Source organism: Peromyscus eremicus, chromosome 22 (assembly GCF_949786415.1).
Source record: "Peromyscus eremicus chromosome 22, PerEre_H2_v1, whole genome shotgun sequence".
Classification (NCBI taxonomy): domain Eukaryota; kingdom Metazoa; phylum Chordata; class Mammalia; order Rodentia; family Cricetidae; genus Peromyscus; species Peromyscus eremicus.
Genome location: NC_081437.1, coordinates 35408635 through 35552813, shown reverse-complemented (window position 1 = coordinate 35552813; position 144179 = coordinate 35408635). Strand labels below are relative to the sequence as shown.

Sequence of the window (144179 nt, the reverse complement as noted above, 5' to 3'; positions counted from 1 at the left end):
TATGCGGGTTGCCTGATGTAAGTCTTGGGGACCAAACCTGAATTCTCTACAAGAACAGCAAACGCTCTTTACTGCTAAAGCTGCCTCTCCAGCCCCTGCTTCCTTTTCTGGATTACTAATACAAACACTGTTGCATAGAATGGTCGAAATAGCTGCACATCTGAATGAGTGTTTCTACAGAATAAATGCGTGAAAATACTAACAGAGACAGCATCACTTGCCTGTGGTGGTTTTAAGGTACGTCTACAACTTACTTCACACTTGTCCCATCACAGGTGGATTATCAATACTATTAACTCTTCCTTGAATATTACAGTGGTTTGAATGAAAATGGTCCCCACATGCACATACAGAGTGGAACTATTAGGAGGCATGGCCTTACTGGAGGATGTATGTCACTGGGGGGTGGGCTTGGACATTTCAGAAGCTCAAGCCAGGCCCACTGGCTCACAGTCTCTTCCTGCTGCCTACAGATGCAGATGCAGAACTCTCAGCCCCTTCTCCAGCACCACATCTGCCCGCACGCTGCCATGTCCCACCATGATGATAACGGACTAAACCTCTGAAACTGTAAGCCAGCCCCAATTAAATGTTTTCCTTTATGAGAGTAGCTGTGGTCATGGTGTCTCTTCACAGAAATAGAAACCCTACCTGAGACAATTATGGTCAAGAGTACTGGTTTCCAAGGTATACAAGATGGTAGAAATGACCCAAGATGGCTTTTGTAGTTGAGTTAGAAAGGGTATATGTCTCCAGCTTGGCTCTTTCCTCCTCAAGTACTTGATGTCTTAATTATCAACTTGACAGGTTCTGAGGTCACCTGGGAGAGACACCTCTGGCAGTGTTTGTGAGGGCATTTCCCGAGAGGTTCTGCAGGGCAATGAGGAAGACACTGGTGCACTGGGCACAGTTCCCAGCAGCATGGTTAGTGCTGGCCTCCTCAGAACTCCATGACTTCCCTTCAATCACTGCGCTTGGGAGGCACAGGCAGGGGATCCCTGTGAGTTCAAGGCCAGCCTGGTCTACAGAGGGAGTGCCAGGATAGCCAGGATTGTTACACAGACAAAACCTGTCTCAAAACAAACAAACAACTCCCTGATTCGTTATTTACAAATGACATGGATGGAACCGGAAGACACCCTGCTCAATGAGAGACGCCAGGCACAAAAGACTGACACCACAGGATTTCACTTGTTTGTGGCATCTAAACTGACGAAATTAAGAGAAGCAGAGAGCAGTGGGCAAGAGTTGCCAGAGGCTCAGGATGGGGAAAGCTGGGTGACATCAATCAAAGGTTCCAAGGTTATGAGACAAAAAGAATTAGTGTTGTTTTTGCGATCTATTACGTAACACGGGAAATAGCAAAATGTGGACTGTACATTTCAGAGTTGCAAACGGAGTAATTTCCAATGGTCTCACCACCCAAAAACGATGTGCTTGAAGCTCTGCTATGATTCCTCATACCGACTGTGGCACGTGTGTGCTTACACCCCAAATAAATAAATAATAAAGAAATGTAAACTTAACAAAGAGCACCATTTGAGAAGACAGACATGTTAATGTGTTCCCCATCCATGTAGAAGGCTTCAAGCCAGCTCTGGCCTGGCCCCAGCCCAGGCTCCCAGGAAGCTGTGGGTGTTTGCTCAGAGCTAATAAGCGTACATCTGGGAACTCTTCTAATAGACTTTGGAAACAGCTAAAACTCCCAAGTTGGGTTCGTTCTGTGTGTCTTAGAGGAGACCCTAGCGAGCCTTCTTCACCTGGTCTTTGACTCTTACTAACATGACCACAGGATTTTCCACAGCTGGCGCTGGGCATCTCAGGGTAAGTGGCCTCCCAACTCCTCAAATCTCACCATGTCCAGAGCTCATCACAGAAAACACGGTGCCCTTGGGTTCCATGGGACCATGATCAGCCATCAGGAAGCCAGGAACACAGAGCAATTCCGTTCAAAAAGCAATCATGTTGAAAGTAAAGGAATTTGACTGTAAAATAGCTGGTATTCAGACAAGAACCCATCAACGGGCTTAAGAGTGTATTCCTTGGCTTTAAACGTTAACTTTAAACAACCAACTTCCACGGAAATATTCAGCCTCCATACTCACTAGCAAACTGGCCATGAGAGCTAGTCTAAATGTCTGACCAGCCACTTTAGTGTGAACTGTTGCACTTCCTGTCACTAGAGAACATGGTGAAGGGACCAGGGCTGAAGCATCCGAGCAAATTCGCTGCCCTAACTGCTGAGTGCCATGGCCCACGTCAGCCTGATAAGGACTTCCCTCAGCACACAGAGAGGACCTTCTGGGGAGCAACAGCTTCCATTCTCTCCAAGAAAGAAAAAAAAATCCTCTGTCTCAGAGTTCGAGGCCAGCCTGGGCTACAGAAGGAGTTCCAGGACAGCCAGGGCTACGTAGAAAAACCTTGTCTCCAAAGAAAGAATGAAAGAAAGAAAGAAAGAAAGAAAGAAAGAAAGAAAGAAAGAAAGAAAGGAAGGAAGGAAGGAAGGAAGGAAGGAAAGAAGGAAGGAAGGAAGGAAGAAAGAAAGAAGCTCCCCGGCTGCAAGGAAGTCGAGCTGCTGTGGAACATGCGGTTCCCAGATGCACTCTGACATCTAACATGGTGGGGACCCATCCTCACAACACTATGTAAGGACACAGCTGCCACCTCAGACTCAAGAGCATCCATGAAAACCTGTGCAGTTACCGGAGCAAAGACAAATGGCAGGAGGAAGTGTCACAACTCATCACTCCACTTTTTTTTAAAGATGTATTTATGATGTATACATACAGTATACAAACATGTATACCTGCAGGCCAGAAGAGGGAGCCAGGTCTTATTACAGATGGTTGTGAGCCACCATGTGGTTGCTGGGAATTGAACTCAGGACCTCTGGAAAAACAGCCAGTGCTCTTAACCTCTGAGCCATCTCTCCAGCCCCCACATCACTCCATTTAAACCCATGTGTAAACGTCACAACTCTGAGAGGAAAGGGATCCTGGCGGTCTGGAGCCAAGAAATACCACAAAGCCACACCGCACAACAAACCTCACACAAGTTTTATTGGGAAAAACACCGGGGGGTGGGGGCTGCCTCTGCTCAGGAGAGAAGCAGTAGAGAACTGAGTGGGAGGCCGGTTTATACAGGGTTTCTTCGGGGCGGATTTTTTTTTTCCAGGGTGGAGATTTCCAGGGTAGGAATTGGTGGGATTTCAAGTCCTGAGCTTGAGGTGAGTTAGGGGATTGGTTGGATTTTGAGCTCAGGGATTGGTGGGATTTCAAGCCCCAGAACTGAGCTCAGGCTTTTTACCCTACACTGTGCTCCCCAGAACACCACACTCACCTCAGCCCCTTCCTCATGCCAACACCAAAAGATGATATGTAAGATCCTTCCCGAAAGGAAAAGTACAACCCAGGACCCCCAAGACCACATTCTCGGCATAAAGATTTATTTGCCTCAAAGGGACAGAGGGCAGGGATAAGGGACAGAGACAGGAGATAGAGGACGAGAGCAAACAGGAAGGGAACAAGGGACTGTGGGGAGGGATATTTGTCCCGGTGGGACAAAGGACTGCCTCTGGATAGAGAGGAGACAGATGTGGCCCGTAGGAAAATGGCAGTTGATAAAGGGAAAGGGGAAATCCAGTGTTAGGATGAGGTGTCTAATTTTAATCGAGCGTGTTAATTAGGTGAGCCAAAGGAGAGCTTTGGATCGCTAGACCTCAATAGTCTGATAGCTGATGTTGGTAGTCAGCCCCAGGAGGAAGTAGCCAAACAGGGAATCTAAGAGATTTTAGCAAGGCAGAGGATATCGGGGAGAAGGACAGGGCCTGCCAGAGCCATGTCTGCCTGGCCCCGGTTGGCTGGAGTCCTTCCTGCCCTGGCCCACTGGGCCTCCCTACATTTATCTCAGCCAGAGCCCACCCTTCCTAGGGGTCACAGCGATGACAGCCTCACTTGTCTCTTGTCCCTGTCCTGTTGGTTCCAACTCTGCATTCACTTTGATGCTTACAACTCATCAGCACCCCCTCTGTGCAGAGTAAACTCCCAAAACATCCCTGTATTTGGCTGCATCCACATCCGACCTCCAGGTCTGGACTGTGCTTCCTTTCGCTGGAGATTTTACACTCCCCAGTCTGCTCATGGGCAAAATTCTTCTCATCTGAGAAGACCAAACCCTGCTACCTCTTTCATAACAAACTTTTCCTGGGGAGACGCAATACACTTGTCTTAGGGTTTCTAGTGCTGTGAAGAGACACCATGACCACAGCAACTCTTCCAAAGGAAAACATTTAATTGGGTGACTTACAGTTTCAGAGGTTCCATCCATTATCATCATGGTGGGACATGGCAGTGTGCAGGCAGACATGGTGCTGGAGAAGGAGCTGAGAGTCCTATGTCCTACAGGCAACAGGAAGCAGACTGTGACACTGGGCATAGCTTGAGTATAGGAGACCTCAAAGCCCACCCCCACAATGACTAACTTCCTCCAACAAGTCCACATCTCCTAATAGCACCACTCCCTGTGAGTTTATGGGGGCCGATGACATTCAAACTACCACAACACATCTATTCACCTCAGACTGGGAGCCCACAACAGACCAAAGTATGGATACCATTAAAAGCCTAACTAGGTGAACCGCTGAGTTTTAGTGGGGTTACTTAAGGGACGATGGGTGAGGGGTTACTTACGGAGAGAGTGATTCAAAGACAGCTGCATCACCAAAGCCTGCCCCAGCACAAATGACAGCTCGCAAAAGCTGGGGACCTGCAGCCCACCACACAGCCCGCAGGCAGCTCAACAGGTTGGAGAGTGTGTATTCCAGGTGCCTCGGTTGGTTTGAGTCTCTTTCAGGCAGCTCTGGTGGCCTCTGGTTCCTTCCAGGCCCCTTGACTGGTCTCAGAGTCTCCTTTGCAGCTTGGCTCCTCTGAGAATGGATCCTCTCAGCACCCGCTACTGTTTACTGTGGGGAAAGGCGGAGCCTAGTGAGTCTGGTCAGTTTCAGGGACTTCCTGAAGCTATTTTGAGTTGTTTACTTCCTGTCTTAAGGAGCTTGCCGACCCTAGAGCAAGCTGCTCCACAGCATCGGAGCTGAAGCTAGGAGAGTCATCCAGGCGCCACCTCTTGGCTGAGCCCCAGGCACCAAAGCATCCCTCCACTTCAGCACCTCTGTCTACACTTGGTTGTTTCTGTTCTCTCCAGGCGGTGCAAGGAAGGAGCACCTTACCTAACAGGAGTCAGGCACGGAGTATCAGGGAAGGAATGAGGGGGTCTATCAACAAACCCTCCCAGGAAGCACCATGGCAGTGTGGAAGAAGGGCACCATGCCTGGACCAGAAGTGATGGAAGTGTCTGAGTGTGGCTGAGTTGGAAAAAAAGCTAATGGTGCCACTGAGGGAGCTGGACTTCTTGGGGTAAGAGGAGAAACTGAAGTGGGATCCATACCAGGACTCCTACCCTTAAGTCCTCAGTGTTCCTTTTATGACGAGCTAAACTCAAGGCCACCTGGACCGTCACTGTTGGATTCTTACCTGCAGACTGGGCTTTGGAAAGCCTTCCTTCTGGACTGGAGTGTGACTCAGTGGTAGAGCGTATGCCTACAAATGCTGCCCCCGGGGTGGTTGGCCAGATCAATGACAGGGCTCCGTGGGCTCTCTGGGCTTTCAGGAGGAACATACACTGGTGTCCTGGCTAGTTTTATGTCAATTTGACACAAGCTAGAGTCATCTGAAAGGAAGGAACCTCATCTGAGAAAAATGCCTCCATAAGATCCAGCTGTAGGGCATTTTCTTAATCAGTGATTGATGGGGGAGGGCCCAGCCCATTGTGGGTGGTGCCAGCCCTGGGCTGCTGGTCCTGGGTTCTGTAAGAAAGCAGGCTGAGCAAGCCCCTCTCCATGGCCTCTGCATCAGCTCCTGTCCTGACTTCCTTCAGTGATAGACTATGATGTGGCAGTGTAAGCCAGATAAACCCTTTCCTCCTCAAGTTATTTTGGATATGGTGTTTAATCGCAGCAATAGAAATCCTAACTAAGACAATTGATAAGATGTCTTCCTGCACCTCACCTCCCTTGGCCTGCCGGTCAAGGGGCTGCCTCCCCTGGGAGCCTGCGGTGTCCACCAGGGGGCAGCACAGGATCGTGCTCCCGCTCACCTGCCCACGCAGCTCTCCGGAGCACCGCCTACTGGGGGACCCAGCGACACTGTCCCGCCCTCCGGCCCAGGGGAGGAGCTGGGCAAAGCACAAGACAGTCAACACCCCACCGAGGGGCTCAGATGTCCTCAGCAAGCACTCAGCGGGGTCCGCCCCTTCCCATGTGCACTCGGGAGCCGCCTGTTCCCCGGGCGACAGTCAACACAGGCAGGACCGGAAAACACAGCTGGGCACAGATGCTGCCCCAGCCTGGAGAGTTTCTGTCCCTTCAGTCACTCAGAGCTCGGTATCCGGTCCGGGACGATGTAGGGGGACCTTGTGCAGGCTTTCCTGGGTTAAGACGAGAGTCTCCATCAGTCTCTCTCTTTTCTCTCTTCTCTCCCTCTCCCGCTCTCTCCAGTGCCCCATGGACAGCCAACACGCTGGGCTCCCCAAAACCACATCATCCGGGTACCGATTGCCCTCTACCAGGCCTCTTGCCTCAGTTTCCAGGGCCCAAGGTGGCCCCGCAGCAAGCAGGGGTCTTCTTGCTGGTGGCTGCCAGGGTACCTCAGCCCTGGGTGTGCAGCAGGACCAGCTGTGGAGGGAGCTTGTGGAAGCCGAGGAGCGAGGCCAGCGGCGTTGGTGAGTGTCCTGCCCCTGCCTCCCTTCTGCCCTAGGCTTCCCACACCCCCACCTGCCTTGGAGTCTGAGAAGGTGCTGGGTAAAAGAGAATCAGGCCCAGATTGGGTCTGAAGCAGCCACAAGACCCCAGGGCCTCAGTCCCAGCAGGGGGCTGGGAATATAGACAGAGAGAGGGCTCTGGTCCCATCTCCCATCTCACAGCAATCTCTCCAGCTGGACGTGGCAGGCTAGATGGGAGGGATGCTGGCCTGGGGCTGGGGGTGGGGGCCCTCCTTCGTGCTTTCATTCAAGGAAGGATACCACATGAGCCTTTGTGGGCTGCCAGGGGAAGCTGGGTGGGTTTGGCCCGGGTTCAAGGGGACCTCCCTTCCAGGATTCCAAGAGAAGCAGGTAAGCTGCGCAAGGACAGCCTCTGAGCTGTATGCCCAGTGTGAGTTTGGAGTTTGGAAGACAAAATGGAACTATGCGGAGTAGCTGGAGAACAGAGGGGAGGAAGATGGCTGAGAACGAGCAGCCGAGCAGCTGTGAAAGTCTAGATGAAGGTTTTCCAAAGGCACACGCTGTCCTGAGCTTTGCACACGCTGTCCTGAGCTTTGCACACGCTGTCCTGAGCTTTGCACACGCTGTCCTGAGCTTTGCACATGGTCGCGCTCCAGCTTCTCTTCTCCCCTCTTTTAGGCTGGCCGGCAAACTCAAGGCTTTGTATAGGATGCAGGCACTCTGCCACAGAATTCGTCCACATAAGCAAATGTCAGAATTCCCTTATTCGAGGCAGAGCAATATTCTGTTGCATGGATATACCACATTTTTTAAAATCCATTTCACTTCTCACCGTTTCCACATTTTGACTGTTGTTACGTGCGTCACAGCGAACACGGGAGAGCAGATTTCTCTTCAAGATCTGACTTCCCACTTTTCAGATAAATATTCAGAAGTGGAATCAGAAACCAGCTCTATTTTTGTCTATAGGGGCTATCACACTGTTTTTCATAATGGCGGCACCACTTTGCATTTCCATTAACAGTGTGCCAGGATTCCAGTTTCTCCACTGCTGATGCTCATTGGTTGTTTTTGGTGCCTCCCTGCAGCCCCCATTAGGTGGTCAGAAGCACAAGCCTAGGCTGGCAACTGGCAATAGTATTGGAGTAGCACCCCAAAACTGTACAATCTGCCGCTGTCTCTAGGGAGATAGAAATGGAGTTGGAGCGTGCTCAACTGTGCCTGACGTTATAGCTATAGAATTGCTTTCAGGCTACCCGGGATTTCCCTGTGACTACCTGACATCACCTGTCTTCTGCATTGGTTGTGGTGTGGGAGCAGAGAAGCACAGATACAGGCCATTCACCTCCCCTAGCCCCCTCAACATGGCCCGAAAACAGGAAGTGGGGTAAAAGTCTGCATGGAACAGGCAACTTGGAAAAAAAAACACTCCCAACCCCTTTGAACCCCCCAAAATGGCTTCATTAAAATATATGTAGACTTAGCTGGGCAGTGTGATGCACAGCTTTAATCCCAAAACTCAGGAGGCAGAGGCAGGCAGATCTCTGAGTTCAAAGACAGCCTGGTGTACAGAGCACATTCCAGGACAGCCAGGGCTACACTGAGAAACCCTGTCTTGAAAAACCAAAAATGAATAAATAAAAAGAAAAGAAAGAAAAACAAAAATAAAAAAAATAAAAGACGAAAGTAAACTTGATACTACAGAGATGCCTCAATGGTTAGGATCACTTGTTCTTCTTGCAGAAGACCCAGGTTCAGTTCCCTAGCACCCCACCTAGCATCTCAGAACTGCCTGTAACTCCAGTTCTAAGGAATCTGGCGCCCTCCTCTGGCTTCTGTAGGTACTGCACACATACATGTTGCACATACAGACAATTGTACACATTACACATAAATTCTTTACAAACTCTTAATATGTAAAATTGAGGCCTAACACAGTGTTTTAGTTACATTTCTATTGCTGTGATAAAACACCATGACTGTGGCTGGAGAGATGGCTTAGTGGTGAAGAGCACTGACTGCTCTTCCAGAGGTCCTGAGTTCAATTCCTAGCACCCACGTGGTGACTCACAACGACCTGTAATGAGCTCTGGTGCCCTCTTCTGGCCTGCAAGGACACGTGCAGACAGAACACTGTATACACAATAAATAAATCAATCTTTTAAAAACAAAACAAAACGCCATAACTAAGGCAGCTTATAAAAGAGTGTTTGATTTGGGGCTCTTGGTTCCAGAGGACTAGAGTCTGTGGCCATCATAACAGAGAGCATGGCACCAGGCAGGCAGACATGGCATTGGAGCAGTAGCTGAGATCTCACATCCGTATTCAAAAGCCAACTGGGAATGGCATGGGCTTTTTAAGCCTCAAAGCCTGACCCACTGACACACCTCCTCCAACCAGTCCATATGTCCTAATCCTTTCCAAACAGTTCTACCAACTAGGAATCAGGCATTCAAACACATAAACCCGCAGGACCATCCTCATTCAGACCATCACAAATGGTGATGGCTCAAGCCTGTAATCCCAGCATTGGCAAGGTTGAGACAGGAGGATCAGAAGTTCAAGGTTGCCAAGGGTGGCAGTGTACAGCTTTAATCCCGGCACTTGGGAGGCAGAGGCAGGCAGATCTCTGTGAGTTCAAAGCCAACCTGGTCTACATAGAAAGTTCCAGGCCAAGGCAAGGTCATCCTCAGCTACATAATGAGTTCTAAACTAACCTGGACTAAAACAGACAAATGAATAAATAAAGAAACTGTAAACTTAAAGTGTTAAACACATTTGCGGTAAGAAGAATTTGTGGAAATTACAAGAACAAGATAGAAAAAGCCACAGGTCGCTCTGTGGGCTGCTCCATAAACACAATGCGGGCACTTGGCATTTATCATGGTTACACAGCATTTGAACTCCTCCATGGCGATATAAAGACTTAAAGATATGGTGAAAGTCAATCTTCAGAATATTCCAGAAAAAAAAGAAAAAAAAAAAACTCACTCACGTTTTTATGTTTTCCTTTCCAGGGCTGAGAACTGGGGTTTCCTGAAAGACTACGACCCTTTGGTAAGGCAGCACTCACCCTCCAGAAAACTGTTTGCAGCATGAATATCTTTCTTCTTTTAACTGAATTTATTGAGTACCTACTCTTTGCTCTGTGCCGGAGTGAGGAATAGAACAGTATTGTTTAAGTAATTCAAGGTCTAATGGAAAAGAAAATATTTATATAGAACATTAAGAAAATATTTATATAGAACATTTAGAAAAAAATTACCCAGTTGGTTGATTTTATTAAAGATATCACACACACACTCACACTCACACACACTTTTTGGTATGTCTGTGTGAGTGTATTTCTGTGTGTATGTTTGTATACGCAGTTGTAGGAGAGAAAGGGGAAGCTGGAGGGATGGCTGTTCATGATGTGGGTGCTGAGAACTGAACGCTTGGTGTTTAGAGGCTAAGCCACCTCTCCAGCCCTGCGAGTTTTACTAAAAATAAACCAGGAGCCGGTATCTGCACACATTACTCCCAGCACTCTGGGAGAGGCAGAGGCAGGCGCATCTCTGTATTGTCCAAACCAGCCTGTTCCTTAAAGCAAGTAGTAGGCCAGCCAGGGCTGCCGAGTGAGGCCTTGTCTCAAAAACAAAACAACAAAAACAAGTGGCTGATTTGCTGCTGAGACTTCTTGCCTAGTTGAGGAGTCGGCTCAACTCCAGAGGAATGTGTGCCCCAAGTCCCCTAAGGAGAATGGACTTGAGTAAACGCTCTGAGTCTGTGTCTCCAGTCGACCCTCCACCCTGCCCGAAGTGGATGTTGTCAAGACCCTTTCTGGCTCCCATTCTGGGCTCCAGCTCCAAACCGGGATGTGAGCATCCAAAGAACACCTCAAACACAGTGCACAGGTTCTTCATTTTCCCACGGTACCCGTGACCTGAGATGTCTCCTCTCCTCAGGGAAATAAGAAGGAGCCTGAGGAGCTGCCTACCGATGTGCCCTTCTTCTCAGACACACTCCCCAGCTCCACGAGCCGGGAGGTGGGCAGCAGGGTGGACACGCCCCTGGGGAGAGCCCTCACGCACATGGACTTCTTCTTCTTGGAAGGCACGCGGAAGAAGAAGCCGGAGGATGAGCTGCAGCCCGTGTAGAGATCTCAGGGTGGACCGCAGCAGGTGGGTATGGACTGGACCAAGCCCAGACAGCCCTCGGAGCATGGGTACTCTTGGCTCAGTCCCACATGGGACAGAAGGAGGATTCCAGAAACATTCCAGGATCACAGAACCTCAGCCCTTCCAGCTCAGGACCCAGGGATGCTGGAAAGAGAACCCAGTATTAAGGCCAGAGCATGTCTGACGGGTTCAGTCTAACCTTATAACCATGAGGTTTCTCACAGCTCCTGCCTCTGTCGTCTGTCTGTCTGTCTGTCTGTCGGGGGCATCTCGGCCTGACTTCATGCATTGGGAGGAAGCAAGGTGAGCTGGTAACACACAGCCTTGGGATCTGACCGGAAGGCTGCAGCCTTCTTTCTGGGAGTCTAAGGTCAAAGCGGGGTGTCCTGACCGATCCGAGATCACAGAGCTAGGCGCAAAAGTCACCAGTGAGTGCAGTCAGGCGTCAAGGTCATACTGTAGCCATATCACATGACCTTGAGTTGGACGGGTACAGAAGGAACCCTTAGGGGCTCGGTACAGGTGCAGCCTGTGTTTCTGGTATGAGCATGCTGTACGTCACTCTACCCATCACCACCTCCACCTCCCAGAGAGCTATTTCTGTCCCAGTGAGAGTCTAGAAGAGAGAAAGAGAAGTCAAGACTGGGGCTGGAGAGATGGCTCAGCCGCTAAAAGCACTCGCAGAGGACCTAGGTTCCACGTCCAGCACCCATGTGGCCACCTGTAACTCTAGCTCCAAGGAATCCAAATCCAATGCCCTCTCTGGTCTCCACAGGCACCTGAATGTGTGTGTGTGTGTGTGTGTGTGTGTGTGTGTGTGTGTGTGTGTGTGTGTGTCTGTGTCTGTGTCTGTGTCTGTGTCTGTGTCTGTGTATATATATATATATATATAAACACACATAATTAAAACTAAAAACAAAAACTAGGACCAAGTAGAGCTGCAGGTGGCTCACTTGTGCACACTGGAGAGACTCATAAAGACTTCTCTAACCCGTCTCCTGGGACATGGGACCGGGGGCCCTGAACTGGTCCCCAAGCCTACAAGCACAGCCACTTACAGACGGCACATCACTGAAGCCCATATCACCCTCTTCTTGGGTATTTTCCTCGCTATCCAAGAAGCCTGGATGCCAAGGCAAACCGTTGGGGTAGCCTGGTCAGTTCCCTGTGATGTCTGACTCAGGGCAGCGATACCTCTCCAGGCCTCCATCTCCACAGTTAGAGGATGGGCAGGAAAGGGGAGGAGACAGATCTCAAGGCTATCACGGGGGTTGCGGGGTCTGTTCTCCAGATCGCATTGATCAGCAGGGACCATAAAGTACCAGAGTGCGTTGGTCAGCAGGGACCGTACAATACACCTCACCGACTCCTTTCCCATCCACAGACCTTGCCTGGAACACCATACTGGGAAAAGATCTTGTCTACATATCTCTCGGGGGTTTTTTTTTGGACCAACAGGTTCCCGGAGCACAGGGTTCCCTCTGCTCGTCTCCAGAGTGCCAAGGACAGCTGAACCAAGAAAGCCTGAAGGAGAGTATGGCATGCCGTGGCTGCACGACTCTGCAGGTCACAGCTAGCCCCTCATACCCTCCACCTAACATACCACCCCCCCCATCCCGGTCACATCTTCAGGCTCTTCAGGAAGGTCCTTGCTTTGGACCATCACTGTCTCCCCCACGGGCTGAGGAAATGGAGATGGAGGATCCATTCACCAGCGTCTTCTCTCTTTGGGACCAGAACAAAGAAGGCTGGATGAGCCAGGCAGTCTCCAGACCTAGGCATGGAGACGTGGCACCACTCCACAGCATCACCGGAACACCCTAGGGAGCTTTGTCTAGAGAGTCAACCCGGGCAGCTCAGAGCCTAGAGTCATCTGGGCAGCACCAGGGGTCCAGAAGGGACGAGGCTGGGGAGCTGAGGACCATAGCAGGGCAGAAGGAGCCCTTCACCCCCGACCACTGCATCTCTGAGCGTCTCTGCCTCCATCTGCTCCATGGTAGAAGCTACCTCTGCTTCCAGTGACAAGAATGACCGCCGGCCGTGGAGGCATGGAGTGACCATTGGGCATCTTCCTGTACTAGGCATGATGAGGTCATGTACAGGGAAACATGAGCTAGCCTGAGAGGTACCAATCCACCAAACAATGTGGACACCAAAATGAAGGAGAGCAGAAGGCCAACCTCGGCTACACCCCTGACTCACATGCACACACACACACACACATTAGTAAAAATAATTACAAAAATAATTACATTTTTTAAAGTACTGAACTCTTGAGGATTGTAGAATAAAGAACAGAAATATCACCATTTTAGGCCTAACACTCATAGCTAATTTAGGTGTGAATTAATAAAGGCCATAGAAACCTTTAGTTAGAGATTCATAGTGAGCCCCATCAGTAGAAGGGCAGCTGACATGATGCACCTCCCAAAATGACAGTCTGGAGACACGAGCTGTGTCACCAAGGACAGAGACACATTCTTGTCACTCTGTGAAAGACAAAGGGAGCTGAGGCCGGGGGCCCAGGATAAAGGCAGTACAGTCCAAAACCTCAGTCCATTCCTGGGTCTATAGGGAACACTGTGGGGAGTAAATGCAGATGACAGACGGACAGGGAGCTGCATTGGTGCCATAACCTGTCAATCACGCTGTGCTGGCGTAGAACCCAGCTTCTGAAACTGAGCTGGGGTCAGGTAACTGCGTGGGGGGTCTGCAAAAACTTGGTCACAGTAAGTGTTTTGGACATGCAGGGACCAAAAATTAATTCAAAGTCCAACACATAACGGACTCCAGATGTTCCTGGCAGTGCTGGCCAGTTGTTGTATCATGTGACTTCACCATAGCTGTGGCTCTGAACATACAGTGTGTGTGATTTGTACTGAGCAGGCTGTCACACCACACGACTTTAAGAGACCCACAGGCCCATGCACACATGTGTGCACACATGCACACACACACACACACACACACACACACACACACAATTGCTGCTCTACTTGACTCAAGTTTCATTTTTTTTAAAAAAAAAGGTATTTGGCTTGCGGTTAGAACAGTTTCCAACAATTTCTAAAATAGCCTTAAACAGACTGTGCCGTTTGGTGTTAGTTATTTCTGTAAAGGGCAGTCTCTGTTTTGGCAGTTATAAAATCAAAGTATCAGAGGGCTGCAGGGAGGGCTGAGAGGTAAAGGGTAGTGGTTGCTCTCCCAAAGGACAGGGGTTTGCTCCCTGGCACTCACATGGCAGCTCCTGATTGTAACTCCAGTTTCCGGGGATCCAACGTCCTCTTCTGGCATCAGGCATGTTTGTGGTACACAGACATACATGCAGGCAAAATACTCACACACATAAAATAAAAATAGAATTTTTTAAAAATTTAAAAATTAAGGGGCTGGAGAGATGGCTCAGAGGTTAAGAGCACTGGCTGCTCTTCCAGAGGTCCTGAGTTCAATTCCCAGCAACCATATGGTGGCTCACAACCGTCTGTAATGAGTCCTGGTGCCCTCTTCTGGCCTGCAGACATACATGCAGACAGGACATTGTATACATAATAAATAAATTTAAAAAAAAATAAAAATTAAATAAAAATATCAGTCAACTCTGAAAAATGTTGAAAATGTTCTACTTTCTGTCCTATCAAATATTCAGCCAAGATTTAATTCTTTGTGTAAAAATAAACACAACCACCTCAGTATGCAAAATGACTTTCATTTTTAATAAATTCTAAAATTATGTGTAAACCAAAGAATTGTTTTAAAATAAATTTATTTGATTTGCAATCAGCTGGTGTTCGATTTATACAGTGGTTTTGTTTTTGTTTTTTTTTTTTAAGTTCAAGGATGTTTTTTACTAGAGTTTGAGAAAAGCAGAGAGCAGGCAAACTGTAAATCTTGGAAAAAAGGAACCATGTCCTTTATTTAGTAAGTAGCCAGTGTGGTGTGAAAAGTGGGGGAGGGTAGTGTCTGGGAAAGGGAGGGAACCCAGTGTCTGGGGAAGCATGCTTCAGAAGGAGACAGAGGAGGAGACCCCAGTGTCTGGGAAAGTGTGCTTCAGAAGGAGACAGAGGAGGAGAACCCAGTGTCTGGGGAAGCTGCTTCAGAAGGAGACAGAGGAGGAGACCCCAGTGTCTGGGGAAGTGTGCTTCAGAAGGAGACAGAGGAGGAGAACCCAGTGTCTGGGGAAGCTGCTTCAGAAGGAGACAGAGGAGGAGACCCCAGTGTCTGGGGAAGCTGCTTCAGAAGGAGACAGAGGAGGAGACCCCAGTGTCTGGGGAAGTGTGCTTCAGAAGGAGACAGAGGAGGAGACCCCAGTGTCTGGGGAAGTGTGCTTCAGAAGGAGACAGAGGAGGAGACCCCAGTGTCTGGGGAAGGTGCTTCAGAAGGAGACAGAGGAGGAGACCCCAGTGTCTGGGGAAGCTGCTTCAGAAGGAGACAGAGGAGGAGACCCCAGTGTCTGGGGAAGCTGCTTCAGAAGGAGACAGAGGAGGAGACTCCAGTGTCTGGGGAAGTGTGCTTCAGAAGGAGACGGAGGAGGAGACCCCAGTGTCTGGGGAAGTGTGCTTCAGAAGGAGACAGGAGGAGAAGACAATGGGAAGCTGCCCAGGCTAGCTCTGAACGTGAACGCGGCTGCCTGATCACACACTGTGTGTACATCCTCACCCAGGGTCACAGAGAGCTGTCTCAGGTGAGAGGGGGCATGAGTGGAAGGAGTTTAAGAAGCCCTGATGTAGACACCTCTGTTCCCAGGATCCACGCTGACCGGCTTAGCCACGTGGCATGATGTCTACAGCACAGTGGCCAGTAGCTTATGCGTAGGACATAAATAAGCCACATGCAGATGGAAATGTCAGCTAGTGCTTAGCCTACGTGACACCCCTGCAGGCTTAGGCGATTGTTTACCTGTGTGGGATTTGGAGTCCTTTTGCCTTAGAGTTCACCCTCAAAATGGAACAAACTGCTACTTTGTAAAATGGAGTTACTCAGGGTAAGGTCGAGCTAGGAGGCTGTTTGCTTTACACAATATGGAGTAACTCAGAGAAGAGCTGGCTGGATCGGATCTCCATCCTCCACCACTTTTCTTAGGAGCAGAGCTGTCTACTGATCAGCGACATAGTGGGGACACACGGACACACACACACACACACACACACACACACACACACACACACACACACACACCCTTCAACGATCTCTCTCGGGAGAGAAGCCAGAGAGCTTTTTGGCTTCTTCCACTGGAAGGGTGAGGGTTTTGGTGAGGACTGAGGCAAGGCGGAAGGTGTGCTGGTGTGTGGCTTACAGCACAGAATTACCACGGACTGGCTGTGTGTGCGCACATGCGTGTGTGTGCGTGTGTGTGTGTGTGTGTGTGTGTGTGTGTGTGTGTGTGTGTATGCTCGTGTGTTCAGTCTTATAGCCTAGCAATCTCCAGAGGAGGGAAAATGACCCCCTCTTCCAATCTTGTACCCAAAGGGCAGTGTCCAGATTTCTTCCCGTTATGTTCTTTCTCCTGGGGAGATACAGGGAGGCACCAACTCACCTCAGGCAGGGCTCTGACAGAGTAGGAATCTACCCCATCCAGGTCCACCCTGGTCAGCCAGTGAGTTTACTGGGATTGCTTACAGGAACATAACTGAGGCGGGCACCGCCTGCCCCAGTAACATGGGTCCACCACATAACACAAGACAATGGCATCACTCACTGGACTCAGGTTGTCCCTGCTCCCCCCATGAAACTTAGAGACAGCTACTGTTTACAGTTTATAAACACTGGAGAGGAGGGGTCCTTGTAACACCACACACGCACACCTCCCAAGGGACATCTCCAGCAGGTGATCTCAGTAGCCCTAACTCCAGAGAGCAGGGATCCAGTCTGGAGGAAACAGCATGCACCACAACACCCCCCTTCTCAATGGTTACCTATTAACTCTTTGGAGGACCCGAGTTAGATCCCAGGACCCACCTAAATAAGTTGGCCATGTGTGTTTGTATTCTCAGCAGTGGGGAGGCTGGAAAAAAAGAGGATTCCCTGGGGTCTCCTGGCCAGTTGGCCTAGCCTGTTTGGTGAGTTCCAAGCCAGTGAGGGTGGACAGTACCCGAGGAGTGACAGATGAGGCTGTTCATTGGGCTTGCCCAAGCGCAGGTTCAAGCACGTGCTCATGCGCACACAACAACGACAAAGCCCTAAGAATAAAAATAAAAAGAGGAAGGAAGGAAGGAAGGAAGGAAGGAAGGAAGGAAGGAAGGAAGGAAGGAAGGAAGGAAGGAAGAGCGGGCTCTCGGATGGTAGGATGGAACAAGCTTGTAATCCCAGCGTTCGCCAAAAGGCGGAGAAAAAAAAACAAACAAAAAACAAGAAGTTCAAAGCCAGTCTGGGTCACGTGACCCCGCCGCAACCCACACACTATTAAGTCCTGGTTCAGCGGCACACACTTGCAATCCTAGCCCTTGGAAAGCGGAAGCCGGAGGATCCGAAGTTGAAAGCTGGCTTAGGCTGCACACTGAGTTCAAGGCCAGTCAGTCAGCATTGTATAAGACCTTGCTTCAACCAAACAAAACAGGAAAACCAGCCTCCGGGTTTAGGGAGCAAGCTCACTAAAGAGATTAGCCTCTGCTGTGGACGTCTTTCGCCAACAGAAGGCTGGCTTCGTGTGGCTGGGTTTCAGGGGCCTCGGCGTCCTCTGGCTTCTTTAGGCCTGTAAGATGGGGAGGATGCTAACGAGGCTGGACCAAAGGCTTTAAAAGTTTTCATCTCTGAGAGGTTTAGAGCAAAAAGATAACTTGTAGAGAGTGGAAAACACACAGAGTGGCCTATGGCCTGAGAAGTAGGCCCTGTGCCCACCCAACCCCTGGGGAAGCTGGTTTGTCCGGGCGTTTGCATTCCGCTAGGAAGAGCATCGGTGGGTGGAACCCGGAAAGTGAATCAGCAGCTGGCAGAACCCAGCAGGACAGGGCAGAACCACCACCCCGGGGACGGGAGCACCCGGAGCAGAGCAGACACAGGGCAGGGTGCACCCAGAGTGGAGCAGACACCGGGCGGGGAGCATGCTGAGCCGGGGCGGGCTCCGGGCGGAATGCACCCGAAGTGGAGCAAACACGGGGCAGGACGCACCCAGAGTGGAGCAGACTCAGGGCAGGGTGCACCGGATTGGAGCAGACCCGGAGCGGGAGCGTTTCCAGAGTTTAGCAAACCCAGGGCGGGGCGGGGCACACCCAGAGCAGAGCCGACTCTGGGCGGGGAGCATCCTGAGTCCAGCCGACATGGGGCGGGGCGCCCTCGGTGGTGCGCAGCAGCTCGGGGCGTGGTCGGGGCGTGGCCCGGCCGGCGGGAAGGCGGAAGGACTCTTTGGACCGTGAGCTCCTGGTTCTCACCTATAAGATCTCTCAGCCCCCTGACCCCCGTACACCCCGGGACTGCAGCATGGAGGCCGGGCTGCTGTGGTTCTGCAACTGGAGCACACTGGCCGTGTGCGCCGCACTCAAGCTGCCGCAGATCTACGCGCAGCTGGCGGCGCGCAGCGCGCGGGGCATCAGCCTCCCTAGTTTACTTTTGGAGCTGGCGGGGTAAGGCCCGAGTCCGGGAGGCTAAGGGTTAACTCGGGGGACGCGGGGCTGGGAGGCGCTTTCCTGGGCGCTCGCCACACACCTCCCTTGCTTCTTCTCCCCAAATCCCGGGAGATACGAATTGCCTGTGCACGCCCATCTTAGAGATGCAGCGGAGTCACCCTCCACCCCGTCTTTATAGAAAACCTTCAGGGCGCGGGCGAAGGCATTTGCACCTGCAGCCCCTTAACGTCCCTAACATCACCCGGCACCCCCCACATTTTTTTTTTCCAGCCCCGAAACCCCTGCCAGTAAACCAGTGGTTGGGCTGAGATCTGAGTTACAAGATTTGATGATTCCATGTCGGGGAGGAGGAGGGGGAACTTGGGTCCGCGCTTGAAAGTTGGGCTGGGGTCCAGCACGCAGGATTGGGCAGCGACTGTTGCAGGAGCCAAGTTCTCGGTGCCCTTGGCTAAGTAGTTAAGAGTCAGAGGTAAAGTTGTGAAACTTCGGTTGGGGAAAACAAATTAAATGGGGAACACGTCCCTGAGTCGCGCGATCTTGCGCCAGGCAGAGCCCTCTCGGTTTGTCACCAGCCCCACCCCGCTGGCGCCCACCCGGAGTAGCGCGCCCATCTGATGGGGTGGGCTTCAAGGTGCACCTTTCCAGAGAGGCTCGGTGGGGCGGGCGGGAGGGTCCCTGGTCCGATGGCCGCATAGAAATTAGAGTATGTGTATTTCAGAGAGGGAGAGAGAGGCTGGCAGGGTGAGGGGTGAGGCACGAGACGGAAGGATGCAGAAATGACAACCTGGCTGCGGCCGAGGATGCGGGTGTTTGAAGTCAGGAGAGCAATTTTGGCCTCTCTGGCTTGCGAAGTCCTTCGCAAGCATGAGGCGGAGGCTTCGGGGTGCAGACTGAAAAGCAAGCTCACGGACGCCTACAGAGCGCCAATCCCCCATTTCCTAACCTGCCTGTAGCTCCCTCTTTGCAGCCCCGCTTTAAACACGCAAACCCAATCAGGAATCTTCTCAACCCCAACAGCTGCCTCCAGCAGAACACAGCTCTCCGGCCATGGAATGTTCCCTGGGACCCGGATGGGTCTTGCAGTCTTATCGCAATACAGATAAAGTAGGCTCTTTCTGGAAGTCTCAACCGCCTCTCTCCCTTCGGGGCAGTGGGCGAGCAGCAGGTTTCTGGAATTAGGTTTGGCAGGGTAAAGACCAGCTCTGAGGCCAGAAGGAGCGGGTATGCTCCACCACTGAAATCCAATAGTTATTTATCCCTACTTCCGCCAGCCAGCAGCTGATTACAACAGTTCCCAGTTCGTGAGAACTTTCCAAAGGTCCTCCCGAGGCCCTACACGCATTGCTTCTTTAATCCTCACTGCAGCTTTAGGTTGGAGTTGTTTTAATCCTGAGGTAGGAACAATAGGAATAGGAGAGCAACCCTGCCTGATCCCGGCTGTTCACATTCTGGCTCCCCCCACCCCCACCCCGCCCTCCTCCCGCTCCCTTCCCCCTCCTTCTCCCGGCATGGATAAGGTGGTCACTTCAATTCTGCTTCCCTCTGGGCCTCGCCTGGCTGCCTGCCTGACCCTCACCAGTCTGATAAGCTCTGAGGTATCAGGAAGACCCTAAAGGCAGCCACCCTCAGGCAGCCTGCATGCTCCAGGGACTGGACTCCTGCCTTGGAGGCATGGACCCTCCTTGGATTTCGATCTGAGAGTGAGGGAATTGGATCTTGGCCAGAGCCTATTTTAATGACACCAGAGATTCCATGCCTGGTTGATGACTGCTATATACAAAATCCTGAGGCAGAGCCAGGAGGATCTCTCTGTGAGTTCGAGGCCAGCCTGGTCTACAGAGCGAGATCCAAGACAGGCACCAAAATTACAGAGAAACCCTGTCTTGGAAAACAAAAACAAAAAAGAAAGAAAGAAAAAGAAAAGAAAAAAGCACTCACGCATCATCCCCAGGGCACAGGATGTGTGGGATGTTTGGGTCCCCCTAAAATCATAGAAGCCAGCGCTAGGGCACCATCTCAGGGTGAGACCCTCCCTCTTATCCTTGAGTTCTCACGTGGTCTTGTCTTCTTTGGATCTTAGTTCCCCGAGTGACTTTTAAGATGTGACAGGCAGTGTAGGTGACCCCTGAGGGTGTTTAGCAAAGTGCTGACACTCAAGGTCTCTTGGACCTGCCACACGGGTCTCTGACAACATTCCTGAAGGTCTGCCCTGAAGGTCTGTCACGAGTATGGTGAAGACCACATGCTCTAGTGTTGGGTAAATGTGTCTGGGGTCTGGCAGGTCGCAGGGTGGGCTGTGAATATCTACATGTCCTATCTCCAGGTTCCTGGTCTTCTTTCGCTACCAATGTTACTATGGGAACCCGCTGCTCACGTACCTGGAATACCCCATTCTCATTGCACAAGGTAACTGACACCCCCTACCCCTACCCCATCCCCAGCCTGCCCTCCTACTGCCCTGCCCATCTCAGTCTCTCCTTTCAGACATCCTCCTCCTGTTATTCGTCTTTCACTTCAATGGGAACGTGAAGCAGGCCTTGCCCTACGCCGCTGTGTATCCTTCCTGCATCTGAGCTGGAGATGGAGGTAGAGGGGCCAAGGAAGGGGTGCTCAGTGGTGGCATGCAAGACGCTCTGGATTCTGTCCTCAGCACCAAAAAGGGGGTGGGGGTGGGGTCTGGGGTGTTATTTGCCAATATTATGCCTTGTGAAGCAGGGTCATATTTTTTATTTTTACCTAAACAAGGATCATAAAATGCATAAATACATAAAATACACAAACCATTGGTTAGTGGTTGCGGCCAGTGGCATCCCTGTAACAGGGTGCCCCACTGACCTCCAAGACCACGCGGGGTATAGATTTGCTGTGTCCCTGCTGAACGTGTGAGGTGTGCAGTCACCCCGCTAAGAACAACACGTTCCACCTGGGCTTATCTCAGGCACTCCTTCCTTCCTTCCGTGAGCACGTCCCCAGGGGATTAATAACATGAGAGTGGCTGGCACCAAGTCCCACGCAGGATGCACCTGGCAGGTGCCTGGCTGTAGGCATGGGCCGGATGGGGGCAGTTTTCCACTAATCACACCCCTATGCAAAACTGTAATTTAGAGGCTGAGCCTTGTCTGGGTGGCCAGGTGGTTTGGAGGCTTACACAGTGGTATTCGCTCTGCTCATGACCTTGGGCTTTATGTCCCCGAAGGAGGTGGTGCTTCCTGCCATTGTATGTGACTTCTTTTATAAGGAAAGGGAGAAGGGTCACATGCCCCTTCTGCTCCTGCCTTCAAGGTGGATTCGCCCCCAGTCAGATCAGAGGACAACTTCAGCTGTCTACTCTGTTCTGTAATCGAGAGTGTATTTCCTCAATTTATATCTTAATAAATCCTGTTACCCATTTAATAGACTCACGTGGATTGATCGTAATAATGGTCAGCCCTCAGACTGTTCCATTCGGTGGCATCTTCTATGCAGAGGGCGAAGTTTCATGGCAGCCTTTTCCCTACGGTCTCAGTGTCCCTTTTCTTAAACTTCATGTGTCTTAAAAGGCCAAGAGAGTGTTTGCACGGAGGTAGTCAGTTAATCCTGCTGCCTCCAGGACATGGCCACACACCCTTTTTACAGTGAGAGGCCCAAGGGTTTGGGTAAGTCTGGACCACACCCTGTCTCCGATTGCTGTTAGCATCCTGGCTCAGGTTCCCCTCTCCATAGGAAGAGGGAGAACATAGCTGTGTTTGCTTGCCTTCATCTTCCCGTGTAGCCGAGGATGACTTGCACTTCGGACCCTCCGGCCTCCACCTCCCAAATGCTGAGATTACAGGCATGCAACACTACACTTGGTGTGAACTTGGTGAGAACGCTTTAGTAACAGTCTAGTGCAGCTGGATGCCAGCCATGGCTGTGGCCCACACTGTGTTCAGTTCTGCAGCCTCCTGGCATGTGCCATCTCTAGTTTAATCCCTTCACCTAGTTAACGTAACCATTGTTTTCGGCCAGCTTCGGGGTTCTTCTGTATGCTGGTAGCATGTGGGAGGTAGACAGCAGGGAAATGGCACCCAAGGCAAAGCAGTGGGAGTGACTTGTTCCTGCCAGCCACTCCTGCCCTGACTATGGGTCCCCTCGGCCCTCATGGCTTGATCTTTCTGCCCTGGTTGGGCTCTTTCGTTTCAAGTAGTCAGTCACTGAGCCCCTGAGTCCTGCACAAGACAGATGGAAAATGGTTCCTCCATCGCACACCCCAACTACTGTGCTTTTACAACAGAATTAGGGGGAAGGGGTGTGGATTCTAAAAAGTTCACACACACACACAGCACACCAGTCTTGCAGAGCATCTCTCCTTGAACCTTTCCTGTAAGTGCTTAATTTTTGATGCATTAGAGATGTCTGCATGGGTCAGGGAAGCAGCATGTAGCTACAGCTGTATGACTATCCCCAGCCTCAGGTTACAGTCCGGGAACACGGATCTGTACGCTTTCTTCCACAATTTGCTTCCGTTCTTTTGAGCTCAGAGCAGATATTCATTCACACGCAATCCCTAGCATCTTTTCCAAGCTGGACGTTGTCCAGAACAGTCCCCCCTTCCACTTTGGCTTCTGTGTCACCCTCTGAGGTCTGGCTTGGCTTGCATAGAACAAGAAGGAAGGGGTGGGTGGGGCTGCCAGTGACTCACTGCCGAGTCCCTTAGCACGAGTCCAGATTTGTGTCTTCTTGGTTCGTCCTCAGCCTGCAGAAATGGATCATCGACCTGGCCATGGTGAGTGGTGCCCCTAATGGAGAGAGACTGAAAAATGGATACCTTCCTTTTGCGCCTACATCGCTTTAGAGCAGTGAATTTCAACCTTCCTAATGCTGCGACCCTTTAACAGTTCCTCACTGTGGTGGTGACCTTCAATCATAAAATTACTTTCATTGCTACTTCATAACTGTCATTTTGCTACTGTTAGGAATTGTAAACATCTGTGTTTTCTGATGGTCTTAGGCGACCCCTGTGAAAGGGTCACTAGACACCCCCAAAGGGGTCTAGACCCACAGGCTGAGAACCGCTGCTTTAGAGCATGGGGTTTCATCGACCCTTTGCAGCTGTACTGAGGATGAAAAGGCAATGCAGGCCAAATATCAAGACGTTATTCTTGAAAGGTTTGGGGCTCAAAGGGAACACTAAGATGGACTCCCTCTCTTCTGTGTATGGGGTTGGGGATCCACACAGGGACTTGTGATAGTTATCTCCTTCCATCTTGTGGGTTTCAGGGATTGAACTTGGGTCATCAGGCCCCCAGCAATCTTCCCCACCGGCTGATCCCTTGCCCTCCCCCACAGCGTAACTTTTCAAATGTTAACTTTCCCCGTTTCCCTCCCACTCTGCGCCTCCCCCACAGCGTAACTTTCCAGATGTTAACTCCCCCCCCCCCCCCGTTTCCCTCCCACTCTGCGTCTCCTCCTCAGTCTCCCTACAAGCGCTCACTGTGCACCTGCTCTCTGGCGGACTTGGGGACTGGTACTTTTCATGCCCACATTCAGCTCCTTCACATCTCTGCTTGCCAGTCCCCTGCCTGCACTGGACCGTTTTGTGAGGTAACAGGATGCTCTCCCTTGAGTCACGTGTGTTGACACTACTGGAGTTCTCTTATGGCCTGGTCCCAGACTACCCCTTGATCTCAAAGTTGGCTTTTTCTGGAAAAGTTAACATGCTAGTAACTTGTCCGCTTGGGCTATGCCGTAACCCACTTTTGGCGTCCCCCCCCCTTTTTGGCCCCTCCCCACCACACTAAGCTGACCCTGCCACCTTCCTTTGCTTTATCCAGCACCCCAATTTCTCAAGAGCTTCTTTTCCCACCGGTTTCCTTGCTTGGGTTCAGCCTTCCTGCAGGCCATCTGTGCTTGACTTTTGTCTGTTTAAGTCATGCCACTGCTCCGTCCTCTGCCCAGACACACTCCCCAACACCCCTCTCTCCAGGACTCTTCCCTGTGCAGCCCCATCTCTCATCCACAAGGACTTCTGGTGGCCAGCCAGGTGCCCATGCCATACAGGTCCTGTTGCTGCAGCAGGAAGCAGAGCTTGTCAAGGGCCCTGTGACTGTCACTGATTGGAAATCCAGCTGTCAGTCCCCATGCCACTCATCTCTGATACTATACTGATACTATAGATCAGGATCTCGGTACCACACACTTGCTTCCCAAGCCTGACTTCCAACCACACCACTCTCTGTGGTCCTTTCTAACTTCATCTCCCTGACCATGCCCTCCTGCTCAGCCTAGCTGACTGTAGTAGTCTCCCTCTGGTCTGAGCTTAGCAGCCGCTGTGGAGATAGAGCCTGACGGGTTGATAGCCAATTTGCAAGGCTTTCTTGTCTGAGAGATAAGAGAGGACCGTGCTCAGGATGAGGAATAGTTTGGAAGTTGATCAATTTAGTGACAGGCCAGGATACACCATCCCTATTCTGGGGAGAGAGCAGAACACAGGGTGGGTCTGCAGCCAGGCCCTGGACTAGGTCTGTCTGGCCAGATCACTCTCTACCACAGAGGCAGCCGAGGGTCATTCTTCACCACACTGAAGTTTCAAACCTTGGCAAGTTGGAGACTGTTAAGACTTGAACATTTGGCTTAAAAAGCACCGAATCTGGGCTGACGCCATGACTCAGTGGTTAACGGTGCTGGCTGCCCCACCTGATGGCCCGAGTTCAATGCCAGAACCACACAGTGGAAGGAGAACTAGCTTTCACAGTTGTGCCAGCTCTCCAGAGAATAAAACGGAAGAGAAAAAAAAAGCTCCATCTCCAGTCCTCTATCTTTTCAGACTGACTCTCTTTTTTCCACCCCAGAACTTGTGCACAGTCATCAGTGCAGCCAGTAAGTTCGCCCAGCTCCAGTACCTGTGGAAGCTAAAGGACTCGGAAGCCGTGAGCGCACTGACCTGGGGCCTGTCTGCCTACACCTGTGCAAGTAAGGCCACCTCGCTCCAGGGACCGGGTTCCATCAATGTCGGGGGCTTCTCTTGCACACTACTACGTTTGTAATGAACTGCTCAACAGAACCTGCTAAGGGAGGTACCCCTGTGTACAAGGGGTTGTAAGGCAGACTGTGGCTTCAGCTGTTCCCCGGGGTCCTTTCACTACAGAGGGCTGTTAACTGAGAAAGGGGCTAAACAACAGAACTAACTCTAGTTAGACAGGAAGAGCGTGTCTTCTCCTTGCCAGGTGTGGTGGCGCACGCCTTTGATCCCAGTGCTCAGTAAACAGAGGCAGGTGGATCGCTGGGATTTAAAGATAAGCTAGTGATACACAGTAAGACCCTGTCTCAAAAACATGTAATTTTTAAAACATGATTTTTGTTTAATTGTATGTATATGGGTATCTTACCTAAATTTATGTATGTGCACTGCATGCATGCCTGGTGCCCTCAGATGCCAAAAGAGGGGATCAGACTTTCTGGGACTAGAGTTATATGCTCCCATACAGGTGCTGGGAAGTGATCCCAGGTCCTCGGAAGAGCAGCCAGGGCTCTTAACCACTGAACCATCTCTCTAGTCTGTCTACACCGCCCCCCCCCCCACACTTTTTAATTAGTGGGAGCCTTTCTTCAACTAAAATATCTGGAAGCTCAATATGCAAATGAGACTTACGATTTTTGTTTTTTGTTTTTTTGAGGGTGAGCACAGGGAGGGATGGAAGCCCTCCCCAGCAGTGCTGAGCTACTGTTAGAAATCACTTTTGCTTTCTCAAGCAGCTCCTGCATGACTGGGCCAGGGTCAGGTCAGGGTGCATGACTGCTCATTCGGTGGTTACACACTACAGTATTAACAAAGGTCCCCTATCAAGGTCATTCAGGAAGTTAGCATATATTACTACAGTAAAATGGAAAGGCATGAGCTATATCGAAGTATCAAAATGTGTGAGAAGTTATTTATTCTATGAATTTTCTTTTACAGCAAGGATAATAACAACTCTAATGACCACCAATGATCTGACAAGTAAGAAAAAACTTCTTTTTGACTTCCTGTGTGTGGGTTTGTTTTCTGTTGTTTGTTTGTTTTTGTGGGACTTGGGTCTAACATGGAACCCATCATAAGGCTTAACAGATTCATTCAGTTCGATTGGGCTATGGGTTCACAGGACAAAAGAATGTAATTTAGTCTTCAACAGTGACAATCTCTATTTAGCATCCACTCCCTGCAGTCCATGGGGAGAAATATGCCCAAGGGAACCCATTCTCACCCTGCAGTCCCTACGTCAACAAGGAGATTGGACAGGAATGACACTATTTACTGTTTAAGTGTGCCGTGAGATGGGTTTTCAGTGCAGGGCAGCAGGGTGTGGTAGCAGGCACCTATAATCCAGTATACTCAAGCAGTGAAGGCAAAAGAGCCAGTACAGTCTGGGAGACCAGCAGGGTGGGTAGATGAGGAACCCTGCCTACTCTGTGGGAGTGGAGAGAGTAATCTGCAAAGTGAGGTCTTAAAAGCTGAATAAAGATTTGATCAGAGGAGCAACCCACATGACCGGGAGCAAAGAAGGCACCAGGACTGGCCACACTGAGGAGTGCAGGTCACTGGAGGCAGGAGGCTGGGGGAGAGGGAAGGGGAGGAGGGAAGTGAGGCCGGCAGGGACCAGAGAAGCCAGAACTGTAGACATGTCTTTGAGTAGAAAGACATCTCCAACTGTGTTTTAAAGCACGGGCTCAGGTAGACCATCTGCTACATGCTCATACCGGAAGGTAGGCAGGGTGTGTGTGTGTGTGTGTGTGTGTGTGTGTGTGTGTGTGTGTGTGTATCACGCATGAAGCTGAGAGAAGAAAATACTTTGGTTAACTGAACGAGAATTCATCCCTTACACTGCTTTCAACTTCCAACACAGCATCTTTGGAAAGTGAAAAAACAGAAACCTATCCAATGACAATTAGCACACGTCCTCAACACTAGACCTTTCACTGAGAAAGCAAGCTTCAGGAGAGTCAAGTCCCTTTCAGGAGGTTATATTTTTGTCAGCTCTGACTTTAGTGATGGGATGGAAAAGGAGACAGACCTAGCTCTCCTCCCTGGGAGCTGAGTTCACAGGAGGGAAAGGAATGTAATTAAACAGCAAAGAGCCCACATACAAAAAGCTTGTATTTAAAAAATCAAAAACATTCCCATTGCAGTGTTCCTTATCTGTCACCACTGCTGTGAGTGACTAGCTTTTAAAAACAGTGTGACCAGCCAGGTGTGGTGGCGCACGCCTGTAATCCCAGCACTCAAGAGGCAGAGGCAGGCGGATCTCTGTGAGTCTGAGGCCAGCCTGATTACATAAAAAGTTCCAGGACAGCCAGGGCTACATAAAGAGGAGAACCTGTCCAAAATAAAGTGTGGCTAGTATGCTGTAGGTGTTTGACCACCACAGAGACATCTCAGAAGTCAGGTGGGACCGCAGTTCATGTGGTAAAGTGGCTTACTTACCATGCATGTGAGGAGAGCCGCCTTCAAGCCTCAACACTTCCAAAACTAATCCCAGCACTTGGGGGGCAGAAGCAGGAGCATGAGGAGTTTAAAGTCAACCTCAGCTACACCGAGTGAGCCAGTGAGACCCTGGCATAAAATAAGCCTTCATGTCTTAAAGGGCAGGTTAGGCTGCTGTTCTCCTGGTCTATCGGTCACATCTTTTCATGGTCACTTCATGATACAACATGTACTGACACAGGGCCGATTGCTCAGAAATACTTTGCTGGGATGTGGAGTCTCTGCTGTGCCGCCCAGGTTGGCTTTTCCCTTGGGCCTCAAGCAGTCCTCCTGCCTCAGCCTTTCTCATGGGTCCACAGGCAGAGTCCACCACACGTGACCACAAGTCTTCATAGAAAGCAGCATTCTCAGACACCCAGGTCCTGAGACGTAAGTGGAAGGGTCTTAGCTGCACCTCTTAGCCAGAGCCACGTCACTTCAGTGATGCTCGAGGATGCATGGCCAAGCTTCTACAGGGAAGTCCTTTCCCAGGAAATGTCTGAAAGCAAGGCTGTTCTGAGTCTCATGATCTTGTTTTGTTTGGGGCTGGAGGTGAAATCTCACATAGGCTTCTACTAAAAGCAGGATAGTGTCCAGCTTTTTAATGTTGGAACTTTGTTTATTTCAGTTCTTACCCGTTTTGTGATCATGCTGGCTTTAAATATATGGGTAACAGCAACAGTCCTGCACTACCGGAAGCCTGCCACCAAAGCGGAATGACGGATGTATTCTTTCTACACACTGAACTTCAAATGACGGAACCAGGGGATGCACCACTGCTTCCCATTGCTACATTTAAAGTCTTTTCCTAGTCAATCATTTCAGAAACTGCAGATCAGGTTCGTTAGACTTGAAAAGCCTCTTAGCTGCATATGGAGGTGCAAACCTACAACTCCAGCACTTGGGAGTCTGAGGTAGCCTGGGCTACACAGCGGACTCAGAGAAGGAAAAAGCCACTTGTTTAAAATTGCCCACTTCCTTCCCCCACTCCCATAGGTTGTGGTAGGGCCTTATACACTAGGGTTTTTTTGGTGTGTGTGTGTGTGTGTGTGTGTGTGTGTGTGTGTGTGTGAGAGAGAGAGAGAGAGAGACAGAGACAGAGACAGAGAGAGACACAGAGAGAGAGAGATAGGGTCTCACTATGAAGCCCAAGCTATCCTTCCGCTGTGGTCCTCCTTCCTCGGCCTTCTGGACACTGGGAGTGCTGGACTAGAACGCACCACCACACCTGCCTTGACTCCTGCAACAATGGGAGCTGCCCAAGGAACCATTTGACCCTTCAAGTCAGACTACGTCCTCTCTGAAGGGCCAGCTATGTCTGTCTATACTGCGGCTTTCAGAACCTTTAGTAGTCTTCCCACCAGGAGTGGGTGGGGTCTACTCAGTCACGCCGCGCCCCCCCCCCCGGGAGGGGGGCAGGTTAACCCTTCCATGACCAAGGGCTTGTATGTCACAGTGCAGCGCAGCATCTGCTCAGGGCTGTCAGAGTGCACACAGACGCTGCTGGGTCTACAACACAGTAAGCAGTGCTCCAACCCTTCACAGTATGCCTTACGGAGTTCCTAACTGAACCCTCCTCTGTTTAGATGAGGGAATCCCAACAGCCTTCCCAACTGAAGCACAATGCAGACTTTTTAAAAAAGGGCCGTACCTCAGTTACGCTGCTGGGACTCAGTGTAGGTTTTAGCTGCTGGAAGGTGTGCAGTCAAGAGTATTGCTAAGTCCCACCCAACTCCTGGGGGTTTTCGTCTTACTAAGTAACACATCCTAAGCATTGTCTACAATACTTCTTCTGATGTTTTATAGCCCTAACACTTCAAAGCGTACCTGCTTCTTCTATGTGCATGCTATTATTCTGGCATATTGTAAGGAATAAATGATGTTTACTGGAAAATGTTTAGTTTCCTACGTAAAATAAACTGTCGTTTGCTGAACTCCACTGAGTCTTAACTGTCATGGATTTTCAGTTATGTAAGTACAGCTCCTTAGCAAGCTAGCTAATCTTGTCAGGATTGCCCTGGACCCAGAGGAGAGAAATGCTCCATCTAAACATAACCCATTCTATGGTTATTTTAACCAGTGCCAGAAAACAAAACCCAAGTTCATCTTTCCTCACATACACTGACAACCAGACCATTAGTTTAATATAAGTTATGCTCTTTTTCCCAACAAGTGTTTTAGATATATTCCATCAGGACTTTTATTTTACCACTGCTGAGAGCGCTTCTTTGAGATAGAAAACTTCCCCTTTTGAAGCCCAAGCTGGCCTCAAACTCTTCTGCCTCCACCTCTTCAGCCAGTTCTACCAGCATGCCTCACCACAACCGGCCATTCCCCCTTCTGCAGGGAACATCTGGGTTACTGCCGCCACCACACATGCACTACCCAATTTAAAACAACAGTCCCTGAAAGGCAGACACAGTCTCTACTTTACAGACGAATGTATTCAGAGAATCCCCAACCCAAGACCAGAGGATGGCCACTGCTTACCAGGAAAGCACCTTCTAGAAGATGCCCATCACACTGTTTTTCAGACAGAAAGGCACTCTATGTCCTCTACCCTGCCCACCCGGAACCAGATGTGGAAGTCTGCAAGCCCCGAGTGACTTGGAGGCAGACTCCAGAACCTAAGGCACAGGGTCTCTCTGTGATGACGTCACCCCACCGTCTACCCGCACCCTTTAGGGAGACGGGTTAAGAAGCCGCAGCACTGCACAACTGCTTCACAGGAAAAGATGCTGACATCTTAGGTTCTTTTATTTATTTTTCTTAAACAAAAAGCAGGCATAAAAATACAATTACATTACTACAAAGATGCAACAAAATAAAAAATCAATCAAGAGGGTATGATTTCTTTTGTTCAGGGGGACAGCTGATCCAGGATGACTCTCTAAATCATGCAGTTTATAACTTATTACAGTTCCAAACAAAAGTCACCACAAGGGAGGGAACAAGGCGAGGCCCCAGGGCACAACCCTCAGCACTGTCACACAGTGCTGTCAAAGTGCTTTAACGTGGCTGTGGCACCTCCACAGCCAGGGGAGCTGAAGCCACCTTCAGGCAGGACAGGAGAATCAGTAGCAGTCAAAGGGCCTGAGAAGCTCGGAAGCTACTTGCTCTACTTGGGGTTTCAGCATGCTGCTCAAAGCGTCTCTGTAAGGTTAATTAGTGTCTGGGTTTCTCTACGTCACCCTGGGAACCCTAACAGACTGACGGCAGCAGCATGGACATGAGCACTGTAGATCTACACAGGAGCTGATGCAAAGCCTCCTCTAGGGTCCACGGCCTCTCAAAGGCCAGGCCAGAAACACCAGCCTTTCTTGGGGATTACTAGCTCACTTATCTTTTAGCTAGCTAGGGCATGTGAAACTTTCAACTCAACTTTTTTAAAATCTTGCTTTTCTAAAAGCAAGACTTAAAAGTTAATTTTACATTAATTTTTATCAGAATACCGGAACTTAGTTTTTCTTTTACTTCTGTCTTTTTTTATTTCCACAAAGCAAAAGTATCCAACTAAGGAAACCCAGCATTCCTTTCTCTTAGGTCCCAATTGGAGGTATTTATGGCTCTGGGACAAACTGAATAAAGGAAGCAACATTTGCTCTGATAATCATTTCTCTGAAGGTTGGGGGCGAGAAAAAGTGAAACTGGCGCAGATCAGGTTGCTCTTGTGACGACTGCTGGGTGGGAAGAGTGACGGCAGGTGTGTGCATCACGTACAAGCAGATGACAGGAGAAGCAAATACTGCCCTAAGGTCACAGTTTTCTGCTCGAAATTCTGTTAGTTGGACAAATGACCTTATAAATCCCTGTTAAACCGTATGTGAAGAAGCTCCATGAGAGATTTTTCACCCCTCAGAATGTTTTATTCCCCTGAATCCTTCACATTAGTTGCCTCGTACAGTTGCAACACACCATGATTCTCCAAACTCTAATACATATATACACGCACAGCATCCAAAATTTAAACTTTTGCCTTTTTTACTCAAATACTTCAATTATTCATGTGTAAACTTGACATTATTTCACCTTAATAAAATTTATTAAAAATATATATATATATATACTCTCCAATTCAGAATAGGATAGAACCTCCCATTAGTGTAACAAAATCTTTATATAAAATATTAATTCAGTCTCCTTTTAAACAACTCTAATGAATGGAAATAGTTCTTCTATATAAATTTTATATATTTTCATTTTTAAATCTGAAGGAAGGAAGGAGGGAGGGAAGGAAGGAAGCAAGCTGTGTTCTGAAGCAGAGCTACAGAGCACAGCTGCTTCCAGGGGAATGGCATGCACATCTAGTCTTAACAGACGGAATGAAAGATGCAGCCAGGCCATGTGAAGGTCATAGGATTGGGACTTAGTATACCAGTAGGCCAAAGGCCACTATTTCCACAATAGAATCTCTAATGAGGATCAAACTTTGTACAACATCTCTACACTGACCCCAGAGGGAAGCAATGAAAAACGTCTCCTGGCTTCACTGCAATACTAGGCAAACACTTCAGCATCATATTAAACTTTGCATATGTACAGAGCCTGATGCTGCCCACTGCTGCACTGTTCCACTGTGGGGTGGAACACACTTACCCAGGCCGAAGCATGACAGGACAGGTCCCGCCCATTCTCTAACCTCGGCAGCATTTACCAATGAGAATCAAAGTAAGCGCTTTTGAGGCTGCCTCTTCCCAGATATCAAAGCTGATATACCACCATACAGTTGTTTGTTTCAGGATCACATTTAAATATTAAAATATATCTACAGTACGTTAGTTTTCTTTATATTTGAGACAATTTTTGAATCTTGAATGAAAAATGTGAAAAATTGCCTTTATCATAAATAAAAACACACCTAGGGTAACCAGCAAGTTCAAAGCAAAGGAAGTATTTTGTAGTTACAGACCAGCTGACGTCTGTAAAAAGGGCTGAAAAACTAACAGATGTCCATCACACACACTGGCTTCAATACAATCATTACTGTTCTATGGCCCAATACATTACAGCCGTCCTACAGCAGACAGGCTATCACTGACCCACGCTGCAGGTCAAGAGCGCACTACTTTCCCACAAAGCAAGCTGCATCCTAAGAGCTGGTAAACACTTGCTCTTTCTCTTCTTAAATACAGAAAAGGGTTGAGATTTGGGGGGGGGGGGAGAGAAAATTAAATTAAGGCATTCAAAATGGGTAAAGTTGTCTACCACAAGCATTAGGAACTGGAGTAATTAACTGCAAACTTCTTGTTACAGTTCCTGTTTACACAAACATGCATCTCCTGTCAGGTACATGAATGAAGGATATAAGCGCCAACACATGGCTTCATACAAGTGCATAGTTGCAACTGAAGTAATGATATCTGATTCATGTGTATAAAAATAAAACGGTAAGTTAAAAATACCTTCTTGCAGTATTACAGTACACTGTGTTCTTATGTGTGGTGTGTGTGTATATATATGAGGCTCAACTCCTATGTACAGACATACATGGATACAACAGCATGGTCACTTTTAAAGATGTAGTCAGCATCACTGCAGTGGAATCCACTCCCCGTTCTTCTGGCTAATGTGCAGGTAGAAACCCTCTGTTGAAACCCAAATGTGATCTCTTTAAACTCTTCTCAGTCCTTCTGGTCAATGTAGTGTGACCGCCAAGGGCTCTAGGAAGAAAGTCTTGAAGAGTCGCACGACACCTTTACTCACCGATCACCGCTGTCCAACTTGTTTCAAAGCAGCCCAGAAAAATTCTCCATGATTTAAAATTACTTCAGGGGAAAGGAAACGTGTGTGTATGTGTATCAGTCTCTCAGTAGAATACAGCTTTTTAGTTACGTTTTGAAACATCCTATTTCAGTCTTGTGGCTGAAGAATAACTGCTTTCACAGAAGGCAGTTAGCTAGAAAGGAAGGAGAATAATGTTAGTTGATACAGTCAAGTAAGAGACTGTTATATTCCCTGAAAAAGCATTTTACTTACTTTTATCATTAAACTACATTTCCTCTGTATTTCTAACACTCAGTTCATGCATTAACATACTCAATTGTATTACTTTTCTTAGTTTTAGGTACATGCAATTACATTCTTTCTAAATACAACAATGGACTTTCTAAGTCCCAGACTGGCCAAAAACATTAAATGCAGTTAATCAGCTATATTAGGGTTAAATGAAGTGCTAAAGCAGCGGTTCTCAACCTGTGGGTAATGACCCCTTTGGCAAACCTCTATCTCCAAAAATATTTACATTACTATTCATAACAGTAGCAAAACTACAGTTATGAAGTAGCCAGGAAAAGAACTTTATGGTTGGGGTCATGAGGAACTATATTAAGGGCTGCATCATGAGAAGGTTGAGAACCACTGGACTACAGGGTCTTTCTTGTTTGAGCACTGATCTACTAGTTGCCTTATGTAGCCAAAAGAGCAGGATTTGTGGCCAGACTTTACGTAGCCATAGGACCTCAAGCCACGTTTTTCATATCTATAAAATAGGAATAAAAGACTAGACTCTAGCCACTAGACTATAGCTCAAGGGCCTGGGTTCCATCCTCCCTTACCATAAAACAAGACAAAGACACTAAAAGAGGAATAAACACGTTGTAGCAAAAAATATATATATATATATATATATATATAAAGACAGTCACAGCTTGTATAGAGGTCACGGTGTCACATGATACAAGTGCACGATGTCACAACATGCTCAGTTGATACAGATTACTTAAGTGTCTACTCTACATGAAGATTTAAAGTTATGAGGCTTAACTTTCATTCAATCTTGTTATTAAGCAAACCATTCTATATTCTTTTCTGTCCTCTGAGGCAGGGTCTCACTACCCAGTCTGCACTGGTATGGACCTCACAAGCCTTGTCTCAGCCTGTTGAGTGGGAACCGCAGCCTTGTATGTTGCAATGAAAAGGTCTCATGTAGCCTAGACTAGCCTCAAATTCACTATAGAGCTGGAAGATGACCTTGAACTCTCCATTTCTCTACGCCCCCCACCTCTCAAGTCCTAGGATTACAAGTATGCCACAAAGCCTGGCTTTACATTTCTTAGAAGCACAGAATTGTTCACAGCATGTCACTCATATTCTTTCTAGCAAGGGTAGCATTAAATTCTTGCAAAATTTCACTGCATCACAGAAACAAATCAGAAAGATACTTCACTGAACTTAATAGATTTATAAAGTTTTTATGGCTTTAATTCTTGCAAGTTAGAAAGAAGGAAGAACAAAGAATAGAGGGAGAAAGAAATCCATGCTATGTTCACAAACTAGTCTGAGACTGAAAACGCTTAAGTTTTAATTCTCTGTATACAGCTTCTCTGGAATGAATCAAAAGTACCAGAGTTTTTTCCTTTTCTTACTTCTACATGTTTAATTTCTAAGATAAAATATTTTAATTTCAACAACACTTAAAATTGACAGCCAATAAAGAATCTGAACATAGCATTTTACTTTTACATTTGCCACGGAAATTCTAGTTAGAAGTATTTCTGAAAACTACTCTTTAAACACATCCTATGGAGAGTTCAAAACTAGGTCCAAAAAAGAGAAAAGAAAGTCCAAGTGCAAACCACATGCACTACATGGAAGAACTAAAAACTCATTCATTTTTTGATTTACCCATTTATTTCTTCAGAAATCAAAAACATCGTCATCATCATCACCATCAACATCATCAAATGACCAATCCCAGTCTTTAAATGCCAAATCAAGCAATCTGTAACAGGAGGTTGGCAAGTTTATATGCTCTGTTCTTTATAAGACTGCAGAACGTAGAGAGAGCACTATGGCTAGAAGGTGCCGAGTGCTGTTACCCTTGATCCCAGCACTTGAGAGGCAGAGGCCGGTGGATCTCTGTGAGTTCGAGGCCAGCTTAGTCTATAGAGTGAGTTCCAGGGCAGCCAGGGCAACACAGGGAAACCCTGTCTCGGGTGGGGATAGAGTAGGGGTTCCCTTCAGGAGCAGCAACAGAAGCACCCAGTGAAGTTTCTCGGGTATGTGCAGGTGTGACCACGCTGGCTGGACACAATGCAGAAGGGCTCTCTGGGGAACCCAAGACAGATGCTATCTGGGCTAAGAACATAATTTGCTCCTCACATTCATTCCTACTGTCCAGATAAAGATTTAGCTACCCTGATTTTCAGTTTGAGAAGTACAAAAAGAACTACATTATCAGTTTACAATTGTTTGTTGTTGTTGTTGTTAATAAATAACACCATAAAAGATACACTTTGAAGGAAGCAAAAAGAGGAACCCAGATTTCTCAGGGTTTTTTTTTTTTTTTTTAGCATGAGATTCTTTTTTAAAAAATTTATTTATTATTCTTTTTATACACATTGGTGTTTTGCTTGCATGTATGTCTGTGTGAGGGTGTCAGATCTTGAAATTACAGACAGTTGTTGGCTGGCTTGTGGGTGCTGGGAATTGAACTCAGGACCTCTGAAGAGCAGCTAGTGTTTAGTGCTCTTAACCACTGAGCCATCTCTCCAGCCCCGAATAATTATTTATTTTGTTTTTGTTTTTCAGACAAAGTCTTACATAGCTTAGGCTGACCTCAAACTTACTGTCACAGACCAGGGTGAGCCTTGAACTCCGGATCCTCTTGCCTCTGCTTCACAAGTCCTAGGATTATGGGCACTCACCACTATACCCAGTTTACTTGGTACTCATGCTTGCACAAGTGCTCTTACCCACTGGGCCATTTCCCTAGTCCCCCAGTGTGGCAAACTTCTATTTAAAACTATAGACACTAGGTTATTAATGCAAATATTCAAGACTTCCCTGCCCTTAAAATGTCTCCCTCATTCTCTTCCACTCAGTCACCTAATTTTAGTTATTTCAACTTAAAAAAATCTTTCTGAATTCAGTTTTTTCTTCTCCACATTTTTTACTGTCAGTACTCAGTTTATACGTTGGTAAGTCATTGAGAAACTGGTATCAAAGTTCTTTACAACATCTACCTATTCTTCTTAGTTGGCTTCAGGCTTCCTCTCCAGCACCACACTGCCACTGTCTACTAGCTGTCACTCTGCCTCTCCCGGTCTCAGCACAGCATAACACTACACATGCAAAGTGCACCTTTAATTTAACTTCAATGAAACTCAGTAAGGCCAAGCCTTTGTTTGTATGTTTTATAAAGACAGAGTCTCACTATGTAGCCCTCGAACTTAAGAGATCTGCCTGCCTTTGCCTCCCAAGTGCTGGAATTAAAAATGTGTGCCTCCTGACCAAGAAAACTCTAAAAGCAGCATTTCCAAACCCATCTTTAAACTGTCAATTTCTGCTTACAGCTAAGAGTGCAGATTCTGAAACTAGATTATTTGTGTTTACCTGGTCCTCTGTGCACTTAGGAGGCAGAAACAAGCAGATCTCTCTCTGGATCTGACCCCTAGATTTACTTGTTAGAAATCGAGCCCCAGGTGGCAATGTTGAAGACCCTCAGGAGATAATTTCAGTCATTTCAGAGATAAGTGAGTTCCTTGGGGGTAGTTCTGTATACAAGCAAGCTTTCTTGGGCAAGCTTTCTGTGTCTTAGCACAGAAAGCCTTCTGCCAAGGTATGGTGCAAGAAGCCTTCACTGGATGCTAGTGCCATGCTGTTTAGATGTCCTAGCCTCAAAAGGGCCAGGTGGTGGTGGTGGTGGTGCATGCCTTTAATGCCAGAACTTGGGAGGCAGAGGCAGGTAGATCTCTGTGAGTTCGAGGCCAGCCTGGTCTACAGAGTGAGTTCCGGGACAGTGAAGGCTGTAACACAGAGAAATCCTGTCTCAATTGAAAAAAAAAAAAAAAGCTCCAAACACATAGATGTCCTAGCTTCCAGAACCATGAACTAAATAAACCCATACTTTTTAGTGATACCTAATCTGAGATACAGACTATGAACCACAGAAGACAGAGATCAAGTATTGAAACAGCATTTATGCATCAACAGTTGTACAATATTGATAATAGAAACTTAATTTTCAGACAATTTGCACAAGGCACACACAAAATGGCCTTCGGTGTTGGTCTCTCAATTAAGACTTTTTAAAAGATTCATTTTTTATTTTTAATTGTGTGTGTGTGTGTGTGTATGTATTTTGTACATGTGAGTGTAGTTGTGCAAGTCCAGAAGAGGGTGTTGGATACCCTGGGCTTAAGGTTACATGCAGTTGTAAGCCATCTGAAGCAGGTGCTATGGACTGACTTCATCCTCTCCAAGAGGAGTAGTAGTAGTTGGTTTCAATGCTGAGCAACCTCTCCACCCTCCTTCGGAGACGTTTTTAATTGTTGTTACCTAACCTCTCCTAACTCTGTGTCTGTATTCATATTCCTAATTCCAACCTGCTCAGTACATACCTTTTGAGAGCCTTTAGCTTAATTATTATCATGTAGTCACTATTTTACATTAATTTTACTCTATTTCTTTTGTTTTGAGACAAGATCTCACTATATAGCTCTGGCTGTCCTGAAACTCACTATATAGATTAGGCTGGCCTCAAGCTCACAGAGATCCGCCTGCCTCTGCCTCCCCAGTGCTGGAATTAAAGGCATGTACCACCACACCCGGCTACTTTTATCATATTTTGCACACATAAAATATCCAACTACTTTGGTACTAAAACACCAAGTCTACCTTTGTCATTTTAAATTATTTCCTGAAGATATTACTTCCAGAAAGTTTCATATGACAAGTTTATTGTCTGATAACATAGGCAAAGCATATTATCACTCATATACTAAAGGTCCTGGCCTATCCATCAGCTAACCAAACCTTCACATTCAATGACAAACAATGTTTATAAGTGTCTAGCACCTACTAAGCCAAGAAATGGCTCTTCTGAATCCAAATACATAATGAAATGATGTCACTGAAGCCAAATGACACGGCTTCAGCATTTCTCTCTACCAAGATCACGCCTGACACTTCAATTTCAAGCAACGCTCACGTCACTCAGCATGTTCACCTCAAGCTGAACTGTACTGCTCTTTCAATCACAAACATTGTTTTGCACTTATTGATGTAAATGAAAACTGAAGTTGCTTTCAGTTCTGCCTCTCAGATCACCTAACTAAAAGAAGTTTGCAACATGTGTTTGCACTTGACATGTGAACATCTGTGTGTAATCTTAATGCCACTATCTTTCAAATCACTAATTAGTCCATGTGCTTATTAAAGATGAAAATAGTATGACTATATACAAAAGTAATAAAATAATAAGACTTGCATACTGTAAGTTCAAAATATTTGGTTTCCAATGACTCATTAAAATATCAAGCAAAGGAAAATCATAATTATCCAAGTTTTTAGTCTGAATATAAAGCAACTTAAGAAAGCAGCTTCAGTTTTTTTTTTGTTTGTTTACCATATTTTATTTATTACCTTGGTTTGTTTGGAGCAAGCTGTCTACTGGGCCGCCGGATGGACTGGTTTTGTTGTATTTTCATTGAGGTCCTAGGAGATGATCGGGCAAAAGGGTCCGGAGCCGGAGGCTTCTTAGGTATCTTTTTCACCAACCTACTAACCCATTTCTGCTGTTCTTCTGTTGAATTTGCTAATAACAATAGATTCTTTGCCGATGATATATCATAATAAACTACAAAAAGAATGATTTGAAATGAATTAATATGCTTAAAATGCCCAAGCCCAAGTAACAGCACAGCGATCACTTCTATACTCACCTTTGCAAGGTGCTATGATCTCTTCCTTCTTGTCCATGTGATCTTTATGACACTTAATGTGGCACCGACGACACTCTAGAGCAGGAGGAGGTTTAAACATGTGCCACAATGGCTTCATACAGGCCTCACAGTTAGTTGGGAAGTGATAAAGAGTAGGAATAAACTCATGTCCTTTGTGGCAAATATAATTAGATTTTTCTCCCACAGGCTCCACCGGAAATTCTGGTTCCTTCTTACTTTCTCCTTCATTGGCATACAGAATCTATAAACACCAAGAGGACAGGAGTGAATGCTGCACACTTTTTAAGGATTTATTTTATGAATATTTTGCCTACATGTATGTATGTGCACTGCATGCATGCCTGGTACTTTCAGAGGTCAGAAAATGGCATCAAATCCTCTAGAACTGGAATACAGATGGTTGTGAGCACCACGTGGGTGCTGGGAACTAAACCCAGGTCTTGTTCTTAACTTTTGACTCATTTCTCCAAGTCCTGCATTATGCTATTTTTACATAGAAACACTTCTGGTAAATTACTCTTGCTTCACACTAAAAAGAACTGATCTGTTTAAACAGGACCTCCTTATTTTTGCTTTAGTATCTTACTTTGCTATAGCAAAACTAAGAGAACAGACCAACAAAAGGCAGATTTATACTTCATTAGGTGGGTTTTTTCCTTTCCTCTCCTGGGAGGGACGTTTAGGGCTAAGAAGTACAGTTCAGTGGAAGCTCAAAGCTCTGCGTTCAGTCTCCAGTGTCCCTCCTACCCAAACAACGGAAGTCCAATATGACACCTACAGTAATTGCTTACATTTCTCAATAATAAGAAAGTGGGTGAACCATATGCACATTTTAATTTTGAAAGATATTTGGAGAGTTGAGGGATAAAAGAAAAGAAGATATGCAAATAAATGTCCAAATAAAACAGCATAAGCCCTCAGGGGAAAAAAAACCCAACAACTCCCCTACAGTGGATCAGGCACAATGGTTTTTATAGAGAGCTTTAACACTTTTTAAAAAGGTGAGTGTGTGTGTGTGCGCACACGCCCACATCAGAGGGGGGCAGTGGGTCCCATGGAGCTGGGGTAACAGGTGTCTGTGAGCTGTCTGCTGTGAATGCTGTCCTCTGATGGAGCTGTAAGAGTTCTGAACCACCAAGCCATCTCTCCAGTCATCCCTTATGGTTTAAAAGCTTTTCAAATGGAAGCAGTAAAAGTAATGCTTGCCTTCATTTTAAATAAAAATGTCTAAGTGCTACAGCTTTCAACTTGATAGTGACTTTGTAAGTTCACGCTCTAAAAGACAAGCACCACCACCAACTTGTCTTTCGATAGGGCCAACAAAGCCCAGCAGCATAGCAGCCATCAACAAACACAACCCCAGGGCGGAGCTGCTCTAAACAGAACCAGCACACTGTAAGAGCCAACTGTCTCCACCGCAGCAGAGACACAAGGCGAGCGTGAAGCAGTCCTAGGCCAGGGAAGAAAGGGATCTAAAACATCATGTCACAAAAAGAACCTCTAAGGGTGGAAAACAAACATTATGTTTACCTGGAATATCCTTGGAATTTCTTTAGCATCTGCTCTGTATACATCTGTCTGGGTAACAGGTCGGACATGAAACAGCTTGCTATAGAAGATTTTTAAATAAAAGAATACATAAAATATTACCCCAGGGTTAAATTACATTGGTCATCTTATACCAGGAGTTAAAAATCAGCTATTTTATTGGCTCATGTTAGAAGCTCATAGACTAGCTTGGTTTTTGTTGGTGGTGGTTTGTTTTCGTTTTATTAAGACATGGTCAGTCTCCCCATGGCTGTCCTGAACTCACTACTGTAGACCAGGCTGCCCTCAGAGATCCTCCTGCCTCTGCCCTTCAGGTGCCAGGAGTAAATGTGTGCCCCTAGTTGACGAGTTTGTTTTATTGTTTCAACAATTTTTAAGATAGAGAAATTCCCAAGTTAAACTTTCTTCAGAAAATAGTGTATTAAGGAGCCATGAAATACAGATGTCTTCCACAGCACACACTGCCAATTTTCATTTCTAGGAAGGAAATCGGAGGAAGTTGTTACACTGTGGAGAGTGCTGCACTGTAGTTGTTGTGAGGGACAAGTCCTATTGCTCTCCTCAGACTTTAACGTCAGACACTTACTCTATATCGAGAACCATGTAAGGGTTAGACTGCTCTTTATCTTGTTCGCTGTCGTAGAAGAGGATCTTCTTACTGCTCACAATCACGTACTGTTAAAAATAGGAAAGGAAGAAACTGATCAAATTACTATGCACTGAATTTTCTTTTATAAGAAATTCTGTATTTATGATAGTCATATGCTATGAAAGTAAATAAAAAGCAGTAATGCAGCATTAGGGATGTTTTCCATAAGGTAACAACAGATCTCCCCATAGATGTTTATTTTTCTGTTTGTAGATATTTTAACTAAGTAAATGAGGGGAAGAAACAAATGAAACTGAAAGCAGATCTATTTTAGACTTTGGATCTACACACAGAATAAACGTGCATCACCATGATCAAAATCAACAGCCATGGTAACACAAGTGTCAAGGGTCTTCTGTTACATCTGGAGCACACAAACACAGGACACAAACACACCGGAGGAACAGGCCTCTACTAATGACCTCAGAACTCGTTTTAGTAAGGACCAGAGAGTAAAAGTCTTCCACACAGATAACAAGTCATATCAGTCCACCCAGAAAGCATAAGCAGGTTTTATGTGTCCACACGTGCAGGCTTGCCCACCCTACAACTCCAGAATGAAAATGGCTACAGTTAAACCACATTCAAAAGCACTTATTACCTTTTTAACCCATCCAAACTTTTTAGTGTTGTTCCGCACAGGCAACGACAACCATCCTTCCAATCTTGATTCTGTAAGTAATCATAATATATGCACATAAATAAAATGATTCTCCCCCGACCATAGAGAATTTAATGTGGAAGTCACAAACCAATCAAATCTGCCCTTTAGAATTTAGACCATCCAGTACCTGGGCTACTATAATAATACATAATCAGTAGAAGCACATTCCACAATGCAAAATAAAAATCAAGTTCACATCACATCAGAAATAAATACTCCAAATTATAATACCCCATTGATTAAATTCATGCACTGGCAAAATTCAGGAGAAAGCCACACCAGAGCCCCTGAGCTCTTTCCACGGCACGTCTACATCAAGCCTTCTTTCTTCCTGTGGAGAGTGAGCTGACTAGAGGTGTGATGTGCACTGCTGAGTAGAAAGCACTTTAGATGAGTATGCGCTCAGAAAACAGAGACTTTGAGAACGGCTATTCTGTGTACAATAAGATCAAACCTGTCTACCATGCAACAATATAATCAGGATTTCTAGGCTCTAAAATATTAAAATCAATGAAACAATCAACAAAACAAAGTATCTTAAGCCCTTGGACTCTTCTTATAAATTTGCTCAGATTGTTCAAATGAAATTAGCAAGGGGGATGGTATTCTAAGGGAATATTCCAATAATACAAGTTGTGACAGATTTTAACTATTACGCACCAACTGTACTAGATGCTTCACATAAGTTCTCTATCTCCTCACTACTCCACATAACAGAACTCTATCCCTCATGTAGATAAGGAGACTGAAGTCTAGAGAAATCAGTGAGAACTTCTGTGAGTTTAAAAGATGCTCCTGGATTCTTCATTTCATTTCACCTGTGAGGCTTTTCAGGTAAGACCAAGGCCAGATTGTTTCATGCGCTCTTTTAAGGCTTAGCACACTATGAACATGTATGTATTCGGTGCAAACCTGAACACAGTCTCTGAAACAGATCTCGTGATTTTGTTCTTTTCTGTACTGTCACTCTTGATACAGAACTACAGAAAAGTCTGAAAACAGATGAAGCCATGCACTTTCAAGGATATAGAACACACTCTTTTGTTTCCAGAAAGTTGGCAAAAACGATCTAGCAAACACAATCACAAACTATTTGAAAAATGCCTTAAAATCGAGTTACAGTTCATGCAGCAATTCATTTCTTACTGCATCTACACAGCATGTTGGAGTGAGTGGATGTTAGTTAATGTTATAGAAAGTTTTTTTCAAAAGGTAAAATTAGCTGGGAAAACTCCAAAGTCAAAGATTTTCAGGATGTCACCTGCACCATTAGGGTCCGACGAAAGGGGTAAGTAAGGCAAAGAATCGTCTTCAGAATCAGAGTCAAGAAGCCTGTGAGAACTGGAGGGCTTAGTGGCAATATTGAGAGAAGTAGAGGAGCGCTGGTAGGTGAAGGACATGGACTCCAGAGTGTGTGACTGGGTGATATGGACTAAAGGCCGGCCCACAAGTCAGGAGCAGGGCGGAGTGGAAAGAGAAAAAGGAAAGCTTCAAAGACAGACAGCCACTATATAACCTAAGAGTTCAACACCTAAACATTTAGAACTTATGTGTCTGTTTTTAATGAAACAAGTCCAAAATGTCATGTGAATCCCCACTCCAAAAAGTAGGCTTTCCCTCAAAGAAATGCCCAATATTTTTCTCCAGAGCAAAGTCAGTCATGGACCTGAAAGCACACAGCTGACTGACATTTCAGGCAAATAAATACAAGGCTGACCAAAAACGTGTACCTGGAAAACCATCATCGGGCTCAACTTCTCCTGGTCCACTGCCTATACTGGAACTGTCCATACCAATATGCAAGGCCTGGAGCTGTGACCGCAGCTGCTCAATGTCACTGTCTTTACTGTCCAGGGTCATCTGGAGTTCAATTCGAATCTGGCTCTCTTCAGCTATTTGCTGTAGGAGGACATATTAACAGATGAGATGGACACTGTAACTGCAGGTCATGGTTCAGTAATAATTACGAATAGAAACATTCTGTAACCACACAGACAAGGAAATAACTCTGTCTTTAAGAAAGGTTTTCAAGCCGGGTGGTGGTGGCGCACGCCTTTAATCCCAGCACTCGGGAGGCAGAGCCAGGTGGATTTCTGTGAGTTTGAGGCCAGCCTGGGCTACCAAGTGAGTTCCAGGAAAGGCGCAAAGCTACACAGAGAAACCCTGTCTCGAAAAACCAAAAAAAAAACAAAGAAAGGTTTTCAGTGTAAAAGAGTATTCTTACAGCCTGCATTTCATTCAGTTCTTTCTGGTATTTGATCATCTGCTGCGTCAACTTTTCACGTTCAGACTTAAGCTCCATATGGAGTTTCCTGTTCTCCTTCTCTTTCCTTCGTACATCTGTGTCACTGCCACGCTTGACAGGTTCTTTGCGATTCATGATCTCCGCCAACTTATTCACAGCCTTAAAAAATAAGCATATAATAAATAATTATGTTGATGTCTTCTCCTCAGAAACTCACCTATTACAAGCTCCATGATCACCAGCAATTCCTCTCCTACAGACAGGGCTAAGAAGACACCCTTTGGAGCTTGGGCAGAGGCTCAGTCAGTAAAGTGTCCACTGTACAAGCAGAGGGACCTGAGTTCAGATCCTGACACCCATGTGTAAAGCCAGGCACAATGGTGCTTGCTCTAACTGCAGTGCTGGGGAGGTGGAGACAGGAGGATCCCTCAGGTTCAGCTAGTCCTGCCCAATCTGTGAGCTCCAGACTTGGTGAGAGATCTTGTCTCAAAATATACAGTGGAAAGGGGCTGGAGAGACGGCTCAATGGTTCAAATGCTGTCCAGTTTCCGGTGGGACTGAGTTCAGCTCCCAGCACCCATGTCAGGCACTTACAACCACTTGTAACTACAGCTCCACTGGACCCAACACCCTCTTCTGCTTCCATGGGCACATAAACAAATGAAGGTAAGTCCTTTTTTTTAAAGGGGGGTGGGGGGAAGCAGATAGTAACAGAGGAAGACACCAGAAGCAGTATCTGGTCTCCACATGCCACACACATATGCACACACTTCACATGTACACACATATGCACATACACACACCTATACAAGCACACACAAAACTTTTACTTTAAATAATGCACTTCTTTTTACTAATATTCGTCCTGTATTCTAAATAGTTTTTTATTCTCATGATTTTTGAGAATGATAATTTAACGTGTTTGAAGGGCTGTGAGTATAGCTTGGGTAGAATGCTTGCCTAGCGTACGCCTGGATGTATTCCCCAATAAATTACACGCTTGACCTGATGTCATTTTCTACTAATTCAACTTTTACTATAAGAGAGATTTTAATAGGCAATTGTCCTCTTCCTATCTGGAGGAAGTAAATTCTGTCTTGGCACTAAAATGTACTTTGTCCCACAACAGAGAACAGGACTAGCACCCACGTGTGCTGGTACAAATCCAGCTATGGGAGCTGGCAGAGGGTGTCAATAGTCACATATGCCCTTTCAGAGCACCTGACTCTTCTCAGGCTATTAGCAAATAAGAAAAAGCTGCAAGAGAATGTGGGACATACGAAGTTCCTCCTAACTGGACAGAAGTAAACCAGGAAACTGTCTAAACACTGGTATTGCAATGAGCACAGCTACTGCCCTGGAGGGCCAGAGGTGACAGGTGACAGGTGTCAGTGATGAGAACAAAGTTCAAAGGCGCATTTGCCCTCTGGTGCCGTACCTGGGTCTTGAGTGTTCTCTCCGTCAACAGCTGCTTCTCAAACTGAGCTTTAATCGATGCTGCGCTGATCTCTTCATCTTTCAACTTGGAGAGTTCTGAAAAGAGAGAGACCAATTACACCAACAGCTCCAGCTCCAGGTGTGTTCACAGCAAGCCCCTCCTGCTCATACATACGCTCTTGAGTGTCTTTCAGCTTGTTGTTCAGCTCTTCCTTCTCGTTTGCAAGATTCGCAACATCACTAGTTAGTGTCCTATTGGTTTCTTCGAGCTAAGAAACAAGGGGGTGGGGGACCGGACACACCATGTATCAAATTACACACCTTTAGTTGTCAAACAGTAATCCAAATTAAGACCCCCCAGAACACTTCTCACCTCCTCACTTGCCCTTGTGTTACCACACAGACTTGCCCTTGATAAAACTGCTGCTCCCTCAAAACTTCTTACATATTTCAAAAAGCCAAAACTTTGCCCTTGTTTCACAACTCCTTAGCATTTTTTAAATGAGAAAACTATTTAATAAATCAAGAAAATGGAAAACAAAGGAAGGTGTTCCAATCACGCAGATTAAGTTTAAAAACTGTAGTATTTCCCTCACAATGTTACTTTAAAATGAAAAATTAGATTTTATTGAAAAAGCTGACATCCTTTTTCTATATTTCTTTGAGATTATATTCCTATCCTTCCTTCCTCAAGTTTTATTGTAATTTATACATTCAACTTTCCCACCAAATACTTCAAATTTCCATTATGAACACATGAAATAATATATGTGATTTTTAAAATTAAGACTCACTTAATACATTATGGTAGGGCACACCCTTCACCCTAGCACTCAGTGAACAAATGCAGGAGGATGCCTATGAATTCAAGGCCAGTCCGGTCTACAGAGTGAGGCCCAGGCAGCCAGAGATAGTGAGAATTAAGATACTATGTGGGAATGGCAGATAACTTTTCTAATCCCAGCACTTGGGAGGGTGAGGCAGGAAGAGGATTGTGAATTCTGGGCCATCTTGAGATCAAAATAAAGAACAACAAAATGTATTACCCTGCTGAGCTATATATATATATACACACACACATACATATATACTCCAACTTCTGTTCACTTCCATTTTCTACCATACTTAATGTACCTCCCTCAGTTTTGTTTGCTGAGACAGGGGTGCATGTACTCTAGTCCTCCATCTTGCTGTATGACCAAGGGTGTTCTTCAACTTCTGGCCCTCTTGTCTTCACATCCCAAATGTTGGGATTACAGCCATGTACTACCACATCTGTTACTTTTAATTTTAATATAATGTATATAAGTGTTTTGCCTGAATGTATGCTTCTGTAGCATGTGTATGCAGGGCCCTCAGAGGCCAGAAAGGGGTGTCAGACACCCTGGAACTAGAGAGCTGTTATGACAAGTGTGAGCTGCCACGTGGGTGATGGGAATCCAATCCTGGTAGGTCCTCCGGAAAAGTAGCCAGTGCTCTTAAGCACTGAATCCTCTCTCCGGCCTCCACACCTCCACTCTCCTTACCTGTTTACTGATAGAGATGTGAGGGTTTGCTATTATAAGCATTTATGTGGCTCTAAGCACTGTGCTAGTTTCTTTAGCATAGATATCTTAGTGTGTTTTTTTTGGGGTGTTACCATACACCTAAAATTTACTAGAAAATGTCATATTATATTGACTAAATTACAGATATTATATTGAACTGAACTCTCATGTATTGTAAAGTAAAATGCCATTTTCCAGACCCTTGAAGTTGTCAGCTTATCTCAGTCATGTAAAGGGTGTGCAATGGTTTCAACCTACGGGATTCATCTGACCTGCTGGAGAATAGTATCCACTTATGTATTTGAGCTGTCTCTTTTGGCCAATTTTCTTCTAAATTGTTTCATCTACTTTATTAAATTATAGGAGTTACGTAAGTATTCTAAAGAGTAATCCTCTGTTTAATATACACAAGCATCTTTTCTTTGTTATTTAGGCTGTCTTCTGTCACATACATGTTTTGGGTTCTAATTGCTTGAAATTTTTTATTTTTCACATTTGGTCCTTAAGCTAGGTACAATTTACTTAGTAAGGATCTAACTTTATTCCTTTCACACAAAAATCCCATCATTCCAAAACCATTGATTGACCGAGTCCCTTCCTGCTCGCTTTATTACTATTTGCACAAACATCAAGGTCTCGTGTATGCACCTCCCTCTGTCAGCTATCCACTCCCCTTCCTGTGGCATTCCGTCGGTCCAAAAACTCTGCAGTGTTCCTTTAGTTAGACTCAGTCACACCTGACACAGCCCCAGATGTTTCTGAGCCTTGCTGACACAACCATGGAACTACAAACCCAGAGCACACGACTTACAGACGCAATGGTGGCATCCTTCTCAGTGAGCTCTTGTTTGTGTCTAGCCATCATTTCTTTTATCTCCAGCTCTTTCATGATCTTCTCTTTTTCCAAATCAGAATACTGTTCCTCAGCAATGGAACGAGCCAGCTGCTCAGAATCTGCTTTGGTCAGGGTGATCTCCAGCTGGGCAGCCAAAGAGTCTCTGTATTTGAGAGATATGTCATAAAAATGGAAGCATACGGTAATGGGATTGAACCCAAGGCCTCATGTATTCTAAGCACACAGTCTACCTAAGCTGAGTCCCAGATCCCTTGGAGATGGTTTTTTTTTTTTTTTCTAAAAGATTTATTTATTATGTATACAGAAGAGGGTGCCAGGTCTCATTACAGATGGTTGTGAGCCACCATGTGGGTGCTGGGAATTGAACTCAGGACCTCTGGAAGAGCAGTCGGTGCTCTTAACCTCTGAGCCATCTCTCCAGCCCTTTTTTGTTTTTGTTTTTTGTTTTTCAAGACAAGGTTTCTCTGTGTAGTTTTGGTGCCTGTCTTGGAACTCACTCTGTAGACCAGGCTGGCCTCAATCTCACAGAGATCCACCAGCCTCTGCCTCCTGAGTGCTGGGATTAAAGGCATGTGCCACCACCACCCGTGGAGATGGCTTTTTAATAATCAATTTTCATTAGGAAGTCAAAAGTCTTTCTCCACTTGATTCCCCATCAGATTTTTTACTTGGTGGAAAAGAGGCTGAGAACAGGGCACGTGGCACGTATCCATGAACAAGGGACCAGGTCCTGCCCTTACCTTTCATCCTGTAAATCCTGCTTCTTCTGCTGTAATTCTTTACAAAGCTTAGTCTTCTCTTCACTTTCTTCCTTAAGTTCTCTAACTTGTGTCTTATAGAGGGTCTAAGCAGCAAAACAGAAATGTGTCCATTATCACCAAGAATATGACTTACATTCAAAACCTAGCCAGACAAAAACCTCAATATATACAAATATTTACTTAATGTTGAGTAATTTGGGGCTCCTGAGAAATCAATAGTTTTGTGGGTTTTCCCATTTTCCAGTCCCCAATTAATAAACAAATATTTGGCTAGTAGCCAAAGTGCACTGTAGATTATGTATCCTATGTTCACTTCCTAGCATACTCAACCCCTAAAAAAGCCAGTTAACAATGTATATAGTATGACTTTCAACTGAATATTACAGCAATAATTCCAATTAAATGTACAGGCTGGCAGTATAAATGAAGAGGTAATGAAAACCATATTGCTAGGCAGTGGTGGTGGACACCTTTAATTCTGGCACTCAAGAGGCAGAGGCAGAGGCAGATGGATCTCTGAGATCAAGGCCAGCCTGGTCTACCGAACAAGTTCCAGGACAGCCAGGGCTACACAGAGAAATCCTGTCTTGAAAAACCGAAAAGGAAGAAAGGGAGGGAGGGGAAATACTTTGTATTTTTAAAGTGGTCTCAAAAAACCCCACAAATATCAAAATGACAATTTTATTCCTTTCATTACAAAAGCACAATTTCCAAAAGGTGATGCTTTTAAGCAGCTTCACAGATTGGCAATAATAGTTTATGCCTAGGATTATGTTCTAGTAACAACAGCCGATTTGTTGTTTTAAGACAGTTGTCTTCCCTTCGGTTGCCCAGATTGGCTTCAACGTTGTGGGATCAAGTGATCTTCCCACCTCAGCCTGCCTGGTAGTTGCAACTGTAGTCATATACCACCAAGGCAGTCTGATAAAGGATTCCTGTAAAACAAGCCATAGTCTTTTGCCCAGCACTTTTTTTTTCTTTTTTGTGATATAGTGGGTATTGAACCCAGGACCTCCTCCATGCTAGGCAAGTATTTTACCACTGTGCTACATCCCCAATCCCTGTCTGTTTTTTATGAGTTGTGTATGACTCCACCCAAATCGCTGTCTGGTATGATGGTAAACTACTATAATCCCAGTACTCAGGAGGTGAAAGTTTGCACATTGGAGCCCAGCCTGGGATATACAGCGGGACTGTTTAAAAAACTAAAACCAAAGTAAGCCGAGGCGAAGAAACCAACGTTGTGTTTCTACCCTCTTCTGACCTCCCAGGGTACCAGGCATGCACACGGTACACATGCATGCCTACACCCAAAATACGGAAACACATCAAGTGAAACAAATATGTGTTTCAATCAAGAGACAATCATTCTCTGGTTCTGCAGGAAGTGCCTTACTGAGAAATACTGCTCCGCTTCAAGCTGGTCTTGCAACTCCTTCATCTGCCCGTCTGCATCCTGCCGCTCTCTGTGAACACGAAGAGACCAAGTCTTTAGTAAGGTATACGCATTTAAACGCAGCTATTCTGCAAAGAATCCCTGCAATCAAGTCACTTTCATGCTAGCACCAACTTCACCACTGCCTCCTTCCAAACTCTCGTCCCTGCAGGCCTGGTGGCAGGGTCTGTAATTCCAGCAACTGGGAGGCTGCGGCAGGAAGGACTGTGAGTTCAAAGCCAGCCTGGAGAATTTCATGAGACCATGTATCAAAAAACAAAACAAGAATCCAAACAACTGAAAGCCAGATGTGGTGACTGGTATGTGGAGTCCTAGCACTTTGGAAGCTGAGGAAGGAAAATCCCTGGGAGGCTGTGGCCAGCCAGGGCTACACAGTGAGACTATAAAAACAGTTATAACAACAAAACACCAAAAACAACCCAAGAAACCACACACACACAAAAAGAAAACCAATTCCTTCAGTATTGTGCATAGGCTTTTCCTGAGGCTGTATGTCATATCATGATGTCATTAATCCCACAGCTAATACCTGCATTTTAAGTTTTATTTTACTTTCATATTTCTACATAAGTTGGCTCTGGAATTCCAATCTGTTTCATACTCGCAAGTGTTGGGATTATAGGAATTATCACCTCTGGCTTTCATTTTAAATAAATACCATTATATATGTAACACACAAAACCTCTCAGAAGTCATCAATCAAACTGTTTGAACCAATTAACTTACTTTCGAAGTTCAGCATTTTGCTTTTCCAAGTTCATTTTCATTTCCATGAGATGATTATTTTCCTGCTTTATCTGCTTTTCTGACATTTTTAGGGTGTTGACTTGCTGGGTCTGCATCTTCAGATCATTTTGCATAAGGCAACGCTTCTGAGTTTCCTGCTCTATTTTTAATGTCAAATTTCTAACCTAAAAAGGTAAATTGTATACTCTGTATTTAAGTAAATTATTTGGATTTTTCTCAAGAATAATGCTTTTCTTACTCATATCACATTAAAATATAGATAATATTTCTAATATTTTTAAAGAAAACATAATCTTTAAGGTATAAGTAACTTAAAATTATTCAGTTATGACTGACTTACTCTATCACCAAAATCCATTCAACCCAACAGATTCTACAGACTATTACAAGAAGTTTAATAATGCCGTCACCACTCGATGTCCCCGATAAAGCCAGTTTCTTATTGGCTCATTAACTTTCACTTAGTATAATTCACACTCACATCCTCACTTAGCACATCTTTCTGCTCCAGCAGCTCGCTGAGTTTCTGCTGTGACTGTTTGAGATCACAGTCCAATAGAGAGCATCTTTTCTCAGCTTCCAGGAGCAGGTTCTCCACCTTCTGCTTTAAAGACCTTTCTTCCAACAGCTTCTTCTCCATTTCTAGTACAATGAAAGTGGACACAACTATGAGTCTGAAATGTAAGTATTTTAATTAAGAGCAAGTGGTACTGTCCTACATTGTTATTTGTTTCTAATTGAACATTTTTTTATCACTTCAAATATATTTGGAATATTATGAATTTTAGGCTACTTGTGATACTACATCTATTCTAGTGGAAAAAAGATAATCCTGTCTTTGTGCTTCTGTAAGACACTGGCATCTTTCAATAAAACAGTGTGACTTATTTTTACCCGAAAGCATTCCAGGCAGATTCTATCACTTCTCTTTCCATAGTAATATATTATTACATAGGGGCTGAAATTATGTTTGGGGAGACAGACTCAGGAACCAAACTTTCTGACCTTAAATCTTGGCTCTGCTGCTTACTAATTATTTGAGTAGGTAAATTAACTTCTTTGGCCTTAACTTCCTTCCATCTAGGAAGGTAATGGTATTTAATCTCCAGCATATGGCAAGGAAGTTTTTAAGTTAATACATATATGTGACTTAAAATCCAGGCAGGCATATGGCAGGCATTAGCAAGTAAATGCTCATAAACACTTATAATGTTTTTTTTTAATTAGTAAAATGGTAGGAGAAAATGGAGTAAATCTACAAAGTATTATGCTTACTTAGTAGGAATGCAGGTAATCTTTGCTTTTTTAAGCTATACTTTCCTTCATTTTTCTAAATGATTTGCAATAAACCTAACATCAATCAGGAAAACAATCCTTTAAAAGCATTTTTTTCATCTTAAGGTGATCAATGAAGTGTATCCCTAACCAAGTAAGTTCAATTTTAAACCTAAATTTTGGTTAATCTTTTGATTAGTATTTCAGTTCATTTCCAAGGAGGATTCCTCTGCCCTCTCACACCTAATGTTTAACACCCAACCATCATTTACAAAGTTCCATTAGGTAAGAATGAACTACATTAATTTTCAGGTCTTTTTTAAGTGTACATGTGTTCACACGTATATAGAGGCTTAAAGCTGATGTTTGTATTTTCCTTGTTTGCTCTCCACTATCTATGTGGCAGGGCCCTTGGTGGGTGAACATGGAAGCTACTAATTCTGGCTTTTCTAGCTAGTGAGCTTGCCCCAGGGATATCATCCTCCCGCAAGGCCCCATTTCCTGAGTGCTCGGATTCCAGGTGGCTGCTGTGCCTGCCTGGATTTCATAAGGGCCCATCCATGTACAACAAGTACTTTATCCATCAAACCGTCTCCCTCCCTGACCAGACCTGAAAATATTTAATGAAGGGTCTTCAAAACTGTGCAGATAGATGAAACATTCTCTACATGCTACCAAGTAGAAAGTATTTCTAATTATTTTATATGTACAATTGCACTTGATTATCACAACCTAACAACGCCTCATTATCCCTTTTACTGAAAACTAGACACAGTCATACTGGCAATAGTTACTTGTTCAAGCCATATTCTTAATCTATGTATATAGATCTAGGCTTGAAAGATATCTATAGTATTTACTGTCTGCCTACGCGTAAAATATAAGGAAGCCATCACATATCATGTATTAGTGTTCCAAGTAACCACTGGAAACAATTAAAAGTTATATTGAATTATTTCACTTTTGTCAGTTTGGAAAATAATCAAAAAATAAATGCATTTGTTTACTCAATAAATAAATTATTTATTTAAAAAACCACACCATATTGGTGTAGAGAACAGAAAGAACCACAAGAAAACTTCCTGAGGTGGTAGACATATTCTACAAACTTGCTTTGGTGATAGCTGTATGAGTGTAACACAAACATCCAAACTATTCAACTTTACTGCATATAAATTATACCTCAAAACAACTTAACTCTCTTCTAGGCCACAGACAAGGAAATACACAATCCATTAACTTCATCTCTTCAGATTAGACCTTTCTAACTAAAGTACCTGCTTCAGTTCTCCCTCTTCCCTCTCCCCCTCTCCCCCCCTCCCCTCCTCCCCTCCTCTCCCCTCTCCCCTCTCCCTCTCTCTCTCTCTTTTTGAGACAGGGTCTCACTGTGTAGCCCCAGCTGAGACCTACCTGCTTCGTCCTCCTCTGTGCTGGGATTAAAGGCATGTGCCATCATTCATGACTCATTTCATTTCTTATCACCCTGAATTACTGCTTTAAACTAAGTTGGTTGTGATAAGAAAATCTAAATGTTAATTATATTTAAAGAGTGAAAGGCTACTTCTTCTAAGCTATTCATAATAGTCTGCCTCAATAAGTAGTGAAATTTCTGACCCAGAGTTTTAAGATTTGGACAAAAATATTTTTAAGTACTGATTATTTCTGGAATTTCAAGTCTATTTTAATAAGAAATCGGAAACAAACTATCCTAAGATAACTCTAATTCAAAGATTGGTGGTCTGCGGAAGCTAACTTTGAGATATACTAGTATGAGATGGCTTTAATAAAATCTGACTGGCATCTTTAGTATGTCAGAGTCCAAAATACTCAGTGAGCTGAATAGTTGAGCTCAGTGGTTCTCAACCTGAGGGTCATGACCCTTTGGGATCAAATAACCCTTTCACATGGGTCACCTAAGACCATAGGAAAACACAGATATTTACATTATGATTCACCATAGTAGCAAAATTACAGTTATGAAGTAGCAATGAAAATAATGTTATGTTTGGGGTCACCACAACCTGAGGGACTGTATTAAAGGGTCATAGCATCAGGAAGGTTGAGAACTACTGCTCTAGCTGGACTATTATGCAAGTTTTGGTGTTATATAACTATTAATACTTTTGTAACACAGCTAGGGAAATCTCAAAGTACAGTAAATATTATGTCAAAGGATGTATTTCCCAAATATCAGTACAGAGCACCACATTATACACCTTATGCCATCGATGCCACTGATGGATGGGAGATAATTTTGTATTTGGGCTTTAGTTTCTTAGAAACTGTTGTAATGATACAAGGGTTTTTAAAATATATCAAGTTTCCCTGGTACTTTTCTTCCTTTTAGCTCCCAATACTTGGCAATATAAATACATATTTTATTTTGTAAAAGCGAAGACTGTCTCTAGAATCAACTCTTGGACAATGTTGCTGGGAGCACAGCTCACAGTGCATACCTTTCATGGAGTGTTGCTGGGAGCACACCTCACAATGCATACCTTTCATGGAGAGTGTTGCTGGGAGCACACCTCACAGTGCATACCTTTCATGGAGAGTGTTGCTGGGATCACACCTCACAGTGCATACCTTTCATGGAGAGTATTACTGGGAGCACACCTCACAATGCATACCTTTCATGGCTTCTGATTTAGCTTCTTCAATGGATTCATAGATCTTGTTTTTATCTGCTAGACGTGCTTTTGTGGTCTTGTGTTCAGCTTCTTCTTGCTCTAAACTCTGCTGTATCACTTTCAGTTGATATGTCATATCTATTTCCATGTTGCTCTTTTCCTATGAAACATTATCAATGGTGATTATTAACAGAATTTCAAAAACTTTTAAAACAGTCTCAGTAAGAATGTTCAGTATCTTCCTTCCCTTCTTCATCTAAGTTTCTTGTGACATAATGACTGGCCTCTGCCACTCATCCACTGTTTTGAGACTGGAACTGAGCCTGTTTGAAGTGACTAGAGTGCCCTTCTCACCATACAATCCTACTGGGCTCTCCTAGTCTGTTTCTCTAGCTGCAGCCCTGACACTGCCCACTGATGACAGTGTATCCCCAGGCTCTTCCTAACCAGCTCTCACATTTCCTGTGACTCTGAAGGTTCCCCAGCTGCCTCTCAAATGCTAGTTTTACTTTTTTACAATTATCTATTTTATTTTAAATGTGTGTATGCATGCTTTGCTTCTGTATATGTATGTTTACCACACGTGTGCCTGGTGCCTGTGTAAGTCAGAAGAAGGTGACAGATCCCCTAGAATTGGAATTATAGATAGTTATGAGCCACCTTGTGAGTGCTGGGAACCAAACTTGGGTCCTCCGCAAAAAGAACAAGTGCTCTTAATTGCTGAACCATCTCTCCAGCTGCAGGACTCTGGTATTCTTTAGATACAAGGTCTCTCTTCCTAAAGCACTATTTTTCAAACTTTAAAGATGTTATCTAGCAGCCATGCATGGTGGTCAGACCTTTAATCCCAGCACTCGGGAGATAAAGGCAGGCAGATCTCTCAAGTTTGAAGCCAGCCTGGTCTACATAGTGAGACTCTGTCTCAAACAAACAAAAGAAGCCATGTTTGCTGGTTGCGGGTGGTGGCACACACCTTTGATCCCAGCACTCAGGAGGGAGAGGCAGGTGGATCTCTGTGAGTTTGAGACCAGCCTGGTCTACAGAGTGAGTTCCAAACAGTTCCAGGTTTCTCAGTTACACAGAGAAACCCTGTCTCAGAATAACAAAAAACAAAAGCACAGACATGTTCTAAGTTTGAAAGTCTTGAATAATAGAAGTCAGTCTATTTTCTACATATGCCCCAGGATTTGCTACACAGAGTATACGGCCAACACAACCTGAAGTATATACTATCTTACCCCTAAAGGATTAGTTTGATGACTGACAGCCATGATGACATGACTCCATTAATACCGACTAACCAAGCAAACCATACCGTAAGTTACTTTCCCTATCCTGTCCTACAGCTAGAGTCTGCCTCTTTACCTGCCCAGCTCTGACACAGCACGTCAGGGCTCATTTTCTACACCCGAAAGGCATACTACGTCCAAACAGCTAGCATTTTGTTTGCATACAAAGCATTAGAATTATCTAGGGCAGTGGTTCTCAACCTTCTTAATGCTGTGACCCTTTAGTACAGTTCCTCATGTTGTGGTGACCCCAACCATACAATTATTTTCACTGCTACTTCCTAACTGTAATTTTGCCACTTTTATGAATCATAATGTAAATGTCTATGTTTCAGATGGTCTTAGGTAAGTGAAAATGTCATCTGACCTCCCAAATGGGTTGCAACCCACAGACTGAGAACCATTGACCTAGGGGCTTTATTATTACTTACTTACTTACACTCACTTACTTACTTACACTCACTCTATCTATCTATCTATCTATCTATCTATCTATTTATTTATTTATTCATTTATTTATTTTGAGCCTGGGACTCACCAGGTAGCCTTGAGCTCAAAGAGATCCACCTGCCTCTGTTTCCCCAGGGCTGGTATCAAAGGTTTGTATCATCATGACCAGCTTATTATCACTTTTAAAATTATCTATCAGACTGTGATATTATTAAAAGCAACACTGCATCTTAATCTTTCCTAAAGAAAATATTAAATACTCAGATCAATGAATAAACAAATGAAAATAAAATATTAACTAGAAATAATCTCTGGCTCCATAGTTTGCTTTTTTTTTTTTTTTTTTTTTTAAAGAATCTCTGAAGTCAGAAGTCATATATTTCCCCTTGGGCTTTTCAGAACAGGGTTTCTCTGTTTAACAATCCTGGCTGACCTGAAACTCGCTTCGTAGACCAGGCTGGCCTTAACTCAAGAGACCTACCTGGCCCTGCCTCCCATGTGCTGGGATTAAAGGCGTGTGCCACCACTGTCCAGCACAAGTCATATTTTAATTTTGTTATTATATTAATTTTAATATATCCCAGTCCAAATTTGAATGTTCCTACATTGTATGAGATTCTCAAAGATTAAAATGTTTATCTTAAAAAGTCTAAATTTCCAGGGCTGGAGAGATAGCTCAGGAGTTAAGAGCATTGGCTGAGTTCAATTCCCAGCACCCACATAGTAGCTCACAACCACGTATAACAGGATCTGATGCCCTCTTCTGGCATGTAGGTATACATGCATAACACTTACGCATAAAATATAATAGATAAAAAATTTTAAAAAGTTTGAATTTCCTCTGGGTCTCTAAAAGAATCATCATTATATACACTGAGTCCCTTCCTTCATAGAATCTGGCATACCAAGGGCTGCCTGTATGGTATTAAAGCTATAGTCCTTGCTCACACAGTCACGTCCAAATAGAAAAGTACACGCATATGTGACAATACTCTACCTACCACCTAGTGACTAATGACTCATGACTCCTCATTCTAGTCATTTTTCTTAGTAAAATCATGCTGTCCTTGTCTCACACACAAAGGGCAGTGTGCCACGGTTACCTTCTCCAAGTCAGTGAGCTTCTCCTGCAGCTGTCTCTTCTCCAGCTCTACCTTTGCCAGTAAGACTTTCCCAGTCTTCAAGTCTTCTTCCAGCCCAGATAGTCTACCTGAGAATTGAAACATTGTTTAAAACAACATACTATGCATGCTTTCAATTAAGAATTAAGAATTATCTACCTCAAACTTTGGAGTTGTTATTTGTGAGCAAGAGTTTTATAACTTGTCAGAAGAGTACTTTAAAAGTTAATTTAGCTAGAACTCAATTGACCACCTAAACCTAATAAATACTGTTTGAAAGTATATCTTTTGTTCACAAATTCTTTATCAATGTACTTGTAATGTTGTAGTTTTATTTTGTGATTTTTATTTTAATCATGTGTATATGTGTGTCTGAGGATGGGTTTGTACATATGAGTGCAGTGTCCAAAGAGGCCAGAAGAGGGCACTGGAATCCCTGAAGCTGGAGTTGGAGCTAGTTGTGAGCCTCCTGGTAGAAGTGCTAAGAACTGAACTTCTAGCAATATGTGCTCTCAAACAGCTAAGCTGTCTCTCTAGGCCCAGGCTCTAACTTTACTAACAGAATACTATGTTAAAAAATGAAACAAACTGGGAGTGATGGCCCACGTCTTTAACCCCAGGTAGAGGCATGCAGATCTCTGAGTTCAAGGGCAGCCTGGTCTACATAGCAAGTTCTAGGACATCTGGGTCTACACAGAGAAATTCTGTCTTGAAAAACAAACAATAAGACAAACAAATAAAAAAAACCCAGGTTACTGTAAAGCATTATTGTTATTTCAAAATCATGAATTATCAAAAATCAAATCAAATGCAACCACTTTTATACCTTGTAAATCATGAATTATCTCTGATCCATGAGTCCGGTCCCTCCTTTCAGATTCTAGAGCTGATTGAAGATTGATAAATTCCTTTTCAAGCTTTAACTTGGCAGTCTCAAGTAGGCAGTTCTTATCTTGTAGATCTCTATTGTTAGATTCCAGCTGCTGAATCTGTTTGGAACTTTCCACCTGTGTTTTTCTTAACCGTGCTGCAGTATCAGACTCTGTTCGCAGCAAAGCATTAGCTTCATCCAGCTGTTACCCAATTAGAAAGCAAGCAGATAACCACAGATGTAACAGGATGAATAACACAGTACATCAATCTATTATCTTGTTACAAAGTACTTAAATAAAAAACTCAAGGTATCACCCCCTTGAGTATTAGAACCAAGGGCTTAGCAACACTGCAATCAGCATGAACAGGCATGGATAAACTCAGCACTTTACACACAGACCAACCTACTTGTTTCTGGAGCTGATTGACCTTCTCAGTGGATATCTGAGAGCTCTGGTTCCTCTTCTTCAAATCTTCAAGTTGATCTTTTAAGCTGTTAACTACGAAACAAAGCATTTTAGCAGCAGGCTTCAATACAACACACACATTCAATGTTTTTCTTAAACGTGTATTGTTTTCTATCACAAACCATCATTTTCTAGATTCCGTTTCTTGTCAGCTTCATGATCAGCTTTCCGTTGATACTCTGCATTTTTGTGCTGAAGAAGGGCCTTTTCTCTTTCCAACTGTCTCAGTGCTGATTCCACATTTTTCCTAAAAGTAATCTGAAATAACAATTAACATTATCAAAAGGAAATCGGCAGAGAAATCAGATCCAAACCCATCAGTAATCTCAAACACATAAAAAGAGACCTAAAAAGCTATCGTTGTTTTGTTAAAATGATAATGCTCCCCATGTCTGCAAAGCAGCACACTACAATGAAATAATCAAGACCTGTGCACTGGCTGGTTTTGTGTCAACACGACACAAGCCAGAGTCATCAGAGGAAGGAGCCCGAGTTCAGGAAACACCTCAGTGTGCTCCAGCTGTAAGGCATTTTCTCAAGTATTGATCAATGGGGGAGGGCTTAGTCCACTGTGGGTGGAGCCATCCTAGGCTGCTGGTTCTGGGTTCTGTAAGAAAGTGGGCTGAGCAAGCCAGGAGGAGCAAGCCAGTAACCAGCACCACTCCACGGCTGGCCTCTGCATCAGCTCCTGCTTCCGGAACTACTCTGAGTTCCTGTCCTGACTTCCTTCAGTGATGAGCAGCAATGCTGAAGTGTAACCCTTTCCTCCTCAACTTGCTTTCTGGTAGTGATGTTTTCATCACAGCAATAGAAACCCTAAGATAACCCTGAATATTTAATTTATTATACTACCAGAAGTCAAGCTCTCTGAAACTTTCTACAACTAATGAACCATCACTACTATTTATTTGTTTTGTTTTTTTGTTTTTTGTTTTTTCGAGACAGGGTTTCTCTGTGTAGCTTTGCGCCTTTCCTGGAACTCACATGGTAGCCCAGCCTGGCCTCGAACTCACAGAGATCCGCCTGGCTCTGCCTCCCGAGTGCTGGGATTAAAGGCGTGCGCCACCACCGCCCAGCCATCACTACTATTTAATCCCATGGTCCTAAAATGTTACTAATATCAACACTTTTTAAAAATGAATTACATCCTGTTTTTAAAGCATACCAGCCATTTTAATAATCAATAAAAGCAAGTTTCTTAAATTAATTTAGTATACAAAGTAATAGTTTCATTATGATATTTACATACATATATACTATCATACTTTTTAAAAAAAATTTGAAATGCCTACACAGAATTAACTCAAATTGGCAAGGCAAGCCTAGGTAATAGAAATCACCCTGAAGTGATTTCCATCTTATTCATTATGACACAGGGTAGGCTTTACTAATCTGTATTGCATGGCACTCTAAGAACTCTGTAGCTAAGAGGGTATCAAAGATTTCTAGTAACAGAAATGTTAATAAAGCACAGGAAATGTTTACCTCTTCTTCTAGCTCCTTTGCTGTTTTCTCTAGGCGAGTATTGATAGATCTAAGGATTAGAGAAAGACACAGTACATGAAGTAACTCTAGTTTACAGGACAAGTACAGTCTGTTCACTGAGAAAGCACGTATATAAAGCTCCAATTGAAATGCACTGCCTGGCACATACTTGCACTTCTGCTCCAGCTCCTCCTTGGCCTGCAGCTCACTGCTAAGGTGTTCTTCTAGTGCAGATATTTTTTTCTGAATCTGTCAAAAAATTATAGGAAATTATAAGTTTGGGTCACAAAGATGAGCGAGTGGCATAAGACAACAATGATCCCTATTTGGCCTTCCCTTACAGACCCTCTGTTGGAGTACAAGATTGGCACTGCTCATGGGGCTGACTTAGAGGGAAAGGGCCCTCGTCTCCTGCTTTCTCCTACAGCACACATACAGGCGTGAACACATTTACGAGAATAAACTCTTCCGTCATCCTACACAGTGATAGGAACACCACTATGAAGAAGGATTTAATGAATCTTGAGTAAATGACAGCTAATTCTATTTCAAATCCTCTTGTTTTTATTAGTTGTTTTAAAGCAAGTTAAAATGATAAAAAAATACTAAATAACACATTTGAAATAATCCTTTAAAATATTTACTATTATTATCTTTTTACATATATGCGTGCTCCTACATAAATTTAAGTGTACCACATCTGTGCAAGAGCTCTTGGAGGCCAGAAGAGGGCATCGGATCCCTTCCAATTGAAGCCACCATGTGGGTGCTGGGAATGGAACAAAGGTCCTCTATAAGAGCAATAAGCACTCTTAACTAACGAGTCATCTTCTAGCTCCAAAGAGTTTTTTTTCTTCATTTTTATGAGACAGGATCTCACTGTGTAGCCCTGAGTAGCCTGGAACTGCTATGCAGCCAACCTGGCCGTCAACTCACAGATCCACCTGCTGCTTCTGCTTCTGAGTGACAGAATTAAAGGTGTGTCCGTCCATGCCTTCCTTCTGTTTTTTGTTTTGTTTACAAGACTTAACTTTCTGAGATCCGATGGTGCCTTGGGTGCAGTATCAGGCACTTTATAAGTGTTGTCTCATTAACAGGAACAAACTACATAAGACAATGTCTCCCAAGTGTGGTGGCACATGTCTTTAAACTACTTAGGAGGCAAAGGAAGGAGCACTTCTGAGAGTTCAAGGCTAGCCTACTCTACATACTGAGTTCCAGGCCTCAAAATAACAACAACAATGGTAGTGGTGTTACACCCACTTGATTAACTGAAATTCAAACAGGTGAATACTCAGGCCAAGGGAGAAATGATACGCCTAAGCCAAGGTTCCAATGAGTATGTTCCCTGGAGGTTTCTCAAATATTCCATTCATCTTAAAAACAACAACAAACAATCAAGCAACTCCTCTATTGTACCCAAACAAGTGCAGGCTAAGAGCTGGGGAGCTGGCTCAGCCAGTAAGCTGCTCATTGCACAAGCATGAGGGTCTGAGTCTGGATCTCTACCATACACCTCAAAGTCAAGGCATGTTAGTCCCAGCACTGGAGAGGCTGAGGCAGGCACAGGCCAACCTGGTCTAGAGGGTGAGCTCCAGGTCAGCCAAGGCTACAAAGTGAGACTCATTTCCAAAACAAAACAATAACAAAATCAAGTCATGGAGGCTTGAGTCTCTAACTCCAGTACTGAAGGAGGGGAGTTTGGGAAAGTGTGAAGGGACAGGCAGGTCTCTGGGGTTTGCTGGCCAGTCTGGCTTAATCTCTGAGCTCCAGGTACGCTGAGACCCTCTTATAAACAAACAAACAAACAAACAAACAAATAAATAAATAAATAGAAATGAAAAGTGTGGAGAGTATTGAGGAAGATACTGACTCCTGGCCTCCACACAAGTGTATACATATAAACACATCCAATCACGTTCACACACACTAAGCATGTAAGTCACGTCAACTATCTTTACCCTCTTCAGTACACACACACCAAACCACTTTCCAAACAACTTTTTTTTTTTTTAAAGAAAATACAGCTAATGACTGAGTCAAGGTAAGTACTATTGGCTGCTGTAATACTCTAAACATACTATTACATGTCCTTGATAAATAAAAACAAAAAATTATATAACTCATTTTAAACAAAGATTTGTACGAAAAATAAAAGGGTACTTGGTAGAAAAAAGGATGGGAAGCCTCTTGGGTAGACGCAGTACTCCAAATGGGAAGCAGACTATGACTAGAGTAAAACATGTATTTTTCTCCTTTTCAGAGTATTGGACAACGTACCTCCTGACTTTCCTATTCAAAAAAAAAAAAAAGAAAAAGAAAAAAGAAAACATTCAGTGCTTGTTATATTTTATAAAAGTCCTACAATGTATATCATTCCAAAATTATCCAACAGGCTTTTCTACCTTTCGTTAAGTTTGAAGAAAAAATAGCATTGTAACTTGTATTTGTATGATTTAGCTTTTATGCAGTTACACAATAATAAACAGGAAGTCAGAATCTGAATCACTCCCTTACCTCTACACCCCACTGTATGTATGTATACTCTTTCACAGTACTAAGAGCATAACATCTTCTAACTGTATTAGAGCTATTTATAAATCTATCACTCTTGCTACTGAATGAAGCTGAAAGCAGATTCACATGAATGAATTACTTCAAAGTTGTGCTGCACACAGCACTTTACAAAGAATGGTATCTCACGATTCATAACAGAATAGCAAGTGAACTTTAAAAAATCAGTGGTATGATGGAGCTAGAGAGATGGTCTACTAGAGTACTAGCTACTCTGCAGAGGATCTGATGAATTCAGAACCCACTTGTTAGAACTCTAACTCCAATCTCAGGGGCTCCAACCCCCTCTTCTGGCCTCCACTAACATTGTATACACGTAGTGAACAGACATAAACAGGCAAAACACTCATATACAAAAAATAGAAATAAATGTTTTTAAAAAAATCAGTGGTATGAGTATTTGAACCTAACTAAAGTAAATAGAACAGTAAAAATGAACACATACTTCACTTTTCCTTGTTTGTATTGCATCATTTTCTCTACAAGATGGAGAGTCACTTAATAACCTGGAAAGACAGAAGACAAGGTTTCTTTGCATTCCACCTGAATCCATTTTGTATTCTACAGTCAAGCTGTTCTCAGATCTCACTTGAACATTCTAGGTGAAGCACTTATTCCATTGCTGGGCAGTCACGCCTCTCTACTCTGTATGACTTTGTTAGGACTAGAGGCACGACACGGACCTCTTCATCCCACTTGCATTTCTACAATGATTATATTTTATTTCTTCTTTTAGAAAGGAACAGCTCTTCTTTTTTGCAAAGATAACATAAGTGCTTCATGTTGTAACTTATACATCATCTTTTAAAAAACAACTTGTCACACTCATTTATTGTGTGTGTTCATGTACACAAATGCCAGGAGACACATTGGGAGGTCAGAGGACAGCTTGTGGGAGTCAGTTCTCTCTCCACCGAGGGGTGTCGTCAGGCTTGGCAGCACGTCTCCCTAGTGAGCCCTCATCTTTCAGTTGTGTCCTTCCCACCACCTCTAAACATGGCTAAGTCTCTGGTATCCCGGACACTCTTTTTTTAAAACATGTCTTCTTTAATTGTGTGTATAAGTGTTTTGCCTGAATGTTTGTTTGTCTGGGTACCACACGTGTGCCTGGTGCCCACAGAGGCCAGAGGAGGGCATTGGATCCCCTGGAACTGGAATTACAGATGGTGGTGAGCTGCCCTGTGGATACTCAGAATCAAACCCAGGTCCTCTGGAAGAGCAGTCAGTGCTCTTAACTACTGAGCCATCCCTCCAGTCCAACACCCTTATTTTGTTCAGAACTTTAAAGAGTTTTAAAACACTACCAGGAAGGTGACCGACTCATCTTCCCTGCCTGAGCTTTTCCTGGCTTTGTTATTTCATCCGAGGAAACACCTCGGACTTGAGCACACTGTGACAGCTGTCACTCCCCTCATTACATGTGGGGTACCAAGAAGTCTTTCAAACACTTTTAACAGTTGATTCCAGTTCTCAGTGACTCCTCCTTGCTTACCAGTCAAAAATTCCTCAGCAGAACATCCACTGGGATAATCTTTTTAAAGGTAAATATCACATTCTACCTTTCTTTACAATTCTGTGATTCTCTTATATCCTTCATGAGATAATAAACTCCATCAAAATCAAGTATTTGTTCTTACTGCATATCTTCAAAAGAATATAGGATAGTGCCTTTCAATCATTTATAAATGAATAAAATGTAACATTCAAACATCAAATGATGAAATAAAGTTAAAAATAGTTTAGACAGTCCATTAGGCAAAAGCCTGACAGTTAGGCTATGATAATTTTTAATAAATAAATCACATACAAATTTTCTCTAAAGTAGGTAAATCCTATAAAAGGCAGCTGATTTCCCACAAAAGCTTTAGGGATTGGGAAGGTCTCTACATCTCCTTTGTCATCCTCAATGTCATCAAAGTTGCTGCTGTCTATGTCACTGCTGAGCTCAGGCACCACTGGAGCTGCCGCTGGGGGGGAAGAAAATATTATTTCACTCACAGCCAAAACAGAAGATCAACTAATTGTTTATAATAGATATTTTATACAAAAATCTAGCAATATATCTTCCATCTGCCATTTCATAGAAGTAACACACTGTAAGTAATTTATTACTCTATTAGATCAGCTGTAAATATAGTCTAACACATCAAACAAGGAAAGTCTATTATATTATTCTAGGAGCTAAAAATTACAAGTAGCAATAACATACATATACTGTAGAGGATCCTCAGTTTTCTACATTTTTAAAGCAGAAATATTTCTTACTCTTAAAATGAATCAATATTATATGCATAAAATACAAGTAAATTACTATGTCTTATCAGAGTATGGTCTTAACAAACAACTATGAATTTACCAACGTAAGCACTCAAGTTAAAGGACTACACTCCATGACTGAGATCTACAAAACTGCCAAATTAAGAAATGTTATAATGTTTATTACAAAAAGAATTGGGAAATGTAGCTTAAAAAAATGCACACTAGTTTACTAGAAGAGTGAGGAACTATTTAGCTACAAATTTTGCCACAGAAAAAGATGATCTCTCAATTTAAAACTGAGTTATCACACACTCTATCAAACGTGCTATTTCAGAAGAGGAAATCAATTCATAAGATTCAAACTATGATAAAATGGAACACATGGATTGACTGACTTACTCTCTCTTATATTTTCCCAATTCCACTGATCATTCTTAAAGAAAGGATGCTGTTTGATTTCTTCTACCCCCATTTCTTCCAAGTCGTACCTCCCTAAACAATGCAGTTAAAGATCATATTATGAAAAATAAGAATATTAATTTTTTACATTTTCACCAAAGGGTCATAAATTGAAATATTCTTACTAAGTTTGAGCTTAAATGCTTCTCAAAAATAAGCTATGTGTCTGTTCTCTGGACAGTTAAAGAGGCATAATGATGAGTAGTATACAGTCAACTCTATGGGAAATCAACTCCAACTCCACTAGCAGTCTGCTGTAAGTCAAAAGTACATAAAAACAGTTAAAAATTCCCTCTGCACATGCCAAACAGCTCATGACGACTTTGGGCACAGCATTACTCCAGGCTGCTCTCAGAGAAGCAGCAATCTTTCCTCTTAAAAAGAACTATCCATATTTACTACTAGAAGCACTCCCTCTCCATCAGTACTAAAATCATCACTCTGAATAAAATCAAAAAGGTTGTTAAGAATTTCTTTAACTCCCTTGAAGCATTCCTGAAAACTGGATGGAAAGAGAACTCATCAAATGTGAGTGTGTTTCTAGTGAATGTCCAGTTTGCACCCCATGTCATAATGAAATCCTTCCCAACCCCAGCAAATACTATTCAGGTTATATTTTATTTTATCAACATTGGTTGTTCATCAATCATATAACTAACAAAAACCTATAGTTCTTTTAAACAAATGATTAGAAAGACCAAGGGAAAATCAAATAGCTTCCTCACTCTTTCTAAGGAAGCTTTCACATCTTTGTTCATCTATTTGTTTTTGTTTTTTTTAATCATAGAATTTCCAGCACAGATTTGGTCATATACAAATGCAAACTAAAGAGTCAGAAGGAAGCACTTCCATACTAAACAAACAGTTCTTTTTGTGGGTGGGAGAGATACAGGGTCTCACTATACAGCCCTGGCTGTTCTGAAACTCACTATGTAGACCAGGATGACCTTGAACTCAGAGATCTGCCTGCCTCTGAATGCTGGGATTAAAGGCATGCACAACCACAACTACCTTTAAACAAACAGTTCTTAAGATTATAAACTACCAAATATTTATCTATAGAAACGGCTATCCTCTCAAAGTTATACAATCAAGAGTCATATGGATTGCTACATAAGAGGGTAAAATGTGAATGACAAATTGTATTCATTTACTAAATCATTTATACATCTTTATAGACACAAGGATTAAGATATAAATTAAACAATAACTAGGTTGTATTACCAAAATGATGAAGGTAACCCAACACTAGGCTTAAGGGGGTGGGGTTGGGGTTGCTAAACTAGAATGAAATGCAACCAGGGTAACAACAACAGAGGCTGACTTCAAATGTATAGAAAGCAAGCACACTTTCACTTCTGCAAATTGTAAAAGTAAAATGGTTTCTATACAAAGAAATACTGCATATATTACCTGTCTGTTAAGAAGGCACAGATGAGATTCTTTGCATGTTTAGAAATTTCTGTATCTTCAGGGAAACACAGTGAATTTTTATGATCCATAATTTTGCTGTAGGTTCCTACAAGTGAATCTGCGTAAAATGGAGTGTCCCCTAATTTTTAAAGAAGGACAGCAATGAGTGGAATAAAGAATTCAGGTTAAATACTTTTCATTTAATATGTAAGGAGCTTAAGTTTGTTGTTTTTTTTTTCTTTTCCTTCCCCCCCCCCCCAGACAGGGTTTCTCTGTGTAGCTTTGTGCCTTTCCTGGAACTCACTTGGTAGCCCAGGCTGGCCTTGAACTCACAGAGATCCACCTGCCTCTGCCTCCCGAGTTCTGGGATTAAAGGCGTGCGCCACCACTGCCCAGCGGAATTTAAGTTTAAGTCCATCTTCTTGTATGGAAGAACAAATGGCCTATATGCCAAGAATCACAATGGAAATGAACAGACATATACAAATACATTTAAAATGTAACCATACCAATGACCTTCTACCCTTGAAAAAAATAAATTTGCCCCTGAGTTTCCTCTAATTGAAATACTATATCTTGAGATCAGGCATAGTGGCACACATCTTTATTCCTGGCACTTGGGAGGCAGAAGCAGGCAGATCTCTGTGAGTTTCAGGACAGCAAGGGCTACATAGTAGACGCTGTCTCAAAAAAACAAACAAACAAAACCAAAACAAACAAAAAAAATTATATATTAACAACCTAACTGAAAATAATTTTGTAATTCATCACACTGTGATAAATTAATCACATAGTGATTACAGACACCTTTAATCCCAGCACTCCAGAGGAAGAGGCAGGTGGATGGATCTTTTATGAATTCCAGGCCAGCCTGGTCTACATGAAAGTGTGTCTCAAAAGAGGAAAGAAGAAGGAAGAGAAGGAAGAGGAGGAGAAGAGGAGGAGGGAGAGGAGAAAGAAGAAGAATATGTATTTGTTTATGTACTGAGTTCCAGGGCAGCCAAAGCTACATAGAGAGATGGTTTCTCTAACAAACAATAACCTGAAAACTTATACAAATAGTAAATAAAATACATTTTGCCATTCAATGTCATAACAAGATTACATGAACTAAAGAATGCTTTTAGTTCTCTGTAACTATTGGAACAAATACTAAAATTTACTTAAACATTTACTCAACCATTTAAAACACTTACAATAAAAGGATTAGTAAGACATCTTAGGGCTAGCAAGATGGCTTAAGTGGTTAAGAGCATGCAATGCTCTTGCAAAAGGCCCAAATTCAGTTCCCAGCCAGCTCCAGGGGATTCGATGCCCTTTTGTGTTCTCTTTAACCATTTCTCACACACACACACACACACACACACACACAAAGTAAATAAATCTTTACAAACAACATCCCTGTAAACTACTGGGGTTGGAGCCATGGCGTGGCAGTTAAGAGCATTTGCTTGCTGCCAACTCTTTCCCGAGTTTGGTTCCCAGCACCCACACCACAGTTGCCCAGAACCCCAGCTCCAGGGGAGGTGATTAAAAGACTAGTGGAGGCAGGCCTACAAAAGCTGTAAATTTGTTCTTGCTCTAATATGCTTTAATTTAAATAAGATCTAGTAATGTGTTGTGGCTTATCTGTAATTCCAGCATACAAGAGGCTGAGGCAGCAGATTTTGAGTTTGAAGTCAGCATCAGCTACGCAAGAAGACTTTACAAAAATACAAAAAGGATCTACTGGAGAAACCTTCCTACCAACATACAGCATACTTCTAATGCCTTTCCACAGTGGACTTTTTTTCAATCACTCTGCCAATCCTGTATCAGAGTCTACTTCCTTTACTTATTTACTGGCATGTGAACATGTAAGCATGTGCATATATGAACACATCATTCACAGGTACTGGTTCTCTTCTACCCCACCTGAGTCCTAGAGATTACACACAGATCAGCAGGCTCAGCAGCCAGTGATTTTACCCCTTAAGCCATCCCATCTGCTCTACATCTGGTTGTAATTCAGGTTTCAGAAATTCTAATCCCTTCCTTGAGCAACACACTTCCTGTACATTCTCCAATTCTTGACTGAACTATAAGGTGTTAATATTGACTTACCCACTAGCATCTCAAAAAGGAAAACACCTACAGACCACCAATCACACTCTCGCCCATAGTATCCATCACCACCTTGTGATTTCAGAACCTCAGGTGATATGTAATCAGGAGTTCCAACTGCTGTATCGCAATGCACCATGCCTGTCTGGGTAAATAGCACAATTAAAACAGAAAGCTAAACAACCAGCTAAAGATGAATGCACACAGACAACTGATTTATTATCAGACAGTGACACTTATCACTTCCAATAGAACATCACTGTGGTCCTGGCTTCAGGACTCAGGAGATAAATACACCACCTAATACATAGAAATGTCTGGATGAGGGAGACCAGAGATGAGTTTCCATACATAGAAAAAGGGAAAGGCAGTGGGCTCTCAAGATGATGGAAACCAACAATTTTGGTTATTTATTACATTAAAGTAGGGGGTACAACATGTGATCTTAATGATACAACCTGGGAAAAACAAAGAATCATTAGGAAAAAAGCAGCTAAGCCCTTATGATGGCAAAATGACTCTCAGGTTGGACGTGGGGTTAAGAAGTGGTTCACAGTTATCAAGAGCAGACTGAAGAAACGTATTAAACATTTAAACTAAAAGACCATAAAGGTTTGGTGATTCTTAGCTTTATTTCTAACTATGTAGCTGTGTCATCAACATATTTGGCAAAGTGATTCAACACCTTTACCTGTGTTTGTTTTGTTGGCAGTAAGATACTTTTGGTTGAGTGCCTTCTTTTTAAGATTGTGCATGTATATAATGTGTACATGCTCATGTTTGTGTGCTTGTGTGTGTGGAAGCCAGAGGCCAATGCTGGGCACCTTCCTCTATCATCCTTATTGACAGTCTCCCACTGAACCTTGACCTCAGTCACTGGCTAGACTAGAGCCAGCAGAGTCGGGGATCCTTCTACCTCTGGGCCTCCAGCACTGGTGTTATAGGTATGTGCCACCACGTTTGGCCTTTTGTGGGAGCTGGGGATCTGAACTCAGGTCCTCATACTTGAGAAGTGAGTATCTTATCCACTGAGCCATCTCCCTAGTTGCTCAGGCATTTTTTATTTTTTATTTTTTGACAAAGATAAGAATCATAAGGGAGAGTTGAGTTTGAATCTCAGCGACTCCTTACAAAATAAATACTTTTGTGGGACTATGATGAATGGCATTTTCCCTTTAAAAATCATGGCTCTTATCCACAATTTTTGGCTGGCATACTGTTTTCTTTAAAAATAAACATTTGAAAAGGGTACTTAGTATTTTTAAACTGTCTGATGAAGTATTCAATTAAGTGGATATAGAACCAACATTTATAACAAGTCTCTGGCTTTGTTTAAAGAACTACTAAAAGGTAAATTAGAAATCAAAAAAATTGACTCACTTACCTTTAGGGAGAAATGGGAAGAGGGTGATAGGGATAGGAAGCAAGCTACCCTGCCTTGACCATACACTTCACATAGTTAGAGCTCTTAAAACCAGAGGAAACTTCACATACAAAAAAAGTGAAAAATTAACTCCCCTACTCTACAACCACAGTGAAATTAGTCCAAGGAACTTTGGAAAACTAGTTATCTTAGCAGGAATCTTCAAGTCAAAAAGCAATGTTAGCAAATCTACTCATTTCCATAGTGGGGTCTAGCAAAACCATTTTAAATGTACGCTAGGGTTAAACAAGTAAAAAACAAAACAAAAAGCCTCTAACTACTAGTAAGAGCCAGAGTTTTACAAGGGAAGAGGGAGACTATCCCTGTGGTGTTAGACTTCAAGCAGGTATCAATGTGGCACTTGATATACTATCTATACAGACAGAGACTCAATTGTAAACATGTGGCTTAATGCTGGGTGTCTATGACCCTAACCCTCCCGGCTCTCCCCACTGACTAAGCCTGACACTTAACACTGGGTGTCTATGACCCTAACCCTCCCGGCTCTCCATGAAAGCCATGACACTTCAGGAGCAATGAGTCCATCTAGCACCCATAGGTAAGTACCACTCTCTAATAAAAGGAATCAGAGCTTCTTGGAGTGGCTCTGGGGCTAAGGGGAAAAAAAAAAAAACTAAACCAAACAAACCCCAAATCAAACAAACAAAAACCAGGCAAGTTTTTAATAGTCTGTATGTCAAAATCAAAGCAAGTAAACCAAAAAGGGGCTGCTGAAAGGATATGGAGCCAACCTCAGGAGCCTTCATAAAGTAGCCATCTTGGAGGCAAGTTTCCATGTGTAAACAGAATATGGCCTGGGTCCAGCATATATAAAGCACATGAATCATTAAATAACATAAAAACCACACAACTTTGGAGTTCCAAAGTACTGACAGGTGACACAAGAAGAGTGTCTTAAGAGGTTTCGTATCACAAGCTAAGGAGCTTGAACTTCAGTCAATCTGCTGCATCTACTGAAGAGGTCTGGGCTGGAGAACAAGGTTACTAGGCATTCATTTTCAAAAGGTTACTCAAAAGTACTCTGATTGGGGGCTGGGGAGGTGGGTAAAAGTGATTGGTGTGCACGAGTGAGGACCTGGATTTGGATTCCTAGCAACCAAGTCAAAAGCCAGGCACAGCTGTACAAGCCTGAAAGGCCATACTGAAGGAGGGAAGTAGAGTGGAGGAGACAGGAAGACCCCAGGGACTTACTGGCCAGCCAGTCTTGCCAAAAACAGTGAGCACCAAGTATAGTGAGAGACCCTGTTCCAAAAACTGAAACAACATGGAAGGCTAGGGAGACAGCTCCGTGGGTAGGAGTACTTGTTGAGCAAGTATAATGACCTGAGTTCAAATCTTCAACATTAACCAAAAAAAAAAAAAAACAAAAAAAAAAAAATGGCTAGGTATGGCTATATATGCTTACAATCTCAGCAACTGGAGATGGGGACAGATCCTGGGAGCTCACTGGCCAACCAGCCTAGCTGAAATGATAAACTTCCAGTTTAGTGAGAGACCCTGTCTCAAGATAATAAAGTAGTAAGTGAGAGAAGACACCTGACCTCCACCACTGGGCTCCTCACGGAAGTGCACAGGTGTGCACACACATAGATGCATACACACATAGATGCATATACACATATGCACACACACACATCTAAATAAAATAAAATAGTGCAGAGAGATAGAGGAAGACACCTGACATCCACCTCTAGCTTCCACACGTCCTCATGGGCAAGCATACTTGCACACACATGCATATGCCACACATACACGCAAAAGTTACTTAAATGTATTAAATTAAATATTTTCTAAATATATTTGATGTTTTGTCATTGACAAAATAAAGATCAAGAGAGTTTACTGAAAACTTAAAATTGATCAATCAGAAGTCTTGGGGTTGGTCTTTTATTCAGAATGTCTCTTATGAAGGTAGAAAACATTTAAACAAAACTCTTCAATTTTAACAGTATTAAAGGCCCTAGACTGACTTAAATAGGCAGCAGGCTTTCCAGTCCCTTTTGAGAATTTCACTGAGCACTGTGCCCCTGCAAAGAGGCACCTACCTTTCCTGGGGCTCTTGGCCAGCACTGCACAGGTGTTACCCCATCCCTGTGTTCCCACTACACAGTCCACGTGTTCAGACTCAAGCCTTCGTCTGCCCCTAACTGCACAAACCTGTCTGGCTGGATTCCCTTAGTTATCCCTCAGGTATTACCTATTTTCTAATAGTTACATGTGTTCTTTCTTTCTGTCACCTTTATTATTGACTGACTGACTGATGAGGGGGTGGGAGGTACACACACAAGCAGACAACTTGCAGGAGTTGGTTTTCTCCTTTCACCATGTGAGTCTCAAGTAATGACCTCAGGTGCCTTCTTCACCCACCGAGCCATCCCACCGGCCCAAGATATGCAGTTTCTTAACGACACACTGGCACTGCTCCTAGAATGCAGCAGGTAACACCATTTTCATTTTTAAATGTACAATTTTGAGAAAAAGAGATCTTTTAAAAAACACACACGGGCTGGAGAGATGGCTCAGTGGTTAAGAGCACTGTCTGCTCTTCTGCAGGTCCTTAGTTCAGTTCCCAGCAACCACATGGTGGCTCACAAACATCCATAATTCAATCCAGTGCCCTCTTCTGGCCTGTAAGCATACATGCAGACAGAATACTGTATACACAATAAGTAAATAAATATTAAACACACACACACACACACACACACACACACACACACACACACACACACACACACGAAGAAACATCAGATATTAACAACGGAAGCCAGATCTTCCAGAGGATTCCATTTCCAGCACCCAGATGATGGCTCACAACCATCTTCTACCTTGAGAGGGTCCAATGCCTTCTTCTGGCCTCTGCAGGCACCTGACTTTCTCTGACAAAATGTCAATGATTTTAGCATCTCTGTCTATACTGTTGACAGACTATAAGAACATGAAGGAGTACACAGTCTTAAACAATCTCTGAAACAAAAGCCACTTTTTCAGATGCACACCACCAAGCCACTGAGCTCTAGTCTGTCTCCAATGGAGGAACAATAACAAAGGAAGGGCCAATGTGATAGAACTCAAACCTGCAGCCCATTATTTATCTCACAATGACTAAGACATTAAAAGTTCTGTGTAATTAAAAAAATGTGTGCCTGAGGACACAGAAGTGTCTGCATGCACGCATGGTGGTGGTGCCTGAGGACACATGAGTGTTTGCGTTCGTGCATGGAGGTGGTGATGGTAGGCATTCTGGAAGGTCATGAAAACCTTATCAAAGGTGTGAGTCATTCTCCTAGAAGAACAGATTGTATAAATAGCTTGTAAATACAAGCCATCTTCTAGACAACCCTGCTCCATCAGGAATTAACAGTACAGACAGAGAAGGACAAAATGTAAAATTACATAATCAAAACAAACTGGTATCATAATGAACTATGAAGTTAATGTTACTAAGCCAATTAATTATAAACTATCTAACAGCAAAATATCACATTAAATGATGACTCCCTATTTACCCTATACAGAAGAGGTAGGTGGGAAGCAGTGACTCATTTTTTTCCTTATTTTATATCACCTCCTTTCTCAAAAGGAAAAATACAGAAATAATGATGGTAGAAATATCCCTGAATTTTGTGACCCAATTCTACATACTTAGACAATTACTAATTAGCTTTGATTCGTAATAGACTCTTGTCAACATTCTATGAAGAAGATAAATGAAATGAGGAATGATTTTCTCTAGCATTCAGCCAGCCACTAATAAAGTATTTTACACCTGGAGAATGATTTTGTCTTGAAGTTGTTACACCATTATCAAAACTAAATTTATTTTTACTCAAAATCCCAAAATCCTGATTTGCATTTATTTGTTTCTTAAACGCACGGGGGGGGGGGGGGGGGGGGGGGTGTTGTTGTATGTGGACAGACAGGGAGACAAGAGAGCCAAAAAAGGAAGGCTCAGCAGGTAAAGGTGCTTGCTGCACAAGCCTGGTGATCTGAGCTCATCTCCAGAAGCCATGTAATGGTGGAAGGAGAGAACTGACTCCACAGGTACACCATTGCATGTGCATGTACATTCTCTCTCTTTCATACACACAAATACAAGAAATATGAAAAAAATTTGAAAACTAGCATTTTGTTTACTGGCTTACTTACTTCATCCATTTTCATGCATGTGCCAAAATCTGCTAATTTTAGATGTCCATGTTTATCCAAGAGCATGTTATCAGGCTTCACGTCTCTGTGTATTAAGCCCATGGAGTGTATTGCATCCAGTGCAAGCACTACTTCAGCAGTATAAAACTTGGCCCATTTTTCAGGCACATCGTAATTACTCATAAGGTTCACAAGGTCTCCACCTGGCATGTACTCCATCACCATGTACAGGTACCTGTCATCTTGAAAGGCACAAAAGAGCTGGAAAGGGGAAGGAATAAAATTACACTACAAACAAAGCCACGAACAAAACAAAACCCCCAAATTATTATGACTACTTTATAACTAAAACAGAGTTAAAATTTATGACATCTTTTACTTCTGGGTCAGGCCCATTTAATGAGAACACAACCACAGACCAATTTGACATGAGTACTTTTCTAGGCATGCTATAAAATACGCATAAATGAACGTTTTCCTCTCATGGAAAACAGAATGTAAGAAACTAAAAAAAAACATTTTTTTAAAGACATAAATAATAAGAACAAAGAAGATAATAGCTCCCTGAAAACTAAACAAACTATGTCTCATCCCCGACACAGAAGAGAGCTGGAGGTAGGGGCAGCTTAGAAACATCTAACAAATACCAATTTAATAGACAGAGAAGAAGTAAGGTCCATTTCAATGAAAAGATGAGTAATCAGTAGCCACACTTGGAAGAGAACTAAGTCCTCTTTTCTAGTCTCCATCCTCTTGTTCACGATAAGCAGCAAACTGCACTGTCATCTGCTTCCAGGCCACAGTGTGCTGGTTCTAGACCCCAGAAAGATAGCGTAACCACAACTACCAAGAAAGGATGTCTATACAGCAGAACCTCCCCGGAAGCAAGCAAACAGAAAAAGCAGCATCCAGAGATTATTTCAATAATCAAGAGCTCCTTTCTTCCTCAGGAAGAATCTGCTCGGCAGAATTAAAGATCAAAAGATACCAACAGACGGAAAGGTTAAGTAGAAAATGACAATGAACACACTAACAGGGAAGCAATTTAGATTTAAAGCTGACAATGGGACACTTCAGTGCTTTCCTCTTTTCCCTTCTGTTTGAGACAAGGTTTCCTTATGTAGATCAAATAGAACTCAAACTTAGAAAGAATCTTCTTGTGCAGCCTCCCAAATGCTGGGATAACAGCTGAGTCCACCACAACAGCATTACTATCATTCTTTACTCAAGCAAATTATCAAGGCTCGAAAATAAACAAAAAAATCTCCACACTGCCTCTTTCAAGCAAGGTATGAAACTGCAGCTCATTTAAGCTCTTTAGGGCACACACTGGTATGTGGGTAATCTTACTCATCATCCTTGCTCAAAATCGTTTATAGATTTGAATGCTAGAGTTCAACATAACAAAAAAGGAAGCAAATATCAAGTCAATTCTCTAATCCATAGTTCTGAAGTGGAATCAGAAGCACTAATACCATTGTATATTACAGAAAAATAGATAAAGGACTGTCAAATGTTTAAGATGTTTACTGTAGAAAGCTTTTCTCTCATTTAAGATAGGCTAAGAATGTCATGTGAGGTGACTAACTAACTTCAGTATGTACAAATCCATCCAATGGCAGGATGAATTCATTATGCTCCTACTATGTGAATCTCAAGGAAAGGGTAGTAGAGACCGCCATACTGGCTGATCAAGTCAAATCTTCATATCAAGCAATTAAGAAGGAAATAGTTTCCAGTAATAGTTTTGATAACCAACTTAAGTAATCACTGCATGCCACTACTGTGCAGATACACCACCAATGAACATTCAACAAGCATACTCACCAAGATCTAATAAAAAATTATTGCATTTTTACTATGTGAACAAAGCACAAGATGTTTAACACACAAAACACTCTTCTGAATAGACAGTAAAAAGAAAAAGTTAGCATGCTTACCTGAACCACCCAGGGACTATTTGCAAAAGCCATAATATCTCTTTCTTCCCAGAAAAAAGCAGAGTCTGATCGTTTTATCATTTCAAACTTACTAAGAAGCTTCATTGCATAAACCTTCTGTGATGCCTTATGACGAACCTGTGGATTTTATAAAGCCAAAAATGAGCAATATTTTAATTGATAATGTTAACATTGACTAGCTGCAGAACAAACTAACCCATAGCCAAGTAAATGCATGTAAACCCTGTCTCAAAAACCAGCCCTGAAAGCAGAAGTGTAACACTTATGAGCAAGAACATTTATAAGAGCCAAATATTTCAGGAAATAAACGTTTTAAATCTAGTCAATTAAGCAACTATTGCATTTCAGCTAAATAAAGCTTAATCCATAAAGCTCCATTCCCTCAGATTAATTAACTTAACCATTAAAATAAAAAAAAGATACTATTTAACAGGTAGTTTCCAAGAAATGTTTACTGAAGGGAAAAACATTTCTTTTAGTCTGAAACATCAGAGTGTGTGTCTGTGTGTGTGTGGCGTGCACATACACATCACTCATTAACTGAACATTAATAATCTATTATATTAGTTTGTAACCTGATTTTAAGAACTCATTCTCATTTTTTCTAAGTATCCTATTTAAGATTAATTTCCAAGAAAAAAAAGCAACCAATATAGTTATTTGATCAATTCCCATTTTGCTTAATAAATTTCTTCAGAGTAAGAATGGCATTTATTTATAACCACTATTAATTCTCAGAACATATAAAGTATCACAAAGCCAAGCAATACACAGTCCAAAATGTAAGAGCTAACACATACTAAAAAATAACGTCTATAAAACTGAAATGCCCAAGGTTTATTCTTCTAGCTATGTCTTTCCTACAGCAGTTCTCAAGTTGGTAAATGGCTGTTCCATCATTGAAGCTGCTGAGGCTAACAATCCCCTTGTCAGAAAATCACACAGTGCTGCCTCTCTCTAACCTGTTTCTATATCCAGCCATGTCTACTTACTCCCTTAATGGCTACCAAGTCCAGCGTCTTTTACTCCAATTGCCAGCAAAATCTCAGTAAGCTTTCCTCTTCTCCATTCACTCAGTCTAACAAGTCACATAAACCAATTCTGGTCACTCCTCAGCTTGTCTCTTCTGTATGTGTTACTCTCTAGAAAGTCCTTTCCCCTGAGTTCAGTTCCTGACTTCAGACCCCAGTTCAAACACCGCCTTCTCAGCAACACCTACTCTGACCAACGTACTTTATTTCACTCTCTGTCTCCCTCTCCTGCTAGGATGTCCCTAATTCATTCTCTCTTCTTCGCTTTTGCTCCATTTCACTTACTAATCTTACATCTTTTAAAAAACATAACTTGCCAGGAGGTGGTGGCACACACCTTTAATCCCAGAACTTGGGAGGCAGAGGCAGGCAGATTTCTGTGAGTTCAAGGCCACTCTGGTCTACAGAGAGAGTTCCCAAACAGCCAGGGCTGTTACACAGAAAAACTATGTCTCAAAGAAGAAAAGCAAAAAAACATTATTTGTCCTCTATGTAGTCTGTATTTTGATACATTACCTTAATCTTTGCTAAGGTCCCAGTGGGACAGCCTTTCTATGTCGGAATGACAACTATAAGGCAGAGGATTCAACCTGCCTGCGGACTACAGAGACGGCAAGTGGAGACTGAATGCACCCTGCTTCCCGCGTCTACAGGGTTTACACCTGCAGTCCTGCAGTCGGCATCACCCACTTCAAAGAGGTGGCTTCACGACTTCACGCCCCAGTACCCAGTCCGCCTGCAGTTCTTTCCCTCTGAAGCTCACCAGCTTCCATCTTAGGGCTGGAGGAAGACGCTAAGCAGAGATGAAGCTCTTGACCACACTGCTGACGAGCCTAGGGCATCTTTACAATTCAAACCTTGTCCTTTGTTCTTGTTCATACTTTAAGCACAATTATCGTCTTTTAGTTCCTCTAATAGAACAATCAACCTTTCTTCTTTATATATTTTCATTAGAAAACCCATCACAGTCCCTGACTCCACCACTCGCCCAAGGACACTAGCTTCTTTTCCACTCAGCTGAAACAGGAAACTCCTCAAAGAGGCTCTCTCTGATGACCCAATCAAATTAAGATCCTTGACGAAGGTCGGTAGTAGGTATTTTCTTAAAAACTGTGAAGGACCTGCGTGCTTCCTCACACCTCCATGTGCTCTCTTCCTACAATCTGGGATTGTGGATGTCTGTCCTTACTGCCAGCTCCCAGAGGACAATGGAAACTCAGTAGGATAGAGATTCTTCTGCCTGTTTTGTCCCCTTCTAGTCCCCAGGGACAAGTTCAGTGCCAGTGCTGGCAAAAATAAAATAGATATTCATCAGATACCTGAGGAGTGGATATATAAAAACTAACTCTCTGACTTTAGGACTGACTGACTGAATTTTCAGGATGTTTTTGAGGCCAAGACTCACTATACAGCCCTGGCTGGCCTGGTACTTGCTATGTAGACCAGGCTAATCTTGAACTTGGAGGTCCGCCTGCCTCTGCCTCATGGAGTGCTGGGATTACAGGTGGGGCCGCCACATTTGCCAGCTGAATTTCCAGTTTTAAGAAAGATTCAATAGCAATATTCTAGTTAACTCTTACCAAATATTATCTACATCTAAAATCATACTTTTATTGATTAAAAATAAAGTAAATCCAAAAAATGCTCACATCTTTCCCAGAGGAAACTGGGAAGAAAAGAGAATAATTTGTAATAAATACTATATAAATATAATAAAAATTTAGAAATCATAAAAATGTTCTATTTAATACAGCAGGTTTTTCTCCTAACAAAACCAAGTAATTTTGAGTGATTTTAACCAATCTCTTATAAAAACAGACAATTCCTGGCACAATCAATATAAATAATCATCCCTTAGAATCCTATCCTTCTAGTTCTGATGGCACAACAGGAACCGGCTAGCCCGGCCCCTGTAAACACCATCAAACAGTATAAAGCGACCATTCCCACAGAAGCTCTGTAGAGTGAGGAACACATGACTAACTCATCAGCGCTCCATAAGGGCCTAAAACAGTCTAAAAACATCTCAAGTGGTGCCCAGAAGGACTTTCCTAAGCAGGGCACAGTGATTCTGCTGAAATGGGCAGGGGGGGGGGGGGGGGTGTTGGGGGGCATCGCACCAAGATTAGAATTCAAAAGAAATGAGGTGCTGGGTTCTGCTGCACACGTAAACTACAGAAGTCACCTGAGAGAAAATACTCCAGGTTTACTAGAGCAACTATGCCAGGGTGGACAGCAGGACAGAAGCACTGAAGCAGCCTGAAGGACAGACACCTTGCCGATTTCCAGGGCACGCAGCTGACACATCTTAGAGGACAAAATACAACACAGTGGTTCTCAACCTTCCTAATGCTGTGACCTTTAATATAGCTCCCCACATTGTGGTGACCCCCAACTGTAACGTTATTGTCGTTACTACTTCGTAACTATAATTTCTAATACTGTTAGGAGTCACAATGTAAATATCTGCTATGTGATCCCTGTGAGAGGGTTGTCCAACTCCCAAAGAGTCGCAACCTACAGGTTGAGAACTACTAGTCTAAAGGCCTGCTCTACTACTACTTAACAAAACCTAAGCACAAACTAACCATCAAAAGGGAGCAGTTTAACTAGAGGCTGAGCCCTCCGAAGGTAAAGGACTTGATGGCAATACTTGCTCTTTGCACACACACTCTGACAAAGTGTAAAACAGCCTGTACAAATTAAGGATTACCAATCAGTAAGTCACTCAACAGACCATCAGAATGAAGACCAACATTCTTCAAAGAGAAACTCGACTCCATATCCATAAGATCTGGCCAAACACTTAAAACTTACTGAAGAAGTAAAAAGGAAACCAGGACTTATCATTAAGGAAAAAGTAGCCAAAAGAAATGATTCCCAAAGGTGTTAGGTTTAGCTTTAAGTTTTTCTGACAAATAAGTAAAAAGAAATAAAGTAAGTAAAAATAGCTCTTAGAAGTAAGAAGTATGTTTAAATAAAAGAACACATGTAATAGAAGTAAAAATCAATTAGAAATTCTATAACTGAAAAATAAATACAGTAACAAATGAAAATTCAGAAGAGTTTAACAGAACAGTGATTTAAAAATGAGAAATTTGCCGGGTGGTGGTGGCGCACACCTTTAATCCCAGCACTCGGGAGGCAGAGCCAGGAGGATCTCTGTGAGTTCGAGGGCAGCCTGGACTACCAAGTGAGTCCCAGGAAAGGCGCAAAGCTACACAGAGAAACCCTGTCTCGAAAAAACCAAAAACCAAAACAAAACAAAAATGGGAAATTCAAGCCAGGCAGTGGTGGCACACACCTTTAATTCCAAAACTTGAGAAGCAGAGGCAGGCAGATCTTCGTGAGTTTAAGCCTAGCCTGGTCTACAGAGTGAGATCCAGGACAGTCAGGGCTTCACAGAGAAACCCTGTCTCAAAAAAATTAGAAAGAGAGAAAAAGGAGAGAAAGGGAGAGGAAGAGGGAGGGGGGAGGGGGAGAAGGGGGGAGAGAGAGAGAGAGAGAGAGAGAGAGAGAGAGAGAGAGAGAAATTCAGTGTTTCTGAACACAAATGAATTTGAAAAATAAAGACAAAATAAAAGACATCAGACTTAGTGGCCTCCAAGGTAATTTCAAGCTGTCTAAAATATGTGTAAATATAAAGGACTAAATATACCCATTAATGAATTACCAAACAATTAAAAAGCAAGACATACATTGATGTGGTTTAGCTATAAATCAGACAGGCTGAAGAGTAAAGGAAAGGCAAACATAGGTGCCCTGGAAAACAGCACAGGTAAAGCTATAATAGGAATGTAAATAGTAAAACAGACTTACAGCAAAGATAGTCTTTTATCTGAATAAAAGCGACAACACATCAGAACACAAGAGAGCCAGGAGGAGTAGCAGGATGCACCTTTAAGCCCCAGCACTCTAGAGGCAGAGTGATCTTTATGAGTTGCAGGTCAGCCTGCACTACATACGTCTTGAGTCCTACGCTATTGTAAGGAAGGGGACATAATTCTAAATATGTGCGTCTTAAATAAATGAATTTGAAAATTCATGAAGTAAAAACTAACAGAATTAGAGAAAGAAAACTACAAATCTCTATTTTCAGCTGAAAAATTTAATAATACTCCATGTCAGTAATTTGATAGAATACATAAAATATTACTATATCATTTCTCCTTTTATAATGTTTTGAAATTTGAAGTATTTTGAAATGTTGTAACATTAAATAAAAAATGGTAACTGCAAAGAGCCAAGTATGTGATAACAAGAACTGTAGCTTACATCCATCTTCCGTATCACATTTCTAGGCTATAATAATAATTCCTTACTAAATCTGCATAGTCTTATAAAATTTATAGAACACTGAAAATAAATGCACCAGAAAGAACTATGAAAACACAGGGCAGAAGTCAGGGATAATGAATGACAGCTGTAAAGCTAGAAAACTCTACCACAGCAGACATAGCTTTTTAACTGGCCTGTGTTCACTAACCAGATTATCTCAAGCAAATAGTCATAAAAGCTAGGAACAAGCTAGGAACAAGGAAGTTGCTAAGACACTCTCTGCCATGCATACTTACACCATTCTTCAAGCTTTCACTTCCTCTAAAAACAAACTGAATTTTGAATGTTCTCTAACTTCATTAGAGAAAGCAGCACACACAGCATTAAGAGTCAATTAATTTGCTGTTATTTTTATTATTTATACTTAAGACCATGACATACACATTCACTGTATAGCGGAGCTAAGAACGGAGGTTAAAAGGTGTCTACCGACTGGTGGAAACCGGATAATCACTCATCTGAATAACAGTATACACTGTAGCCTGAGATGACATCTGAAGGGAAAACGTTGACTGACTCCACCTTTGGTGGTGCAGCCGCTTTCCAGTCTACAGTCCCAAGTGCTCTGGTGCTCTCACAGATGTGCTGCTTGCTCCTTTCAACAGAATCATGATCACACTGTGAGCTGCCCAATGCTTGGCACAATGCTAAACTGTCTACTTCAACAAATTCAACACATTGCTATCTCTATCCATGCAGTATCTACAAGACGTTGAATGAACACATTAAGAATATTTTGGCGATAAAGCTGAATTTCATTTAAACTCTTGACTAGGAGGACAGTTGCTGGCTCACAGCACAAGATGGGAACCACTAGCTTCTCGTGGTTTTCCGATATAACTCACAGACATTAGTCTTATTCATGCCAAATGTCTACAGCATACCTTTAAAATTCATTAGCAGTCATGTGACCAAGTCGCACACTAAAGTGCGGCTACTTTAAGAAAGCTGGTTCCACTCATCTTCCTCTGAGGTTGTCTCTGAGTTATTCTATCATAATCTCCCTCAGCATCTCTGTGGGTTCCCTTATTCTCCAGCTCCTTCTCCTCTAGTCAATACAGATGGACAGACACAGTGAACAGAGGAATGTTTAAAAACATGGATTAAACAAACCTGGGCAGAGGCAGAGATATTTATGAACTAAATGGCCAATTTACTCATTTCCTCTCAATTTCAAAGCAAAGACAAAATGAAAGATAATGACTATGAATTTAACATACAGAATACAGTCAATGAAAGCATTAGTTAACTCTACCACAGACCAATGGAATAAAGCTCATCCTATCATGAAGTGATCCATGTGTTCCATTACTAGTCTTAGTACTTAAAGGACAAAAATCACATCTAACAGTTCTATTTGCTACAGAAAAGACTGTCAAATTCCTCATTTTTAATTTTAAAAATACATGAGTACAAAACACCATCCAACTGAGTGTATATGTATGCAGGAGGAATAAAGACACACACACACTCCAAAACAAGAAAGGGAGGGAGGGCCCAAACACTAACCATGGTTATACCCTAGGTGATGGAATTTCAGAAACCCCTCTTTCCTCCCCTCTTATACTTTCTATAGTTAAGATATATTTCTTTTTAAGTAAGAAAGACAGACAGACAGACTTAAATGCTTGAGACATTCCTAAACAAAGCCTGAGAGCATGCTTAGGATATTCTTGGAACCCTGTGAACAACTTTGAAAATCATTCTACCTAGGACATATCGTTTGAAGCTTTCAAATTTATTTTATACAAATAAAATCATATTGTGATTATGTGTATATTAGACTAATCTGGAGTAATGTCTGGTGTTAATGAAGCCTCCACTAAGGTCTAAGTAAAACAATGTCCTCATGCTTTCTGTTACGACAGCCAAGACTGAATAGCAGACACAAGAATTATGAAAACATCAGAGGAAGAGACATAATTTTTGCAGCTCAGAAATAACCTTATAAACAGTAAAGATCTAACTTTACATTAAAAGAAAATCAAGAATCTGAGTTTACATAAACAGTATTAGAAAATCAGACACACACACACATACTTGTGGAATATTTTAAGGTATGCTACATTTTATGCTGTAGAACATTTCGTTAATGATGCAAAGATGTGTTGCATTCTTTTATGTTGCATTAGTTTAACTCTGTGAAGCTATGTTACTTTGCCTGTCTACAACACCTGATGATCTAAAGAACTGAATGGCCCATAACAAGGCAGGAGAAAGGATAGGCAGGGCTGGTAGGCAGAGAGAATAAATAGAAGGAGAAAAAGAGGGATCAGGAAGCAAGAGAAGATCAAGGAGCAAGAAAAGAAGGGGCCAGCCACCCAGCCACACAACCAGACACGGAATAAGAAGCAAAGAAAAGATATAATAGAGAAAGGTAAAAGGCCAGAGGCAAAAGATAGACAGGATAAGTTAAACTGGCTAGAAATTAGGCAAGTTAAGGCTGGGCATTCATAAGAAAGAATAAGCCTCCATGAATATTTATTTGGGAGCTGGATGGCGGGCCCTCAAAGAACCAAGAGTAGAAACAACCAACAGCACATACCCACACACACAACGCAAGAATGAACTGACAAAGGCTATATGGTAAGGGTTGTTCTGTTCTCTCTGCTTCTCTTCTGTGTCTTCCTAGGCTGTGTACTTTACTAAAGAAGGCAATATCCCCAGGTGTGGATGAATATTTTGAGATGAAGAGCTATCAATTACTGGCAAGAAGGTCAAAATATTTGAAAGGCATAGTTCTTAAAGGAAGGAAGGAAGGAAGGAAGGAAGGAAGGAAGGAAGGAAGGAAGGAAGAAAGAAAGGATATAGTGTAAGGAATCAAAATATCAACATACCAACTACAACCTAAGATAGAATATGATAAATAAAACAACATCAATTAAAGACACAGAGGAGAAATTTCACCCTGATAGAAGGTTAAAACAAAAGAAATGGTAACTACCTAAGTTCTCTTTTCAAAAAGTGAGCACTGAGACACAGAGTCAAACTGCAGGACTAAAAGGCATACAGGAAAACAGAGCATGCTCTTAGCAGCTGGCCTAGAATGAACAGCTAAGAAAGGAGGCATTTAAAGGAGCTTCTTTTTCCTGATCTCTGTGTATAAAGAGGGGTGGATATGACTGCAGTGCCTCCAGAGTTCAGAAGAGAGCATCTTGGAGCTGGAGTGACAGGTGCTTGTGAGTCAACAGGCATCCTCAACTTCACACATGCCACACTCTTACCTGCTAAGCCATCTCTCCAGCCCCATGAAAGCCGACATTTCAAGACATCCCAGCAGGCCACAATAAAGGAGTCATACTAATTTAGTCAACTAAGCAGTGAGGGGCCCATTTAGAAGCATCTGTATTAGTTATACCAGATCTAAAATTGTCTTTCCTCAACACAGGGAGAGGCAGAAATAATGGAAACCAAACTTGTAAGATATAAAAGCCCCTAAGCTTACTCAATGTGCCCACATCAGGAGTGGGAATAGACGTGGTACTTGAGAATATAAGGATATAAAAGTATGAGGATGTCTGCCAAATAGTAACATCAATCCAGTTGAGCATGCACAGAAGGAATAAACAGAGCATTTACTAAGCATGGTCTTGATGTCTCTCCATGAGCACTTCGCAACTTCAGACCATTACTTCAGTGAAACACTGAGCAGAAGTGAATAGACAGCAGTTATTCATATATGACTAAGTCGTGGAAAAGCAACTTCAATGAAAGTAAAGGCAATGAACACTGGAAAAAGAAAAGTGCAGACTAAAGTGATAAGAAACTGCACGAACTTCTCAAGAAATTAAACATAAAGGATGAACGAAAAGAGACGTTAATTATGACTCTGTGTCTTGAGAAACCTGGGACGAAGGGAAACAAGTGCCATCCTTCTGGTCACTATTTTGTTTTAAATATTATTACTCTCTGTGTGTGCATGCATACATGATGTGTATGGGGAGTGTGCCAAAGCACACATGCAGAGATAAGAAGGCAACTTTATGGAGTAGCCTCTCTGTTTCCACCTTTATGCAAGTTCAAAGGACTGAATTTAGGTTACCAGCTTTACCTACTGAGCCATCTTGCAAGCCAGGGAAGTTTTGTTTTGTTTTTTGGAGACAGTTTCTCTGTGTAGCCTTGGCTGTCCTGGACATACTCTATAAACCAGACTGGCCTCGAACTCAAGAGATCTGCTTGCCTCTGCCTCCCAAGAGATGAGAGTAAAGGTGTGTACCACAACTGCCACCGGGCTGCCAGGAAGATTTTTAACTGACACTTTTGCAATAGTCTCAAATGTTTTTAATCATCAAAATAAAAAGGAAACCAATAAACTGGTTCCCAAACTTCACAAGAACTGGTTGGTATGAAAAGAAATTTCTGTTGTTTTTTTTTTTTTTCATGAAGCCTGGTATTGCCATGGTGGCCCCATACAAATAACATACCTATGTACATCTATGGTGATATTTTCTTTGTGCTGAAATGTGATTTTACTTGTAGAGTTGCCTGGGGGTCAGAGCTAATAGCAAGCCATTTATCAGAAGTCTGGCAGTGGTAGCACACGCCCTTAATCCGATCACATGGCAGGCAAAGTCTGTGTGTTCAAGGACATAGCCAGCTTGGTGACACACGCCTTTAATCCAAGTACCAACCATAGAGACCTGGAGGTCTGTATACACAGGCAGTGACAAAGAAGTTAAAATACAGACACACAGGAAGTAGGTCTCTTTCTCAGGGGAAGGACGGCAGCGGCTGGTAAGCTAAAGGCTATTCGCTAGTGCTCTGACCTCCAGGGCTTTTAACTCTTTGGCTCTGTGTTTCTTATTTAATAAGACTGTTTAGAATTATATCTACACACATCTAAAAATCAGATAAGACCTGAGTATTCCAAAGTAAAACCCACTTAAATACCTGACAAGAAACCTGGCAATCATCCCACTACTCAGAACCAGAACCACACTAAGAGACAGATATGTGCCATCCAAGTTAGTACTCACAAAAATGTTCTAAAGTTAAGTTGTTACTAATGCTACTCCACCATAAGCGAGCTTTAGCCTGGGTGACAGGAAACCAATGTCTTGTAGGCTAGACACAGAAGCAGTCAACACTGATTCTTCTTCCACACTACCAGAAATTATACACAAAAAATGTCTACTAAAGTTTTATTACTGAGGTCAAAGGTCTTAGTGCAAAAGCTACTGCTTTTTGCTGTTTATTCTTTTTTAACTATAATGATTAAATTTTTATGTGTATGATTGTTTTGCCTGCATGTATGTCTGTGTATCACATGCATTCAGTGCCCACAGAAGCCAGAAAAGAGTGTCAGATCCCTAGAAACTAGAGTTACGGACAGCGTGAGCCACCTTAAGTGTTGGGAATCAAACCTGTGTCCTCTGGAAGAGCAGCCAATGCTCTTACTCACTATTTCTCCAGCCTCCTCTCCCCTCCCCCAATGCTTTTTAAAATTGACTTATCTCTATTTTACATGTATGAGTGTTTTGCCTGCATGTATGTAATGTGAACCATGTGTATGCAATGCCTGTGGAGGGCAGAAGAGGGCACTGGATCCCCTGGAACTGAAGTCACAGACAGTCATCACACACACACACACACACACACACACACACACACACACACACAACGCTGGAAACTGAACCTGAGAGCTCAGGAAGAGCAGCAAGTGACCCTAACTACTGAGCCATCTCTCCAGCCCCACACTGCTGCTGACTCCAGAACCAATGCTCTTATATGCTACGGCATATCAGTGATATACCAAAGTTACCCTTAGAATGAAACTTTATTTGTAGAAATTGGTTAACACTGTCCTTTGTGGTAACCTAACCTCTACTTTCAACTTAACCAGAAAAAGATTTCATATGGAAAGAAAATATTGTGCTATTATTAAACTTCCTCCAATTAACTTGGAAAAACAAAATATCATAAAGATGTTTTAAATTGGAATATTCTCCCCCTATACCCACCATACTACTTTAGTATATACAAATCAATCTTCAAAACAGATGGAAGAAACACATGGATGTTTCCTTTACAATTCTTTCCTTTTAAAGAACCCCTGTCTAAGGTAATAGAGGAAAAGCCAAAGCAAGTAAGACACACGCTCTTGTGTCAGGCACCAGATTCAAAGAATGTTAAGATGTTTTTCATTTTTTAAAATACATGATTTTGGTTAACAGCAACAACAAAAATAAAATTTTATACCTACATATTTTCTTCCATTCCTCTGACATACTTCACTATAATGACCACATTAGCAGGGAGCTAATAACTACTCTGACATTAAAACATGGAAAGCTGGGTTAAGGCATGGTGCCACGGACCCTTTAACCCCATTACTCAGGAGTCAGAGGCAGGCAGATCTCTTTGAGTTGGGAGGCCAGCCTAGTCTACACAGGGACACCCTGTCTCAAAACAAAACAAAACACTACCAGTTTGAATGGGCTGTGGCTCAGCTGGGCTGTGGCTCAGCTGGTAAGTGTGCTTGCCTAGCATATGTGAAGAAGCCCTGGGCTAGGTCCCCAACAGAGCATGAGGATTCATGCCTGTAATTCCAGCACTTGGGAAGTGGAAGCAAGAGGATCATAAATTCAAGGTCATCCTCAACTACATACCGAATTCCAGGCCAGCCTAGAACGTAGGAGTTCCTGTCTTTAAAAAAAAAAAAAAAGAAAGAAAGAAACCAAAAAGCAAACAACTAAAAGAAAAACAAGGATAAGTCAAGATCTATTCAAAATCCAACTCCAAATTCTAGTATCTCTTCAATAATTAGAATAAATCATAAGTATGCAGAAAACAATATATTTGTATGAAATGTGTGATTTGGTTCTATATATCAAATAAGCAGTAAAAATAATGAACCAGTTAACCCTTAGGGAGTACTCTAACTAGCATGACTTATCTTATTAATCCACTTACTCATCATCCTCCACAGTGACCCTCACAAAGCAGGTACTACTGTCTCTATTCTTCAGGTCAGAACTTGGAGAAGAATTTACACTTAAAGTGATCACTGTTTCTCACTGTCATCAAGAGGATAAATCACTGTAGACTCAAAGAACAGAACTGGACTCTAAGAACAAATATTGGTCCCTCATGCTTAGGTATTAAAAACAGGAAAACCATTATAATGCCTCATTTAAAATATAAATATACAATTTAATGTTAAGTTATATTTACACTTTCACCTACAAAGATAAAGTTTCTTCATTGTGATATATGTGTGTATATATATGATATACAAGTGTGTGTACACATACAAAGACACACACACACACACACACACACACACACACACACACACACACATCGTAACTCACAAATCAGAGATTGGCCTGCCTTAATATCTTGAATGCTGGAATTAAAGGCATTTGACATCATGCCCAGCTTCAGTCTGATCTTTCTTAATGAAAATCCAGCTCTCATACAGTGTAATGCCAGAGTATAATATAGTATTGTATTAACTTCTAGCCAGATCACATGTAAAACCAAACTGGCATTATTCCAAATCACTGTTTTAAAGCTGGAATACTATTAGTGACAGGTTACCCCTTTTTAAAGATGGGAACACTGAGGTTCTCAGAGATAGAATGACTTCATCAAAGACATAAAACCAATTCCTCAAATAGCTGAGAACAGAATTTAGAACTATTCAGCTGCTATGAAGAAAAAAAAAAGGTAGTAAGAACACAAACAAATCCTTTCTTACCAACTGAACTTCACCAAAAGCACCTCTTCCAATAACTTTTACAACATCGTAGTCTTCTGCTTTCATCTGTAAACCTCTAATTTTTTTCACTATTTTCTCATCTATAATAAAAAGATTACCATACTTTTAATAGCAATCACATATTAGAAATATTAAAAAATAGTCACCATATTTGTAAAAATTTTTAAATTCCTCTTAATCTTTAAAGGATCCTATTTTAAAACTTTAAAATGTGGGAATGGGTATAGTACAGTGACAGATTGCTTACTTAACACGAGAGCCCCAGCACCGAAATAAACAAACACTCTAAGATACAGGTTATCTTCTTCGCATCCAGGAACCAAAGCTGTCATTCGTTGGCCATGTCCCCGAAGATCACTAACTGCCAAAGCAGTATCAAAGCATTCTCACTCCTCTCTGTGCAAGTGACATCAATGACCCAGGCAACCCTGATGCTTTATCAATCATGGCAGAAAGCAGTCACAAAGCTAGGTGTGTAACCAGGACCAGTAGGCTAAACACAAGGACTATACATTTTAAGCCAGCATTAAATAATTAGGCCATATTGCTAGATGTTATCTCAAAAGAGAAGAGGAAGAGATGAAATTACTTGTAATTCCAAATTTAGTAACGAAGCTTAACCTACTTCTTTAAAGGCAGCAATCACGTTTTAAATATATCAACTACTATAGTAATTATTAAAGGAAAAATACCCTAGCACTGACAATCCCAAAATAAAGGATTTGGCTGTGGGGATAAAGAGGATGCATTAATCATTCTGAAACTTCCTTTCCCCCTTTTGTAAGACATTTTTAGAATTTTAAGTTTTCTGCATTATGTGTTTTAAGAGTGTGGGTTTGTGTGAGTGTGGTGCCCTCAGAAACCAGATGAGAGCATCAGATTTCCCAGGAGTTAGTAATAGATGGCTGTGAGCTGCCTCACTTGGGTGCTGGGAACTAAACTCAGGTCCTCTGCAAGAACAGTATGTGTTCTTAACAGCTGAGTTACCTCTAGGTCCCTGGGATTAACTTTTCTTTTTCTATTTTTGGAGATTGTCTTGCTTTGTAGCACAGGCTAGCCTTAAACCTGTAATAGTCCTCCTGCCTCAGCCTCCTGGATTGCTACATACAAGCACAATTCACCATGCCCAACTCACTTTGAGAATATATTTTCAGATTCCATTTATTCCAACATAATGCTGACAAACATTAAGGATAATCATATACACAGTACTAACTGCTATTAGATCATTTTTCCTTAACAAGACAATGTACATAAATTACTGAAATAAAGCTTATTAAAGTCTACTGGGTAAATAAAAGCAAAGTCATAGAGTTACAATATTAACTCAAAATTTTGCTTAGATCAGCCATAACAAGAGTTCTATGGTCTTAATTCATATACATTTTATCTACTTTACACAGTCTAACTTAGTTCAGCAAAGTTATTTTGAAAATACAAACTGTTTTTAAATGAAACAAATAGCACACAGTAAGAGCAAGTTTAATAAATTAATAGGTTGTGGTGGTCTAAGTAAGATCAGCCCCATAGGCTCATATATTTGAATGCTTAGTCAACAGGAAGTGACGTTATTTGAAAGGATTAGAGGGACTGGGAGGTGTGGCCTTGCTGGAGGAAGTACATCACTTTGGGAGGTGGGCTTTGGGTTTCAAAAGCCCATGCCAAGCCCAGCGTCCCTCTTTTGACCCGCAGGCAGATCAGGATGTCACTCTCAGCCACTACTCCAGCATCAGGTGTGTCACCTTGCCTCCTGCCATGATGACAATGGACTAAAAAATCTCTGAAACTGTAATCAAGAGTCCTCTTGGTCACAGTGTCTCTTCACAGCAGTAGAACAGTGGCTAGGTCATAGGTTAACAAAGCTATTTAAGTACCAAAAAGTTAGCCAAACACATCTCATTTAAAGCCCAGCTGTGTGTCCAAACATGAATAGTAAAAATAAATATACTTACATCTATTTAAGAAATTATCTATATTTTTATTTTTCCTCAAAGCAGGAAAATCCAAGTCAAGGACCAAGGAATTTAAGCCATCCTGTTAAAAAAAATAAAGAATAAAAAGCAAGTTTGTAAAATTCTGAAGCCTTCAAAAATCTTTAAATATTATATATGCTGTTCCCACTGAGTAAATATGAACCCACATTGATATACTGTGGAGACTCTCCAGGCCCAAGAGCTTGAACAAGTTTCCTAACCTGAGAATGTTAGCTGAGAAGCTGAGAGTATACACAAGGCCAGAGTTTGGTACCCAGGAAAACAAAGAAAGACAAATGCAGCTTACAAGTTTTCGCTCATTTAAAAATCATTAATTTTGTGTCTATGCATATGGAAGAAGGGAGGGAAGTACCAAACGTAAGTTACATGACATTGTTCTCCAGGTAAATGGATAGAACCAATAAGAATCATACTGAGTAAGGTAACCCAGACCCAGGCTGACAAACACTACATGTTCTCTCATTGGCAGCTGCTAGCCCCAAATCTTCAGATGTGAGCACATATCCTGGAACAAATACAGATGATTTAAGAGGCCAGCCTAGGCTTATATTGTCTCACAAAAAATGTCTTCTATTTCACCCAGGAAAATCCGAATCATGTTAACTGACCTGCTGTCCTTTATCACTAAGAGCCGAATATAACCTATTTATAATAGTGTATGGTTTGTAGGTACTGGAAATTTTTAAACCCAATTATATAACAGACTAACTTTATCCCCAACAAGAGTTTTATTACCTAGTAAAAGAGATGTTTGCCTGAAGAAGACAAGATTGACCAAGGAATATAAGAAATAAGAATGAATTAAAAGTTTACCAGCTGGGGCTGCTGGAATGGCTCAGCAGGTAAAGCACTCACCAGCCTGATGACCTCAACTTGACCCCAGAACCTACCCAGGGTAAAAAGCCTGAAAGAGAAGAAATTCCCTGGAATCCCTAGCCTGTGTACTTAAAACAGAGGAAACAAGAGATCTTGCCTCAACAAGGTGGAAGGGGAGAACCAACTCCTGAAAGTTGTATGACCTCTACACAAACACTATGGTACACATAGGCCTGCACTCACACATATACATCATCTAAACTTATTAATGATAGGTAAATAAAATAAACAACTTTAAGGTGAAAATGAATCATATACTTTGCCACATGGATTAACGTGATCGTAAAAGCCTGAGGCACTGGCTCAATAGAGCATAAAAACGGCCTTCCTATTTCCTCTTATGAACTCTTACCTACAACTACAGAAAAACCATCTCTTGAGATCCCCCAAAGATGCCTTTAATCCCGGAACTCAGGATGTAGAGGCAGGTCTTTAAGAGTTCAAGGCCATCCTAGACTACATAGTGAGTTCCAGATAAACTAGAGCTGTATAGAGAGACCCTATGGGGGGGTGGGGGGGATTCCCCGATGCCTTAGAATGCAGGGAGTACACTGAGGAAACAGTAGGTATCTTCCACACTTAGGGCACTGAAAGAGTGATCGATCGTATGCACTCTCAACTGGGAGGAGGTATAGGCTCCTGAGTGAGGAACACACACCCAGCTGGTCTCAATGTTGTGCCCTTCATCTGCTCTTCTCTGGAAGGAGGCATTCTTCCTCTCATCTGCCTGGACCTTATTTAGTGTCCACACAGGCTTTAGAGACCTTTCTCAGTTCTTGGACTACAAGTCTCTTTTCTGAACTACCCCAGAAAAGTATTTTCATTTTGCACTGAAATATTCATTTATAGTAGCCTGTGTGCTTAATGAATATTTTTTCCCCTACACAGGGTTTCTCCGTGTAGCTCTGGCTGTTCTGGAACTTGCTCTGTAGAAAAGGCAGGCCTTGAACTAAGAGTTCCACCTGCCTCTGGAGTCCTGGGACTAAAGGCATGCGCCACCATGCCTGGATTCTGTACAGTTTTATATCCATTTTTAATATTACATTAAAAATACTTACTTTAATTACTGTGGGGTGTGGATACCTTCTTAAATTTTGTGCCTAGTGCCAAGTACCTCCCTGGCTCTACCCCAGCTCTGGCCCTGAGAGACTGACTGCTGTTGTATATTTTGTTTGTGATATAACGAATAAAGCTTGCCTGGAGATCAGAGGGCGGAGCTAGCCACTAGTCAACCATAGAGGCCAGGCAGTGGTGGTACACACCTTTAATCCCAGCACTCAGAAGGCGGAGGCAGATCTCCGAGTTCAAGGCCAGCATGGTCTATGAAGTTCTGGGCCAGCCAGGGCTAACCATCAAGACCTTTATTTTTCCTTTTTCTATCTTACATAAAAAGTCACAGAAGGAGGTTGGAGAGATGGCCAAGTAAACACTTTGAGGGTCAAATAAACCAAATATATGCCTTATCTTCTTTTAATACATGTGGATTTGTACATGTGAGTATAGTACCCTCCGTGTGTCAGATCTCCAGAACCTGGAGCTACAGATGGTTATGAATAACCTGCTGGAACCAAACCTGAGTCCTCTACAATACCAATATGTGCTCTTAACCACTGAGCCATCTCTCCAGCTCCAAGTCATTTTTTAATTTAATTTTTATTAAAAGAAAAAAAACACCCCACCCTGGAAAAGGAATACCTGAAACAAGCAGCGTTCTCTGTCTCGGGATATCATCATCGAGCAGAAAGCAGCTGGCAGCAGCTGTTCTAAAACATGAGCTTTTTTTTTTTGGTTTTTTTTTTTTTGGTCTTTTCTCCTTCTAATTTCGTATGTAAATATGAGCTAAAACAGCCTGCCTCATTTTAATGAAAAAGTAAAAACATACTTTCTTTTTAAAGCTTACTTCCATTGTTTTAAATTATGTGTATGCATGTGTCCACATGTGGCTATTAGCATTTGAGCACAGGTGTCCCCAGAACTCAGAAGAGAAGAGCAGATCCCCTGGAGTTAGAGGGAGTTAAGGTGGTTTGAGCCACTTCATGTGGGTGCTGGGAACTGAACTCAGGCCATCTGGAAGAGCAGTAGACAGACATTCCTAACTCTCTTGACCACTAAACCATCTCGACAGGCCCCAAAATCTTCTCAACAGAAGCTTCAGACGCAAAGTACACCTCATCTTTACCCAGGAGGCTATGGTTTGACACATCAAGGAACTTTTGGGGTTTTTTTCTTTCTTGTTTGTTTTAACATACATGTGTTCGTCTATGGAAGAGACACATGCCACAGAACACATGCAGAGAAGTTGGAGGACAACCTGTAGAAGTCAGCTCATTCTACTATATGGGTCCTAGGAGATGAACTCAAAGAGCCAGACTTGGCAGCAGGTGCCTTCACCTACTGAACCATCTCAATGGCCTTCAGGGATTTTTTTTTTTTTTAAAGTGAACACTTTGGGGAGGAAAAATCAAATATCTGCATTACCTTTTTCCCCCTCAGCACATGTGTACTTATCTTAGGGGGGTGGGGTGGTGAATAAGTGTTACAGGTAAGAACGGTTAAGGGGAATCTACTTCATATTTCTCTGTTCTACTTTACATTTGGTAGCTCATAATATTTTATTTGGAAAGGGGAAATTCCCACTATTAGAAAGCAATACAATACTGGAGAGATGGCTCAGGGGTGAGAGCACTGGCTGCTCTTCCAGAGGACCCAGGTTCAATTCCCAGCACCCACATGGCAGCTCACAACTGTCTGCAACTCCAATTCCGGGGACCTAACACCCTCACACAGAAATACAAGCAGGCAAAACACCAATGCACATAAAAATAAACAAATCTTTTTTTTTAAAAAATGAGGTTAAAAAAAAGCAATATAAAAGCCAATTACTATGTGCAAATGTAGCTTTTAAAGTACAGTTTGTAGCCATTACCACCTAGAACTCCTGTTTCCTGTTCCTTCATTTCTGGCACTACCTTGAGCAGGAATAAGAATTTCTTGTCCATCAAGTACATATTAGCAACTCCTTAAACAAAACAGAACTATTCCTGCCAGGCAGTGGTGGCAACCAACACCTTTAATCCCAGCATTTGGGAGGCAGAGGCAGGACAATCTCTGTGACTTCCAGGCCAGTCTGCTCTACAGAGTGAGTTTCAGGACAGCCAGAGCTCCACAGAGAAATCCTGTCTCAAAACACCAAAAAACAAATAAAAAAACAAACTATTCAAAAGACATTGAACCTCAATTTTCCTTTAATTTTAACGCACAAATAGCCACAATCTTTCTTTCATTTCACAATCATTCATTTCATTTCATTTAAATCTTTCAACAAAATACATGCATGAATGAACTTTGTCTCTGAACTATCTTCTAGGCTTGAAAAATGATTTCTGTAAGTCACACTGCAGCCCAGATTTATTTCCAGGCATTCACCAGATGGCCAACAGCCCCGACAATCTCCTAAATTGGAAACGTGCACTCCATAGGATGTACAAAGTGATCTGCTGAGCCATAGGAATGAGAGGTTGGGTTGTTACAGTGTTACTGTTGTAGCTGCTAGCGATCAAGCCTAGGGCCACCGCAAGCTCAGGTGAATGCTCTGTCACAGAGCTACAGCCACACAAGGGAAAATTTAACACAATAGTTTTCAGGAATGTTTCATTCTTGGCAACATTTAACTAACTGCGATATAATGCAATATACATGTTTTTATCATGATTATTCTTGAATTTTGTCTACTAATTTTTAAACTCCTTACCTAACCTCAGATTACAACTGTGTCATTTTAGAGAACACACATGTCAAAATGTAGTAAACTAGAAAATTTAAATATGTATAGTGGCCTTTATACTGAAACTATTTAAAAATTGATGCACACATCACAGGTGTAAATTAAAATACAAGTAGTAACAGCAAAAAGGAAAGTGGCACAGTTGGCCCTTCACCTCTTCCACATATTAAGCTCTTATAACAAAAAATATGAGGCAAAAAAGAACGAGGCTGTAGTAACATTGACCCTCAATAACGCTCAAGATCACCGAGAGCCTATCTGAAACAGAGACTGAGTTTCTAACGATGAAACCTTCAATAAAGGAAGGAATTAACAGTTAAGTGAACATAATTTCCTCTAGTATGTTGATGTTTTTAAATGATGATGAGCAAGTTTTCTCAAATTAAAGAGAAAGTTTTATTGGTATTATACAGAGCATTAAGGAAAAAGCCAGAAGCCAGGCAAAAATACCTTCCTAAAGCACAGAGACTCCTAGGCCCCCTACTACTGCTCCTGTTCAAGACATCACACTGTCTGCAAGAAAAAAAACTCAAGCCTTAGAGATTTAACCAAGGCTACAGGTGCAGACATGTCTGTGATGTTGGGCACAACTACCAAGAGACTTACAATGATCACAATTTTATTTTAATCACTACAAATTTTCTTACTCTTTTGGTTAAAAGTCTGATCCTATTCTAATTTCTCCAATATTCAAGAATACATATTTGGGGGCTGGCAAGATAGCCAGACGGGTAAAGGTATCTACCAGCAAGCCTGACAACCTGGTTCAATCTCTAAGCCCCAAATGGTAGGAGAGAGAATTTCCAAGTTGTTCTCTGACTTCCTCTTGTGCACGCACACAAATACCCACACATTAAAAACAAATCATCCTCCAAGAAGCCATTTAAGACCTAGACAACGATATTACTGTCCTGAATTGAATCAAGCATTGAACTAATTAAATATAATTATAATGATTTGGAAAATCTCTTTAGCTTTTCTGTTTTGTTCCAGTTCTTTCTTTCTTTCTTTTTTTTTTTGTTCCATTTCTTTAATATCAAAGGATCTACTCTAAAAATCCTGACACTATCAGGAAACATTAGTTCTCCCTGTATTTTGCTTAGTTTTGACTGACATATACCAGAAACAATTGGTGAAAAATGCAGTTTTCTTGATAGCATATGCCTTGGAAGGCACTGAAGAATAAGAAACAAATCAGAGAAGTGTAAGGAAATTGTGCAGTGAGAGACTTACTGGAGCCCTGGAAAGACCTATTCCCATGTTCTAATTTATCTGTTAACTACATGCTGGACACTGCTGTAACAGAAACAACCTAAGAAAACAAATGTATCCTCAGTATCAAATTACTTCCACACTAATGCTAAAGAAAGCTTTTCTGACGGTCACCAGGGGCAGAGGTGACGCTGTGGCTGAAACACAAAACTCTTGAACTCCACATACTTTTAAGATCTGTCCTCTATCAGAGAACACAGAAACTTACAGACGGCGTTACACACATTCAAAGAGCAAGCTTTTACAACTAAGGGCACAGAGCACTGTAAGACATCATCTCACCAACATTAAAATTTGTAAAAATAAGAGTGTGAAAGTTTAAGAAAATATTTTCAATCCTTTGTGGTGAGATGAAAAACTACCATGAAAGCTTCTAGTTTTATATAAAAGTTTTCTGGGTAATCTTTCACAACATACATTTCAAAAAGTCATTGAGCTTACAGATGAATTATATATTCGTCTATAAAAAGCTAAGTTGCTCTAAACTTACTGTTTTTGCCTCACTATAGCAAGTTATTAACAACAGTATCCTGGTGAATACTTTAGGGAAAAGCCTAAGTAAGGACAACAGTAAATGACAAAAAACAATGTTTAATGTTTTGAAAGAAATTATTGCTATAGAAGAAATATTTTGAAAAGAGATGTCTGGAAATGTCAACAGGCATATGTGAATACTACTGAGTAACATGATTTGCATCTTGATATGAATGAACTATGTTAACTTGCATGCTTAAAAATCTTTGAACTATATTCTGAGGCTGGAGAGATGGCTCAGCAGCTGAGAGCACTGGCTACTCTTCAGAGGACCCGGGTTCAATTCCCAGCACCCACACAGCAGCACACAGCTGTCTGTAGCTCCTGTTCCAGGGGATCTGATGACCTAACACAGACATACATGGAGGCAAAACACCAATGCATATGAAATAAAAATTAAAATTAAAAAAAAAAAAACCTTCAAACTATATGCTAAGCCAGCTAAGACTAAAAGTAGTTGAATGTATTTCTGCTACTGTACTCTGCCAAATCACTGCTGCTGCTTACTGTTAGGTCCACGGACATGAACTACTGTTAAATCGTTTCAGAGCTCTAAGTGGCACCTTTATGTAGTAATGTCTCTCTTTATCTCTGATAGGAATGTTCTGCTGTGCACTGTGCCTAATGTTAATAAAGCCCCTCTAGTCTTTTACAGAACATACATATGCACAAAGACACCTCACCTTGAGGTCAAAGGGTACCAGCTAGCTCCCTGTGGTGACAGAGCCCATGCAGTTGAGTGGATTAAAACACAAAATTTTATTATTAAAATACAAAAATGCAGCTAACCTAGCTCATTTTTAAGATCTACCCTCTACCACCAGAGAAAGCAGAAGTTTACTAAGTCTCAACAACCACAAAAAAGTTATGGTTAGCTACTTGCTATTCAGCTTCTCTGAGCTACCAGGATTTCACCTCAACTTTTGAATCCTAACTTCTACAGAAGGATAGAGATTTAGATAAAGTTTCCTTTAGTGGCCATATGTCTCTGTTGTTAGGTAATATTATATTCTTCTGGGGTCTTTGATGGAGTTAAAGATTAAACAGAGTTATAGTTTTCCTTAGTTATGACAGAAAGTAAATTAGGTATAAAACTTTGGAATCACTAAGATAGATAATGGAATGTTTTCTCTGAATTTGCTAAATACAAATGGACTGAATACTGTAAATGTAATTCTTACTTGATAACTGTTTTTGTTGTATATAGTTTTACTATGTTGAAGTTAAAACCTTTCATTTTTATTTAGACAAAAAGGGGGAAATGTGGAATATTAGTTTAAGATGTGTTACATTCGTTTATGCTGTGGAGTATTTGTTCAATGATGCAAAAATGTGTCATATTCTTTTATGTTGCATTTGTTTAAATCTGTGAAGCTGTGTTACTTTGCCTGTCTAAAACACCTGATTGGTCTAATAAGAGCTGAAGAGCCAATAGCAAAACAGGAGAAACAGGCAGGGCTGGCAGGCAGAGAGAATGAGTATGAGGAGAAACAAGGGGGAGGAGAGAGAAAAAGGAAGGAGAGGAAGATGTCAGTGGCTGGCCACCTAGCCAGCCATGGAGTAAGAAGGAAAGAAAGACATACAGACTAAAGAAAGGTAAAAAGCCCTGAAGCAAAACCTAGTTAAAGAGAAATGGTGTAATTTAAGTTAGAAAAGCTGGCTAGAAACAAGTCAAGCTAAGGCTGGGCATTCATAAGTAAGACTAAGTCTCTGTGTATTTATTTGGGAGCTTGGTAGCCTGCTCCAAAAGAGCAAAGAGAAAAGGAAAACAAAACAAAACAACAACAACAACAACAGAACAACAAAAACTATGACAGTCCTCAGAGGAAGGAACAAAGTAAATTCAATTGAGAGCCTGATCTTCAAAAATCACTGCACTGACATTAAGCCAAAATGTAAAAACAGTAAAGCATATTTCATTTAGTGAAAAAGACTGATACATTAGTAAAATCAAGTGATATTTTAAGTGTTTATTTGTAGATTTACCTTTCATTTTAAAGCTCCTATTTTTATGTATAACACATTATATAAATAACCAAACATCTATTTGCAAATATTTTCAAAAATTTCTTCCTAACAGGGTCACAAGATTAGAAATTTAACAACCACAAATTCCTTAAAGGCAAGAAATGTTTCATTATCTTCCTTACAGACTAGATAGTTATAGTTACAATCATTTCATATCTTAGCTAAGAGCATATTAGGTACTAGATTTAGATTCTTCAGGATAGGACAACTATTGGAGCAATCTCTGTAATTTGCCATTTACCTATGATCTGGACACTTAGTATGTTTCTTACTTGACGGTGTTCTTGTTGGTTGTAGTTCCACTTTTATTTATGTTATTACCCTTTTTTCTCCTGGACAATACTTGGTAATCGTTCTTATTGTATATAGTTTTGTATTAGGTTTAGAACCTTCTTATTCAGACAAAAAGGGGAAGTGTAGTGGGAATTAGCTCCACCCATGACATTAGGCTATCTGGCCTGATAAGAGGTGGTGCTTCTTGCCTACCTAAGTGATCTCTTAAAAGGGAAGGGGGAGGGGGTCACGAGCTCTCTCTTGGACATGGAAGGCTTTCTTCCTGGCACATGGTTTGTAGACCTGGTCTGGAGCGTTCCCCATCTTTCCCTGGGAGACAAAGAGGCAATAGCATCACTTCATTTTCTATCGGTGAGTCTTTTTTCCCCATAGAAACCCTTAATAAATTGATATATATATATATATATATATACATAGCATTGAGGCTCTCATTACACTTTTATTTCTATACTCTAAAGACACACACACACACACACACACACACACACACACACACACGCCAAACTATTGAGTAAATAAGTGCTTACCCAATACACTGATGTCAATACATGAGTCACCACCCTGCATGGAGCCGACTACTCCATCTAGACTCAGCAGTGCCATTCCATCACCATCAGATTGAAAATACCTTCCCTCTGCCCCCTGAGGTCATTCCCTCTGTACCATTCCCTATCGTTTTTCGGTTCTCATGACCTCTATGTGTCCTCTCCCCTTCTGCTCCAGGCTACTCCTGTTCTAATGCTGAGGAATAATCAATTCTGATTTTGGTCCCTCATCAAAATTATTCAATAACTTCTAAACTATGTCTAGACAATGAAACACCAATATGACAAGTAGCCCTCTGACCTGTCACTTCCTACAGTTTTACTGCCCTTCATTCACACTTGGTGTAGATTCCTACTGTCCATTATAGAAGTCAGAAGCCTTGGGAAAGCACTGAGCACTTGAATCATGGATGGCCTGAATTGAGAAGCATTCTAAATATAAAATACATGTCAGACTTCAAAGATTTAGGACAAAAACAAGAGTGTAAACCATACCATTCATATTTTAAAATATCAATCATATGTTGAAATGATCACATTTTGATTATAAGGTTAAATGAAACTATTATTGAAATTTATTCATTTATTTCTACTTTTAACTATGTGTAAAGATGTTTTCTACATGTATCTGTGGTGATTATTTTGTTTGTGCTCTAACAAATAAAGCTTGCCTGAAGATCAGAGGGTGGTGCTGGCCATTAGCTAACCATAGAGATCTGGAGGTCTGTACAGACAACGGACAGGAAGGGATATGGCTGGACAAGAGAGAGGAAGTGATAAGGTGGCGTATAGATAGGAGCTCAGCCCTTTTTCAGTCTGAGAAGTCATGGAGGAAAGAGGTGAGTTTGGCTAGCTGCTTTACTTCTCTGATCTTTCAGCATTTACCCGGATATCTGGCTCCAGGTTATTTATTATTATGACCAATTAGAGTTTGAGCCACGTGTGTGTGTGTGTGTGTGTGTGTGTGTGTGTGTGTGTGTGCGTGCGCGCGCGCGCGCGCGCCTGGTGGTCATGGAGACCAGAAGAGTGCATCAGATCCCCTGGAACTGGAGTTACAAACAGATGGTTCTGAGCCAACATGTGGGTGCCAAAAATCAAACATGGGTCCTCTGCAAGAACAGCCTTAATTGCTCTTAATTTCTGAGACCCCGTTTCTACTTCTTAAAATGAGACTACTAGAAAAATGTAAACTACATATGTGGCTCACAATATTACCTGCTGCGCAGGACTGCCTAGACAATGATCCTTCACAGGGATCTGTGTACTTTGTAACTGCTCAAACTAGTCTCTGACTGCTTCAACAGCCAACACCCCTCCGAGGAAAGCCATGTTCCTTCCATGAGTGTAAGAAAGTGTTCTTTGGTCTGCTCTACTGACCCACATCTTACCTACTTTCTTCCAAACAGAGCTCAAAGGAAATATTTCCATGACATCTTCTTTCATGAGCCCTCAGGCATTAAAACCTGTCTTACTGTAAGCTTCTACACATTACATGTTCTTCAAGGAGGATGTCATTCTATGTTTACAAGTTATTATTGCACATAGTTTTTCAAGTCTATTAGCCATAAGTTCTTCAAGTACAAAATCCTCCAAATTCAATTTGTCTCCTCTAATGCTTCTATCCTAATACCTCAGTTTTCCCTCAAATATTAACAAGAGGACCAGCAACACAATTGTTAAAGACTAAATGTTACATTTAGCATATTAAACATTTTTATACAAATCAACAATTCATTTACTCCTGAACCTTTAAAATGACCTTTCTTTCACATCCATGCTCTATTTGGAGCCCTGCTCTCCCTTGATGCCATCCATGACTTACCTTATTCTTTTTTTTTTTTTTTTTTTTTTTTCCCTTTGGTTTTTCGAGACAGGGTTTCTCTGTGTAGCTTTGCGCCTTTCCTGGGACTCACTTGGTAGCCCAGGCTGGCCTCGAACTCACAGAGATCCGCCTGGCTCTGCCTCCCGAGTGCTGGGATTAAAGGCGTGCGCCACCACCGCCCGGCTGACTTACCTTATTCTACAAGTGTATGATGTATGGGTAGGTGTTTCTCCTTGTTCCCCAGCTCTCCATAACTAATCATTCTTCCTCCTCCCTTCCTGAGAACTCAGCTTTGCATCAGATCACCTGTGACTCACTACCACTTCTTAAGTCACCTGCTACCCCCTAGGCTCACTAATCTCAGTTTCTATAATGCCTTGGCTCATTGTACACTGTTACACTCTCCAAGACTAATCTCATCAGAATTAAACACTCATGCCTGTGGTAACATCACCAATAACTGCAACACCCCCATAATTTCAATTTTAAATACTCTGTACTTTAAGCACCATCTTATCTTTCCAGCTTACTCTAATGCAACAGTTCTCAACATGTGGGTCGCAACCCCTTTCAGAGTTGAATGACCCTTTCACAGTGGTCACATATCAGATACCTTGCATATCAGATATTTACATTATGATTCATAACAGTAGTAAAATTACAGTTATGAAATAGCAATAAAAAAATTTATAGTTTGGGGTCAGCACACATGAGGAACCATATTAAAGGGTCACAGCCTTAGACAGGTTGAGAACAACTACTCTAATGCCTCTGACTTAGTTAGGGTTTCTATTGTTGTGAAGAGATACCATGACCACGGCAACTCTTATAAGGAAAACACTGGGGTGCCTGGCTCACTTACAGGTTCAGAAGTTCAGTCCATTATCATAATGGCGGGAAGCATGGCGGTGTACAGGCAGACATGGTGCTGGCTACATCTTGATCGGGCCACAGGAAATGACTGTGACACTGAGTGAAGCTTAAGCAAAAGAGACCTCAAAGCCTGTCCCCACAGTGACACACTTCCTTCAACAAGGCCCATCGACTTCAACAAGGTCACAATTCCAATATTCCTTTGATCCAACAGCAACCTTCAATCCAGATTCTATCTTTTCCCACTCTGCTTCATCCTCTTCCTTCCCATACTCTTCATAGAACTTAAATTCCACAGTCACCACAATCACACCCTTCCACTTATGTTCAGCTGGTCCCCCAATCCTACTGTTCTGACTGACAACCTTGATAGCCCTATTCTTTCTCTACTCAACTCTCATTCATATTCATTCATATACGTATTCTCTCTCTTTTGCCCCTCTCTTTATTATTAAAATATATTATTCCTTTTACAGTAGGTAAACAAGGCTCTTGAAACCACTTCCCACACAGTCATCATTCCCTTTTATAAGAAAATTCTTTGAAAAAATATTTACAATACCTGTCTAATAGTTTTGGTGCTCCCATTAATGTTAGACCTCAATCCAATGAGTTCTACCACCACTTACTACAATAACAAAATAGTTCAAGCTCATCAATGACCTACACATCATCCAATGACCAAATCTGTTCCCACTGGGGATGTCTTTCTGTATGCTGTGAATGTGTTACTCTGATTGATTGATTGATAAATAAAACACTGATTGGCCAGTAGCCAGGGAGGAAGTATAGTATAGGCAGGATAAGCAGAGGGGAGAATTCTGGGAAGTGGAAGGCTGAGTCAGGAGACACTGCCAGTCACCGCCATGAGAAGCAAAATGTACAGATACCGTAAGCCATGAGCCACCTGGCAAGGTATAGATTTATAAATATGGGTTAATTTAAGATATAAAAACTAGATAGCAAGAAGCCTGCCACGGCCATACAGTTTATAAGTAATATTAAGTCTCTGTGTGTTTACTTGGGTCAGAGTGGCAGCAGGACAGAGCAGGACGGAGCGGGACTAAAGAAAACTCCAACTACAGTTCCCATCTGTGGGCAGTCTCTGTGCACTTCTTGAGAATCTTTCTTCAGTTGGCTTTGGTGAATATATATGGTTTTCCAGTATCTTCTTGAGTGTCCCATCTGTCTACTTCACTGGCTATTTCCTGTGTTGGCCTCTTGCATTCTAAACTCACTTGCTCTATAGGATTCATTCTGTTTCATGTCTGTAAATGCCATCTGTGTGCTGATGGGTTCTACATTCATTATGTCTTTCCCAATGACAGCAACAACAAAAAACAAGCCTCAAATCCAAGACATGTCTCTCAAACAACATCCAAAGCTGTGCCCTATCCCTTCTCACTACAACCACATCTACTTCAGTCTTCCACATCTCAGTTAATAGCAATCCCACCCTTCCCAATACTCAGACCAATCATTTGGATATCCAGCTGGACCTCTCTCTTAAGCTCAAATTCAACACACACAAATCCTGTTTGCATGGCTTTCAAAGTGAATCCAGAGTCCTTGAGTTTTGCCACCCCTACAAGTCACCATCACTTTGCAAGCTTGAGTTTTTGTAAAGGCCTACTACCAGGTTTTCTTGTTTGTGGTCTTACCCTCCCCTTCCTTTCAGATTACTTAACAGAATGCCAAGGATGCTTCTGTCACTCTGCTACTCAGAATATCCAATAGCTTCCTATTTCATTGAGAGTAAAACACAAACTCCTAGTTATGAATTAACTTCATCTCCTATTACTTTGACTCATTCTGCTGCAGTCATACTTGATCTGTTTAAAGTTTTAAAGTCACCAAAGGAGCCTCCTACATGGAGTGAGTAAAACTGGAATAGGTAGGTAGGTAGGTAGGTCAGACAGACAGACAGACATATCAATAGCAACTAGGGCCTTAACAAGAAGGGACATCTGAGCAGCACCTACAGCCCTGTGGGGTTTGGAGACTAGCTTCATAGAGAGAAACTAGACAAATTAGTTAACCATAAAATAACAAAAGTCTACCTCACGTCATCAGCAGAAGCACAAACTCAGAAGAAGGGGTTGGAATAAAGAACAGTGCTGGAGTGAAACAGGGAATCAATATGATTAATTTAGATCTCAAGATCTAAAGACAGACATGAAAATATGAACCCAGTTGTTTGTGGAGGCCTGCCTCCTCTCTCCCTCCCCATCCCCCGGATCTATATCCAGATCTTTTCCCTGGATTTGGCTTTTTGAAGCAAATGTTCTCAACCTGTGGGTCGCAACCCCTTTGGAGGATGAACAACCCTTCCACAGCAATCACCTAACACCATTTTGCATATCAGATACTTACAATGTGATTCATAACAGTATCAAAATTGAAGTTATGAAGTATCAACAAAAAATTTTATGTCTGGGGAGTCACCACAAGAACTGTATTAAAAGGTCACAGCATTAGGAAGGTTGACAACCACTGGTTTAAAGGGTCTTGGTACAGAGATACTCCAAAAGCCACATGCCCACTTAGCACCCATCTTGGCTTTGAAATACTACTCCCAACAAGGAGAAAGTCCTTAGGGAAAAGGCTAATTCCAAGGCTGAAGCAAGAAAATGACAAGATGATCCCATGGAATCTTACCAAAAAGAAAAGTCTCTACACTTTTTTTTATATGTCATAAAATGGCATTATCTACTCACATGCTCTGTATCATAGTCCTGCTTTTAAAATTCAATATAGTTATATAAAATTAGGGGCATTCGAGTGAAGAACACATAAGACCCTTCCTTACTATTTCTGCAAGCTGAGACTTTAAAATTATTTGAAGCTTTTTTGGGGGGAGCGGCGGGGAGACAGAGTTTTGCTATTGTAAGAGCCCTAGCTATCTTGGAAATCATGCTGTAAACCAGGCTGGCCTCAAACTCACAGAGATCTGCCTGCCTCTGCCTCCCAAATGCCGGGATTAAAGGCATGAGCCATCACCGCCCACCTTAATTGAAGCATTTTTGAAAATGTTTTTAATTTAAATAAAATAACATCACTTTCTTCTCTCCAGTCCCTCCAGTTAGCTCTCCCAGCCAGATTTCTACTTTTCAAGAAGACTTTACTCTCTAAACTTTAAACACTGTGGTTCTTGTCCTTTTTCTTCTTTCCTCTTACTTTATATACTAACTACTATCATATGGCTCCCATTAAAATGTAAACTGGCATGAAGGGAATGCTGATGTTTTGGTCACGCTACATCTCCAAGACCTAATTCTACAGCTAAGCTGGGGTTAGAAGGAATAAATAGGAACTCATATTCTTGGGATATAAAATTAACACACAATCACAAAAATAGGCTCACTTTCTCAATAAATGCAATGAAATATGAAACAGGTAAACTAAACCCACTGACACTCAGAGATCTTCAGAAGAGAATGAATGACCTAATAATATTCTCACTCCAAGCTTAGTGATCAAACCTACTTCCATCTGAAAGCTAGTACTGAAACCAGCTAACACAGCAAAAGAATATCAGCATCACGTGAACACTCAGTATTAAAACACTAGGCATGGTAGTACATCCCAACTACAAGTAGGTTGAGGGAAAAATTAATGAGCTCTTGAATCAAAATAAAGTTTTAAAAAGGAAACAGGGTATGGTAGTACACCCTGTAATACTGGAAGTAGAGGCCAGAGTATTCAAGGCCAGCCTAGGCTACATAGGGAGTTTCAAGGCTGGACTGGGCTACATGAAAGCCTATCCAAAAACAAATGAGTAGCGCAGAGAATGTAGCTCTGTGGCTTGGCTGGCATGTATGAATCCCTGGGTTCAATTCCCAGCACTAAAAAAATAAAATAAACAAGAATTACATCAGAATTGATTAGAAAATACAAGTACATGCAGGTAGAAATTCCTCGACATAAAACAGGATGACATGAAATCTGCTATGAAATGAAACTGGTGTGAACCAAGAAATACTTATAAATAAGATTTTTACATTTCATTATCATATTACCTGGAAAAACTACCAAGGTTAATTTAAATAACCACAATGGTTTCCATTAGTTTTAGTATTATAACTAAATAATCTGCATTTAACAGGGGGTGGATCCAAAAATGGGAAAATGCTATGGCTTCTAAACACAAGTAAAGTGTTCAAATCAGTAGCATTTCATTTCACAAATGCTCATTTCTCATGATCTGCCAGGTAATAATGTGTGCCTTCATTTGCACAACTGTCAGAATCACAATAGAAAAAAAATAGATAAGCCAGGTAAGGGGGTGCACACCTGTAGACCTAGTCACCCAAAAATCTGAGACAGAAGAATCCATTTAGCACATGAGTTCAAGGTCAGCTTGGGCAGCAGCACAATAAAATGGGGATGCAGGGATAACAACACTAAAGCAAAACAACTTTTTAAAATACAAAAGCTCTGTACTTTTAAAAGTATAAGAATCTGAAAACCAAATAACACATCTAGAGAAGTCAGTAAAATAAAAAAGATGTATAATAAGCAAAACCATAGGGGGATAAAAATAATCATAAATAAATAATCCCAAGCACAATAACGAAAGAAATTCTCTCTCTCTCTCTCTCTCTCTCTCTCTCTCTCTCTCTCTCTCTCTCTCATACACACACACACACACACACACACACACACACACACACACCACACAGAATCAACTTTTAAAAAGTAAATTCTAAAATGTTAAGTTAAAACTCCAATAATTAGATTTGTTATGAATAGAAAAAATAACCAATTAAAATAAGAGCAAACATCAAACAAAGCAAACTTTAAGGAAATGAATAAAAGAAAATGTCACAATACAATGACTCTACATTTGAAGATGCTAAATACAGCTCCTTAATATACACAAGCAGAAATGACAGAAGCAAAGAGAAACAAACTAACAAACAAACAAACAAAAAAAAAAACACCTAAGGAATGACAGACAAACATAATAAGCCTTTCCTGGCCAAAGAAACAGTAGACTAAAGGAGCAAAGACAGACAAGTAAAAATCATCAACAAGACCAGGTGGTGGCGCACGCCTTTAATCCCAGCATTCAGGAGGCAGAGGCAGGCAGATCTCTGTGAGTTCGAGGCCAGCCTGGGCTACAGAGTAAGTTCCAGGAAAGGTGCAAAGCTACACAGAGAAACCAGTTGGAAAAACAAAACAAAAATCATCAACAATCTGATGAGACTTGATCTGACTGAGACCACAGTGCTTCAAAAACTGTTAAACATATTTTAAGATTTATTTTTATTTTCTTATTTAAGAGTGTGTATGCTAGTGTGTGTTGGGTACATGGCACCTGTGTGGAGGTGCCTACAAAAAGGCCAGAGGGCGGCATGGGAGCCCCTGAAGCACGTTACAGGTGGTTGTGAGCCGCCTGACATTGGTGCTAGGATCTGAAAAGTGCTCTTAACCACTGAACCATCTCTCCAGACAAAACGTATTGGTTTTCGTTGTTGTTGTTTTGTTTTTTGAAACAGTCTCACTATTTAGCCATGGCTGGCCTGGAAGTTGGCCTGTAGACCAGAGTGGCCTTATCCTCAGAGATCTGTCTGTCTCTACCTCTGTACAGGGAGTAAAAGTACTGAGATTACTGAGCAACAGCTACCATACCTAGCCTTCCAGGCATATCTTTTTTTTTTTTTTTAAGATTTCACAGAACATGTACAAAAGTGACTGGAGAAATGGCCCAGTGGTTAAGAGAACTTGCTGCTCTTGCAGAGGACCTGATTTCGGTTCTCAGCATCCATGTCTGGCAGTTTCATAACCTCCTGTAACTCCAGCTCCAAGGGATCCCACATGCTCCTCTAGTGTCAGAGGGTATGCGTATGTGTACACACACACAACACACAGACACACACAAACACACAAAGAGATAATCTTTTTTTAAAGAAAGAACATGTACAGAAAATGATCATATACGGAGCCATAAGTTTCAAATTTTAAAGGACTAGACACATGAGTTTCCTTATAAAAGCAAAATGGAGCAAAAACAGTAGTGAAGAGCTGACTTTCTTACCTACTTCATATACTTTTACAAACAGCACAACCCCAAGTTCAATGCTCTGTAACACAATGCTTCCATCTGCATTCTTTTAACACACTAGGAACCAATGACAGGCAGCTTTGGCTGCTACTGTCCCCACGGTTAATAACGTCATGTCTTCTGCAGAATTGTTAAAATGCTTCACTTACTTCTCATCCCCTGCACAAGTCTGACAAACAAATCCAACAATATGAATCAATTGTAAAAAAAAAAAAAATTATGCAAAATAAGATACACAAAAATATACGCTTTTATAATACAGGTTTTAATCCTAAGAAATTCTAGAAGAAAACACTTTACTATGACAGAAAAGACTAAGCTGTTAGAGGACATGGGAGGCTGGAATGATAGTAAAAGAAAATCAGGAAAACTTTAGAGTGAGACAAGCATTGCATATCGTGGTTGTGATAGTTAACTGATACATTGATTAATAGAAAAATGGTAGATTGTTGAATGAATAAAGCATTATGACACATACACCAACAAAAATGGCCATAAAAGCCTTTGCATTTCACAACAGTGAATGTCTCTCATTTGCTATCTCCTTACAGTAACTGTGAATAATCTATGCGCTGTCCACATGTCCTATAAAGAAGGTGATTCCAACTTTGCATGTACTACCTTTCCCATTAGCATTTTCACTCCTTTTTTATTATTCACTCAAACATAATACTTATTAAATGCACTGAAAATACCATTATGAATGGTTTAAATTTTCATATACTGGAAAGTACACTTATGGGAACCAACACATAACTTCCAACATACCACATACCATACTTAAATGTGTAAGTGAAGTCTAATATCTGCCATACTTTACATACCATCAAATTTAGTAAGTTTAGAAAAAAAATTCAAGCTGTAAATATCATTCCTTTTTCCTTCCAAGGCTCCTAATAACAAATCACTGCTGAAATAAGCAGAATTCAGTCAACCCATAAACATCACTGTGAGCCAAGAAGTGGGAAATTAACACACACTGAACAGAGTGGTACGGGATGAAAGTGGTGGGGAAATAAGATAGCACAAACAATGATGAAGGACAGTAAAGGTATAGCTGTATTCCTTACATACAGGGGATATGGAACAGGAAGAGGAAGCCAAGTGGTGGTGCACACCCTTAACCCCAGCACTTGGGAGACAGAAGCAGGCGACGCTCTGAGTTCGAGGCCAGTCTGTTCTACAGAGAGTTCCAGGACAGCCAGGGCTGTTACACAGAGAAACCCTGTCTCAAGAAACAAACAAAAAGAGTAATATAAATGGATATAATACTCGAAATAAACTAGACACAAAGGCAAACACTGAATGATTCCATGGGAACAATTTGCAGGGAAGTTTAGCAAAGGTTACAGAGCAGACAGGGAGTTGTTGCTCAATAGGTATTTATTTCTATTTTAGGTAATGAAGTTTTAAAAATAGATCATGCTGATGGCTGCACAATACTATGAATGTGTGTTGTGCCACTGAATTGCACATTTAAAATAACAAAAATGGAAAATTCTGTGTTATGTGTATTTGACCACAATACTCTTTTTTTTTTTTTTTTGAGACAGGGTCTCTCTGTAGCTTTGCGCCTTTCCTGGAACTCGCTTTGTAGACCAGGCTGGCCTTGAACTCACAGAGATCCGCCTGCCTCTGCCTCCCGAGTGCTGGGATTAAAGGCATGCGCCACCACCGCCCGGCTACTTTTTTGTTTTTTTTTTTAAGTTCAAGAAACACTTAGAATGTTCAATAGAAACATGTAATACTGGGTAGAGGGCACAGATCAAAATTTTAGAGAAAAACACCATGTGTGAGACACAAAGTACACTAGAGGTGACTAATAGAAGACTAGAGACCAGAGAAGACAACAAGGGAACCTGACACAGAGCAACAAACACCATGAAACAGAGCGGAAGCACCTGCTGTGGGATGGTCTGTATGTCAAATGTGTTGCTGATTGGTCAATAAATAAATCACTGATTGGCCAGTGGCCAGGCAGGAAGTATAGGCAGGACTAACAGAGAGGAGAATTGAGAGAACAGGAAGCTGGGTGAGGGGGACACTGCCAGCCGCCACCATGACAAGCCGCATGTGAAGATCCCGGTAAGCCATGAGCCATGTGGCAAGGTATAGATTTATGGAAATGGATTAATTTAAACTGTAAGAACAGTTAGCAAGAAGCCTGCCACGGCCATACAGTTTGTAACTAATATAAGTCTCTGTGCTTACTTGGTTGGGTCTGAGCAGCTGTGGGACTGGCGGGTGACAAAGATTTGTCCTGACTGTGGGCCAGGCAGGAAAACTCAAGCTACAAGCACCATCTTTCAGGAATATGCCAATCTGATCACCACAAAGGAAGAGAGTAGCATCTGCTGCTTGTTCTCCACACTTTTTAGAAAAGGTAATTTTCTTTTGGTACACTCACACAAATCTACAAAAGAGGGGGCACTGGAGACCCAAGAATAGGCATTGTTCAAAAAAGAATGCTGAAAAATGGTATGGCAAAACCAGAAATTACTTGCATGCTTGTGCGAACCTAACAAGCTTAGGAAATACCCTTTCCAAGAAAAGTAATGTTCACATCAAGCATAGTAAGGCCTGCAAAAGCTGACAGCTAAGTATGAAGGAAAATGATTAGAAAAGAGAAGAAGCAAGATACAGGAACCATGCTGGACAGTGGTGGCACATGGCTTTAATCTCAGCACTCCAGGATTAACCCTGTCACAAACAAATAAACAAAATACAAGAACCTGGATCTACTTGAAGTGCCAGCCTGCTCTGGCCAAAGAAACACACTTAACTTTCCCTAAATGAGTGGGATGGGAAATTCATCATTTAAGTATTTTAGGTTAAGACTTGCATTTAAAACAAGTACTTTATCTGGTGAATAGAAAACTGTAGGACTATAAACATTGGAGAAAAGACCACTGGAGAAAAAAATGCTGTGCTGACACAGAAATAAGAGGATGGTCATTTGAGTAGGAGAGGAGCAAGCAGGGCAGCGGGAGGGAAGGAGGGAGGGAGAGAGGGAGAGGGGGAGAGGGAGGGGGAGAGGGAGGGGGAGGGGAAGGGGGAGCGGGAGAGAGAAAGAGACGAACTAGGCTTAGGAGGTACACTAGCAGGACTGGCCCAGGAGAAATGAGAGGGGAGATAACCCCTGAGCCTAAGACTTAAGCAAAGCAGATTTGTAAGCGGAGGGGAAGGAATACTTCTGTGATCTCATCTCTGGGAGACTCTAGTGGACCAAGTAGAGATGTCGGCAGATAAATGCATCTCAGTCTAAAGCACCAACACAAACGTGCAGGTGGATAAAACAGAAGTCATCAACACATAGACAATCAAGGTCCTGGAAATACACAGATCTGAGAAACAAGCTATAGCAGTAATTGAGGTTTCTTTCTAAGGGCATTTGGTTACTTATTTTGTTTGTGAGACACTTGGACATCATTAGCGAAATCAGAAATAAGAATTAAGAGAAATTAAAGTCAATGAGTTTATCAGCTAGAAAGAAAGAGAAATCCAAAGCACAGCTGAGGAATCTTTCTGATAAGCAGAGCATCGGGCAAAACAGAAGGAAATGAAGAACAAACAGTACTAAGATTAACCGGTGTGTCAAGTGACAGGAAATTTAAGGGCTCTCCTTTTCGATGACTTCTATTTTCCAGGAAACAGGAACACCATCTGTGGAGAAGACTTTGTTTCTAAGTTGAAAGAAATGAAAGCCCTAAGGAGAAGGAAAGAATTACCCTACAGCCTTGACAGTCTCAGGGACCGGAGTCCAGGAGTCTCAGTGTTGCTAATCCAGTTAGTTGCCTCACTGTCCTCCATCACTACTCAACAAATACCTTTTGTGTAGACCTGAGAGACAAACCAAGCTGGAACCTAGACTGTGCCAGATGCATCTAGTAGAGATTCAATGGTGCAAGGAAACAAGAGTTGTAGCAAGAGATTTGAATAGATGGACACTGCACTCTTGCCTTCTAGTGAAGGAAGCATTTTGGGATGCTCAGTGCCTTACATCTCAGAAGTCGAGTGAAAGAAGAAGCTTAGAGCAGGACCAGGAGCGTGATCTAAAGAGCAAAGTGGATCTCAGGTAATGGTGAGATCCAGAAAGTTCCATGGGATTCAGTGAGTGGTGATGGAAATTAGGAGACAAAACTAAGTACTCTGTCCACATAAACAGTAAAGAGCAGTGCCAAACTCTTGTGGAAAAGCCTGTGGGCCAGATGCCTAAACCTTCAACAAATAAAATACAGACAAGAAGGCCACCAACAAGTGATAAACATGAGGAGAGGTACCAGATGTATGACCCAGGTAAATGAGACCAAGTAGGAACCCTAAGAGAAAGGTACCATGGCTACTGCAATGAAACATGGAAAGAAGGACCTATACAAACACTGGGAGCAGGAGCTGGAGTTCTGCAAGAGGGCTCTCCCCTAAGAGAAACAGAGGTGCTTACAGCAATGGGGAAGGTAATATTTGGGAAAGAATCTGAAGATGCAAGCAAGTACGTCAACCCCAGAGAAAAGGAGAAAAGTAAGGGAAGTAGAAACAAGAACAGCAAGGGAAAAGCCTGACCACAGAAGTGTCCTACTGTCAGACAGAAAGAGGCAGTTAGGACATGAGGCTGGTGGTTCAGACACCAGGTCCCAAGAGCTCTGTGGAAGAGAAGACACCAGGCATCTCAGCAATCACCAGTGCCTGGAACAATTGCAATTAGGAAAGAGTCTGTCTGTTTCTAGTGTGAAAAGAAAAGGAAAAAAAAAATCAGGCCTCTCTGTAAAGAGCCAAATTAAATTTGGATGAATTCTGTTGGCTAATGAATATGTGCTGGCAGGGATGGAGAGATGGCTCAATGGATGCTCTTCCAGAGGATCAGGATTAGATTCCCAGAACCCACACAGTGGCTCACAACCATCTGTAACTCCAGTACCAAGGGACCCAATGCTTTCTTCTGGCCTTCATGGGCACCAGGCAGGCACAAGATTCAGACATACATAAAAGCAAAACATCTACACATATAAAATAAAGGCAGAAATAAACAGAGGCCAACAAGTTCAGAGTCAATTCCCACACTTCCTTCCTATCCAGAGGGCCCCAGACTTTAACTGTGTAAATTAGAGTGTTTCAAATATTAATAAATTTACACAATAAATGGAGATTTTAAAAAGACTGTTCTGAGGCTAGTGGGATGGCTCAGAAAGTAACAGTCCTTGTGCCACACAAAGCCTGACAACCCTAGTTAAACTCAGAGGGTGGAAAGAAAAACTGACTCTCACAAGTTGTTCTCTGGACTTCAAATACATGCTAGAGCTCATGTGAACCTTCAAGCACACACGTGCACACACACACAAACACACCAAGTTAATAAACGCTCTTTAAAAAAAAAAACTACATGCTGAGACTATCTGGGAAAGCAATCATCATTTTATATGCATGAGATCAAAAGGAAAATAATGCCTTATGCTATTAAATGCAAACAGCAAGAGGGATGGGCTGGCATCACAGGTTGTTGCCTCATTAACACAGGCCAAAGAGAGAAGGCTGGGGGCTTATATATTACATCTCTTATAATTTTTTAAAATATGCATTGTGGGAGTTTGAATGTAATTGGCCCCCATAATCCCAAAGGTAGTGGCACTATTAGAAGGTGTGGCCCTGAGGAATAGGTGTGGTCTTGTTGGAGAAAGTGTGTCACTGTGGAGGTGGGTTTTGAGGTCTTAAATATGCTCAAGATACTGCCCAGTCTTACAGGCCACTTTCTGTTGCCTTCTGATCAAGATGTAACCAGTACTATGTCTGCCTCCATGCCACCATGCTCCCGCCATGATGACAATAGTCAAATCTCTGAACTGTCAGCCTCCACCTCAATTAAATGTTTTCCTTCATAAGAGCTGCCATAGTCATGGTGGTGTGTCTCCACAGCAACAGAAACCCTAATTAAGACTGGCATGTGATTTTTTTAAAATGTTATTTATATTGCTTTTGAGGTTGTGCTCAATCAAACTGAGTAAGTCTGTCCCTAAGAACATTAGAACACTGTGCCAAGAAGCTGGCATACTCACAGCATCTCAGCATCTGGAGAGACAAAACTTCCAACAACTCCTCCCCCTGCACCCCCCACTCAAAAAAGGGGTAATTTCTTAAAATTATAATATTCTATAACTTTTCTCAGAAAAATGACTATCATAAATCAATTTTGAGCTGGTTTTTCTTAGCTCTAAATTTGGCTTTATTTTTATTATCTGTTCTCCTACTATGGAAATGTCTTAAATATGGAAAACAACTTGTTTTCCAGAAGTCTCCAAACTTCATGGCTTTACAGTCTTTTTTTTTTCAAAATCATATTTTTCTTTATTCTATTTTATTTTATTAATTTACTTTTGAGACAGGTCTTACTATGTAGTCCTAGCTAACCTAAAACTCTATAGACCAGGCTATAAAAATAAAAGAAATAGTTAAATATTTAGGGCTTTATTACTTGTTTTGTCTTTTGAGACAGCATCTCATACAGTCCAATCTGACCTCAAACTTGCTACAGAGCCAAGAATAACTTTGAACTTCTCATCTTCCTACCTCTGCTGAGGTTTACCACTCTCTGCTGATTTTATGTGGTGTGGGAGTTTAAGCCCAGTGCATGCTAGACAAACACTCTACCAAGTCAGCTGCATCCTCTGCACCAACCGTTAGGACTCTAAAGATTCTTTTACTATGCCACCTCAGCATTTCATAAATACTAATTACACACTGGCCAGGAGTGTTTGCAGTTTTATTCACCATAATAACTCAAATATTAAAGAAAAAATCATGCTGCAATTCTACAAGTTATATAATTAGTATCTCAAAAATCAATAAACACAGGCTGGAGATGGCTCAACTATTAAGAGTACTGACTATTCTTTCATAGGACCCAGGTTTGATGTCCAGAACCTACATGGTAGCTCAGAGCCACCTGTAACTCTTGTTCCAGGGGATGCAATATCCTATACTGAACTCCAAGGGCAGCAGGCACACATATGATACACAGACATATTTGCATACAAAACACTCATACACATGTGAAAAAAAATCAATAAACACAATTTTACAAATTCTGTAATTTTTCAAATTTCTACAAGACAATATATACATATTCCTTAATAACCAAAAACTATAGAGTCACCCAGCAAAAAAACTTGATATTAAAAGCACTTCGAAGAGCTAGGTGGTACTGGTGGTGCATGTTTTTAATCCCAGCACTTGGGAAGCAGAGGCAGGCAGATCTCTGGGAGTTCGAGGCCAGCTTGGTCTATAGAGTGAGTTCCAGGACAGCCATTACTGTTACAGAGAATCTCTGTCTCAAAAAACTACACATATACAAAAAGTACTTGAAAGAATAGAAAACATGGGCTTCAGATCAGCTACTGATGAATTGTTTATTTTCTCTAATTTTCTATGGAGAAAATCATTTATTTATTTATTTATTTACTTACTTACTTACTTATTTATTTATTTATTTATTTATTTAGGGTTTTGGTTTGGGGGATAGGGTTTCTCTGTACAGCCCTGACTGTCCTAGAACTTGCTTTGTAGATGGAGATAGCCTCCAACTCATAGAGAGCTGCTTGCCTCTGCCTCCCAAGTGCTGGGATTAAAGACATGAGCCACTATGCCTGGCTGAGAAAATAATTTCAAACATACATTTAAAATTCTAAAGAGTACTCTCAGTATTGCTTGTCATAATCAATAACCTGAAAGCTGCTTTGTATGTAAAATTTCAAAATTGTTTTAAAAATAAGGATTGTATTTACACTTTATTTTTGTTTTCTTTTTGCTGTTTTTTGTTTTTTTGTTTTTTGGGGGTTTTTTGAGACAGGTTTTCTTTGTGTAGTCCTGGCTCTCCTGGAACATGCTCTATAGATCAGGCTGGCCTGAATTCAGAGATCTGCCTGCCTCTGTGCCACCACAAAAGAATGTTTGAATGCTTCTGCTTTTTAAACACAGGCATGATCACAGGATAGACACAGAACACCTTATATCAGGAGCTATAATCTGAAGGAACATACATTCAACTTTAATATTCTAGTTAAGTTTTTTCCTCATGAATTAAGCTGACTCCATAACTGTGACTACCACTATTTTTCACTTTCCTATTCATTAAATGTGAAATATCAAAATTACGTATTTTGGGCTGAGACTGTGTGGTCCAGTTAGTAGAACAGTCGCTTCACAAACACAAAGCCCTAGCTTCAATCTCTAGCGCTGTATATATGGGGCATGATGGCACAGGTCTATAATCCCAAGGCCTGAGGAAGGTAGAGGTGAGAAGAATAAAAGTTCAAGGTCACCCTTTGCTACACTGCAAGTTTAGGCCAGCCTGGGATACATGAAATTTTGTCTCAAAAGGAAAAAAAAAACGTTTAAAAGAAAAAAAAACCTTCAAGGCCATTCTCTATCACAAAGCCAAATTATACATTTGAGGCCAGTGAGCTGGTTTATCCAGTGAAGGCACTGGCCACCAACCTGAAGACCTGAGTTCCATCCCTGGGACTCACACAGTGGAAAGAAGACAACCAACTCCCAAAAGCTGTTCTCTGACTTCCACAAATGCACTGTGGCATGTATGTACCTACACGGGTACACACACACACACTCAAACACTAATGTAAGTTTCTACCTTACTACAAGTAAGTTGTTATACACACTATTTTTAACCTAGGGTAAGGTGCAATGTTAATTTTTTTCATGTACACTTTATCACAATATATTTCTTTTTCTTTTTACATGTATTCTCCCTTTAGGAGTGCAGCAAATTAAGGGAGAGAAGGAGACATAGAGAAGGCAGAGAAGCTGGCTAGCCTTAATTAATCCAATTTGTATGGAGTCCTCAAAGAGAAAATGTGACGGTCCTGGCATCCTTAGATATGTCAGCCTTTTCTACATACACAATTCTGTTTTCTGAAAAGATCTTAAGCATCTGGGTCTGATTTTTTCACTTAGTGCAAGAAAAAATATATTCACAGTGCCTCTCATCTTCTTCCTGAAGACTACCTGCATCACTATTCCAGAAATGCTCCTTTAATGCAAAGTCCTGGCTACCTCAGTCGACCTACCTGAGGAGACCTGACAGGGGTATCTCTACAGGAGGATCTCCATAGAAGGATCCCCAACAGGGGGATATTCACAGAACGATTCCTACAAGAGTATCACCTCAATTAATACTTCAAGAGCTTTTGTAAGAATTTCAACATACGTAAGGTGGTATCTCAGAGTTGTTTTGATTTGCATTTCCCTGATAATTAGGGATGTTGAACAATTCCTTAAATGTCTTTCAGCCATTCAAGTTTCCTCTGTTGAGAATTCTCTGTTTAGTTCTATAGCCCATTTCTTAATTGGACTGTTGGGCATTCTGATGTCTAATTTCTTGAGTTCCTTATATATTCTGGATACCAGTCCTCTGTCAGATGTGGGGTTGGTGAAGATCTTTTCCCATTCTGTAGGCTGTCGCTTTGCCTTGTTGACCACAACAAAAGCTCCACAAAAGCTTCTCAGTTTCAAGAGGTCCCATTGATTGATTGTTTCTCTCAGTGTCTGTGCTACTGGTGTTATATTAGGAAGTGATCTCCTATGCCAATGCGTTCAAGACTACTTCCTACTTTCTCTTCTAGCAGGTTCAGAGTAGCTGGATTTATGTTGAGATCCTTGATCCACTTGGACTTAAGTTTTATGCACAGTGACAGATATGGATCTATTTGCAGCCTTCTACATGTTGATATCCAGTTATGCCAGCACCATTTGTTGAAGATGTTTTTTTTCCATTGTACACTTTTGGCTTCTTTGTCAAAAATTATATGTTCATAGGTATGCGGGAAATGCAAACCAAAACAACTCTGAGATACCACCTTACACCTGTCAGAATGGCTAAGATCAAAAACACTGAAGACACCTTATGCTGGAGAGGATGTGGAGCTAGGGGAACTCTCCTCCACTGCTGGTGGGAATGCAAGCTTGTACAACCACTTTGGAAATCAATATGGCGCTTTCTTAGAAAATTGGGAATCCATCTCCCCCAAGATCCAGCTATACCACTCTTGGGCATATACCCAAGGAATGCTCAATCATACCACAAGAGCACTTGCTCAGCTATGTTCATATCAGCATTGTTTGTAATAGCCAGAACCTGGAAACAACCTAGATGCCCTTCAACTGAAGAATGGATAAATAAAATGTGGTACATATACACAACGGAATACTACTCAGCAGAGAAAAACAATGACATCATGAGGTTTGCAGGCAAATGGATGGATCTAGAAAAAATCATCCTGAGTGAGGTAACTCAGACTCAGAAAGACAAACATGGTATGTACTCACTCATAGGAGGATACTAGATGTGGAACAAGGATGACTGGACTGCTACTCACATCACCGGGGAGGCTACCTGGAAAACAGGACCCCAAGAAAGACACGGGGATCGCCCAATGACGGAGAAATGGATGAGATCTACATGAACAGCCTGGACATCAGTGCGGGTAATGAAGGGCGAGGGTCAAGGGAAAGAGATCTTGGGGGAGCGGGAGATCCCAGCAGGATCAAGAATAGAGAGAGAGAACAAGGAATAGGAGACCATGGTAAATGAAGACCACATGAGAATAGGAAGAAGCAAAGCGCTAGAGAGGCCCACAGAAATCCACAAAGATACCTCCACAACAGACTGCTGGCAATGGTCGAGAGACAGCCCAAACTGACCTACTCTGGTGATGGGATGGCCAAACACCCTAACTGTCGTGCTAGAAACCCCATCCAATGACTGAGGGATCTGGATGCAGAGATCCACGGCTAGGCCCCAGATGGAGCTCCGGGAGTCCAATTAGCGAGAAAGAGGAGGGTTTATATGAGCGAGAATTGTTGAGACCAAGGTTGGATAAAGCACAGGGACAAATAGCCAAACAAATGGAAACACATGAACTATGAACCAATGGCTGAGGGGCCCCCAACTGGATCAGACCCTCTGAATGGGTGAGACAGTTGATTGGCTTGATCTGTTTGGGAGGCATCTAGGCAGTGGGACCGGGTCCTGTGCTCATTGCATGAGTCGGCTGTTTGAAACCTGGGGCTTATACAGGGTCGCTTGGCTTGGCCTGGGAGGAGGGGACTGGACCTGCCTGGACTGAGTCTACCTGGTTGATCTCAGTCCTCGGGGGAGGCTTTGCCCTGGAGGAGGTGGGAATGGGGGGTGGGCTGGGGGGAAGGGGAGGGGGCGGGAGGGGGGAGAACAAGGGAATCCGTGGCTGATATGTAGAACTGAATTGTATTGTAAAATAAAATAAAATAAAAAAAATTTCAACATACCAAAATTCATTTTCAGTAGCTCTTGAAAGAATTAGTTCGCCTGGCGGTAGTGGTGCACGCCTTTAATCCCAGCACTCCAGAGGCAGAGGCAGGAGGGTCTCTGTGAGTTCGAGGCCAGCCTGGGCTACAGAGTGAGTTTCAGGAAAGGCGCAAAGCTACACAGAGAAACCCTGTCTCAAAAAAACCAAAAAAAAAAAAAAAAAAAAAAAAAAAAGAATTAGCTCAAGACAACTATGCTTATAAGACAAATCGCTAAACGGTCTTATTAATTTAAAAAAACCTGGAGCCAAATATTGGGGTAAAAACTGAGAGATCAGAAAAGCAGAAAGAAGCCAGCCATGTTCTTATCACTTGGAAATCCTCAGCCAAAGAAAGCTACTTCCTGTATATCCACACCCATATACCTTTCTGTTCTGCATCTCACTTCCTCTCTCCGCCCAGCTATATCACTTCCTGTCTGTCTGTACAGACCTCCAGATCTCTATGGTTAGTGATGGGATTAAACGCATGTGTCACCATGCCTGGCTCTGTTCCTGGTGTGGCCTTGAACTCACAGAAATCTAGATGGATCTCTACCTCCTGAATGCTAGGATTAAAGGCATGTGCTACCATTACCTGACTTCTATGATTAATATAGTGTCTGGCTTTTTCCTCTGATCTTCAGATAAGCTTTATTAGGGTGTACAATATATTGAGGACACAATATATCACCACATATGCTACTGTATTTTATATGTTTAAGATATTATACCTCCCACACGCACACACACAAACCAAGGTAGTGTAATGGCACAGTCCTTTAAATACAGCACTTGGGAGGAAGAGGATATCTGAGTAGTAGTCGTCTCAAAAAAAAAAAAAAAAAAAAACTACAACCAAAAATAATTTTAATTTATCTTTAACATAAATTTAACATGAAAGAAAAATCTAAATAAAGAATTCTTTGCTAAAATTTCCCTCTGATTCTTAATAAAGCCAAGGGTTATATTTAATGAAAACTTGAAACAATTACAATCATCTAAGCTAAAGCTAAAAGGGTAAACTGGAATTTCAATAAATGCAAGTGTGGCTTCTAGATTAAGAAATGCTTAATACTAATGCAAAATACTAATGTCCTATGCAGATAGAGAATCCTCAAATAAGGCAGTATCTGAGAAAAACCCTCTATCTTGAAAAGACCCCAAAATGTGCAGATACTATAACCCCACAAATCAGCACACAATGCCACCTGCAAACAAGAAGAGCTGTGTAATCTGTAGACTAATTTGCACAGTCTTCAATGATAAAGACAAAGACAATGAACAGTTATGTCCCGGCAGGTGCCATTCTACAGGAGACTAGTTACTAAAGTAACAGAAGAAGTGTTTCGATCTTTACGTAGAAAACAAAGGTACAGCACTCTACCTGGGTCAATACGACAGAATGTGTATCGTCTTACTCCTAACACAGTTTAAATAAAATTAAAAAGTGAACCCGAAACAGAATCAAATGAGTGGAAAGGTCATGCTTATCCCAAGTCCTCAACATGTGTTGTTTAAAAATAACTAAACAAACTATGTTGGTACGGGCCTGTAATCCTAGCCCTGGGGAGGCTAAGGCAGAAGGAAAGACAATTTGGGGCCAGCCTGGGCTACAACATGAAACCCTGTCTCAAAAAAGAGAGAGAGAAAGAGAAAAGAGAATGGAAAGAGCCCAATCAGTTGGGTCTACCTTTTGAGTACTTGAATTTACACAGTTCAACAAGATTTGTTCATTATTCGGAAGTAAAAGGTTCTACAACAAAGTTGATTAAAAACAAAAAAACGGACTGGAGAGGTGGCTCAGGGATTAAGAGCACTGAGTGCTCTTCCAGAGGACCCGAGTTCAATTCCCAGCACCCACATGGCAGCTCATACCTGTCTGTAACTTCAGATTCAGAGGACACCAATAAAAAAAAAATGAAAAACAAAACAAAAAAAAACTTTCTTCATTATTTGATTAGCATCTCTTTCCATAAAAACAACTTAAATATATTGATTCAAACTAGACCACATTCACAGCACACTAGTAAAATTCAGAAGAAAAAGTAAGCAAGACATGGTAGAGCATGCCTGTTGTCCTGGCTGTACCAGGGCTGAGGCCAGAGGATAACTTGAGCCCAGGAGTTCATAGGCAACAGAGTAAGAAACTTTTTTTCTTTTTAAAGAAAGAACACAACTGAAATTCACTTGTTACTAGTAAAGTGTACTACAAGTACTATCATTTACTGATGGAAAGAATGTGAAATTGCATAGCCATTCTAGAAAATACTGGCAGTTTCTCAAAATTAAGCATAAGCTACCACATGACTCTACAATCTCACTCTTTGGAATCTATCCAAGAGAAATAAAAACATGTCCTCACATATTATAAATCCATAAACAAAATGTAATATATAGTTCATGCAATAACATTCAGCAATAATAAAGAACAAAATACTAACACATGCTACAATACAAATGAACCTCATAACATTATGCTGGGGAAAGAAGCCAGAGCCAATGACAGCATATGTGTGCGGTGGTTTAAAAAAGAAGTGTCCCTCACAAGTGTGGGTATTTGAACAACCCCAGGTGGTAGTGCTGTTTGGGGAAGCTGTAAACCTTTAGGAGGTGCAGCCTTGCTGGAGGAAGTATGTTACTGGAGTAGGCTTTGAGAGTAAAAAGCCTCCCTCACTTCCAGTTTGCTGACACTACCTGCTTGTGGTTGGGGAGATGAGCTCTCTCGCCTTCCTGTCTCTGCTTCCACTCCTGCCGCTTACCGCTACACCACCTCGCCATGATGGGCTCTTATTCCCTGGGACTGTAAGCCAAAATAAACTTTCTTCTACAAGGTGCCTTGGCTGTAGCGTTTTATCACAGCGACAGAAAAGTAACTAACAGACTATATGATACCATTTATGTAGAACTTACAAAAAAGATAAACTTATAGAAGCAGATCTGGAGATGGGACTGGAGTCAGGAGTGACTGAGAACCTACACAATACAATTTTACGGGTAATGAGAACATGCTGTGGTGACAGTTTAATTAAATTACAAACTTAAAATGTATTAATTTATAGGATATAAAGTATACCTCAATGAAGCTGATGAGCCAGGTGTAGTAACACACTCTTTTATTCCCAGCACTCAGGAGGCACAGGCAGGTGGGTTGAGTTCAAGCCTGGTCTATATAGCAAGTGCCAGGACAGCCAGAGTTACATAATAGAGACCCTGTCCTGCTGTGGGATGGTCTGTATGTCAAATGTGTTGCTGATTGGTCAATAAATAAATCACTGATTGGCCAGTAGCCAGGAAGGAAGTATAGGCAGGACTAACAGAGAGGAGAACTGAGAGAACAGGAAGCTGGGTGAGGGAAACACTGCCAGCCGCCACCATGACAAGCCGCATGTGAAGACGCCGGTAAGCCATGAGCCACATGGCAAGGTATAGATTTATGGAAATGGATTAATTTAAGCTGTAAGAACAGTTAGCAAGAAGCCTGCCAAGGCCATACAGTTTGTAAACAATGTAAGTCTCTGTGTTTACTCGGTCGGGTCCGAGAGGCTGTAGGACTGGCGGGTGATAGAAGTTTGTCCTGACTGTGGGCAAGGCAGGAAAACTCTAGCTACACTGTCCCAAACAAAACAAAACAAAAAAGCTTGATGAAAATAAAAAGCTAATAAACAATCAGCCAGAGTTTGGTTTCAGACCTAGTCTAAGAACAATAAGAGATAGAAGCATGCACACTGTCTATACCTGCAAATTATATTTATATATCTAACCAATTATTAGGAAGGATTTATAAGCAAATACAGTATTATATATTATTCCCTTTCTCTAACTGCACACCACCAGAAGATATATAATAACTCTAACTCAAATTTATTTCTGTAACTACTGTAAATACAGCATACGCATTTACATTTATTAGAAAAAGAAATATTATAAACATTAGTTAAAAGCCAAATAAAAACATTAGTAATCATGGAGTTGGCAAAATGGTTCAGTATGTGAAAGTACTGCTGCCATGTCTGATACCCTGAGTTGAATCCCTTAGGAGGAGAAGAGACTCCCACAAATTGTCCTCTGACTTCCTAATGGCATGTACATACCCACAAACACACACAAATAAATGTAACATGTAATAACAGTTGTTCTAAAATAATAGTAAACAGATTGCTGTCTTAAAGTTTTTTTTGTAAGGACATCTGAATTTTTTTTCCCGTTTTTTCAAGATAAGTTCTCTCTGTGTAGCCCTAGCTACAGAGATCTGTCTGTCTCTACCTCCCGAGTGCTGGGAGACATCTGGTTTCTTGATCAAAATCTTTCATGCCCTTTGAGACTTTTTTTTTCAATTTTGTTAATAAGCAAATATCGCTTTATTACTAAGAGCCAATATGCTCTTTAAAGGGTTAACCTGAAAGACACCACCAGCATCTCACCTGTTCTTGAACATGAACGCTGACTTAACCCAGGAATCACCTGACTCCACAGGGAACTAGATGTGATTAACTAGAAGCTAGTGCAGGGAACAGATGACAAATGATTAAAGGCTGTTCAGACCACATGGTGTCTTTACTTCACATAGAACACAGAATAGGATTAGTTTTTATTTCTCTAGACACAGTTTCAGTACAACCTAGAAAATGCCTACATGACTATTTACTTTTCCTACAAGACCAACAGTTCCACCTGACCAAACCTGGATCCTCTCAGCATACAGATGTCTGCCTACCTTCCTTCTTATGGATAGACCAGAGCCAAACGACAGGAACATATCAAAATGTTTACTTGGGGTCACTTCTAGAGGGAATACACCTCTAAAGATATCACTTCTATTACTTAAAACTGAATTACTGTTTAATTCAACAAATAGCTAAAGAACATAACAGAAAGACAAAAGCATCTACATACCCTAACAGTTTACATTCTATGCATTAAATAAAAATAAACTCACAAGCAAAGTGCCATCCCCTATGCCCATAGCCCCAAGCACTCAAGAGGCTGAGGCAGGAGGTTCATGAGTTCAGGGACAGCCTGAGCTAGAAAGGGAGTTCTAGACTAGTCAGCTACATGGTGAGCTCTTGTGTTCAACAACAATAGTAAGTAACCACAAAGGCCAGGAAGTATTAAAAAAAAAAAAAAATACTTTAATACTGTAAGAATTCCTCAGCAAAATGACCCAAGCATTAAAGTACGCTTGCTTCTATCAAAAGAAGGTAACTAACCTCAATAATGAAGTATGAGAAACTAGTTCCCAGCCGGGCAGTGGTGGCGCACGCCTTTACGCCTTTAATCCCAGCACTCGGGAGGCAGAGCCAGGCGGATCTCTGTGAGTTCGAGGCCAGCCTGGGCTACCAAGTGAGTCCCAGGAAAGGCGCAAAGCTACACAGAGAAACCCTGTCTCGAAAAACAAAAAAAAAAAAAAAAAAAAAGAAACTAGTTCCCAATTTATAATCCCTTAAATTTTCTATCACTTATATTGTAACTAAAATTGCTCAAAAATCTTCTGCCGAATAAAGTAAACTAGGGTATTAAATATAAAATGATCAATTGTAAAGCACTTCTAGTACCTGGAAAACAAGCCATAAAGTCCCCTTGAACTTAGAAATATTCTTCAAGAGTTAACACCAAGGAACCAAAAAGCAATCCTAACATCCCAGAGAAAGAAAAAGAGAATATGAGAATGGGGAGAACAGAACATTTTCCAAAAAGGTAAATGAAGGTCATTTATAACAAGCCAACTGCAGACCTGCCCAAGAACATCTACATAATGTAATCATACCTTGAAGAAGCTGGAAAGCACAGCAAGGACAGCAGCTCCCAGCAAGGGTACAGGATAAAGACAGGCAGCCACCATGACTTGATTCTAACTTGCATATTAAGCTCCATATAATAAACAAGCTCACTAATGGTAAGTGTCCTTTTGTGGATTGTGGGTTTTGTTTTTTTACACTTACTGTATATGTGCCACAGTGCACACGTAGAGATCAGAAGACAACTTGTGGGAGTCAATTCCTTTTTGTCTACCATGTGGGTTCCAGTGATCAAACTCAAGGTCACCAGGCTTGGCAGCAAGGACCAACTGAGGCACCCCACCAACCCTCTGGATTTTCCATGACATGTCATCCTGGGCCATCAACTTGATCTTCCCCAATAAACCTCATCACAAACAGCAAGTACAGAATAATTTTAAGTATAAGATGCTTCCTGTCTTACCAGCCATTTCCAGAGAAAAACTAAAAAGAAATGGGTTTTAAATAAAGCTTGATTAGACAACATAACCACGACTAAGGACTTGAAGATGATTATTAAGAAAACACAAAAGTCTATTAGTAAACTGATTTTCAGCAAAGATGCTAAAGCAACTCAGCAAAAAAGGAAAAACAATTTTCTCAAAAAAAAAAAAAAAAAAAAAAAAAAAAAAAAAAAGCTGAGTAGTCTGAGGTAACTAGATAGTTCCGTGAAGGAAAAGAAAATCAGCCTCAATTCCTAACGTGCACCACACACTAAACACGGTGAAATGTACCATAGACCTATATATAAATGTTAAATCATACAGCTTCTAGAATAAAAGCAAAAGAGTATTTCCATGCCATAAGGCTAGGTAACAATTACTTGGACAGAAAAAGCAGTAACCTTTTTGAACTGGTTAAAAACATACATACCACAGACTGAGAAAAAAACATTCACAAAACAAATTTCACAGCATTCCCTTTATACACAAAATCATTTCTATGTCTAGCACATAAAAACGTGTATGATGACAGTCCAACTTTTCAAAAGGGCAGATGATTCACTCACACACACACACACACACACACACACACACACACAAATAGCCAGTATGTATGGTAGTCATCAGGGATATGCACATTACGATACAATGAGCTACCACTACCCACCAAAGGATTTTTTTTTTTTAATGTTAGGGAATACGCAGAACAACTGGAATCCTCCCTCGTGTGTTGTTGGCACAAGTGTAAAATAATGTAACCATTTAAAAAAGATCTGGCCATTTCCTAAACAGCAAATATACATATACCCTGGGAGACAGCAATTCTACCTCAATATCAACACGAGAAATAAAAAATAAACCTTACAAAGGCTTAGCACTAATCGAAATTTTTATTTTATTTTATTCTATTATTACTATTTTTTTTGTTTTGTTTTTCAAGACAGGGTTTCTCTGTGTAACAGTCCTGGCTGTCCTGTAACTCACTCTGTAGACTAGGCTGGCCTTGAACTCACAGAGATCCACCTGTCTCTGCCCGCCCCCCCCCCCTCCAAGTGCTGGGATTAAAGGTGTGTGCCACTACCATCCGGCCTCACAATTTTTTTTAAAAGGCAGGATCTCGCTATGTAGCTGTGGTTGGCCTGGAACTCAATGTTTAGACCAAGCTGGCCTCAAAGTCATAGAGCTCTGCCAGCCTCTACCTCCCGAGTGCTGGGATTAAAGGCGTGCACCACCATACCCCAGTTTATAACATTTATTAAATTCTTTTAGAATATATTATAAATTCATAATATTTATATCACAATATTATTAAATTTAAAATCTGTGTTTTAATGTTTATATTATTGACTATTATATTAATAAATTTTAATGTTATATAAATCTTATAAATGTAAATTTATAATATTATGTTTATGTAATATATATAAATTTATAATATTTATTAAAAACCAAACCAGAAGTAGACGTGGTAGACCATACCTGTAACCCTAGCATTCAGGTAGCCGAGGCAGGAGAATCACAAATTTGAGCCCTGCCTAGGCTAATTAGCTAGACTCTTTCTCAATAAAACTAACAGCCCTGTTAGTTAACAAAAAATAGCTGAATGATTGTGATTTATATATACAACAAATTTTAATCTGCAATAAAGAGATATCATGCTAGTACACAAAATACCATGCATCAATCTCAAAACATCTGCTAAGGTACAGAAGCCAGACAAAGCCAAGAAAGCATGTACTACACAATCTCATTTGTATCAAGTACTAGAAAAGATAAAAGTTTAGTTCAAAAACAAAATATATCACACTCAAAAACAAAAAATATCACACAAACAGAGGGAGGGGATGGATGTGAAGTTGGTTGAAAAGGTACTTGGGTTGGTAATAATGCTCTGTATTTTTAAAGATTTGAATCACAGTACATTTTTTTCAAAATCATCTATGTATATTTAAGACTTGTGCACTTCACTTTATGCAAATTTAATCTTTTTTTTCCTCCTTATTTTGGTTTTGTAGGTAGCTCAGGCTGGCCCTTCTCACCATGTAGCTGTTGTCAGCCTTGAACTCATAACAGTCCTCCTGCTTCATCCTCTGACCAGCTGAATTCTGACCTAACGAAATACATGCTGAAATATAAGGACCTACATTAAGCCTCTAACTTAGAGCAGACCAAAACCAAGAGCTGTAGTGGTAAATGGGTAAAGAGATAATTGAGAAGATTTGGTAAAGGAGGAATTGAGAAGATTCGGTAAAGTGGTACATAGCTGTCCATTGTCAATGTTTACAACTCCATTCCCAATACAAGTTTGTGGAAACGAGTCAAATGAGTTCCAGGAACCCATAACAGTGAAACATACAAAACTATCCAAATATCCTTCAAATAGGGTGGTGCTGTGGAACAATCTTTGTACACTGTAAATATGTATTACTCTCATTGGTTAATAAAAGAGCTGACTGGCCTATAGCTGGGCAGGAAGAGATCAGGCAGGAGAGCCAGACTAGGTGGATGCTGGGAAGAAGGGCAGAGTCTCCAGAGTCTAGAGCAAGAGGCAGAGGAAGCAAGAGATGTACACGATGTACTGAGATAAGGTACCAGGCCATGTGGTAGAACACAGATTAAAAATAAGGATTAATTTAAGTTGTAAGATCTGGTTAGTAACAAGACTAAGCTATTGGCTGATCATTTATAATTAATATTAAGTGTCTGTGTGGTTATTTGGGAGTGACCTGCAGTCCTAATGGAAAAACTCCATCTACAGAGTGGAGCTACACTTTAACTTATTATGGCAATGAAAATGAATTAAACCACAGGTGAGACAGCTCTCAGAATCACACAACTGAAAACCAGAGTCAGAATGAGAACATACAGGCTGAGGATAGCTCAGTGTAGACACCTTGCCCAGCATGTGTGATGTCCTAGCTTCAACCCCCAACACTCACCATAAAGCAAAAATGGAAATATAGAAATGGTAACATAAGTTTAGAAGACAAGCAAAACTAAGTAGTATTATTTAGAGATACCCATAAAGTAGTAATCTAAAAGGTGGAGCACAGAACAATCAAGCTCAAGAACTGTGGAAAAGAAGAAACAAGGGCTGAATCCACCAACAACACTGCTGGAAGTGACTATGATGTAAGATGCTTCAAAATTCACATTTTCATGCTATATCTTTTAATACTGACCAATTCAATAGGGAAAGTAACGTTCAGCAAAAATAAAATATTCAGGCCTTAACAATGATTGTTCTTTTGTATTTGTTTGTGGCAGGGTCATAACATGTATACCTAGCTGACCTGGCACTTGTTATATAACCCAGGCTGGCCTCAAACTCACTACAATCCTCCTGCCCTCAGGCACCAGAATGCTGGGATTTCAAGCATGCACCATCTTATCCAGGTTTGCACTATTCTTTGGAACTATTCAAGGGCACACACGTACGCAGTTACGTTTCCTTAGTTTGTGTACACTACCAGCCTTACTCTGGGGCCAAGATTCTTCAAACTACAGATTTTTTTTTTTTTAACTTTAAATGGTAATACAGTACACATGCTGTAAATTCCCTAGAACCTTCTTGGGGATATGACAGCATCCTGAAACCAAGGTACTAATATTTCTCCAGTGAAATCCATCATTATTTACAAAAGAGCAGTGCACAGACTGCAAACTCTCTAAAAAAAGGACCGGTTCAGAAGCTGCCATTAAATAAATAAGTTTTAGTAAGAATTTACTTTCAGAGCTGTTTATGTACCAAAATTATAGTTAAAGGATTATGGACCTAAACCTAAAAAGAGGTTCAACTTGTTCTAAACAGTAAATTTCACATACCACTAAAAGCCAATTCATTTTCTTGACGGTTTGCAAGTTTTAGGGACAGTGAAATGGCCCAGTAAGCAGGAAAAAGCACACTGCCTAGCCTAACAAACCTGAGTTAGATCTCAACACTCAAACAGTAGGAGAGAACCAAGTCCTCAAGAGTTTTCCTCAGGTCTCCACACACTGCTCACCAAAAAAAAAAATGTTAAAAACAACAAAAATGGCCGGGCGATGGTGGCGCACGCCTTTAATCCCAGCACTCGGGAGGCAGAGCCAGGCGGATCTCTGTGAGTTCAAGGCCAGCCTGGGCTACCAAGTGAGTTCCAGGAAAGGCGCAAAGCTACACAGAGAAACCCTGTCTTGAAAAACCAAAAAAAAAAAAAAAAAAAAAATGTAAGTTTTAAATTAATCTGTATATTCTAAATGTCCACCTCTACTTCATAAATAAACGTACAAAATAATTTTTCATCTTTTATTCTATTTAATTTTTAATCACATCTTTCAGTCATTACTTGTAGGGAGGAGTGAACACATGTAATTGTATTTTAATTGTGTGAAGGGCCAGCACTAAATGGAATGATCCTAAGCACTGTGATACGTATTTTCATGGAGCTGGAGCCATAGTCCAGAGGCAGATACTCACCTAGCATGTGTAAGGCTTTGAGGTCAATACTCAGAACTACCAAAAATAAAATTTCGGTACAGTAATATTTTCATATCGTTGGCAGGTACCAGTTCTAATTAGGTGTTTGGGGGCCAGCCAGATGGCTCAGCAGTTACAGGCACTTGCTGCCAAGCCTGACAGCTTTAGTTTGATTACTGGAATCCCCATGGTCGAAGGAGAGAACTGACTCCTACAAACTGTCCTCTGACCTCCATACCTGTGCCATGACACACAACACCCCACCTAAAAAACACAACCAATAAATAAAACATAAAGTTAAACAGTTTCAATGGGTATTTTGTTTTTCAACCCACTGAAATTGTAAATAAATATCTGATCACCTTTACTCATTCACAAAAACCTAGGTACTACAGGTTACTATGACTTCATACTCTCTAAAAGAACAAAATAAAATCCCAAAGCACAAACCTTAAGACCTTTCTCCAGCACATCTGTTAGTTAACTAAAACACAGCTGGCAAGCAAGGATTCCCGACAGCACAACACACATATTTTTCCCAAAGGTTTCAAACACTACAAAAGAGTTATCACCTAAGGTCCTCCCTTAAAAATATTTCAACACTGACCTTCAAAAGAGGCTCCATGAATAAAGGTACTTCCCATCAAGCCTGACAATCCCATGACCTGAGTTTGGTCCCTAGAACCCACATGATAGGAAGTGAGAACTGACTCCAACAAGTGGTCCTCTGACCTCCACACGGGTGCCATGGCAGGGTACACACCCTCAAACACACACAAAATAAATGTTTTGTTTTTTAAATTACAGAAGCAAATCTCTCTGAAAACTATTTTTATATAATACCAACCAGCTCACAATCTGCAGCTTCAAAAGAGCTGCTGATTTTAGAGCCAAATAAAGCAACTAGCCTCTGAAAGAAACAAGATAATTTAGTCTGTACCCTGATAGTGTCCTGGAATCCAGCCCTATAGATTCACAGCAGTGATTAGTACTCATGATGTCAAACTCAAAATGATAATAGCAGGCAACTGGAACATTACAGAAAATTCTAGTATACTTTATCATCTCTTGCCATTTTTAGCAATATAAAGCTTTCAATGGTACTTTCTAGGGTTCTGAATATAGTAACCAAATTCCATACTGTGTTTGTATCAGACTATTACAAATATTTTTTCTAGGCTGGGCAGTGGTGGTGCCTGCCTTTAACCCCAGCACATGGGAGGCAGAGTCAGGCCTATCTCTGTGAGTTCAAAACCAGCCTGGTGTACTGAGCAAGTTCCAGGACACCAAAGCTACACAACAAAAGCCTGTCTCAAAACACACACACACACACACACACACACACACACACACACAAAGATCTATTTTCTAGAATAAAACCAAAAGAAAAGCAATGTTAAGAAAAGCAATAATTAACTGTGAAATAAAGCTCATAGTACTATTTCAAATCTTCAAAGCGGTAACAGCTATTATTTCATGAGCATTTTTTTATAATACTGGCTTAAAGACTAATTTACAGAGGTACAATGTGGAGAGATGAAAAGGCTGTGAGGATGAATGAAGTGATGGTTGGCACAATGTGAATGTACTTACCATCACCCAACTGTGTACTTAAACACGGTTTAAGTAGAAAATTTCATGTATACTACTACCACAATTAAAATGTTACTTTGTCTTAGTCAGAGTTACCACTGCTGTGATGAAACACCATGATGATAGCAACTTGGGAAGGAAAGGGTTTATGTGGCTTACACTTCCATACACTGTTCATCATCAAAGGAAGTCAGGACAGGAACTCAAACAGGGCAGGAACCTGGAGGCAGGAGCTGATGCAGAGGCCATGGAGGGGCACTGCTTACTGGCTTGCTCCCCATGGCTTGCTCAGCCTGCTTTCTTATAGAACCCAGGACCACCAGCCCAGGGATGGCACCACCCACAATGGGCTGGGCCCTCCCCCATCAGTCACTAACTAAGAAAATGCCTTACAGCTGGATCTTATGGTGACATTTTTCTCAGTTGAGGTTCCCTCCTTTCAGATGACTCTAGTTTGTGCCAAGCTGACATAAAACTAGGCAGCACATAACTCACTCTGGTATTTCATGATAAAATATATGTAACAGATACAATTACTGTAACTTTAGTGATGTTTCTGACTTCTATCATATACAAGAGAGGCACCAAGAACCCATTCCTAAGGTATAAAGGGCACATTTTGACTTAGTAACACTTGCTGCACTCCAGAGTCATACCTGTACTGATTCTCAATGACATGTCATCAACTAAAAGCAGCAGTGAGCTTGCTGTCATGTCAGTACCTGGTGTCAACCCTCCTAACAGTGATATGCCGCCTTAACAAATGTGGTCTTGACTGCATTAAACACTCAAGGAAGGAGCTAAACTGTTCCTGACCACGTCAACAATTCAGGAAATATTTTAATAAAACAAAATGGCCATGTCAACAGGTATAAACAGCTTAGTTCCAAGCTCAGAATAACCCTAGTAATAATGAGTAACATCACTAACAAGAAACGAATGTGAAATGTGAAACATTTCTATGTGGGATTGAGGATGAACCTGGTGAATCCTTGAGACTTACAGACACTATTTTTAATCGAACTTTCTAGGCCAGGATCAAAGCTTTGCTAGCAAAATACCCAAGTGAAAATGCTGGCAGTGATGCCACTAATCCTACTCTGAACTAAAGAATTCCAAAAACTGTCCCACAAGAACACACGAACCCACTACCAAGCAAAAGAAATACCCCCTAGAGCCAAAATCTCTACACTCTACATATCTGATAGAAAGATATCCATCCACTCTCTAGTCGGTTCCTGCACTGTGGCCAAACAGGACTGAGTCACTGCAAGTGTTTCCAGAAACCTCAAAGGACAACCAACGGCCTCAGAAGAAAAGTTAGTCAGTGGAAAGGGAGGAGACAGTTTTTCTCATCACAGAGTCAATAGGCTTCTCCTAGCAGGGCCCAGAACTGGCATGCTTTTTGGCACAGAATGCCTGATCACCCTCCCTAATTCTAGCCCTCCAGAGCTAATAGCCAGAGTATCATCTTCGACTTCTCCTCCTCAGGATACATGTCCACACCACTTTTTTCCCATAAATGCATCTCTAGCTGCACACTAACAAAATGTGTTTGCCAAACTTAATTGCTTCCCCCAAGACCAGAAATATGCCAGCGTTCTATGAGGCGTTTATTGTAAAACATGTTTCTTTTCTTAATCAAGCTCCAGTCTTAATCAATCTAGCAGCCTTCCCGAGACTGTTAATTTAGATTTCGGAATGCTATGGGAAAGACAAGATGAAGGGGAGAGAGTTATCCCATTCTACAATTCAGACTCGTTTCTTGGCTTCGGAGCAACAATCTCCGGAAATTTAATTTACATAAATTCAAATGCACTAAATAGCTACTATGGAATGTCCAAGAGCAACTGGAAACAGCAAACTTGAGCTGTGCCTTCCCAGATTCCTGACGAGGAGGACCGAGGGCGGGCAGCTCTTTGTCATGGACCCCAGGTGGCAACTCCCAACAGGGAGCGCATCGGGTTTCTTTCTCCCTCGATTTCACCCTAGCTCCCACGCCGCGTGACACTTTCAAACGGGCTAGTCTGGGGGTAGGAAGCACAGCCAACCCTCCACCTTTCCGCCCTAAACCGACCGGGTAGGCGGGAAGGAGCCCAGGGGTGTTTCCTCCCGGCGCGCTCCAAGAAAGGGGGCGGCCGGGATGACACCCGCTCCCGTGGGAGGTGGACCGGAGGAATCCCAGGTGGGGTCTCCACTCCGGAACCTGACGCTCCAGCCCCCCGAGCAGCCGGAAGCTGGGCGGGTGTGCCAAGGGAGAGGGGGGCGGGGGGCCAGGCAGGGCGGGCAGCTCCCTCCTTAGCCGGCACCTACCAGCAAGCTCTCCACGTTGATGGGCGAGCGAGGGTCTCGGATGAGCGCCTCCAGCTTCCTCTGGCGGCTCGCGCCCGCCCCGTCCCCCGGCGCGGCCTCAGGGGCGCCGGGCATTTTCCCCGTCGGCGGGGGCCGGCTCATGCCGCTTCGCGGGGCCTAGCGCCGCCCGCGGAAACCTTCCGCCCGGGCCCGCCGCGCGCCGCTGTCTACGAGGAGCCGCCCGGCCCGACCCGACCCGGCGGGGTAGCAGCGAGAGGCACACACGGGCGTCCCCGCCCCTCCGCCGCACGCGCGCCGCCCGGCCCGTCGCGAGCTCGCCAGGACCCGGCGGGCGGGCGGGAGCGGGGAAGGGGCGCCCGCGCCGCGCCGCGCCGCGCTGCCCCGCCCTCGGGGCTCGGGCCGCTAGGGCCGCCGCCCGGCCGCCCGCATGTCGCCGCCGGCCGCCTCGCGCGCCCACAAGCCCGCTCCCCCTCACACACACACACACACACACACACACGGTCCGCGCCGCGGCCCTGCTCGGCCGCGCGCCGCCGCTACCCACAAGCCCCTCCGCCCGCGGCCGGCCGCGCGCGCGCGCGCGTCCACCCACCCACTCCTCCGCCCCGCCCACCCCGGCGCGTCCCCGCGGCTCGCCCCGCCCCCTCTGGCCTCCGGCCCCGCCCCTCCCTCCCTCCTTCCCTCCCTCCCTCCGCGGAGCTGCGCTGCGCTACGGTGCAGAGAGCTTCCTTTCCGCTCCCCCTCGCCCCGGCCGGTCTCGCTTCCTCGTCTGCCCCGTTTCCCCGGGCAGTGAGGCGGGACGGGTCGCAGCGCCTTCCGATCCCCGACCCCCGTAGTCCCCGCCGCGTCTCCCGGCCGGACCCCGCGGCCTAGCTGACGTCCTCGCCCCCCGCCCGCCGGGTCCCGCTGACTCAGCGCGCAGCTATGCAAGCCGCGCCGAACTCCAGCGCCCCGGGGCCGTGGCCTGGGGCTTCAGGGGGCGGAGAGGCCGCGCCCCTAGCCTGAGTTTAGTGTCTGGGTCTCGCTCGTATCTGAGTCCCCTCGGGCAGGGAGACCTGGAGGAGTTGCTCCGGCCTTCGGGGCACTAATCCTGGGCTCTCCAAAACCTTTGAGCCTTTCCCTGATCGCGATGTCCGCCTGGCCTTAGACCTTAGACACTGGCCGGGCGGAGGGAACGGGAGGGCAATGGGGAAGCGCTTCTGCATTCATGGGGGCCTTGCTTTGGGAGTGAAAGAGGGGCTGCTTCTCCGCATTCCTGCCTTCTCGCTGCCCCCGAGCCATTGGTCAGATGGGCGCAATCTGAAAACTATGTGCCAAGAGCCATAAAACTGTTCACCGAGCCCCTTTGACCCAGTAAGCCCATTTAAGGAAGTCCAAGTGTAAGGAAATGATCCAAAGAGGGGAGGACTTTGCGTGAAGATGTTTACAGCTGGGCTATTCAAAATGTCCGTAATGACCAAAGTCCTGGGAGTGGACTCAGTCGTCCTGCAGCTAAATAATCCAAACAAGCTCTGTCACATTCAGGGAAGACTCCTGAAGGTATTGCAGGCCGGTTAAGAAGACGGGAAAATGCAAAGGGGATTGTGAATACTCTGAAATGAGCAGCTAAACAAATGAAAATGCACTTGTTCTTCAGTGGGATTTTTTTCCCCTTCTAAAGATACTAAGGAGGGCAGCACTCAGGGGGCAGAGGCAGGCGGATCTCTGAGTTCGAGGCCAGCTTGGTCTACAGAACAAGTTCCAGGACAGCCAGGGCTACATAGAGAAACCCTGTCTCGAAAAAAAAATCAAAAAGATGTTAAGAAGCGTATTGAATTTCAAAACTTGAAAAACTATACTTAGTGATGGGTCACTCTAAGAGAAGCTCCAAGTGTAATACCCCTAAATAGTGAGACTGTCAGGCTCTAGTGGGTGTCAATGCTCTATTTGCAGATAGGCTCCAGCCCTGGCGTTGTCAAAACCGCACCTCACCCAGCATGCGTTCTAGGAACATCTCTCCACTCTTTGTAAAGTCACTCTGACTTGGACTAAGGCAGGAAGAGGCCCTGGATGACTCAAGAGAGCCTTTCTATTGCAGATAATAGAACTGCCCTCTGGTCAAAAAAGTAGAACTTCAAGCCTGTAGGTGAATTTACTCCTTTGTACCTCCACAGACCCAAAGCAGGGAGTGTAGAGCCGGCTAACTACTCCTCCCACTAATGCACCGGGGCAAAATAATTAGATATTCATGATTACAGATCTTATAGGTCCTTTTCCTGGTGATAGTATCATAGGCTTCCAAAAGGAACGCTGTGATCTTTAGGTTACAGATTAATTTTTGAAATGACCGGCTGTATGTTTTTATGGAATCTGGTGGAGTGGCCATGGTCGCCAGCCTTGGGAACCTTGTTTTAAGAGAACAGCAGTCCCCAGGCGTGGTGGTGCACATCTGTAATCCCAGCACTCAGGAGGTAAAGGCAAGAGGATCAGGAGGTAAAGGCTATCTTTAGCTACATATCAAGTCCGAGGTCATCTGGGACTACAGGAGATCCTATCTCAAACAAAACAAAATAAACCTAAAATAGGAAGCTGAGGCAATGGCTCGATGAGTAAAGGGCTTATCTCGCAAGCTTGAGGACCTGAGTTCAAGCCCCAGAACCCATGTAAAAAGTCTGCCGCATAGCTGTAGTCTCAGTTCTGGGAAGGTAGACACAGCAAGATCCCTGAGGCTTGCTGGCCCGCCAGCCTAGCCAAGTGAGAGACCCTGTCTCAGATAAATGAATAAATAAGGTGTAAAGCAATTAAGAAAGACACACAATGTCAATCTCTGACTTCCACACATACCAGCACACACACACACACACACACACACACACACACACACACACTCATATATGTGCACCTGAATATATGCACACACACGAAACACAAAAAAGTAGAGAAACAAAGGAACACTAGTGATCAACAAGATGAGCGTGCTTTTATGGACACCCATTCGGTTTAGAAGGCTTGGGGGCCGTTGTGATGTCTCAGCAGGTAAAGATGCTTACCGTGCAAGCCTAGTGATTTGAGTTCCGTCTCAGGAACCCACTTAAAGGTGGAAGGGGAGAACCAGCTCCACAAAGTTGTCCTCTGACTTCCACACTTTCACCCACACCCAGATACCACGCACAGACACACACAATAATAAGTAATTTATTTAAAGATATTTACACAAGACCCACACCGTTGCCTGCCTGGAAGAAAAGACTTGTCTCATGATTAAGTATTAAACCACCCTCCTCTGTCTGTTTCTCTTCCAATTCATTTTTGGTCAGCAGGATCATTCCTATTCACAAAAAGAATGCACGCATGAATTCTAGTTGAAAGTTCAAACAAGCCAGAAGTATATAGAATATAACCTGAAATTGTCTTTTAGTGTTTACCCTCACACTCCTTTACATTTTTATTTTATTTATTTATTTTTTTTTTTAGACAGGATGTCACTTAGAAATCCAGGCTGTCGAGGAACTTACTATGTAGTCCAGGATAGCCTCTAACTCATGGCCATTCCCTACCTAACATCTACCACCCAGGAGTGCCTTCTAGGCCTTCTGACACTTTGTGGTACAAATTAAGGGTCCAGGGGTCCCCTTTTTTTAATCTATTGAAGAACAAGTCCTCATTTCCAGTTGTTTTATTTTTTATTTTAAAAAATTGATACAATATATTTTGATTATGTTTTTCCTTTCCTCTCATTTCTAGTTTTTAACCTGAAGGATGTCTCTCCCCCAGGAATAAATCCTCCTGCCTTGGCCTCCCAAATGCTGATTTTACAGATGTGAACCACATGTCTGGTGCTGGCTCTTCTTTCACATGCATTATTTTATCACTCAAGGTTGTTAGATATTCTCATAGATAATTATCTGCATATATATCCTTCATATACATAGAATGGTACCATAGCATAGTATTCTGCAACTTTATAATCCATCCCCCATTATTGTGTCCTGTAATATGCCCACGTGTGTAGACAGAGAAATCTTCATTTTCTAACGGCTGTACTCTAGCCTACGATATGAGAATACCATACTAGATTCACTGTGTTCAGTAACACAACAGTCGAGGACAGACCCTGGGGGACAACTGCCTGAGCTACCTGCCACTATGTATGACATGCTCTCCTTTGCACCTGCTCCTCTCTAGGGGACACTGCTTCCTGTTGCACCCCAACTGTTCCACCCTGACCCCTTTTTAAGACTAAGTTCCAGGTGTCCTGACAAAGATATTTGTTCTCAGGAAGAACAATGGGGAAATAAAGACAGGCCTGGAGTGGCTAGGGCTTTATAATTCACTCCTCCAGGACATTAAAGCCCCACCCCAATTCTGTCCTCTGTCTCCCCCATTTCTGCCCACTCTAAGTGGTCCGTGCCAATTTAATTATCCTGCCAATCTTTCTGACATTTTATGCTCTAAAGTGAGCATCTAGGACTCTCCTCTTGTTTACTGAAGGGCCATGTCCTTGTTTTTTAATTTGAAAGATCTGTCTATTCCCCAGGAATTAACTCCCTTTCAACGGCAGCTTTGCCCTGTCCATCCTACAAAGGGCTGTTCAAGGACTCATTTGTGTGTGTGTGTGTTGATATGTCTCTTGTAATTACTTGTTTAATGATAATAATTACCTAAAGGGTTTACCATGTGTTAGACAGTGTGCTTCATAGAAATTATCTTAATTTCCAGAACAGCCTTTGCCAATGGTAATATCACTCTGCCTGTTTTACAGGTGATGTCATAGAGACTGAGATGTGTGTTACCGGAATGAGCTACCGAGTGACGGATGGATGGGTAGGTAGATGAAAACAATGAACTATGAGTGGTCCAGGCATTGCTCATAAAACACACAACTTTTCCCACCTTGCTTCATATGGAAGGCTTCAAGCTGGATGGTTGTACTGAGGTGGGGATGCTCATGCCCCACCTAAGCCAGACTTAATAACAGAACAAAGGCGTGAGCTCTCAGTGCAAAGGGGTCATTATTTTTGTAAACTCCACTACTATAAAGGGTACAGGTTTAAAGGTTTATGAAGTAGAGTTTCACCCTGAGTCTCATTCATGGTTCTGGTAATAACTCCCATCATGAATGAGAAAATCGCCAGAGCCCTGTGTGAGTCAGTGTCCTCATCCACGAAGCTGGGATAATGAAGCGTGGCTGTTATTAAGGCTCCTTAAGATCTCTAGATGAAAGACACAGTGCTCATCCAAGACAGCTTCTTCCACAGCGGACTGTGAAATCACTCCCAGGGGAGAAGGGTCTGCTCGGGGCTCACATCTATCCTTCAAGGCAAATGGCAGGTCACTCTGAAAACACAGACCTGTAGTGTTTGAGAATTAATCATGGTGTCAAGGAGTGGCTGGGCCTTGTCCATTTGGCAGCAGATCTTGATGTCATTGCTGACAATCCCTTTGTCCCCATTAGTGAGATAGTCAGGGGTCCAGGATGTTTCACGTGAGTTCACTGCCCCCAACCTAATGTTGGGTTGGCTGGGATCACGGAGGAAATCTTCAGCCTGGACTTGGGGCTTCCTGCCAGGAGTCATGACCTTTCACGTTTCCCCTAGTCTCCTTAGTTTTTCCTCAAAATGGAACGTATTTGCTTCTTCCCTCTCTGGTGAAGCTGAGGGCAGCTCCTTCTGTTCTTGTTTCACCTGTCAAGCCCTTAGCGCCCCTCCCCACACACGCCACACTCCCCCCTCCCCACCTGACCCCTGCTCCTCCTCCACTAACACCTCCTGTTCTTCAGACAAAAGACTTGGCTTCACTGGGTCCTCAAGTTCTCATCCCCCTGTAGCTTTGAAGAGGATACTCAAGCAGGTGCTCAGGTTCACGAGTGAGACCACGGAGTGCCCTTTCGTCTAAGCAGATGCCAGAGTTTCCTGGGTATCTACTGGGATTTCCAGGGTCTTGTGCCCCAGAACAAGAAATTAGATTGAGAAACCTGAATAGCAGAAGAAGCAGGGACATTTATTTTTTTGTTTGTTTTGGTTTTGGTTTTTTGAGACAGGGTTTCTCTGTGTAGCCCTGGCTGTCCTGGAACTCCCTCTGTAGACCAGGCTGGCCTCGAACTCACAGAGACCTATCTGTCTCTGCCTCCTGAAAGTGCTGGGATTAAAGGCATGGGCCACCACCACCTGGCTTCAGAGACAGTTTCTTAAGGAGTGCACTGCCAAGGGGAAAGATGATCAATGACACCTGTGCAGGCCCAGTGGCAGGGGACACTCAGGTCACTTGTACAGCGTGTACTTCTTCTCCTTGTGTTCTTATATGACGGTCGTGGGGAGGAGTTCAGGGTATGAGGGGGAGACTTGGGGAGTGCTCTAACCTTTATCCCTTCAAACTGGGTCTTTCATATGCTAATTTAAAAAAAAACATTATTTCTGTGTGTCTGGGTGTTTAGCCTAAATGTACATCTGTGTGCTGTGTGTGTGCAGTGCTCTTAGAGGCCAGAAGAGGGCGTTAGATTGCCCTGAAACTGGTGCCACAGACAGTTGTGAGCCACCATGTAGGTGCTGGGAATGGAACCCTGGTTCTCTAGAAGAGCAGCCCGTGCTCTTACCTGTGGAACCATTGCTCCAGCCTTCATGTGCCCAGTTTGACCTGACCTTCTACCCCGTTCTCTTGTCTCACCAGTTTGCAGCTTTGCTGATGCTGTTCTTCCTGTGTTCCCTCTCCAGCCAGGTCCTTCCCAGGCTTCAGGACAGAGATGGGAAAGTAGGAAGTGAATAAAAGGAAACATAATATAATTTTTATTAAAAAAAAAAATTCAGCGGGGCGGTGGTGGCACACGCCTTTAATCCCAGCACTCCGGAGGCAGAGACAGACGGATCTCTGAGTTTGAGGCCAGCCTGGGTTACAGAGCGAGTTCCAGGAGAGCCAGGGCTACAAAGAGAAACCCGGTCTCAAAAAACAAAACAAAACAAAGCAGGAATTCAAAGCCAGCCTGGGCTATATACCGAGTTATATAGACACCCTTACCTACACAAGGACCCTGTCTGAACAAAACAAGCAAGCGGCAAGATGTCAGGTGGTGCTATTATTTCCATTTCCTCATGGTCCAGGAACTGACATCTGTGAGCTGGGTTCCAAGAGAGGGTAGAATCAACTGATAGCGTGGAAGTGGCTTCCATGGTGGCATATCCAGAGACATGGACAAGATTAGAGGGAGGCAGTGAACATGGAGACCCTCGGATGTCAGAGACAACGATAGGTCTGTTCGGGAGGGAGGATGCAGGGCGTGACCCGAGGAGAAAGGAGTGGGCCGGTGGGGAGGGCAGACTTGCTGTAGAAGACAGACCAGAGTGGAGAGGACAAAACATGCCCCTCCACTCACCAACCTAAGACAGAGCGCCTGTGTGGCCTGGGCAGGCGTCTTCATGACGGGTAAGGTGACCTGCTGACATCCCACGCAACCTAAGTCAGAAGCTCATTTTCTAGTAAAAGGGGGAACCTGTAGGGCCCTGGCCCCCGTTTTGGGTAACTGTTGCCTTGCTTACTGACCTTGACCAGATGTCCTCCCTATACTAATTCCCTGCTGGGTTCTACCCTCCTGAATGCTTAACGGAAGTTCCTTGTCTGTG

The 144179-nt window shown here is 42.5% G+C and overlaps 3 protein-coding genes across 4 annotated transcripts; 2 read left to right on the top strand and 1 right to left on the bottom strand.

Annotated features, from left to right (window-relative positions):
* Positions 1-6556: 6556 nt before the first annotated feature.
* C22H2orf50 (chromosome 22 C2orf50 homolog) lies at positions 6557-13852 on the top strand. 2 transcript variants are annotated; one of them, XM_059248584.1, is made up of 3 exons: positions 6557-6774; positions 10723-10958; positions 12404-13852. In XM_059248584.1, the coding sequence occupies exons 1-3, from the start codon at positions 6557-6559 to the stop codon at positions 12757-12759; spliced, it is 810 nt and encodes a 269-aa protein (XP_059104567.1). In that variant the 3' UTR covers positions 12760-13852. The 2 variants fall into 2 exon arrangements, with proteins under 2 accessions (XP_059104567.1, XP_059104568.1); XM_059248585.1 differs by lacking the exon at positions 12404-13852 and adding an exon at positions 9793-9832 and having other exon boundaries at positions 10723-10914.
* A 4407-nt stretch (positions 13853-18259) lies between these two features.
* Positions 18260-28968, top strand: Slc66a3 (solute carrier family 66 member 3). The gene is made up of 7 exons (XM_059248472.1): positions 18260-18491; positions 20818-20900; positions 20979-21048; positions 23181-23238; positions 25304-25424; positions 26410-26451; positions 28580-28968. Exons 1-7 carry the CDS (start codon positions 18349-18351, stop codon positions 28669-28671), a joined length of 609 nt encoding a protein of 202 aa, XP_059104455.1. The 5' UTR covers positions 18260-18348; the 3' UTR covers positions 28672-28968.
* A 3813-nt stretch (positions 28969-32781) lies between these two features.
* On the bottom strand, positions 32782-136743 carry Rock2 (Rho associated coiled-coil containing protein kinase 2). Its single transcript, XM_059248192.1, is given in 34 exon segments — positions 32782-33847; positions 39316-39529; positions 39615-39876; positions 41166-41244; positions 41770-41858; positions 42434-42504; positions 44227-44395; positions 44721-44900; positions 46180-46274; positions 46354-46447; positions 48537-48723; positions 49322-49425; positions 50739-50808; positions 51525-51709; positions 52027-52187; positions 55451-55610; positions 58293-58399; positions 59137-59383; positions 59592-59683; positions 59773-59908; positions 61136-61184; positions 61305-61384; positions 63416-63427; positions 64155-64215; positions 65517-65676; positions 66368-66437; positions 66439-66460; positions 67841-67979; positions 69944-70088; positions 75537-75797; positions 77477-77614; positions 90569-90669; positions 92542-92623; positions 136588-136743. Coding segments are annotated over 34 exon segments (4167 nt in total). The 5' UTR covers positions 136729-136743; the 3' UTR covers positions 32782-33843.
* Between the last annotated feature and the right edge of the window lie 7436 nt (positions 136744-144179).

Bases quoted from the DNA above. Each gene is read 5' to 3' on its own strand.
- C22H2orf50 (XM_059248584.1), top strand. From the start codon at position 6,557: ATGGACAGCCAACACGCTGGGCTCCCCAAAACCACATCATCCGGGTAC. The intron at 6,775-10,722 runs GTGAGTGTCCTG...TCCTCTCCTCAG, and splicing joins GAGCGAGGCCAGCGGCGTTG to GGAAATAAGAAGGAGCCTGA. The intron at 10,959-12,403 runs GCCCAGACAGCC...AGGTTCCCGGAG, and splicing joins GTGGGTATGGACTGGACCAA to CACAGGGTTCCCTCTGCTCG.
- Slc66a3 (XM_059248472.1), top strand. From the start codon at position 18,349: ATGGAGGCCGGGCTGCTGTGGTTCTGCAACTGGAGCACACTGGCCGTG. The intron at 23,239-25,303 runs GTGAGTGGTGCC...TTTCCACCCCAG, and splicing joins GGATCATCGACCTGGCCATG to AACTTGTGCACAGTCATCAG. The intron at 26,452-28,579 runs GTAAGAAAAAAC...TGTTTATTTCAG, and splicing joins GACCACCAATGATCTGACAA to TTCTTACCCGTTTTGTGATC.